This window comes from Stenella coeruleoalba (assembly GCF_951394435.1).
Source record: "Stenella coeruleoalba genome assembly, chromosome: 16".
Lineage (NCBI taxonomy): Eukaryota > Metazoa > Chordata > Mammalia > Artiodactyla > Delphinidae > Stenella > Stenella coeruleoalba.
The window spans coordinates 82,294,195-82,401,412 of record NC_137162.1 but is presented as its reverse complement, the minus strand read 5'-3'; the positions used below and the strand labels follow the sequence as shown (position 1 = coordinate 82,401,412).

At 53.0% G+C, this 107,218-nt stretch overlaps 1 protein-coding gene across 1 annotated transcript; it reads right to left on the bottom strand.

Moving 5' to 3' along the window:
* Positions 1-4,422: 4,422 nt before the first annotated feature.
* Positions 4,423-92,950, bottom strand: PGBD5 (piggyBac transposable element derived 5). Its single transcript, XM_079899215.1, has 7 exons — positions 92,240-92,950; positions 39,176-39,603; positions 33,644-33,778; positions 16,128-16,308; positions 12,482-12,679; positions 6,809-6,914; positions 4,423-5,524 (listed from the first exon to the last, which is right to left on the bottom strand). The coding sequence occupies exons 1-7, from the start codon at positions 92,562-92,564 to the stop codon at positions 5,329-5,331; spliced, it is 1,569 nt and encodes a 522-aa protein (XP_079755341.1). The 5' UTR covers positions 92,565-92,950; the 3' UTR covers positions 4,423-5,328.
* Positions 92,951-107,218: the final 14,268 nt, after the last annotated feature.

The following is a 107,218-nucleotide window of genomic DNA, read 5'->3' as shown; positions in this document are numbered from 1 at the left end:
GATGCAGTTTTTTCTTTTTAAACAGCTAAGTCTAGGGAAAGAGCTAATTAAAAAAGCTAAAAATCTCATTTGCCCAATTAATCATTTTTTCCACCACTTTTCTGCCTAAGCTGCGGCCCTTTCTTAGTGGAGGAAGGTGGGGAAAGAGGTGAGCGCACCACGCTTCCTGGGAGAAAACAGAACCAGGTACAAGTTGCTGGGGGAATGAAAGGAAGAAAAGGGTCATAACTGCATATGAGTACTGATGAGATGAGAAACTTTCTTCGTGCTTGGTGATGACCTCTTGAATAGCTAAGACCACTTTTTGCCTTGTTGCCCCACAGATGCCACGCTTTCCAAAGACACTTATGTATAAACCGGCAAGTCCTGGTCAGAGGCAGTCTCGTCCCAGCCTTCCGAGATGCTCAGATCCCATCTTTCCGGGTCTGTGTAAGCAGGTGTGTCTGGTGCCTGCGGACGTGAAACACCCCACATTTCGGAGGGGGCTGTGCTGGGCACCCAGCAGCAACGCCAACTGCCACCTCCACCACGCGGGGGGCTCGCCCCTCATGGAAACCTTTCTTCTGGGCAGATCTCAGCCTCCATTGAGCCCCGACGTACTTGCACCCCAACGCCCTCGAGGCAGAGACCGTGCAGTGTGGCTCTTGGTACCACGCCTGCCGGGAAAGCTGAGCCACCCGGGCGTTGGTGGGAGTGACTGAGGTCCACCCCGCGCCTCTGCCCCCTGGAGCCCTCACGGCTGTAAGGCATCACCTTCCCCCCCTCGAGAAATAAGGATACAGTAAGGGGAAGCTGGGATGAAATGAGAGAGTGGCATGGACTTATATACACTACCAAACGTAAAATAGATAGCTCGTGGGAAGCAGCCGCGTGGCACAGGGAGATCAGCTCGGTGCTTTGTGACCACCTGGAGGGGTGGGATAGGGAGGGTGGGAGGGAGGGAGACGCAAGAGGGAAGAGATATGGGAACATATGTATGTGTATAACTGATTCACTTTGTTATAAAGCAGAAACTAACACACCATTGTAAAGCAATTATACTCCAATAAAGATCTATCAAAAACAGACAGAAGGTGTTTGGGTGTGACAGTGAAGGCTACAGAAATGCAGGGGCTATTCGACATCGCTCTTTTCCAGAGGGGGCTGTGGCGTCCCTGGGGCAGGGCTGGGGTCACTTCCTGGGAACCGTGCTGTGATCTTTTCGGGGTTCCCTTTCCTCTGGTACCCTTGGCTTTCTATACCCAAGACTGTTGACGAGCCTTTACCCAACACGGGGACAGCACCAGACACATGCTGGCCAGTGGGCAGCACCTGAGGAGGAGGGACCGAGGCCATTCTGGAGACGCACCCCCTACCCCAGCCCACCACCCACCATGCACCTGGGCACCTGGGGAGAGGCTCCAGGCCGGCCCTCCCCTCGTGCTGCCTGGTGAGGAGAGGCCAGCTGCAGCCTAGGGCCCTTCTCTGGCCGAACGCCCCCCAGACCACAGCTCACCACCAGGTCAAGTTGGGCTGCATCAGGCCTTCAGCCAAAAAACACCCACCTGGTCCAGGGCAAGAAGGGAACACAAGTGAGTGAGAACGACGCAGGGAGGGTGTGCACCTTGACTGTCTGCAGTATTTGAGGTCAGAAGACAGGTTTGACCTCTCTTTTCTGTAAAGCCCCAGACAGGAGAGAACACCGTATAAAGGCGTTACGTGAATCAGGCCTAAAGCTGCCGCCCTCACGGTGGATCTGGGCAGCAGTGTGTGCAGTGGCGAGAACGTGGCCTCGGTGTCAGGTCCGCTGGCTCACCTGGGAAAGCTGTCCAACAACCCCCCCGCCCCTGCAAGCTGGGGATGGTGACGGGAGGAGGGAGCAGGGAGCCTGGAAGGAGAAGAGCTGGGGCACAGGGAGCTCTCTGTGCTGCACGGACGTGGCCCTGGCTGTCTGCCCGTGGCCGCCCGTGGTTGCCTCGTGGTGGACGGCACGCCCTTCCTCTCTCCCATCACCCCGTCGCTGAGTTGCTCTCCTGGATCTCCAGGACCTGCTGTGGTGGGGGGGATGCTTTTTCCCTTAACCGCAGGCGGGAGGGGCATCACTCACTGGTGATGGCGAGCCTGCCTCACACCCGCCTCGCTGCGGATGCCGGGGCGGGGTTCCGGAGGGTGACAGCGGTGCCCGGCCACACACTGTGACCCAGGACCTCCCCGCTCCGGCCGGGCTCTGCAACCTTCTCACGTTGGCCACAGCTGCAGAGTCAATTCGATTTTGGTGGCCAGGCCTTGTCTAATTTAGTCAATAAACTGGATACCTTTGCCCAGAATGATCCAGACACCAAGGTTTTCCTATGTCACTCACCTGAGTTTTGAAATACTCATGTAATGTTCCCGTGACCGAAGTAAGATACTGTTCAAATCTGAGACTTTTGGGGAAGCAGAGTGCGGGGGGAAAAGACGATGCGTCTGGAATATAGACCCGTAGAAAGAAAGCACCAAATACAACCAGAAATTCATCCAAGTCATATTCTCCTAAGAATCACCTTACCTACTTCCAGAGACGGCTGAGGTCACGTGACTACGTCACAAACTGTGGAACCAAACAGGTTAACCTGCATTCGGTCTAACAGCTGTTCTCCGGAGAAGCTTAGACGCTCCAGTGGTGCTTTGTTTTGAACCAGGTTGGGAGCGCATTGTCTGTCCTTCCTTCCTAGACCCCATAGCAAAGACCTCCCACCGGGACTGGTATGCCACAGTGGCAGGACCTGCGCGGACAGGGGTCCCTGCAGCCACGGGATGCAGGGAGGCCACCTGCCTCCCAGCCTCTGCCAGGCCTGTGCTGGCCGCCCCTCCCCTGCGAACCTCGCACTGGGCCCCTTCCTGGTCACCAGTAATGGCCAGCTTCTCAATGAGCCCGTCCAGTGGGGACCCGCCGGCCCTCAGACCCAGGGAGGTACGGTGCCTGGTGAGGTCAGTCCACATCCCATCCAAGGGTGAGGTCCGGGTCCCTGCAGGGTTTCCTAATCAGTGCTGCCTGTCCCTCTGTCCTCCTCCTGGAAAGGGAAGAGACGCTGCTCTCAACCTGAGAGCTGGTGCAGTCGCCGCAGCCTCCGCTAGAACCCAGCTGAACTGCTGTCCCCTCAGTCATTTCTCAGAAACCAGGTGGCCACCGTCTTGAGTTCAGAGCACTGAGATGGTGTAATTACTCTGTAATCACTTGGCGATGTGAAGTCACCTGCTACTGGTCACGGCAGCGCCTCTTGTGTTCAATCAGAATGACACACAGCCCGGGAGAGGGCGGAGCGCCAGGCTGGGGGACAGGCACGACGTGTCTGACGGCAGAGGCACTTGCAATACAACTAAACCCTCACGGGGGGGGACCAGGCCTCCGTCCACGTGTCTACCAGTCAACACTTTTAGCTGAATCCCTCTTCTAAACTGCTCACGGGCTCATGGTGCTAGACAGTCGAGATCGTGTACGTGGGATTATACGAGAAATCAAGACTCAAAAAAGGAGCCTGGATTTGTGTCCCTGACCTTTTCAACAAACTCACGTATTAACAAAGAGTCAACATCTAAATAGACTTTTATTTTTTCTCTTTTACTTATTTGGACAGAAAAGAAAATTCATCAGCTTTCATTAGAGTCTCCCTAAGCGTTGGAGACGCGTTAAACTCGGAAATAGTGGACCTTGTAGAAAAGCATCACAAATTAAAAATAGATTTCTCCACGTGGTAAAAGTGCTTCCAATCCAATTAAAGGACACGGCGAAGGTGTGTTGAGACGCGATTTAAAATTTGGCCTACGATCCGTGGCAGCGGATTAAAACCACAGGCGAGGTGACCGTCATGACCCCGGGGACAGAAATGTGAGTTGGGAGCATGCCGCCAGCAACACTTGTAATTAACTGAGTGACAAGGAAGAACGTCCCAAAGCCTGAGTAGAGTAGGTTTGCATCTGTAAAAATAAGGGGGCGACATAAACTGGGTCGAAGGGGGATCACGTAACTCTAGGAATGACTTGCTTCTTATCTGCGGGGACAGCCAGACCAGCCGACCACCCTGGCCGAGGTCTCCCAGGGAGACCTGTGGACCTCGGTTCAGAAAAGGCCCAAGTGTTCTGGGCAGTAAGCAAAGCCCTTGCTGCCAGCTGCTCGTCACGTAGGCCTTTCTGGCTGGCGGTGAGCAGGCCCCGGGCCCGCGGGAATCAGGCCCAGCCAGGCTGGTACAGGCGGGTTTGCCAATGCCCACCACAGCGCTCTGAGGGGTGCTGTGAGGCTGGCAGACGCCGCCCGGTGACCATGCGAGGGACAGAGTTAGCCAGTGGTCATCCGCAGAGACATTCTGGTGTCTCAGCCATGCTGTGTGTTTTCCAGAACAGGTAGTTCTGCTAATGGTGACAGAGCTCAAGGCCCGCAGGCCCCCGTGCTCTGATGGAGGCGAGATGGCCTCTCTGGCCCAGGTCTAGGCCTGTGATCATATGCGAGGAGCCACGACGGGGTGGGGTGAGAGGGGGAGGGCAGAAAAGAAGAGGGATATCTCCTTTTACAGAAGATTTGAAGCAACAGTAAGAAAATAACCTGAAGACATATTTAAAAACAAAAAGCAGCCTCACACTTCGCTGTCATCCTATCGCCGTTGTCCCTTTCTCCCTGTCCACCAGCCACGCAGGGATGGGCAGGAAGGCCGCGTGGACGTATCAGAGGGCCCCGCTCCCCACGCCGTCACTGCCTTTTAATGGCGCCGGGTTGTGTTTCTTCTTCTACGAGCCCCGTTCTAAGCTGCCTGCGCGGGGCAAACGCTGGAAAACCCTCCGGGCTCCCGCACACACCTGAGCGGTCCCAGCTGCGCAGAGCCCACCCGGCTCGCTTCCCGCCCCCTGCAGGCACGGCGAGACGCGGACCACGTCACGGATGTCTCTCCACCTTCACCGAGCAGAGCGCGCTCCGGCTCATCTCATCCCATCCCTGGCGCCCCTGGTGGCAGCAGCCCTCCCAGGTCCCCTGTGCTAAGTGGGCTCTCCCGCGGCCTCCGGGGGGTCGTGAGGGTGCCCTCCATGGCCCCCCGCTGGTGGCACGGAGGGTCTGGTTCAGGGCCACACCTGCCGGGTGCTCGCTGCGAGGCGGTGGCCGCTCTCCGGAGGGAGGCCGTGCTCTTCTTTGCGTGGAAAGCGGGATGACGCCATCCTCTGACCAGGTCCGTCCTGGTCCCTCCAGAGGCCCCGAGCACCCCTCCCGGGCCGCAGCCCCACGCAGGGCGTCTCTGGGTCTCTGGCCGGCGGGTCGGACGTCAGGCTCCCCCTCCCCTCCCTGGACCTGGTCCTTACCTAACCTGGGCCACGCCCCCGGCATCAGAGGCTCGGAGAAGTGTCCTCCAGGCCCAGCAGCTCTCGCACGAGTCTCTCCCCGAACTGGGCCCGGCTGTACCTCTTCACGTGGTAGGCCTCCGACATCTTGTACAGGATGTAGGCGTTATTGATGGCAATGCTTACGGCAAACCAGAACACCTGTTGCCAGGTCTTGTTTGGTTTATGAGAAATGAAATACCTACGAGGACAGAACGGCAAGAAAGACTGGCTCAGACGGTGCCCAGGGACCCGGTGCAGGAGAGACATCCCCAAAAGGCCTCATCGGGGTCAGCGAGATGCTGCAGGGGACGCGGCGTGGGAATCCGGCTGTGGGGAGCGGCAGCCTCGCTCTGAGGCTCGGTCACGTGAACCGTACTTGAATGTGCAAACAACCCCTATCAAAGATCAGGTGGGAGGAGGCGGGTCACCACAGGGGACACCGAGACCAGGAGCCGGGCCTCTGCGGTGCAGCCCGGAGCTCTGGCGGGAACCGGGCCTAGGGGCTCCCCTGCTCGCCGAGGGCCCTGCGCAACTGCGGCACAGCCCAAGCCATCTCGCGCCGCGTCCGCCCGCAGCTCTGTGCGTGTCTCTTCACCACGCCCGCCTGCCCTCAATGGAGGCCTCCTCTGCCCCGAGGCGGAGGACGGCGCTCCCCCCGGACCGCCAACTCAGAACCCATCCCTGCACTGCGCCCTCCGTCTGCACGTGTGTCTCTGCACCCCGGGGGCCAGGAGCCTCGGCACCACCAAGACGCCGAGCCAGGGCGGCCACGGATGTCCATTCGCTCAATCGTGCCGATTCCCCTGGAGCCACTGCGCAGGCCCGCGAGGTGCCAAGCACGCTGCAGGCTCCGCGGAGCCCGTCCAGTGACTCCGTGGGCAACGGGGCTCCCTCTTACACCCGGGCTTTCCCAGGGACCCAGGTCCACGTGCTGCCCTCCCCGCCCATAAGCAGCCCCGGGAGACGTCCGTGGCCCTCAAGGAGGGCTGAGAAAATGCCCACCACCTTTGGGGTTAGTGCAACCCTGTTTCAGGCTGTGAGGCTCAGGCCCAGTCATTTCATAGGCAGACCGAGGTTCAAGGGCAATCACTTTTTCCCTCCTGTTGTGGACACAGGAGCTCGCCCCGAGACAGCAGGGGGCCGTGTACATGCACACCGTGCGGGCGCTTGACGACGACCCCACACCTGAGACCGCGCCCGCACGCGAAAGAGCTCCGTAACCAGTGCCGGAAAACACGCGGCCCGGCCCGACGGCGCCCAGGGCCCAGAGGGTGTGGGGTGAAGGCCAGCGGCTGGGCCGGGGGGGAGGGGCAGAGAGGGCACTGGTGCAGGAGGTGGGGGGCTGGGCGGGCCAGGCCGCGGGCCCAGGATTTTCTCTCTCGGGCTCTCCCGTTGACAGCTCTGAACCTGGGGAGGCTGACCGCCCAGCAGCCGCTCTGCTCTCGGTGGCAAGGCCTCCCGTGCCGGGCGCCGGCTCACTTACTTGCTGTACTTGTCATCGTACTTGCAGATGTAGCTGAGGTGGGCGGCGAAGGCCTCAACGGCCAGGGGGCAGGGGATCTCCCCACTCCTCCTCTTGATGATCACTCCTGCGGGAAACAGACGGGACATCCCCTCTGAGCCGCCCCCCGCAGACCCCCGTGCAAAATGCGCCCCTCCCCCCTGCCTGCTCGTCAAATAGACGGCAGGGGACGAGATGGAGGAAAACCACCACCAACACCACCACTGCAGCTTCAGGGGAGTGCAGGACACCAGGCCACGACAGGGCCACGGCACGGGCCACAGCAGGGGAGGAGATGGAGGGGAACCACCACCAACACCGCCACCGCAGCTTCAGGGGAGTGCGGGACACCGGGCCACGGCAGGGCCACGGCACGGGGGCACGGCATGGGCCATGGCATGGGCCACAGCAGGGGAGGAGATGGAGGGGAACCACCACCAACACCACCACTGCAGCTTCAGGAGAGTGCAGGACACCAGGCCATGGCAGGGCCACGGCACGGGCCACAGCAGGGGAGGAGATGGAGGGGAACCACCACCAACACCGCCACCGCAGCTTCAGGGGAGTGCGGGACACCGGGCCACGGCACGGGCCACGGCAGGGCCCGCTGCACCCGATGGGGCCTTGAGAGCAGAAGGGGAGCTCAGGACCCACCTTCCCCCTCCCTCCCTCCCTCCCCCGGGCTTCAACCCCTCCCTCCAGGGTCTGAGCGGGGTGGGAGGAGGTGGCCACCAAGGTCAGGGAGCCGGGGGTCCCTTCCACCTGCCCCACCGCCCCCATCAAGGCAGAGGGTGGCACTAGAGGCTCAGGAGAGGCAGGAGCTGCCCCGACCCCAGGCTCTTCCACGCCTCGCGCCGCGCACAGAGTGCTTCACACCCAGCCGCCCCTGGCGCTCCCTCTCTCACACGCTTTCAAACGCCTCTTCCTCCCAAATACACGTGGAACCGCGTCCCAGGGCCACTCGCCAAGGTCACGGCAAGATTCAAACGGCCCACTGACCGGGCATGAGAAGCAAGAGGTCATCAGTCCTCTTCAGCCTGCTGCCCAACAACCTGTTTTCCAAGACCTGCCCCGCCCACCTGGGTGGACGTCCACTGCGCCCACGGAGGTGACGCGGGGGCGGGAAGGACGCTCCTGCGAGCGAGGTCGGGATTACAGAGCGCTTCCTCCGCGCAGCCCGCCCCCATCCCCGCTGCCCGCAGAACAGCGCCATTCAAAGGGCTGTGGGTTTTCAGCACCACTTAAGTAGGCGTAACTGAAGTAAAAATGGTCACACGGGTCCATGTGCTGAGGCTGAGCCCTGAGCCGGGATCTTTTTTGTCTCCCACCCCGCTCCCCCAGTACTGAATTTTTGCACTGAAGAAGCACCTGGACATCTTGTGAGAGACTGAGAAGCCAGGCCCCGCCCCTAGAGCTGTGGTCTGGGGACGCCCGGGGCAGGACCCGGGCAACACACTTCCTAAAACCTCCAAAGCTCAGAGGATCTCTGTGCCCAGCCAGAGGGTCCTGGGCCCTGGTTGCTTAGGGATCCTTTTCCCACTCAGAGAGACGTTCCATGGTCGGGTGATGCAGACGCACGTGCATCCTCCAAGGCTGGGCTCCTGCCTCCAAGGAGGGCTGTGTCTCTGCAGCACCCTTCCTGAGGGGACCTGTGCTGGTGTCTTTGCTCACCACCCCACCCGACCTCAAGTCCAAGTGGGCAAACACCCCAGTTTCACACCCCGGCCCAGGCACATGGCCTTGGGAGGTTTCCCACCTCCAGCTCCATTTTAATTTGCCCGACTTTCAACCACAGCCTCCTCTGGGACTAAGGAGGCGCCTGTAGGGCTCCCCAGAGTCCACATGTGTATGAGCAGATCAGACCATCCCATAAGGAAATAAAACCCCCTCCGTTCTTTTCCCAGAGGAAGAGGACAACTCACTCCGAGTCACCAGGGCTCCCAGCGGGTCAGGCCCACTGTCCGAGGGCCTCGGCCAGCACCGTGCCCCTGGGGCTCCCCGCCTGCAGCTCCGGCTGCCGCCTTCTGCACAGCCAGGGCCGCCGCTGTCCCAGCACACCCAGCCATGCCGGGCCTGCTTTCCTTCTCCGTTTCCCTCCCATCCCTTCGAATGTTTTAACTCAGCATGAGGATTGCAGCTGGAAATCTCAGGGGACTGGTTACAAAATCCAGGTGTGCGTCAGTCTCTGAGCATTTCCCCAAGTTCATAAACCAGTCCACGCTCCTCTCTGCTGACGTTTTGGATTTTAGATACTATTCGAGCTGGAAAGGGTAAGACTGCTGTCCTACAGTATCCTTTTCTGAGGACTGAAAAGCTTTAGACACTGGAAGTACTGACAAGAGGTGATGTGACATTTACTGTGTCCCCTGGCATCATAACCAGGAATGCCGTGCTCTCCTGGGTGCACCTGGACATTTCCAGCCGTGTGGGGGACCCTCTGCGCACAGCTTCATTCCACGTGTCTACCTCTGTGACACTGTAGGTCCACGTGGGCCTATGAGAGAACCACGTTGTCTTCATGTTCCAGTGAGTTCTGTCTTCTGCCTTCCCCAGGCTTTTTCTGGCTGGGCTGACCTTCTTTCCGTCCTTCTGTAAGTCTGAATGAATGAGTCAAGACCTGACTCACAGACCCATGCAGACATTCCACACTCACATTAGCCTCATGGAAACTGAACCCTAAGTGGGCAAAGACGGAGATGGCAACGAGACGGTAGACTCAACATGGATTCTAGAAGAAACGCAAAAGGATGTGGTTCTCAACGGGGATGTCCCTGGATGAATGAAAGCCTGCATGTGCTCACCATCTCTGAAAGAGGGCTCATTTCCCCTTAGAACCTGGAGTAAAGAATAATAAATCAATCCCTAAAATGTTCATAACTAGTTACATGTTTGCTAAAATTCGAAATTCTGCTCATGTTCTAGAAGAGCAAATACGGTCACGGTAGAAGACGGTATAAAGCTGAGATGCAGCCTTTAGAATACAGGAGACTTTGTCATCTGGGTGACGTGTAAAGTAAGTAGGGAATAAAAGAATTATCTGATAAATGGTGCAGGTACACAGGTGGGGCTGCTTGGTCAACCGACCTTTGCCACTTAACGAAAAAAAACATCGTAGCAGCCCGACTGGTGCCGTGACCAAAATAAATTCCAAGTGGATGGTTGCGAAGAGCGCAAAATCACCCTATGAAACAACCAGGTGAACTGCACTTGCCTGGCCTTGGGACACAGCCGGGGCTTTTAGGCATGAGAGCAAATAACATGATCAACAGCTGTGCCTATGCGGAAATGAAAAACGCTTTTGATGTTAAAATTACTGGCCATAAATAAAAGCAAAAGGAAAACAAACGAAGAAAAATGTCTGCTATAGGCATAAAATCTGCTTTCAATTTCGGAAGACACATACCTCCAATGAAAAATTGACAAGAACATGAAGCAAGCATTGAAAATTAGCTGAAAACACAGGAAAAGATGTTCAATCCCACCAACAGTCACCACAATTATATTTAAAATTCTGCAGCATTTTCAGCCATCATATTGACAAATTTAGAAAAGAAAAAAACTAGTGTTGATAAAGCAGGAGGAATAACCCACTGCAACGGCAGTAAGTACAGCCTTTTGGCAACACAGCATCGAGAGCCTTAAAAACGTTCAGACCCTTTGGCCCAGCCGTCCAACTTTTAGATTTACCTGGAGGAAGTGATCAAAGATGTACCTGAAGATTTACATGTGAAGATCTTCACTACATCATTCTTCATATTATGAAAAAATGATCATTCATAGGGGCCAAGATAAAGAAATTATGATACATCTAAGGATGGAATACGAGGTGCTTTTTATTATTATTATTTTTTGCAGGCCTCTCACCGTTGTGGCCTCTCCCGTTGCGGAGCACAGGCTCCGGACGCGCAGGCTCAGTGGCCATGGCTCACGGGTCCAGCCGCTCCATGGCATGTGGGATCTTCCTGGACCGGGGCACGAACCCGTGTCTCCTTCATCGGCAGGCGGATTCCCAACCACTGCGCCACCAGGGAAGCCCACGAGGTGCTTTTTAAAAATTATGCCTTTGAAGTACACAGAAAGGAATACTACCTCCTTCATTAAGAAACGAGGCCCTAGGATGTGGGCCAGGAGAAGGACTCCCGGTGGGGCGCGTGCCGGCCACATGGCCTCCGCTCTGAGCCCCCTGGGCCGCACCCAGGGTCTCCTCTCACCCGCCGGGCTCCCAGTGTCCACAGGCCCTGGGGGTGCCCAGGGGCCTGGTGGTGGGGGTCAGTCTGTGGCCAGGCTGTGGACACACTCCATGGAATTTTCAAGGGCGACTAGGATTGGGGACTGCATGATGTATAATAGAGTACGTACTTTAGAAAACTACCACGGAATTGAACACAAATACCAGTTGCGGCGTATTTAAAAATCCCCCCTCCCAATTTTCTCATCTAGCCTCAACAGCCTCCCGCCTCCTTCCCTTGGGGCCTGATTTAAGGGTTCTCAGGTGTGTCATCTTCAGTCCTAGTGCAGGCTTCTCCCTAACCTCCCCAGGTGCGGTCTTTTCTCTGCTACCTCATTTCACCCAGCTCAGACAGGTGCGAAGTCCTTGCTTCGGGACATCGTTTCAGAGACTATCATTTAACATAACTTGGTGGGAAGCAGCTCCCATGCCCTACACCCAAACCTGTTCCTAGAGACACTCTGGCCCCAAGGCCCGAACTGCAAGAGAGCCGAAGTCCAATTCAAACTGGCATTCAGCTGACAAGGTCAATTCCAAACCTCTCCTCTAAGTGCCCTTGACACAGCACTCGAGGGGGGGGGGGGCGCTTTCTCCACCCCCTACACGTAAGTAGGGTCACGACACCCACGTGCTTGAGTCCCTCGATTGCAATCCCCACTGAAAAGTAACAACTTAGGTGTGTGTGGGGGGTGAAGGATGGGAATAAATGAACAAGAGGCACGAAATACACACCCACATACCACATACACGCACACATACCACGCACACGCAGACACACACACACACATCGCACACCCCTGAGCTCCTTGGCAGTGTTCCTTCAATAGAGAAGAGGAAAGATGGCTTAATGTAAAGGAACACAAGGGACTTTTCAAATACACTACGCAACGATAAATATTTTTGTAAAGGGTCCCTTTGTCACTGCAATTTCCTTTTCTGTTGTTTAATCGTGTTTGAGCTGTAGGTTACCTTAAATATAGGCTCCTTGCTAAATGAATCCCCTTGTTAGCAATGGATTTTAAATCCCAAGGAAAATCAATGATACCAGCTGAACCCCCCAAAAACCCAACGCTAGCGATTAACTTCTAAGGAAGACATTTCAAAGATAAGAATGGTTGACTATTCCCCCGCCTCCCATCAGAACAGATTTTTCACAGAATCCTAGATGATGATCGTGTAAATACCGTTCAAACGGAGCCTATTAATCACACCGCGTACGACCTGGGGGACCTGCAAATGCCAGCCTCATGGCTTCTGTTGACGGCTGGCAAGTCCCAGGCAGCGGACAGCCTGAGGGCCCAGGAAGCGCTTGCCGTCCCGTGAAGGGCAGCAGCCGTCACCCTGCGGTCCAGAGCCGAAGAGGGGCAGGGGTCACCCGACGCCAGAGCTCACCCACACCCCTGCCCCAGCGCCCACCGCGTGCCCACCTTGCTGCACGGGCGAGTAGGCATTGGTCAGGAAGCGGAAGTGCCCCTTGTTGTACCAGCAGATCAGGGACATGCTCCCCTTCGTTCGGATGCTGTGCTGGCCCCGGGCGGGCGGCAAGGCCGGGCTGTTCAACATGGAGGGCGGCAGGCCGGTGCAGTCACTCTTCCTGGGGCTGAGCAGCCCGCAGCAGTAGATCCCTGCGGGGACACGGACCTCATGGCCTCAGGGCGGCTCCCCCCGACCCCCCGGGCTCGGCCCTCGGGGGCCCCCTAGAAGAGATGGTGAAGTCCGGGGGCTTTCATCCCAGATGTGCCACCGCCCCCAACTTCCGGACGTACTAAGATCGCAGGGAAGAGCTAACGCAAGCAGGGCGTCGGCAGTAACAACGGCAGCTCTCGCGGCCAGAGGGCTGGCTACCTGCCAGCACAGGGCTGAGCCCGAGGACCCAACCTCCCACCTGCTTCTAAAAACTTCTGAGCACATGCGATGCACCAGAACTGCAGGCTCCCGGCTGGGCGGGCAGAGACGGACATCATTAGCACAGATCTGTCTGCCATCTAAGCCTGACCCAGCTAATCACCCTGCCCCCTCACCAAGACTCGCTGGGCACCCGGGCAGCCCCGGTCCCGTGCAGCCAAGTGAAAGGCAGAGGAGGCAGGGAGTCCTCACAGGACACGCGCGCTACACGGGGTCCTGCCTGTGCTGTACACCAGGCCCCTGGGGGGCGGGGCTTCCCTGGGGCGGGGCTTCCTGGGGGCGGGGCTTCCTGGGGGGCCTCAACGCCCAGCACCTTCCACGGGTCAGGAGACCCTCCAGGCAGAGACCAGCAGGAACAAGGAGGCTTCTCTAAATTCCGCCGGGACTCAAGGTCTTTCCCAGCCCTCCCTGCTCGTGGTCTCCGGCTCTCCCTGAGCCCAGGAAGCCGTGGGAAAGCCCGCCCCTCCCCACACCCGCGGGGAGGGGGACGTGAAGGGGCACTTTGACTGAAGGCCCGCGAGCAGTCCGCCCCTCCGGGCTCACTGACACTATGGGCACATGTCCCAGGCCCATGCGCTCCTCTCCACTGCATCCCCCCCAATGCTGAAAGGACCGCTGATGACTTCCTGTCTTCCTTGCCGCCCCAGGAGCAGCAGTGGGTGAAGAATAACACCTGCGGGGGGGTGGGGGGGGCAGGCCCCGTCTTGCTGCCAGAAAAAAGAGGGCTCCCTGCAGCTCCCATCTCTACAGATCCAACTACCCAGACTCCGCTGGCCTTGAGATTTAAGAAGAACGTGTCTTCCAAACAGGGAAGAGGATTAGACGAATGGGGATAACGTTTTAAATCGCCCATCGGGCTCGGTGAACCCACCCACCCAAAGGGCAGCTGCATTCTCCTAACAGGGGAGGAAGAGAATCAGCAGCACACGAGTTTACTTATGAAAACAGCCGATCTTGCGCGAGTATCCCTCCTGGCTGTTGTTTACAGAGCCGTCTCCGTGCGCCCAGGAGGGACAGCCAGACTCTCAGCTGGGGCTCCTGTCTTCAACCCCGGCCGCCCTGCCCGTTAGACGCCCCTGGGGGCACCAGGCCAGACAAGGCAGTCAGAGTCCCTGCGGATGGGGGGCAGCCATCCGTGAGCAACGTGGAGACAACCTCCCCGTGTGTCAGTCATCACAGGGGAAGCCCAGGAGGTCGTGTGGGAGGGCTCACAGCCTCAGATGCGTCTAACAAACAGGCGAAGAAATCTCTGTCTGCTCTCGGAAAACTTCAAATTCCATGTCTAATTATTTTCTTCCCACTGGAAGATTCTCCTCCATCCTCCGCTAATTCCCCGTGTGGGGAGGGCCCAGGCCAGCGGCCCAGCTCTCAGGGAAGCCTCTGGCGTCCTCACTCAGCACCCCACCAGCCCACATGCTGCAAGCGGGTCCTGACTACGTCATGCGGCTCTTGGCCCAGGAGACAGGGACACCCATGGTGTGGGGCAGGGAGCGGGCCTGCAGGGCACACGGATGCTGTGGGGGGCAGTTCTGGGAACCCCGGCGGCCATGCACGTGACACTCACCCTGGGACCCGCACGAGCGGGCCAGCGGGTCACCCCACACTCTGACACGGGCACCCATTGTGCTGGGTTAAAGTGCGTCAGCGCCAGTTTTCTCCAACTTGACTCAACGGCCCCTCTTCACATAGTCTGACCTCTCCACACGGAATTCTCTCAACAATTAAGCCCTGAGCCCCGTTGGGACCAGCCTTACAGATGAGTAAGACGCAGCCCAGGCCGGCAAGAGCACAGGGTCCAGGCTGAGGCCGTAGGTCGGAAGCTGTGGGCTCCCCATTACTTAAGAGGGTTTTGCTTTTTTTCTTTTTTTTGGCTGCGTCAGGTCTTAGTTGTGGCACACAGGCTTCTCTCTAGTTGCAGCATGCAGGCTCTCTAGTTGAGGTATGTGGGCTCAGTAGCTGTGCATGGGTTTAGCTGCCCTGCAGCAGGTGGGATCTTAGTTCCCCGACCAGGGACTGAACCCACATCCCCTGCATTGGAAGGCGGATTCCTTACCACTGGACCAGCAGGGAAGTCCAGAGGAGGTTTGGTTTTAAGGGCAGACATCAGATCTGTTGCTAAGCAACAGGTCTGCAATTCCAGCGTCTGGAGTAGCTGAGTGGGGGCTTTCTGTGTTTCTCCCGAGTGGACTGGATATAAATCCCAGATGTAGGATGAAGCGAAGGCAGATACAACCTGCCATGGGGCTTCCTGACTCGGCCCAGGTCTGTCTCTATAGCCCCATTTCTGCCAGAGCCCTGGAAGGCTTGCCCAGTCTTTGCAACAAACGAACCGGGCATCTTAGCACTGAGGGGAACTAACACCTTTCTGAGGCCCGTTGTACTGCTGCCTGTATTAATGCACACAATTCCCTGCCCAGCTGGAAGGGGCCACGTTACAGACTGGGGTGGGGAGTTCAGACTTCCTAAGAGTCTTAGTAGGAGCTGTGCCTTGGTGCTGCGGATTTAACGTTTGTGTCCGCTGCACCCCAAATTCCTATGCCGAAAACCTAATGCCTGAAGTGATGGTATTTGGAGGTGGGTCTTTGGGAGGTGCTTAGGTCATGAGGGTGGAGCCCTCATGAATGGGATTAGTGCCCTCATAAAAGAGGCCCTACAGAGCTCCCTAGTCCCTTCCACCATGTGAAGACACAGGGAGAAGTCTGCAACCTGGAAGAGCGCCCTCACCCGACCACACTGGCACCCTGATCTTGGACATCCAGCCTCCAGAACTGTGAGCAGTGAATTCCTATTTATAGGAACTATAAAAAGGATTTATAGGGTGGTCTATAAACCACCCACTCTGTGGTACTTTGTTATAGCAGCCCGAATGGACTAAAACACTAGGAGGACTCCTTGGATGGCCTTACCACAAAGGACACAAAGAGATGTGCCCGGAAGACCTGAACTGACCTGTCCCCCAGACCACGAGTCTGGTCTCCCTCCAGACCTCCAGTGCCCAGCAGGGTGCAGGCAGCCGGCAGGTTGGCATGACCTGTCCCCCCAGGGGCGGGCCCCCCCGCCCAGCATCCTGTGCTCTGTGCTGCCCGCCACACGCCTGCGTCCCCAGCCTTGCCCACCACTTCTCGGGTGCGGGGGACTGCGCTCAGACTCGCTCCCCACTTGCCAAACCTTGCTTTTCAAACTCCTCAAACAGGGTCAGGCTGGTGATGCTGGGCCCCGTGAAGATGATGTAGTTCTTCCCGGCCGCGGTCCGGCACAGGCTCCTGGCCACCATGCTGTGCAGCTGTGGCTTGTTCTTCAGCGCGTCCAGCCCATCAGGGCCCCCGCCTTCCTTCAGGTGGACGTAAATCTGCATCAGAAACACAAAAGGGTCAGTGAGCTCACAGAAAGGTCGGGCAGGGGTCCAACCATTCTGGAAGCACAGGCTTCCGTCTCCAGGCCGGGTGTGTGGGAAAGCCACTCCTCCCCGGGCTTCCGGTTCCACAGTCCCCACTGATCCCAGCATCTCCGTGGCCCACAGAGGCCACCAGTCACTCCCAAGGCTGCCCATCAGCTGGTGCCTCAGCCCCAGACTCTGCAATTTAGAAATGTCAAGGTAAAGAAGGGAAAGGTCAAACTGTTACAAGTAATGAATCTGGCAGCTGGGATCAAAAGCAAACACATCCCCCCATTCGGAAGCACAGGAGTCAGTTCACAGTAAACAGAAGTAAAGGCTACTTCACCTGTAAGAGATAAACATATCCGTGCACATTCTGTTTGAATACAGCTTTTTAATTCACAGAGCACATCCACAATTACCCCCTTACTCTTTACAGTAATCACCGTGTGGGCAGAAGGGGTAATATTGACTTCGTACTGCAGAGGAGGGGACAGGATCAGGGATTTAAAACTCACCTGACGTCCCAGGACCAGCAAGGATATGCTGCAACTAGTACACAATAATTTTAAATTCTGTCCGCGAACATCCTCGAGGAACATCATCTAAGAGGTGGGTGCAGGAAGTGGGAACGGAGTCAAGAAGCGTGTGGTCCTCCCTACGGCTGACTGAGCCACGCAGAATTATCATATGGGTATTAACCACTGACCTCCTTCAGGGAGAACAGCTCTTCTCACGGAATGTTCTGGGTGCCTTTGCTGGCAGCGGTTCACAGGCAGTGTGCCCGTCACACTGATCAGGGACCCTGACTGTCCTCCGAGGCATAGAATTGCTGAGTGCAGGCCCGTCCGTGCAGACTGAGCACAGCCGAGGGCGGGCACAGGGAGGACCGGCAAGTCCACGGTACCGCCCTCGGGCAAACGACTGCGGACAATCATTCGCAAAATACAGTGTCTCGGGTTCCTGAGGCAGACGAACAGCAGGCGGTGTAGGTCCTTCTCTAAAAGCAGCTCATCCTCGAAGGCTAATTCTGTCCCGAATACTCATCTGAGACGTCCCCAGGGAGGACCGACTTGCCCGCAGCCCAGCAGGCAACAGCGGGATCACGCAGCAGGACCCCAGCACTTCATTTTGGGGTCTTTACGCCTTCACCACCTCATTCCCAGGAGGAACCTCTCTGATAGAGAGTAAAACACCGACACAGAGAAGCCAATCGTCTTGGCCACGTGTCACGTGAGGTTGCGACCGAGCAAGGACATTTCCTCAGAACCCGCCTGGTCTCCTTCAGCAAAGCCCAGTCCTGCGGCTCCCACCATGGGTTCTGCACCAAGGCCAGCTCCGACTCACGGCCCCTCCCAGGTATCCTGCCTGAACTGCTGGCACTGCCACGCTGGGCACTGTGTCCCCAAGCCTACCTGGGGACAGTTAGTTTTGTCCCGGGTGTCCCTCGAAAAGCAATCATCTGGCTACACACACCCAGGGTTCTCACCAGGGAACAGAAGGTGTGCTGCTGGAAACTCTCAGGCCAACCCTGATGACACCCCATGTGGCTTCCAAAGTCCCCTGAGAGACGGGCAGACCGTGGCATATCCAGCCCGTGGCAGGCAATATGTCGTAGGATGAAATGCAAAATCCTACAACCAAGTTCAAAAACTTAACTGCATCTAGTACAGGATGCAAGAAACGTGACTTAGCAAGAATATTTTTGGAAAACAAACACTAAACCCTTGGAGATGGCCAACTGCAGGCCTCAGATACCATGACTGGCCTAAGTGATCATGACCCACATTAAAAACCAGGGTGGTGAGCATCTCATCCTTCCCTGGTCAGGCGTAAAGAGAAGGGTGGTGGTCGGCATGTTAGTTTGCTAGGGCTGCCATGACAAAGAACCACAGAGGAGCACAGAGGACTCCAAGAACTGCTTTGGCTAGAGAGCTGTGTCATGGAATGATGAAGAGCTTTCTAAGGCAAAACCAAGATGAATGTATACAAACAGAAAACAGATCTGCAAGCATCAGAGCCCTTACTAACACCCAGAGCTGTCCAAACACTGAATGGGTGGCCTCAGAGAGGCTCCAGGACAAGCTGGTGGCCCCTCGGGAGGTCTGAGCTTCAAGTACAGGGGGTGTATGCCAGTGTCGGAGGACGGTTCAGAACCACACGGATGCCAAGTTCAGGTGCCCCAACAAAGCGGCACATAAGACCCTGGAGCCAGCAAGGCTAAACGTGGCCATCGCAGGGCGGGCGACACCTGAAGCGTAACCTTGCCCTGCGTCAGTCCTAACAGCAAAGGGTGTCGGAGTCTAAATTCAGAGAACACCGCTGCTCTCCCGGATCTAATAATACCCTGGAGAGCATCACGTCTTTCTCACCAACTGCCTTCCCAGCTGAGGCACTGCGTGAGCCAGGGCCTTATAAACTCATTTCCAGCAATAAAGCCAGTGTTTTGGAAGGTGGGTTATCCAGGCTCCCGGATATGAGATGCTTTCAAAACATCACCCCACCTGGATTTCCAGACCCGACTCAGCTGCACAGACTGGTGTCCTCCCCCGTCCCGCCCCCGCCCTCTTTGGAAGCGTGGATGTCCTCGGGGTCGGCCGGGTGGGGAAGGGGTGGCACGCAGGGGCGGTGAGGACCTGCCACAGTCCCTGTTGGGACAATGCTTGGAAGGGAACCGGGGCGCCCGGTCAGGGGACAGTGGATCCCTCACACGGCCCCGAGGGACTGGCCGCTTCTGCTCATCACAAGACATGCACCAGGGTATGTGAGCCAGGAACTGAAGGCAAGGGAGGACCGTCCCGTCTCAGACTCACCCATCAGGGCAGAAGAGGGCCGAGGCGCCAGCTCCCACTTAGCAGTGATGTGCAGCCCTCCCCAGGACCCAGAGCTGCGAGACATCCCCTGAGGTCGTGTCTCAAAGTACCTCCCCTACTTGCCAGGCCACGGGCAAGGTGACGCGTGCCCCCTTCAGGGCAAACGTCGTCACTCCGCAAAACAGTGTGGCGTCGGGACTGCGTTGTGACTTTCGTAGGCCCTTTTGCTTCCACGGGCCTCTTCCTCCATGAGAAAGTATTTGAAATTATATTTTACAAGTGCATTGGCATACAGAGAAGTATTACACGTCGAAGCACTTCCTGCAACTTACAAGTTCGTTATTTTGTCCCTTCTGATTTTAAGAGAAACAGAAACACCGTCGCAGGCCCCTGAAGTGCTGTGGGCCTCGGCACTGATCCCGTCGTGCTGTGGAGCCGTCGGCCCCGGGCGGGCGGGCGAGGGAGGAACACACGAAGGCCGTGAAGCGGTGGCCCGGGCGGCAGGTGGTGCGGGCAGGATGCGCAGGCCCCGGCGTGGTGGCGCTGAGGGCCGTCCGGGCAGCAGCCACGCACAGAGGAAGGTGGAGAGGAGACGGTCGGGCAGGCAGATACAGGGGAAGAGTCGGCGCCTGTGGGTGCCAGGGGCTGAGCCGGGCCCCTGGGCCGCCAGCATTGGGGGGCGGGCCGTGGAGGAGGGGCTCACAAGGAGGCGTCGCGGGGATGGGGGGAGGGCACCCGGAAGAGGAGGGAGGGCTCAGGAAGGCCCAACAGCCCGGCTGGAAAGCAGTGACCGGGGGGGACACCCGAGGACGCTGGTGACTCCTCCAAGGCCACGGGGCTCGACGCAGAACTGAAACAGAAATTCTGTTTCTAACTACACGTTATTTAAAATCCGGTCTAAAGGACGATTTCGACCTTCACACACACAACTGTCCTCTCCTCACGCAGCTTGTTCAGTATTTCTGGACAGATACCCACACTCAAATGTAGACACACTGTGCACTTGCCGCCTCTTTTCTGCTGGGTCACGAGCCACCACAAGCCAAGTGGCTTATACAGCACCCGCTGGCACTCCGGCTCTGCAGGGCACCGTCAAGGTTCTGCTCAGGGAACTGCGGGGCTGCAATCAATCAGCATCGCTGGCTGTGTGCGCCGTCCCCTGCCGTCCCCTGCTGGCCGAGCCGGGGGGGCTCTCAGCTCCTAGAGGCCCCTGCCCTCTCCCCCCAGGGGCCCCTCCATCCTCAGAGCCGGCAGTGGAGACTCTCCCTTGGGTTGAGTCCCTCCTGTGCTGCGTGTCCCTTCGCCAAGGAGAGCCCTGTTCCTTTTAAAGGCTCCCCTCGTTAGGTCAGGTCCACCTGGGATCATTTCCTTCTTAAAGTCAGCGGGTTTAGGACCATAATTATACCCGCAAAATCAAATTCCCTCCACAGCAACACCTAGATCAGCGTTTGAGTGAAGAGCTGGGGCCATTACACGGGGGCAGGAATCTGCGGGCGTCTTCGATTCCACCTGCCACCCACGGGGGCACAGCGTTTCAACAGCCGCGTGCCTATGCACCTGACGGACCCAAACACCACGGCTGATGAAGGCAACGCTCCCCCATCTCAGTAATAAACCCAGCAGGGTGCTGATGATGTCATAAAGTTGTTGATGTAAAAGTAAAGTGGATGATGTCAACTTTATTCCCTGAAAATAGACTGATTCCATGTACAACGTACGGAGACCAGCAGTGAGACCTCCCTACCCAAACACCCCACACGGGTGAGGGTTTGGGAGTGTTCATCACTGCTGGGAACGCTGCCTTGGTACAATCTTTGTGTGCGCGTGTGCGTGTGTGCGTGCGCGTGCGTGTGTGTGTGTGCGCGTGCGTGCGTGTGTGTGCATGTGTGCGCGTGCGCGTGCGCGCGTGTGCGTGTGTGCATGTAGATACGTTGACTATACCCTTAAATGGCTATTTTTATATGTTGCAAGTATAGATAATTTGAGATTTTTGTTTTGCATGCTAAACGCTCAAGCCAATTTAATAAAAAAAGACAAACTAAATATAATTATAGAAGAGCCCCCCCATCAGGGTTACCCGAGCATAGGCCCACGTGGAACTCGTATCTACTCCTGAGACAGCCCCACCTCAGTTAGCGCTTGTTGATATGCACTGCATTAAGCCCACACCTGGAGGTGATGACAGCCTCTTCGCTGGGATAACACATTTCTCCAAAAGCCATGACGTGTGGTGGTGTTACAGGACCATCTCAGATGACTTAGCTTCGTATGCCCACACAGGCAAGTCTGAACACTGGCGTTTCCCCAGATTCCAGCCAGTCCCTTCCCAAGGAGTAGACACTCAGCTGCTGCATCAGGAGAAGGGGAGAGGTATGGGGTCAGACGTCTCCCTGTTCCTATTAGGAAATCTGGAAGAAGCCTGAGGCCAAAAAGTGGCACCAATAGGAGTCCAAGGAGGGTCTTGAATTATGGCACTCGTGCTAGAAGGTAAGGTGAGTTTATGTTTAAAGTGAATATAGGGCTTCCCTGGTGGCGCAGTGGTTGAGGGTCCACCTGCTGATGCAGGGGACACAGGTTCGTGCTCCGGTCCGGGAAGATCCCACATGCCGCAGAGCGGCTGGGCCCGTGAGCCATGGCCGCTGAGCCTGCGCGTCCGGAGCCTGTGCTCCGCAACGGGAGAGGCCACAGCAGTGAGAGGCCTGCGTACCGCAAATAATAATAATAATAAAGTGAATATAAAATAGGATTTAAATAGGGACTTCCCTGGCGGTCCTGTGGTTAAGCCTTCGCCTTCCAATGCAGGGGGTGCGAGTTCGATCCCTGGTCGGGGAGCTAAGATCCCACATACCTCGGGGCCAAAAACACCAAAACATAAAACAGAAGCAGTATTGTAACAAATTCAATAAAGACTTTAAAAATGGTCCATGTCAAAAAGTCTTTAAAAATATATATATGTGATCTACAAAAATAGTAACCTCAAAAGTCCCAGCTGAGGGGCACGGTTTCCAATGAAGTGTTAAACTGGGCAGTCAAAAGGCTACACAAGGACTCAACCTGCCTGACCAGCGCCGCTGGGTCAGCCTGGTCCAGCTCCCACTGGTCTGGGTTTGCTTTGACTGAATAACTTTAGTTGGTCTAAGATGTGAACCTGTAACCCTGAGTTGGATGAATGAATCTATGACTCTATGAAAACAGTCATAAGCTCCCATGGAATCTTACCCCAACTACACGCCATTGCTCCAACTGCTGAAGACAGGCGGCCGATCGTGTGCAGATTTGAAAGCCCTCCTTAGACAATCCCATCACACCCCGACAGAGGCAGCCCCACTGAGCACCCCCACACACCCATACACCGCGCTGGCGGCCAAGGAAACGCCACACACCTAAATGTGTAATTGCTGCCTCGTTGGCTTTTCAAACGTTCTCTCTCTCCGTCCACGCATGCAGAGAGCACCGTCACTGTACAACAGCCCCTCCTCCAGCAGGGAGGGGCACGGGGGGACTCCCATCGCTGCGTAAAACGGAATGTGCGGTTGAGACCGTTCCCCTCTGAGCTACAAGCTCGTTTGACAAGTGTCGTTAGGGCAGAAAAATGCATCTTTCAGTTGCCAAGCTTTTCACTTTTCCTGCAAAAAAGTTCTTCTTCCTCCTAGGATTTATTAACTTTTTCATATAGATTTAGAAAGAGAAGGAAGAAAATTTATTGATATATGATGTCATACGGTATTACATTTTGCCCCAGGATGTTTTTACTAATGTGTATTTTTTATTGACATCGTAACAGAAAGAATCTTAGGAAACATGGAGTACAGTGGTAATGCCTTGGGAGATGCCTGCACCACGTGACTGTCTATCTTAGCCCTACTTCTGAAATGCCCCAAGACCTCGCGAGGTGGGACTTAGTTCATCACCGCCTCCCCCAAAAGAACACTGGTGACAGCTGCCGTCACGGATGGACTCAAGGGTCATGAAGATGCACCAGCTGACGCCTCCACTAAGCTGTCCCTGGGCTTTGCTGGTCTTGACCACTGGCCCTACTTCTCTCGCAGAACAGACGAGAATCGGGCTTTTCCATGGCTGGTGGAGGGCATACCTGGGGACGGGGAAGTCATTCGTCGGGGACTACGGTGCACAGAGCAGGTGTAGGCTGTAATCCCAGCAGTGGGGCAACAGCACAGGAGTGCAGGGGCCGCACTCATGGAAACCACGCGGAACAAGCACGTGGAGATGGGTGGGGCTGTCACCCATGCGGGGGGACGGCCACGCGTGAGAGCCATCAGGTTTAAAGGATGCTCACTCCTCTCGCGAGGAACGGAGTCTGCCACCAGGAGACGATGAGGGCAGAAGCCCTGGATTCGATGGGCAAAGCCTCTGCCATTTAGCGGCTTATGTGATTTGGGGCCAGTTACTTAATTGCTCTGAGCCTTGATTTCCTCATTTGTAAGGATAGTACTACTCTCTGTACCTCGCAAGGCCACTGTCTTTACGTGTGAGTCGTGTGCACGGAAGTGATTTTTTTTTTTTATGGCAAAGCTTCATATCTGTGCTGTAGTCTCTAGATACATGGGGCTGTTTTAATTTAAATTCGCTGAAATTAAGTACAATGAAAAACTCAGTTCCTCAGTCACACTGGTCAGGTACGCAGCAGGCACATGTGGCTAGTGGCTGCCGTGGTGGAGCCCACGGGTACAGGACGTTCCATCCTCACGGGAAGTGCCACTGGACGTGCTGCCTTACGCCATCCTTGGCTCACCAGACTGGTTTTCCAGCAAAGTCTCCACGCCATCACCTTGTGGATGGTTTTTACTACCAGTGTTTTCTCAGGTCACCTCTCGCCACGACCACGGCCAGGAAGGGCTTGTGCACTGAGACCGTTCTCTACCCCGTCTTCTCCAGCACCTTCAGTACTACAGGCCCTTACAAGAACCTTGCTTTGTTTTATCCCAAAGCTCAAATAATGAGTGAGTCCATCTTTCAAAATGACGGATTGCGGAGGAAACTCTAATTCGAAAACATACATGCACCCCAATGTTCAGAGCAGCTCTATTTACAACAGCCAAGACATGGAAGCAACCTAAATGTCCATCGACAGATGAATGGATAAAGAAGAGGTTGTACCTATATACAATGGAATACTACTCAGGGACTTCCCTGGTGGTGCAGTGGTTAAGAATCCGCCTGCCAATGAAGGGGACACGGGTTCGAGCCCTGGTCCGGGAAGATCCCACATGCCGCGCAACAACTAAGCCTGTGCACCACAACTACTGAGCCTGTGCTCTAGAGCCCACGAGCCACAACTACTGAGACCACGAGCCACAACTACTGAAGCCTGCACGCCTAGAGCCCACGCTCTGCAACAAGAGAAGCCACAGCAATGAGAAGCCCACGCACCGCAACAAAGAGCAGCCCCCGGTCGCCACAACTGGAGAAAGCCCGCACGCAGTAACGAACACCCAATGCAGCCAAAATAAATAAATAAATTTTTAAAAAAAGAATGCTTTCTTAAAAAAGAAAAAAAAGAAATACTACTCAGCCATAAAGAAGAATGAAATAATGCCATTTGCAGCAACATGGATGGACCTAGAGATTATCATACTAAGTGAAGTAAGTCAGACAGAGAAAGACAAATATCATATGATGTTGCTTATATATGGAATCTAAAAAAATGATACAAATGAACTTATTTACAAAATAGAAAGAGACTCACAGACATAGAAAACAAACTTATGGTTACCAAAGGGGAAAGAGGGGGAGGGATAAATTATACACACTACTATATATAAAATAGATAAACAACAGGGACCGACTGTGTAGCACAGGGAGCTACATTCAGTATATTGTAATAAACCATAACAGAAAAGAATATGAAAAAGAAGAGATATATAATGGAATCACTTTGCTGTGCTAACACAACATTGCAAATCAACCAACTACACTTCAATAAAAAACAACAACGGATTGGAGGAGAAGGTGGCTCTGCACCCCTCACGTGAGTGTAGCTCCTTGGGGAGAGGGCCAGGGTTTCATCTGATCCAGTTAGTGCCTGACGCACCTACACGGCACCTACATCCTTTACTGTCTCTCCTTCCCTATACGGTAAGAAGGGCTGGGCAAACTAAACCGTTCCACAGCATGAGGAAGGGATTAGCGCTCAGCCACTTGCTCAAGGACACTCAGGTCTGTGACAGATGTCCTGTGCCCCGGCCAGTTCCATCCTGGGACACAGCCACATTCAACCTGGACAGGATTGAAGCCAGCATCCCGGCCACTGCACAATTAAACAGATGGGTATATGCGCTGCCCAGGTTTTGATTCCACAAGCAAAATTCACTCTTGTTAATTAATTCCATTCTGAGCCTCATTTTTCAAGCTAATCCGGTTAGTTTTAGGTCAGGAGCAATTCACTAGTACACAAAAAAATTAAAAGTCAAATAAGAAAAAAAAAAACCTTCAGTGCAAAATCCTCAAGTTCTTTCAATATAAAAAGCATGTCTCAAATAAGGGAGACCAGTGACAATTTGAGGCTAGAACATCAATCACACAACAATCAAGTCAGGTAAGAAACAGAGACTTGGTTTTTGTCTAAAGGGAGAAAAGTTATCTCCCTGGGACAGACCATACCCTAGTGGTCCAGAGGGTGGGCTCCGGGGTGGGGAAGGCTGGGTTTAATCCCAGGTCTGTCCCTTTAGGCTGAGACTTCGGACGAGGTAGCGAGTCTCTCTGGGCTTTGGCTTCCTTACCGTGAAACAGAGGCAGGAGCACCCCTACCTCCCAAGACGGCTGTGAACAGAAAATGAGCACTGCACGTAGAGTGCTTAGTTGTGGAGCCTGGCCCGCGGCAAGCGCTCCACGGATGCAAACTGTCATTTTCTGAACTGCAGAAGCAGCTCATAATCTACTGATTAGACTGAAGGGAGGAAAAGGCTCCCAGAGCAGCTGGTCCAGCCACACCAAGTGTGCGGCCCCTCACAGATGCTCCCAGGGTCTCCTGGACACCGCCGGTGATGTGCACGGGGTCAGGCGGCAGGGTCCCCTGGCCTGGGGGCTCCATTTGGCTTCCGGCTTCTGAAGCCCAGTGTCTCTGGTGTAGGTGCACTAACTGAGCGGTAGGACCACGCTTGCCATTTAGAACGGCTCTGCCCCCGGCACCCAGCACTCAACCCTCTAGAGACTGTCCAGTTGTCCTCTGCAGGCAGAGCACCGGCCCCTAACTAAAGCTCCCGCACGGGCCTCCCAGGCCTCTGCTCTGCGCCCCACTCTGCCCGGTGCTCTCCCAGCCGCCACCTCCGGCTCGGGGACCCTGGGTCTCACACTGCAGAGGCAGGCAGCCTATTTCAACACATTCAAATGGGAGAATTCGGAGCTTTTGACCATACCAGCTTTTTTTTTTTCATTAGTAGACTCTTTTCTTTCTTCCCCAAAGAGTCTCAGGGCTGCTCTTAACCACCGTAGGTCAACACAGCATTAACTAAACTGTGCTCGTTTTCCCCACTTTATTCTCAATCTTTCTGACGTGGTAGAGACAGAACAGTCTCTACAGAGAGAGTTTCCTCCTGTGCCCATGGAAGGGTCACAGGCTTCCAAGGTGAGGGACCTCAGTGTCGCCGACTAAGAACCCACGGACGCCCGGTGACACGGCTTCCCCTGAAACTGGACATGCCCTCTTCTGTACAAACCCCTCCTTGCACCCCTCAGCTCACTGGGAGCCATGGACGAGGGCACAGGCGGGGACCTCAGCTCACAGGCGGCATGGGCCGGAGGACCTGCTGGGGTCGGGGCAGCTCTCGGCAGGCCTGTAACTCACCAAGAACATTCTCTCCAGTGTACCACATGCCTCTGATCTGGAAACGGCAGTGGTTTTGCAAAAAGAAGGCATCAGCCGCGGTCTCAGAGCACAGAGCTTTGTACCCGAGGAGCAAGCGCGTCTCGGGATGGTCAGAGCCTCACGTCACCAGTGATTCCCCCACCTGCTCGTTCCACTGCCGTCAAAACCTGGGGTCACAAAGCCTAAAGATCCTACAGGGGACCCGCGACAGGTACTCCAGGCCGTGGGCGCCTCCGTCAGCCTCGAGGATTCTCCACTGTGGACAGAAACGCCGCGGATCACCTGATTCTCCGGAAATGGACACTTCAAAGGTGAGTCACAGAAACACTCCGATGGGTGTCAAAGACGCCCGCCCGTGTTTGAAAGAAGATACTGCATGGGCACGCACTGGCCCCGAGCCGGGTCACCGGGTGTCTCCTCTCCCTCCCTGAAGGGGTCCTGGGAGCGGAGACCGCGGAGTAGGGGGCCGGCCAGCCCTGTGGCTCACATCCCTGCCTCCATCTATCATCGCCTGGAGATCTGGGGTAAATGACTCCATCTCTTCGGTTTTCCCAGGTGTAAAGTAAGGACAGCAAGACGCTTGTCAAGGTTGCGTCCTCTCAGTGGCCATGCTCAGGGCTGGCCTGTGGCGAGTGACACTGGCTCTCACCTGTCAACCTCAATCCCTGCCTGCACGGTCCACCTTCCCCTCTGGGGCACCCGGGAGCCTTTCTTAGCCCCACAGGCGCCGCCCTACAGCCTCACAACATTCCACACACCCCTCACACGCAGGTCACACTGTACTCAGGGATATTTTTTAACTTGCTTTTTTATTGAAGTGTAGTTGACTTACAGTGCTGTGTTCATTTCTGCTGTACAGCACAGCGACTCAGTTACACACATATAGACATTCTTGTTCCTATTCTTTTCCACGATGGTTTATCACAGGATACTGAATACGGTTCCCTGTGCTGTACAGTAGGACCCTGTTGTTTACCCATTCTATATGTAATAGTGTGTACCTGCTGACCCCAAACTCCTGATCCTTCCCTCTCCCACCCTCCCTCCCCCTTGGCAACCACAAGTCTGTTCCCCATGTCTGTGAGGCTGTTTCTGTTTCATAGATGACGTCAGTTGTGTCCCACTTTAGACTCCACATATAAGTGATATCATAGGGTATCTGTCTTTCTCGTCTGACTTACTTCACTTAGCATGATCATCTCTAGGCCCATCCCTGTTGCTGCAGCTGGCATTATTTCACTCTTTTTTATGGCTGAGTAGTATTCCATTGTATCTATTACTCATGAATATTTTTCATACTTCCATCTCTCCTATGAGGAAGGCCATTAGGGCTCCATTCACTTCTGGGTCTTCAGTGCTGAGCACAACGCTAATCCCATAAAGTGTGGTTGGAAAACAACCTGCACTTAGGTTTTCCTTTGTAGACGTCTTGTTTTCCCATCTATTTTGTAAACTCCTTGATTATAGGGATGTCTCTGACTTCAGAAGAAAAAAAAAAAAAGCTGGCAAGCCCCTTAGGCTCTAGAGAGGGAAGGCTGAAGAAGCCGTGGTCCCTGCCCTCTAGGAAGCCAGGGAGCCTCAGACACAAACAGGCTGTGTGAGTTAGGTGGTAGCGGAAATCCCTCTGCAGTGGAACCAACGGGATGGAGACAGAGATACAGAGAGAGGTCTATCCATCTATCCATCTAGCAAGAGATAGAGGTATTTATTTCAAGAAACTGATTGTGTGATTACGGAGGTTCGTTAAGTCCAAAATCTGCACGACAGCCTGGCAGGCTGGAGACCCAGGGCAGAGCTGCAGTTCGTATCCAAGGCCGTCTGCTGGCAGAACTGCCTCTCCTTTCAGTGAGGTCAGGCTTTTTCTACTTAGGCCTTCAACTGATTGGATGAGGCCCACCCACACGAGGGAGGGCACTCTGCTTTACTCAAAGTCCACTGATCTAAATGTTAACGTCACCTAAAAATACCTCCCCCGGGACATCCAGAATAGTATTCGACCAAATATCTGGGTGCTGTGGCCCAGCCAAATTGGCACGAAACTACCCATCACGCCCTCCGAGCCCTGCTAATGTCAGAGGGTAAAGCCAGAAAGGCCGGGTCAGAAAAGAGGTGAAGCAGAGAAGGCATTCACGGGCACCCTGCAACCGCCCCCTTCCCCTCCCCCCGGCACCAGAGCCACCTGACAACAGACTGCCCAAGAACACTACACGTGACTGCAAGCACCTCTCCTGCACGGAACGCAGACGGCCCGCGCTGGGACCAAAAGCCGAGCACATACCCTGTCCCGGCCACTCACCTGCCCGTAACTAGGAGTCCCAAAGGCACAGCAGGGAGAGCAGCCTGACCAGGGGGAGTGGGACCAGAGTTGAACATTCAACCAGACCAGGTGCCAGGTGACCCCGCCTCCGAGCTCCGGAAGCGTCTATAGTGTATCCGGAGGATGCCTTTGCTCGGGGGGAATTCACGCTTTCTGTGTGATCGTGTATCATCCCGCGGCTAAGAGAGATGCTCCCGGCTGTTGGGGTTGATGAAACAGTTCTGGAGACGGATCGTCATGACGGCTGCACAACACTGTGATGTATTTAATGCCACTTAAAGGTAAATTCCACGTTACGTACATTTCACCACAATAAAAAAAAAAAGATACGCTCCTTCAGGATAGGCCCGCAAGATACAATACAAATTTCATCCCTCAAAGTCCTCGAACGAGTTGCCAGATTACCTCAGACTCGTGGCCCCAGTCCTACAGGCAGCAGTCTCCTCCCCAGGGCAGTGTGGCTGGCCTCATTTGATTGTTCCTCGGCCCTGAGCACTGCAGGCTGCCATCGTCACATGCTGATTCGGTATTCAGCGTTCGGTGCAGGGGGAGACCCCAAGGTAGACACCTTGGACCCGAGGGCTCTTGTGGTGAGTAGGCCTGCAGGGAAGCTCTACAAGCGCCAAGTGGGGGACCGGCCCCACCGCGACCAAGGCCTCTCATACAAGATTCTGGAAGGAGGGCTGGAGGAGAGCGCTGAGGACAGACGAGGCAGCGCCACCTCATCACGCGGGACAGCGTCTCCACATGGGTGTGAGTCTGCAGTGACTGCACCTCCTCTGATGGCTTCTTCCTCCTGGAAGAACTCCCTCCCTCCCTCTTGCACCCCCAGAAGTGAAACACATTAACTCCTTCATTTTCAGGGCGACACAGTTCACCTCTTCTCCCACACACCTCCCTACCGTCTCCTCACGGGTTAGATCACCCAGGACTCTTAACCACTTTCATCTGATTCTGAGATTCCCCTTCAGATGAATTCAAGAATAGTGAACCTATAAAAGTACTGAAAATACCGGGGTTCCTCTGGACACCCTGCCCGTTAGCAGCAGTGTCTGTCAAACTGTGGGTTTTCCCTCCTCGCTCGGGTGCCCTTAGAGCACTCACCGCTTCTGAGGTTGGAGCTCCTGCTCAGCTCTCACAATGACCTTTACTGGGACCACTTGAGAAACCACGACCCAATCTGGAATGTTTTTTTCCTCACTTAAACCTTGATCTAGAATCTTCCAAGCGGAGCTAATCCCCAATGCGGCCCTACCTCAGAAGCATGCAGTCCAGTCAGCAAACCTTACAGTCTTGGCCGAATGACACTATAAAGCCAAAGCCAGGCCTTGGGTCTCCTGGAATCCACTGTCCCTTCCAGGTATCAGCTGTGTCCATGACAGGGTAACAGGAGGAAAGTTATCTGGTCAGCTTTGCAGACCCTAACTGGCAGGCCCGGGACAATTCTGTTACTGTGTCACACACAACAGCAAAGCCTCAGTGGCCCGCGATCACTTTTATGAGTTCATGGTTTCAGGACTCAGCGATCCAGCCGGGACATCTGCCCATGGTCAGGGCGGAGAGGCCAGAGGAGAACCATGCACACGCCCTTTCCAACCCCTTCATGCGCCACGTCTGCCGGCCTCCCATCGGCCAGCCTCAGACCTGCTACCGGCGGGAGGGCAGCAGGGGGCGAAGGGCCACTTGGGCAGCAGCATGGCCACAGCCTCTTTAGGCTCAGCAACCGGGATCCTCCAGTGGAAAGTTATTTAGAAGAAGAATTTATTTGACAAACTTAAATGAAGAAAATGGGCTCGTGTACACCATTCCCACAGGTGATGTTAAAAAAGAGAAGAATCACAGACCCTTGCAGTAGAAGGGGCCTCACCGATTAAGGCCCCCCATCCTTTCACTCTACAGCTAAGGACACTAAGATCCAGGACAATTTGGGAGCCGGCTTAGTTCACACAGGAAGTAGCAGAGCTGGGCTTGTAGCTGGCCCCCAGGACTGAGGAGGGGGTCCCTAAACATCAGCAGTGCTGAGCCAACTCATCTGGGAAACGGGTGTGCACACCACTGCCCCCTGTACCTCACGGCTGGTGTGAGAACAGAGGAGATGCAGGTGTGAAAGCTCGGGGGTGGGAGGCTCCCCCTGCCCCTCGCCCCATGGCTGGATCTGCCTGGGCCACTGCCTAACCAGGATTAGGGTCTGGGGGACCAAGACAAGGGCCAGGATGCTAAAAGGACAACCGTCCTCAGGCCGCGTGGGTCCTTCTCAGACAGAGGTGTCCCTCCCTGCTTTGCTGCCACCACAAACACCTTCATCTCGACCAACGAACCGGGGAGGCCACGGAAGTCCTCGCTCCACCTGCCACGGGACAGCCTGCAGTCAAGGGTAGGTACCCCTTCAGCACCTGCGTGCATGGGGCTTCCAGTCACCCCGGCCTCGGCGGAGCCCAGACTGCTTGGGACCGGGAGCTGCCAGCTTCCATCCTGACTTCTAAATTCAAACCCTCAAGCTGCACAAAGCTTCCTAGGATCAGAGTTTTAGAAATAAAAGGATATTTCAAGGCACCATCGAACCTTTTATCTGACAGATGGGGATGTTATAGGTTTCACAGAAACTAGGAGGAACCTGCACAGAGAGGAAGAGAGAGAGAGAGAGAGAGGAAGAGAGAGAGAGAGAGAGAGAGAGAGAGAGAGAGAGAGAGAGAGGGAGGGAGAGAGAGAGAGAGGGAGAGAGAGGGAGAGAGAGAGGGAGAGAGAGAGAGAGGGAGAGAGAGAGGGAGAGAGAGAGAGAGGGAGAGAGAGAGAGAGAGAGAGAGGGAGAGAGAGAGAGAGAGAGAGAGAGAGAGAGAGAGGGAGAGAGAGAGAGAGAGGGAGAGAGAGAGAGAGAGAGAGGAAGAGAGAGAGAGAGAGAGAGAGAGAGAGAGAGAGAGAGAGAGAGAGGGAGGGGCCTTGCAGGTAATGGTCGTGACTCCTCGCTACTCGTCAAGTTTACAGTAAAAAGGAAGTGGTGGGCTTCCCTGGTGGCGCAGTGGTTGAGAGTCCGCCTGCCGATGCAGGGGACACGGGTTCGTGCCCTGGTCCAGGGAGATCCCACGTGCCGCGGAGCGGCTGGGCCCGTGAGCCACGGCCGCTGAGCCCGCGTGTCCGGAGCCTGTGCTCCGCAACGGGAGAGGCCACAACAGTGAGAGGCCCGCGTACCGCAAAAAAAAAAAAAAAAGGCAGTGGTGCCAGACGCGCACATTCCTTCAGAGCCCGCACAGGCAGAGCCCTGGGGAGGCAGAGCCATGGCTTTGTACCCCGGTGCCTGGCACGACGCTGCAGGCCACAGCGCTCAGCAGTACGTATTTATTCAAAGGATGACTGAATGTCATATATATGCAGGGAAACGGCTCCCCTGTCCCCAGGGCAGCGTCACTGCACAAGATACTATAGCGATGGCAGGGGTTGTGTGGGGAGGGAGGGCCCAGGCTGTACGTCCAGAGTGTTTCCCGCTCTGGGGTGGGTCTGTCTAGCAACAGCCTGAAGCCTGTGCGTGAGCCCAGCTGGAGAGCCTGGGCCCAGCCCGGCCTGAAGCCCCCCGGCCTGCGGGGCAGGGCGGGCTGTTGCTTGGGGCACATGCACCTTCCTTGCCACGGCTCGAGCACATGCGGCACGGAGATGCTCAGCTGAACCTCCCTACGAATCCTTCCCTGGCTCGGGGGAGCGGGGAGGAGGTGTGCAAAGCCCCTGCGCCTTGGGCCTGGGGCTGCAGCCGGGCAGGGCAGTGAGGGCCGCCGAGTGGCCTGAGCGGCAGGGCGGGAGGAACCAGCCCAGCCGGGGTCCGCTTCGCCAGCCCCATCTCTTCCTTCCGTGCGCCCCGCACCCTGCCGCTCCGGCAGCTCGGCGGCGTCTGACACTGTTCCCGCAGCAGAGCTCGGCCACCTCTGCAGGGCAGAGCCAGGGAGCAGGCAGCCAGGCAGGCTCAGAGGGCCGGGCTCCTGACGCCGTTGCAGGCCTCTGAAGAAGGTGTCCTTAGGACAGAGCCCCGGCGGGGTCTGGGGGGTGTTTCTGGGGCGTCACACGGCGCGCTCTCGAGAGCCATGGCAGCGACCTCTGTGCCCAGCGTTCTGGTGAAGCCTCTGGCTGACACTGTAAGGGCCTGAGCCCTGATCGGTGTTTACGGCTGTTGTTTAACCCCAGGGGCCAGAGTGGGCAGGAAGAACGTGCAGCGGACAGCGCCAGCTAGCCCCGTGCCCCAGCAAGGAAGAGAGCAGCGCAGCCCAGCCTAAGCTGCAGCATCCAGTGAGGCGCAGTGAAAAGGGTAAGTGGGCAAGTTCACCGGTTACCAAATCCTCCCTCGGCCTCCAGGGCCGGCCCAGGGCTCACCTGGATGATGAAGCCAGTGGAAGAGCACTGCCGGACCCAGAGGCTGAATTTCCGCTTTTTCCTCTTCCGCAGCTCCCGCTCTGTGCACGTGGCAATGAACACAGGGTCCTCATCAATCAGGGGTTCGTGTAGCACCTGCCGGGAAAGAAAAAGCAGAGATTCTCATGGAAGGCAGCGTGAGCGCAGGGTGGGTCTTCAGGTCTGGGCTCAAATCTAGTCTCTGCCTTTGACCAGCTGTGTGACCTTGGCTAAGTTACTTTACCTCTCTGATCCTGAGTCCCCTTGAGTCTCCTCGAGTCTCCTCATTTGTCTATACCAGTGTTTGGGGGAGGATTAAATGAGAAACTGGCACTTAGCAGGTATTTAGTAAATGGAAATCATCATGACAGTTATTATTATTGGCCTAAGGTCCTCAGTCCAAACTCTCACTTGGGAGAGGGACCTCCAGCAGGGGTCCTGACTTCCAGCTGGACATGCCTGGTGGGGACACCCACTTCCTTTCAAGGAAGACCTTTCCACTGATGGACGCTCCAACCGTTCACTGACGCAAAGGTGACCTACATCTAACCTAAACCTACCGACCCAACTTCACACGATTCCTTAGGTTCTTTAGGTTTTCCGGACAGCTCTCATGCTGGCCCATGACCTTCTTTTTCCCAGGCTAAACATTCTCTTTTTAAAAACTCTTCCTGAAATGACCCAGTTCCCTCATTGCCACAACCGAGCCTCTGGCTCTCCTCTGGGTCATCACGTCCTTTCTGACGTGGGACTCCCCAGGCAATTTTTAAACTTACTTCACCTATTTCCACTTCTACATGGCACGGTGACAGGACTTTTTCAATGACAAGACAATAAAGTAAAAAGAAATGGCATAAAAACAGGTTCCAGGGGTTCCCCAAGTTTTGTTTCTTCAAGCTAAAGCTTTTGGGGGGACTTCTGGGTAAATTTTAGGAAGCTGCTACACTTCCCTTCCAATCCAGTTTCAAGCTTCCTTACAGATTGGTACGTACATGTGTGATTCACTGAAATGAAGAATGCTGGAAGTACTATGATTCCAAGAACTCTTCACAAAACTCCAGATCGGGGCTGGCCCACTGCCCGCTGTGAATGAAGTTTTCCCAGAACCCGCCGTGCCCTTCACTGACGTGCTGTCAGTGGCTGCTTTTGGGCTACAAGGTCCCGACACAGACCACACGGCCCCCAAAGTCTAATACCTGGCCACTGACAGAAAAAGCGTGCCCATGCCCGCTCTCCGTCAGGGCCTTTCAACTTGAATGAACAAACTAGTCACCTGGGAATCTTACAAAATGTGGGTTCTGTTTCGGAAAGCTTGGGGCAGGGCCTGAGTTTCTGCATTCCCAGCGAGCTCCCAGGTGATGTCAGAAAGTGGCCTGACGAGGGCAGAACAGGGGATAACACTGACCGAGTGTGAGATGGACAGTGGCCTTCCACTCTCCCATCAATGTTACCTCGAATTCCACTTAATAAATAATGGCCCTGCAGTGTTGGGTCTTAGGTGTTCATACCAGCCCCTCCAGTGCTCTGTTGCTGGAAGCGGGGGGCCTTAAGCCCGGCCTCCCCTGCCTTGAGCTCACGAAGGGGAGGCTGGAGAGGCTGACCTCGCACCCGGTTCCGTGCGGCTCCCCAGACCTTCAAAGCCCATGTGGAACCACTGCAGCAGGATGGCCACGTCCCACGCACGGAGGGGCGGGCGGGTGGAGTGGGGAGTGAGGAAGATGCGGCCCTCTCTCTGCTCTCCAGAAAGCCAACGTCCTCTACTCCACCTGCACTTACCACAGAATCCCGTTCAAGTTTCTATTTAATCACATGCTTCACCGAAGCAAAAGAGCCAGCAGGAACGCCTGGCCTTCCATGGCTTCTCCTCTTTTCTACCCTCATTACAGGCATGTGGAACGGGTCACAGCTGAGCGCAGCACGGGGTAGGGCGCTCTCCAGAGCTCCGAAAACTGCCCCCTCCTCTGCCAGGCTGTCGTCGGCCAGCACTGCTGTCACCCAGCTGTGTGTTCTGAGTCCCTCCCGGGTATGACGAGCTCAGGCTGGGGGGGGCAGTGGTTATGCAGGGGAGACACGGCAGCCATGTATTGACTTCCGCAATCCCTCCCCCAACCCTCCTTTAACTAATCTGCCCCCCGGGCTTGAGGAGACGCAGCAGCTCCCCATTTGGTAGCTGTGTATAAACACTCGTGCCTGGGCGCACCCCACTGCTGGGGTTACTGATGGAGTCTGGGGACTCTGTAAGCTCATCCCAAAGGGTCCCATTTGCTGGAATAAAAAGGCTCCAGAGACTGCAGGGCAGAGGGTGCCGTGTGCCGTGTGCCCAGGTGCGGTGTGTGCGTGGCGGCGATGCAGAGCTGTTCCCCGGAGCCTGGAGCGGAGTCTGCTGGGGGATGGGACGGGGACTGTTCCCACTGGTCTCAACAGGCAGAGTGAAGACCGGTCAATGGAGCCCTGAGGCCTCGGGGTGGAGGACTGCCACTTGAAAACACACCTTCTCCTCGGATGGAATGTTCCAGAGCCAACAGGGATTTCAGAAAAGGAGAAGCTGGAAAGCCAGGAAACCTTGAGGGTTTCCTTTATTTTACTTAACGAAGACATATATGACCCTGATGTTTCTATGTGTAAGAACGAGGCAGCCTCTGCAGCAGCGAGGCAGAGAGGCTAAGGGCGTGCGCGTGTGGGCCCAGAGCCGCCGCTCGACGGCCCGTGTTGGCGGGACCGCCAGCCCACAGGATGGCCTGAGCATGCTCCAGTCCACGCTGCACCTTCTGGTCTCACGTGCTTTGGCTGGCCCTCCTCACGCAGAGCTGGCTCAATGGGGCCCAGAGTCGGGAGGAAGAGGAAATTCCAGGTGATGACCAGCGCACTGGAAAGCCAATCCCAGGGACTCGGACTTCCCCTCTGCCTCGTGTTCCTGTCTGGTGGGTGGACTCTACCGGGTACTGTTTGCCCCCCAGACCCCCTTTCCATCTTCCTACCCTGCAATGTGTCCTGGTGGCCAACCTCTTATAAACCGCACACCCCAGGGCCCTGCCCCCAGCACCTGGCTTGTGTGGCCACGAGGGAGGGATGAACAAGAGATGCGAGCCCTGCCTGCCTGCCCACGCCGTCGCCACAGGCTCATGGAGGCTTCCCGCTGCTGCCAGCCCAGGTGTTCGCCGCCCTGGTGATGCCCCTAAACCCTGACTGTCCACAGTCCCTGCTTCCAATTCTCTGCAACTGCCCTTCTGGAACATAGCATTTGTTTCCTGCTGGGATCCTGACCGACATTTAGAGCACGGGATGGAAAATGGTAGCAACAAGAGCACATAAGTTTGCAAATACAAAGGTGAAAATAAAAATTAAATACAAAGTAAAATTTTAAAAAGAAAAAGCGAAGTGGGGGGAACAAAAAAACCCAACGTGAGCAGAGAGCCGCGAGCCCTTCCCCAGACTAAATCTCACGTCAGCCCCTCTTTTCTTGTCTCAACAACTGGACGCAAAGAAAAGACGTGGGCGGCAAGAATAAAGTGACCGTCTCTCGAGGGTCTCCCCTCGCACCCATCTGAGCCGTACGACGCAGGAGGGCAGAGCTGCCGCCCCAGACGCCTGCCCCCCTCACGGCACCCATGCCTGGGGTTGGGAAGGGGTGAGCCCACACAGCTCAGAATTCGCTAGTGGGTGCTGCAGTGTGCCCACCGGCTAAACGGACCCTGGGGACACACACAGAGGCATGGCGATCGCCCGGGACGCAGGTCTCAGGTGTCTGATGCTGCAGTTCCAGAGGGATCAGACCGCCCGGGGCCGGCACACGGCAGGCACACACAGACATGGGTGTAATCACGGGTACAGCTCGTCTAGGGGCTGGAAGGACCCTGGGCAGCCTTATCTTTAGGCTGTTGAATATCAATCATCCAGGGAGTTGCTTGCTTGACTCTGGGAAGATGCTTAGTCTTAGTGAGCTCACAGCCCTGTCCAGCAGCTCTTCAAATGTTTGATGCCAAGGATGGCCAGAATATTGATTTTTCCCCTTGCATCCCAGCTGGTCTGGCTCATTTTCAACCAAGCAAATATTCAGTGACACACACAAAAAAGCCACGCCCAGCCCTGAACTTGGTCCTGCAGGGCCTGTTATAAGGCAGGGCGTGTGTCCCCAAAGACCCCACCTCCTGGTAAGAAGGAAGGTGAGTGACAAGACAAAACGGCATTCGTTGCCCTATAAGTAGTTGGGGGATTCGGGAAGCCTGGAGTCACACGGGGTCCTGGAGATGGGAAACCTGCAAAGCCAGAGAGGAGGGAACACCTCCCAGGAGTCAGAAGGCGCGTCACAGACACCTGGAGACCCTCATGAGCCGGCACATTCACAGGACAGCAGAGCAGAGGCAGGAGGACCGTGCAGGGACCGCGGACCTGACACAGGACATTATCTTCCCCACAGAAACCCTGTGCTTTCCAGCTGTGCGGAGAAGGTGAGGCAGGGAATTAGGAGAGGATCTCAAAGAGAACAGCAGAAAGAACCTGGGGCTCGTGACGAAGGCCTTTAAGGAAAAGCACAAGGAAAAGTAGTTGGGTGGATGGGTCTTTAAATGTACAGATAAAAGAGAAGTAAGATTCTGTCTCCGTATGGAACAGGTCAAAAGGAACTGGGCTCACGTGGGCCAAGAACCTCCTGATGTTGTCCTTAGAGAAATTTCTAGAAAGAGCCACCTCCTCAGTTTCCCGACCCGCAGAGCAACTTTGAGGACGATTCTGAGACTGTCTCACCACAGCCAAGTGCGATTGCCTCAGCCAACCAGAAGGCCTGGGCTCGGGAGCTGGGACACACACAGCCTCCATTTAGGAAGCGAGGAAGGTGAGGGGCCGTAACAGTCAGGGCTGGGGCTCTGTCACCTCCCGTCCAAAGGTGCCCCGCGCCAGGGGACCTCAGCACCTGAGCCACTCCGACGGCCTGAGGACAGCTGCAACCCCAGGTTCGTTCCCTTCACCCCCTAGAAGGCCTCTCGCCTCCTTTCACCACCAGCAGATGAGCACGTACTCGGAGGATACAAGAAAATTAACATTACCCTGAGCAAACTATCATTTACAAAGAAAGTGTAATTAAAGGAGACGGAGGGGCTTCCCTGGTGGCGCAGTGGTTGAGAGTCCGCCTGCCAGTGCAGGGGACGCAGGTTCGCCGGGAAGATCCCACATGCCGCGGAGCGGCTGGGCCCGTGAGCCATGGCCGCTGAGCCTGCGCGTCCGGAGCCTGTGCTCCGCAACGGGAGAGGCCACAGCAGTGAGAGGTCCGTGTACCACAAAAAAAAAAAAAAAGAGAAGGGAAACTGCATCTCGGAGCAAAACGCCGAATGTGCGTTGGAACTGTTCCTCCTTCAGCTCCCTCTGATTGGATGGGGATGGATGGGCTGGGGGACGAGCAGGGATACCCCGGAGGTGACCTCGGGGTCAAGGCAGGATGGGAGGGTGCCAAGGGCACCACCCACCGTTTCCCCAAACCACTGCCACCCCTGAAGGCCCGGCCCTGGCTGGCGGCCTCACCTGGGTTTGGGAAGGCCTGAAGGCGGCGTCGAAGCCATTCTGCAGGGAGTCCAGGAAGGGCTGGACCTTGTAGAGGCCGTGTGTGGTCTGGCTGGAGCGGAAGGCCACGACGTGGAAGTACTTGAGGATCTTCTCGAAGCGGGCCTGGCTCATGACCAAGGCAAGGCTGCGGTTGCTGTAGAAGCCGCCGCTCCAGATGCTGAGGACGGACTCGCAGTGGGAGGTGCTGGTGGAGATCACGTAGCCCAGGAACGCCTTCATCTCCGGCAGCGTCACGTCCACCCAGGCCCCGTCGCTCCCGAACCGCTCCTGGAACTTCTTGGCGTACAGGTTGGTCTGCACCACCATGTTCTTGAGGACGTTGTCAGGGACGAAAAGCTGGAAGAAGTCCACGGCACTGGCGCTGGGCGGCATCTTCCGGATGGGACCTGGACAGGCAGGCCAAGCGCCACTGCTACAGCCACTGGGTCCCCTCGAGGCCTCCGCCCGAGCGCCACCTTCCCTCCCGACTCCCTCCAGGGAGGAGCCCGAACACGCGCCCCGAAGCGTCCTGCTCTCCACCCCTCCCCCGACAGGACACGCCGCCCCGCTTCCCCACTGCGCCCTGCCCTCGGCCCCGCCTCACAGCCCTGGCAGACCAGAAACACCATCGGAGAGAAAGGCCCGCGGGGTAGGAGGGTGGAGGGCCCCCACCAGCGACACAGCGAATTCGGAACAGAGGAGCTCGGCGTGGTGCTCTGGCTCTCGTCTCCTTGTAAGTTAAGGTGACTTTGGAAATAATCCTTTCACCACTCGGGGCCCGAAAGATTCCGTTCAAGCGAGACGGCAACCTATTAGGTACTGTCTGGGTGGTGACTCTTAATTTATTAGTAAATAAATCCGAAGGGTCTTGTTTAGATAATTTCACCAATGCAATGAAAACCTCACAGTTTTTTACAAATGCAAGGACAGCCTTTTGAAACACACACACACACACACACACACATACACACACACATCCTTAAAGAGACATGGCTTTCAACTCCATGTAAGCCAGGCTAACAGCACGTAGAGACTTGAAGGGGACAAGCTTTGCTTCTACTGCATCCTCATAGTGACTTCTAATAAAAGCTGTGCACGTGCTTTGGAAGCTTAAACTCACCCCCAGCCCACCCCCAACTTTCCTCTACGACTGAATTAGGCAGTCTCTGAAAAACAACTTTTCTACAGCAAAATTAACACTGACAGTGTACATGAGGCATCCCAGGTCTTAAACGCAGATGGACAGATCTGGGACGTGCAACCCTAAATTTACTGCTCGCTAACTGCCCGGCCTTGGATAGATTTCTTCATCCCTCCCGTTCATAAAGTGGGCACAGTAATAGCTGCTTTGCCAGGCTGTCGTGTGGGGCAGGCTGAACGGGGGACGCAGGGGATGTCCCGCGCACAGTGCCTGGCCCTACGGAGGTACCTACAACTGGGTAACCTTTACTGAGACGTTATCTACAGAAATCCATTGACGGCGGGCTGAGGGCTTTAGAATGCTCTAACTGCCCTCATTTTACAGAAGAAGAAACCAAGGCCCAGAGAGCAAAGCGGCCACCATATTCTTGCTCACCAGTCGTTTCTTGGAAGGGCTCCAGGCGGTCCTGGTGCCACGGGCACCGCCCTGGCTGACCTGACAATGAGGCCGGGAAGGCGACTCCACGGCCGCCCTGACTGAAATCATTTTATTTCCGCGAACCTTGCAGTAGGTGAGGCCATAAATTATTCAGGGGTAGCTTTCAAAAAGGAGGCAAACCAGCATTTTAATGGCTACATCATGCTGAGTAAGCAGAATGAAATGTTCTCTTCCAAAAGTTATGTTTAAAGTCATTTTGCCTCTCAGACCATTTCAAAATGAATTCACACAGGGGCCTGGCCGACCGCTTAATGAAGAAACCGGGAAGTAGCTGATACCCTCTTATAAACTCACACAGCCGTCTCCCTCCCCTCCCTCCTCACGGCCACCCACCCCATCGTGTCACCACACCGCTCCTTCAAGGCCCCATCGCCACCACCCACCTGGTTCCCTCGGCCTCCAGGGGATCAAACCCAGGATGTGGCAGCAGGCCTGCAGACCGGGGGGCCCCGACAGTCGCTCAGAGACTCCCCAGCCCACCGCATGCGAGGAAACCCTAACCCCCCTTCTCAGCAGCGGCTACAAAAGCAGATGTGCTGTTTGGAAAGGGGACGGTCACTCGAGGGTGGCAGGGAACCACCATTCAGTGAAAAACGTCGTGGTGACCCTAGGAACAGAAAGGAGTGCAAGCGGTATTCCCTCCCCAGACGTTCTCGATGGGGTGAGGGGAGCAGGCCACGGAGAGTGACCCGGTGACGTCAGGCTGGGGAAGGCTGTGCCCAAGAGGGGACCCTGAGTCCAGGGCCTGGGGACAGGGTCCGGGAGGCTCCCTGAAGGGGCCACGCGAGCTGGGCTTCATGGGTGGAAAGTCATCAGCCCGTGGGGCGGGGCTGCAGACGTTGCAGAGTATTTCGGGCAGAGAGAACATCTCGTGCAAAGGCCCCGGGAGGAGGGTAAGCGGCTCGAGGCGTCGAGGGGCATGGGACCTGGGCTGGCACCGGGGCCGGGCCAGTGAAGCACCGTGAGCACGACGGACCACACCTCAGGGGGTCCTCGCTGTCGCAGAGTGGGGGAGGTCTGGGCAGCTCCTGAAGTCACTGAGACCCGGCGGGGACCCAACGGAGCGGGAAGGGTGGCCACGGCCCATCCCTGTGCTTCTCGGGCTCCTCCCCTGGTCCCCCTGCAGGTGTGCTGGGCACGGGCACAGACTACAGGTGAGGGGGCAGTGGGGACGGCCTGAGCCCGGGAGCCTCCATGCAGAAGCGGCCACATCCACTGATCACTTCTGCTGGCACCAGGACTGGCACGCAGGCTGATACCGTAAGCTAACGGTGTCTGGACCGAAACCCCAGGCCCCCACTGCGCCCCCCACCCTCCGCTCCTCCCCACCGGCCCCCCGGTTACCTGGGCCAGACACCTGGACCACCGTGGGTCCTGCGCCTCCTGCAGCCCACGCCCACCCCTGCGGCACGTCCTGCCACCCTCACCGCCACACCGTGCCACCAACCAGCGCATGCAGCCCGCCCTCCCACGCGGCCGCCACCTCTGGCCCGGACGATTAAAGCAGCCTCCCGCACGGGCATCCCCCCTCCCCAAATAACTGACAGCAACAGGGAAATTATTTTAAAGACACAAACCGGAGCACAGTACCCCTGCGTAAGGAAAACGCCCCCACGAGCGCCCACTGCACTTCAAGCAGAGCCACATTCCTCCCCAAGCGCTCAGGGTTCAGGGCCCTGCATGCCCCACCCCCAGGCTCGCCTGGGCCGCGCTGCATGCCGGGCAGGTGGAGCTGGTGTCAGGCCTGGGCCCCGGCATCTCTCCCCACCACAGGCCCTGCGTCCACGCAGGCCCGTCTGCGGGGACGAAGCCCTCCTGGCCTCTGGATTCAATGAGCATCCCCGGTAGGCTTTCCTGCCCACCCAACTGCAAGCTGACCAGCGCCGGGCTTCTCAGTCTCGGCCCCCACTTGGTCTCCCCGCTTATGTTCATCAGCCTACGGTGGTTTTCTTAGGGACTGACACTTGCTGTGGCCTGCCTCTGCTGCCCCACCCTCAGAGGTCGAGGCGTCGTATCACCCTGCCGCCTCGGAGCCCAGTACACGGTATGTTCATCACATTCCCGCTGATGGTGGATGGAACGTGAGTGGCAGGGAGGAAGGAGCCACGCCCGCCAATGAGATGCCCCTAGGCAGGGCCTGGTGTCTGGACAGCAGCCCCCGTGCTAATGCCTGGTGGAGAGGCCAGGCCAGCCAGCAGCTTCTGTGTGTAACAGGAGGCCTGAGGGGGCGGGCAGGGTGGGGCAGAGCTGGCGCGCCCCTGGCTGCACCTCCCTGAGGACACCAAGCTGGGGTGGCCAGGGGAGCCCTGGGTGGGAAACACTTGGTCACGGACAGCATGTGGGAAGGGGCACGTCACAGACACCTACCAGGTGCCCAGCTTCGGTGAGCTGGCTTGGGATCTTGCTGGGTTTAATTTCCTCCCTCCCTCCCTTCCTGGATTGAGGGAAACCACTGCAGAACTCCCCCCGGCCCTTCTGTGTCTTCTGATGCCTTTTCCCCCTTCCCTGTCCACAGCTGCTGGCTGTGTGACCTTAGGCAGGCCACATAGCCTCTCTGTGCCTCAGTTTCCTTACCAATCCGATTGGAGTAATAACCACCCTAGAGTGAGTGGAAGTCAGACAATGGCCGGTCCCGGCCAGTCCTCCCTGAGGCCCGCTGGGTCGTGGGTCCCAGTCCCCAAGGAGCTTCTCCAGCTGCTCCCTTCCCTCCACGCACTGCACCATCCAGACCCGAGGCAGCGGGCACCCCACGTGTGGCACTGACCCCCACCTCTGCCCTGTCTGGAAGAAAAGGCTGGCTTTGTGTGCTTTCGAAAGCGTAAGCTTTTAGAGACTGAAGCTTTCATTTTGAGATGAGACTGGCATTTTGCATACACTGGCACTTTGGGGTACAGTCAGTCAGCAGTTTTGCGACATATACGAGGAACACAGTATTTTGAATTAACGGTTTAAAAATAAAAAAAAAAAACTTATCTCCAGGCCAAATCAAACGGTATAAAAATATAACGGGAGGACTTCCCTGGTGGCGCAGGGGTTAAGAATCTGCCTGCCAATGCAGGGGACACGGGTTTGAGCCCTGGTCCGGGAAGATGCCACATGCCGCAGAGCAACTAAGCCCACGTGCCACAACTACTGAAGCCCACGCCTAGAGCCTGTGCTCTGCAACAAGAGAAGCCACCGCAATGAGAAGCCCACGCACCGCAACGAAGAGTAGCCCCCGTTGCCGCAACTGGAGAAAGCCTGCATGCAGCAACAAAGACCCAATGCGGCCAAAAAAAAATTAATAAATTAATAAAAAAAAATATAACGGGAACATCCTGCATCATTACAAAAATATTCCTCTCACTGGAGACACTGAAAAACCTTAAGGCAACAGTCCATAAATGGGTAACGCAGAAGACAGGCGGACCCGTTGTTCTCATTGCCAGCTGCAGCTGGTCTTCATCTTCGGTGGACGTAATCGTCCTGTCTCTCGCATCCTGCTCTCCTTCCCCCAGTGGCTGATAGGCAGGACAAGCCAGCTGTCTGACAAACACTTGAGGTCTAAGTCTCCACTGCAGGACGCAGCCAGGCGGCCACGGGAGAGCTCTAAAGTCTCTTCCCTTGCGTAACTTTTGCTCACAGCTAAGTGACAGTAACGAATGCAATTCACAGCCGGATCAAGGGGTCTCCAGGCAGGGGTAGGAGTCCCGGCTGTGTTCCCGACATCCCTGGATGTGTGGCAGGGGGAAGGGGGATACCTAGCCCTATGTCACCGGGCGGCTGTAGGCAGCACCAAGGCTCCCCTTCTGCTTAGGCCTGATCTGCAACGCTTACCAACATACGGAAATGAGCTCAGATCAGTGCTACAGTCCCCTAAATGGTGTCTTCCAACAGAGGAACATCTAAGGCCGTTAGAAAACCTGCAGAAACCTGGCCGGAAAACCCCAAGAACCGCATCAGTCACGTAACGTATCAGCTGTGGGGCTTCCTCGTTAGGGACGCGGAACAGTAGACTGTGCACGTGTGTGCGTGTGCGTGCGTGTGGTCTTCCTCGAGCTGACGCAGCACAGTGGCTGGCAAAGCAGTTGACCACACAAAGAAAACAGTTTTGGCGCCGGGCACCTGAGTTGATGCCGTTCACAGCGAACAGACCATAGAATAGCAGTGTGGAGTCCCTACAGAAAGAGGCTAGTGGACTAATGGAGACACTAAATCCAGAACCTTGACTAGACGTCATGTGGCAAAGCGCAGGTACACAGAGAAGGGGTGACATGCACCCGAGTCCGACGTGTCACCTTCAGAAACACTCACTGTAGGAGGCCCATACACACACGTAAGAAAGCCCTATTTCACACGAAACGTTCAGATTTCTGTGTGACAGCCAACTCGAGTTCCTCCACCTGAAGTCAACCTGCTCCGAGGGGTCTCCTGGGAGCGCTCTGCTGGGCAGAGGTGGCCGTGCCCATCTCCACGTGCACTGAGCTAAGACAGCCTGGAGAGAAAGGACGGCAGTGCCTGCTCCCCTGGGCCCGGGGAACCCCCCAGCCCGACCGTGTCCTCTCTGTCTGGAGCAGCGGTGTCTCTACAGTCGAGCTCACGTGCACAAACTATTCTTTGGACTCCGTTCGTGAAGAGAGATCAGATCAGACATGTTTGTACAGACAGAACAGGAATTCCTCCCCCTCCGACCAGATCTGGTTCTCAGCGTGAGTAGCGAGGTGATGACGCCGCAGAGCAGACGCAGAGGTCACACGAACGACACATGTCACTGTAACTGACTGCTTTACTGGCAGTAGCCCGAAGGCCAGGAGGCAACAAGGCTATTCTGCGACAATTTGTGAGTCTGTGAGTCCTGCCATGCCCAGTGTGCTGTGGCCTTCAACAGTCCACGCTACTGAGAAAGCCTGGCCCAGGCTCCCCCTGCACCCACCCTCCCCCCAGGCTCATTCCCGACCCACCGCCCGCCCTGGACCAGGCTCATCCCACTAAGATACTTGGGCACCAACACACAGCTTCCCCTCTCCCTTAGCGCTGGGGGGTGGGGTGGTGGTAAGGGTGGAGGAAGAGCTGCGCACAGCTGGGGCTGGGTCTGGGGCTGGGTCTCTGGGTCTGGGTCTGGGTCTCTGGGGCTGGGGCTGGGGCTGGGTCTCTGGGTCTGGGTCTGGGGCTGGGTCTCTGGGGTTTGTGCTGGGGCTGGGTCTCTGGGTCTGGGTCTGGGTCTCTGGGGCTGGGTCTAGGGCTGGGTCTGGGACTGGGGCTGGGTCTGGCTCTGGGTCTGGGTCTGGCTCTGGGTCTGAGGCTGCCTCTCGGTCTGGGGCTGGGTCTCTGGGTCTGGGTCTGGGTCTCTGGGGCTGGGTCTCTGGGGTTGGTGCTGGGGCTGGGTCTCTGGGTCTAGGGCTGGGGCTGGGGCTGGGGCTGGGTCTGGGTCTCTGGGGCTGGGTCTGGGTCTCTGGGGCTGGGTTTGGGTCTCTGGGGCTGGGTCTAGGGCTGGGGCTGGGGCTGGGGCTGGGGCTGGGTCTCTGGGGCTGGGTCTGGGTCTCTGGGGTTGGTGCTGGGGCTGGGTCTCTGGGTCTGGATCTGGGTCTCTGGGTCTGGGTCTGGGTCTCTGGGGCTGGGTCTGGGTCTGGGTCTGGGTCTCTGGGGCTGGGTCTCTGGGGCTGGGGCTGGGTCGGGAGCTGCCCTGCTCCAGGCTCTCGTCTACCTGAACCTCCGGGAAGCTGCTGTTTCTCTGGGTCTCAGCTTCTTATTGGTAACTTGCATCATCTCCCTTCCAAGACTAACAAAACAACAAGACAATGATGTAAGTTATCTTGAGGAATGTCAATAATCGCATAAAAGTCTCATATCATCATTCTGAAATAGCTGCTGTCCAGACACGCTGAGGACAGCCCGTACTGGGCCCAGGTCCCCATGACTTGCCAGGTGTGGGACCTTGGGCACATTGCTTAACCTCTCTGTCTTGGTCTGTTTGGGCTGCTACAACAGAATACCACAGGCAGGGGCTCAAACAATAGAAATGTACTTGTCACAGTTCCAGAGGCCAAAAGTGCAGGGTCAGATCGAGTGCAGGCAGATTCGATGTCCATTGAGGTGACGGCCGCCTTCTGGTTCATAGGGGGCTGTTTCCTCGCTGTGTTCCCATATGGGGAGGGGACCAGGGAGCTCTCTGGGTCTCTTTTATAAGGCACACATCCCATCACGAGGGCTCCACCCTCATGACCTGAGCATCTCCCAACACCATCACACTGGGCGTTAGGTTTCAGCATATGAATCTGGGGGGCACAAACGCTCAGTCTACAGCACTGTGATCTGCAGTCTCCAAGTCGGTAAAGGGAAGATAACAGTATGAAATTCAGGGTTTGGGTGAGGATGAAGTGGGGCGACGTAGGTCAGGAGCCTAAGGTGCGTCGCACACGCCCGACGCCCAGTAACAGCGCCTCACCACCTGCGGACGGCATCCGTGAACCCCGCATCCCCGGCCCCTGTCCCTCTTCCAGGAGCTCGCGTACCAGATGGCTGTGACAGAACAGCAGGCTTGGCGACCACACTTTGTGTTTCATTTAGACACCGTGTCTATTTTTCACACGAGGCTGTATTTTGAAAGCTCTGCTTGGGTACAGAAAGGACAGAAGGACACTTTCCCACTTGGGGAGCACCTGATGGGGGAGGGACGTGGTGGCGATGAGCAGTCCAAGGCTTGCCCGCCTCCAGCCCCAGTTCGTGCAGAGTGGCCAGGGAGGATGGGCCACCCGGATGCCGAGTTAACGTCCCCCATCACTTCCCAGATCTTCCCTGATGCCAACACACCCACTGCAGCTCTTCAGCCCCAATCGCATCGGGTCCGTGCCCGACTTCCATCCACCTGGGACACTGTTTATGCCTCAGGCTCCTTCCCCAGACCTACCTCCTCCCGTTCATGAGGGCTCAGCTGAGGCCACTGAGGTCCCCAACTTGCTGCCAGCCCTGGCCAGTTCCAGGTAGCATGGCAACCTCACCCGCACCCCCCAGACCACCTGGACCACCCTAGTCCCTCCTCCACGAGAGGTGACAGAAGCGGACCACGCCGTCAGGCGCCGGGGCAGAAGCAGTGAAAAGGATGTCACCACCCTAGGCTTCTAGAAGGGTGCCCTTGACAGGACAGAAGACCCTGAGGCGCTGGTGGAAGGTCTTCTTGGCATCGAGCACCACGGCAGGCGTGTAACTGGCAGTATTTTCCTCTTGCAACGGTCAACCAAGGAGGCCCTGGGATGCCCACCTCGCAGCTGTGGAGGCTCAGGCTCACGGGAACAACTCGTGTGAGGTCACCTGACCTGGGGAAAGACGCGCCGGAGAGCCTCGCCCCGATGCCCCTGCGCACGGGGGCACAGACGCCCCACACGGTGGGTCCCTCTGGCTTTGTGGTTGCTTGCGACCCTCCACGTACGTGATGAAGCTCTGACCGTGAGGATGGCTGTGAGGCAGCGGCTGACCAGGAGAAAGGAGGGAAAGCTGGAAGCCGACCACCGGCGCGCACGTGGGCTTGGGAGGTCTCCTCGTGGCTGAAGGAGATCCGCAGAAAGAACTGTGCGCTGCTGACGTGAAACGGCCCCTCCCTGAACGCCGGCGGGGATGCACCAACAGGAAGTCGTGGATACTGTTAGGATCCTGTGGGGGAAGTCAGGGTGATTCTATCACTTACGGTGACTCCCGGGAGAGAGGGTAACAGAAGGGGTGCGTGCAGGGTCCACGGGCGGGGGTCTGTCTCTTCTGTTCCCTGTTGCATCTTCACCGCCCAGAACACCGTCTGGCCCACGGGGGGCGCTCAGCAGATACCTTGTCGGGTGAGTGATGAATGAATGAGGGAGCGAGGGAGTGAAAGGGAAACGGCTCTTTAGGATTTGAGGGCAGTAAACAGAGGAGGTCAAAAGCATCGAGGGTTGGGGTTATGGAACCCGATGAAGGAGGGAGAAGACAAGGGAGCAGGTCCTGGAGCCGGGGACCCTTACCAGGCCCCTGTGTGTGCGTGCATGCAGTGTGTGTATGTAGCCAAAGAGGTGAGGGGCCCGGGCCTCACATTCCTCAGGACCCTAGACGTGGCCCTTTGTGCTTACCTACACGAGATTAAATACGTGGCTACGGAGACACACACGCTGGGCCGCGCACAGAAAATGCGCCGTTTTGGGAACCCTGTCTCGGCACTGAAAAAACGCCGGGAGCCTGAAGAAGCAGACAAGCCAGAAGCAAGTGGCACAGGCTGGTCCCGAGCCCTGCACATCTCAGCCACAGGCCAGAGAGGACGAGTCTGGAGAAGCCAGAGGCCCTGCGAGGCCCCCAGGGAAACGGTGCGGCCCTTGCCAAGCCAAATGAGAAAGTAACGGTCACGCGGCAGCCTGCCCCCAGACAGCGGGCCTCGGAAGGTCAAACCTGGACCTCCTCTCCGGGGCCCAGCCCAGCCTGAGCAGCAGTTGGTCAAGGATGTATGTGGACATGACGGCCGTTAGATCACTGATGGGCGGGGGTGGGTGGGGACAGCTGGTCCGTGCTCTGCTGGCCCCTACAATCCAGGCACTGCTGGCTCCCAGGCTCCCCTCCCCAGAGGGCAGCGGGCTCCGTCTGGTCCGTGCACGCAGTGATGGGGAGGTGGGTGGCACTGGACTCCCTCTGCAGGCGGACCTGCAGGACATGGGTGATAGCCCCCCACCCTGGTTCTCTTGGGCAATGCCCCGACACACACACACACACACACACTCTCTCTCTCTGTCTGTCTCTCTCTCTCTCTCTCTCTCTCTCTCTCTGTCTCTCTCTCTCTCTCTCTCCTGGCTTAGAATCACTGGTGCGATCCATTACCTCCTCTTACAGACTCGTCAGTCACTTGAGGCCACACAGCCCGGGTCTGCAGACCCGCACACCGTCCTCCTCCTCTTCCACCGTCAGCCCCTCTGGATTTACTCCGAGCGTCTGTGTGTGCTGGGGACAAGGGGGTGCTGCAGAGTAGCTGGGGTTAGGAGGAAGCCGCAACAGCACAGGGCCGTAGCTTCTACTACCCCAGGGCCCCGCGGCGCCCCACAGACGGACAGCCAGCCGGTGCCGGCCCTGTCTCAGCGCAAATGAAGGCACAGGAGCCGCTTGGTCCCCGGATGCTGAGGCGATCCCTCTAATTCCCTGCACACCCGCCGACACCCTGGCGGGAGAGAGAACGCAGGACGAGAGATGGAGGAGATAAGGAAAGGGGTGCTGGGATGGAGAACCAGGCCCTGAGGCGGGGGGAGGGAGAAAAAGCCTGGGCAAGTGAGGGACAAGCAGCACGGGCCCGGGATCCCCACTCTCGGCGTGGAGGCCGGGCGGGGACGGGCAGGACGCTGCAGGTGCAGACACGGAGGGCGACCCCGGAGACGCTGTGGGCAGAGGCTGACCCCGTCCTGTTGGTCACCCCGTGGCCTCCAAGACAGATGGCACGTCCGCCTCACTTTCCCACCAGGAAACAAGGACCAGAGACGGTCACGGTCACAGTGAGTGAGCTGGGGTGACTCCGGCCTCTGGCGTGCTGGTAGCCTTTCCCCTTTCCGGCCACACTCCAGAGCCCAACTCCACAAACGCTGCCCAGGGAGATATTTATGTATTTATCAGTAAGTAGAAATAAATCACGTTTATTTTACTTAACAAAGACCTACATGACCCTGATGTTTCTACGTGTACACGAGGCCGCCTCTGCAGCAGTGAGGCAGAGAGGCTAAAGGCTCGCCTGTGTTTGCCCAGAGCTGCCCCTCGACGGCCCATGTCGGCGGGACCGCCAGCTTCGGCCCAGGGGGCGGCCCTTGGCGAAGGCTGTGTCACCAGGACCTCCTTTCCCCTTCTGGGTCTGGGTGGGGCTGGGCGCCCGCAGACCCCGACCTGGGCCCGGGCCCTCTCCCTTCACCGGGAGCTCCACCATCACCTGACCAAACCCACGTCCGGGCACCAGTGCCCGGCTGTCCACGGCAGCACGAGCTCGGACAAGTGTCCGCCGTTTTAAACTGCAGTTTGTTTTCCAACACAAATGCTATTCTTGTCACCCATCTCGTGGCAATGTTATTTTTTCCTCAGCTTTAAATCATGCAGTTTCAGGATGAAGTTTGTACGAAAATTATCGGTAGGACAAATTACCCGGATGAGACCTGCTCTAGAAACACGATCACCTGTGCATCGTGGGCCACTCTGCCTGGAAGGCCCACCTGCTGCCGTGGGCTCAGCCCCTGGCCACTGGAAAGACAACCAGCTGACGCCTGAATTCTAAAGGATTCAGGGACGTTTAAGAAATACTTAGTCGTGCTCACTTCGGCAGCACATATACTAAAAAACTGGAACGATACAGAGAAGATTAGCATGGCCCCTGCTCGAAGATGACACGCAAATTCGTGAAGCGTTCCATGTTTTTAGAAACCAACACATCATCGTAAAGCAATTATACTCTAATAAAGAAGTAAAAAAAAAAAAGATACAAGGAAATAAAAATTACTCAAAACCATCCCCCCCAAAAAAAATAGAACTCAGGCCTACCGGACCTACTGCATCACAATCTGCACTTCTACAATCTCCCCAGTGTACTGTGTACCCATGAATAGTTGAAAGGTACATTTCTACCTCGACATGTCTTTTCTGTCTGAGAAATACACACATTTTATCCAATTTGATATAAATAAAACACTCAAAAATGCAAAAAAAAAAAAAAAAAGACTTAGTCTTTGAGGAACAGAAGGCGCAAAGGTGACCGCCACTGAGGCCCGGCTTCAGAGAACTTGAGAACAGAAACCCAGAGCCAGTTGTCTCGTGCCCAACAGGTCTGTTCAAGCTGGACAGTAGTCAGATTATTCCTTCAGGAGGGGAGCCTCTGAGGTACATCCTTTAATTCCACAACGTACCTAAGTTTGAGGTGTCCGGTATGGGGAGGGGACCTTCATTTAGGGCTGGTGATGTGCCCAGAGCTGCACTGGAGACTCATGTATGTTAGCACCACATTTCTAAGGAAGTTTTACGGATGAGGAAGAAGAGACACAGACCTCGGGCCAACTGTTGAAGGTCAGAGCCCGAGCGTGAGCCCTAGTTGCCTCCTGACTCCATGCCGCTGCCCCGTCACGGAAGCACGCCTCCCACCACAGTGCCCCAAGTGCCATCCAGCCTTGCACCAGCTCCCTGGGCACCGAGCACGAGGACGCGGGCTGGGGGGACGGAAGGCAGTAACAGGTCCCATTGTGGAGCAGCCCTCCCCAGCCAAGGTGAGTGAGCTCTATCACCTAAGCGTCTCATAACAGAGGAGCGGGTCTTCCAGGCAGGCGAAGGCCCACGGCGCACAGGCAGCTGCACTTGTAACGCTGTGAGCCCAGGAAGAGCAGGGTGCTCTCAGCTCAGCGCGCCCTCCGACACGTCACACCACCCAGACCACGGAGACCCAGCACTTTTGGAGCTACTGCGTTGTTTAGATTTCCTTCCTGTTAAGGGTGACTCCACACCAGAAAGGCCAATTGCAAAGCACATACACAACGATTCCTCATTTTCATGCATAAAGATAAAAAACTAGAGTGAATAATCAACAGTGAAAGCAGTTAGGAGACCCAGAACACTATAAACCACACCTAGCAAATGCCCTACGTGTCTCCCCACCACCGTCCCCCTGTTGTCCTCTCATTTGGTAAGGAGCTCGCCCCACATACGTGCTAAGAGCACAGAATGCACCTTTCCAATGGGAGCCCTTCCAATTGGAGCAGATGCAGAAAGGCTGTCCTCCTCCTACAGAAATTCGGATTACGTCATATCTTCCTTAGCGAGATGCTCTCTGCAACAGACTCCGCTGGCTAAATGTCGACGGGGATGAAGTTAGTACTCCACTCACCCCTGTTCATAACCAGAAGCCAATCAGCATACACGATGCACAGGTCCCTTCCAGAGAGCCTCACTGTGGTCAGCCGGGTGAGGATGACCTGCAGCAGGTGGCCTGGGGCCTCCCGGCGCCTCCTGCCGGCCCGGCCTTTCTCCATGGTGCGTCTCCCACCCCCGTCTGTCCCTCACGACTCCAGCTCTGCAGCTCTGCCAGGATCTTATTAGAGAACTGAAGTTCCAGCGGAGAACACCTTCAGGCATGACCCTTCCCACGGGGGTTTTCATTTTAATAAAGGCTTTAGTGACTATCAAAGGCTTCAACTTCCTAAATCACTCCAGTGGCAGAGTGGCTAGTAGGTATGGAGAATGACACAAAATGGGGCTAAGATTTGTAGCCTTTGTATCGCCCAGGGTGTGTCCAAAACCCATCTGTGCAGGTGCCACCCGACACCCAGTGCATACACAGGCGCTCACCTCCCCAGGAGTGAACAGAAGAGGACCTCACCCTCCACTTCAGCATAGGTGTCAATCCCTGTCCAGAGCTCGTGTCAATTCCAGTAGTTAGCAGCTGCCTGTACACATGTTAAGGAGGATTCTGAAGCCCTGTCTGGGGCTGGGGGAAGGTGGTGCTGACTCACAAGCAATGCTTGCTGTGGGGGCAGGTGGCCAGGGGCAGGGCCGCCATTATAAGCGATTTCCATTTTTCATACTTTTCTGAATGTGATTTCTGGGACTAATGGATATAATTAAATATATGGCCTTTAAACTTAGAAAAAGAACAGCAAATGACATTTTAAAGACTGGGCACTTGAGGTCCTGGTGTCCTTCTACCCGTCCTTTCAAGGCAAAGGGTTGGTTTCACTTGTAAAGCTAGAGTGGGATGAGGGGGTTTCTAGAATCCTTTCTACAGTGATATTCTGTGCATCACGGCCTATCTGCCTCGAGCACCAACTTCTACTCCTTAGACAGGAGGCCACATGAGCAGGAGAGAAGTCGAGCCCCAGGCCCCCCTTCTAGAGCCCGCGGCCCCCAGGCTCCAGCTCACTGCCTACAGCACTCCCACTGGGCGGCGAGGGGCAGAGGGCCCTGGGGCGAGAGCTCTCCAGAGGCTTCCAGAGACTTCCAGCCCCTCTTTCCTCTTTGGGATTCCACCTCCCCGACCTAAGTTTCTAAGAAGGAATAAGTGAGCGGACAAGCCAAAACACCCAACTTAGGGAGACTGAATGCAGTCCAGACCTCAGGGGGTAAATTTTTTATGGAAAAATGTAAGAATCCCTCAAAAGTTAACATGGTAGTCAAACACCTGCTTGTGCTTGCCACTGGTTACAGATACTCCTCTTTGTAACCAAGGTGTTGTTTGTCAAGACTTGGGGAAGAAAAGGCAGCCTGAGCAGATGTTGGCAAAATGCTAACGCAAGAGCCCCAGCAGGAGCGGGTGTAGCAATGAGGGGAGAGGCGGGGAAGCTCCGCACCCCAGACTCTTGTCTTCCAAGCAGCTGTGCGCTGCTCCCCAAATCAGTAAGCAGGTTTCCGGGTTGACATTTCCACGCTGGACGCCGGAGATGCACTAAGGAGAAAAACTCTCCATCCTCACAACCCCTTACATGTGAGAGAGATGGCCGGTCGGGCTGGGCTTTGATTTTCATCTGAGCTTTCCCTTCCTGTTTGTGTTTTTTAAATATAGACAAGGGCTTCCCTGGTGGCGCAGTGGTTGAGAGTCCGCCTGCCGGTGCAGGGGACGCAGGTTTGTGCCCCAGTCCGGGAGGATCCCATATGCCGCGGAGCGGCTGGGCCCGTGAGCCATGGCCGCTGAGCCTGCGTGTCCGGAGCCTGTGCTCCACAACGGGAGAGGCCACAACAGTGAGAGGCCCGCGTACCGCAAAAAATAAAAAAATTTAAAAAAAAATAATTATATATATATATATATATATATATATATATATATATATATGTACACACAAAGAACCTCACAATGAAATAGCAAAACATCCAGGAGGATGTGAGCAGACCTAAGCAAGAGAGGGCGTCTCTCTTCCCTTTTCCAAACAGGCACCAGTGTCAGAAGCCGTCGTGGGCGCTTCTACATGAGACTTCTTTTTCATCCTCCCACGACCATGGGGGGTTGAGAGTGAAGCCTCCGGCACCAGCAGCGCAGGGGTGAATCTGCCACTTGTTAGCTGTGTGACCTTGAATGCGATGCCTCCTCCGTGGGCCTCAGGCCACCTACCTCACTGAGCTGTTGTGAGGATTAAATGAGTTAGCACTTATCAGGAGGCACTCAGGAACCATGGGTCACTCCTACTCTTGCTGTTGTTATTATTTTCATGGTCGAGCCACAGTCTCTTGATGTGACATGGAATCAATGGAGAGCAGAGCGTGGGCAGAGGGCCGTGGGATGGCCAAGCTGTACAGACTCCTTCCCTTCTAAGGAGGCATCGTTCCAAAGGAACACTTTACAGAGGAGAAGCTTTGTGTAGTTTTATTATTCTTGTTTTAAAAAAAAAATTACTTATTTTTATTTATTTATTTTTGGCTGCGTTGGGTCTTCCTTGCTGCACGCGGGCTTTCTCTAGTTGCGGCAAGCAGGGGTTACTCTCACTGCGGTGGCTTCTCTTGTTGTGGAGCATGGGCTCTAGGTACGTGGGCTTCAGTAGTTATGGCATGTGGGCTCAGTAGCTGTGGCTCGCGGGCTCTAGAGCACAGGATCAGTAGTTGTGGCACACGGGCTTAATTGCTCCGCGGCATGTGGGATCTTCCCGGACCGGGGCTCGAACCCGTGTCCCCTGCATTGGCAGGGGGATTCTCAACCACTGCGCCACCAGGGAAACCCTATTATTCTTTTATTATTTATTCTTCGCTAAGGTGAGAATCCCAAGCCACCCAGGAGGCAGGCAGCTCCCACCAAACCTGGAGCTGGCCTGAGTGTCTACGAGAGGCCTTACCTTCCTGGACTCAGCCCGCCCGACCTGCTCCATCCACTGGCCAGGGTTCTTACACTTTGAGGTCCTGGGTGACTACAGAAAATATAACGATCATCCAAACCAGCAGTTCTATTTACAAGTGGGCAAACTGAGGGCCCGGGCCCTGGTTTCCCCTCTGGTGGCCCCTGCGCTCTGCAGAGCGGCCCCAGGGCCGTCACTGTCATCGTTCAACGGTCTGTTCACGTCACCGTTACTGAGCATTCTTATTCTAACCCCAAGGACTACTTTTGGCACACACTGCAGGGCCGGGGCCTGCTGCCTGCTGGCTGGGGCGGGCATCACGGGAGAGCTCCGACACTAGGGGGCAGAGCAGGGGCGGGGCAGCACGGGGAGACGGATGGGCCCGCGGCCAGCTGCACCGCCCACGAGCAGCCTGATGCCAGGCAAATATTCGTCTGCAGAATAAAAGGGTTGGACTGAGACCACCTAAGGTTCTTTCCAGCTCTTTCAAAAACATAATTGCTGTCCACAGCCAAGAAGCAGGCCCTACGAAATCTCCAGAGACAGAACGTTGATTATTGCCTCCTTGGAAAGTGGAGGCAAGGAGTATGCAGGGGTAGCGGAGCGACAGCTGACAGATAAGGCGTTTCTCCTTGAGATGATGATGTTCTGAAGCTGTGACGATGGCTGCGCGTATTTGCGGCCGTCCTAAAAACCACTGAATTGTCTACTGGAAATGGGTGAACTGTATGGTACGTAAAATATATCTCAAAAAAGCTGTTATCCCCCAGAAAAAAAAGAAGCCGGCTCTGACTTCATTGCTACTGCTCCTGCTGGAAGAAGGGGACATCCCCTCTCCCTCACAGGGCCATCAAGACGGTATCCGAACAGTTCTGAGCGCAGTGCCTGGTGCAGCCCACGTGCTCCGTGCACAGCAGCCAGTGGGGAAGGGCCTGCTCCTACAGGGAGGGCCCTTCTCCCAGGGAAATCTTAGCAGGGAGGTGAGGAGCTGCCCTGCCTTTGGCATGAGGTCAGTCCTCCCGGGCCAGACCAGCCCCTTCCTAATCGCAGGTGCACACAGCCCCCTGCCGCGGGAGGAGAGCCTAAGCGCGCAGGGGCACACAGCCCCCTGCCGCGGGAGGAGAGCCTAAGCGCGCAGGGGCACACAGCCCCCTGCCGCGGGAGGAGAGCCTCAGCGCGCACACAGCCCCCCGCCGTGGGAGGAGAGCCTAAGCGCGCAGGTGCAAGGTGCTGAGCGTGGATCCCTGTGAAGCAAGTTCCTTGAGATAAAGGGGGTGAAGCTCATCTCCCACAGCAGAGAGGGACCAAAGTCCTGCAGACAACTCAGTCTGGAAGCTAAAGCTGTGTGCCGCTGGGGCTTGTGGAATCGGAGAGGCGAATGGCGGCTGCAGAAGTGGAGAAGCAATGGCAATCGGTGTGAAATGCTGCCGCCGACGGTGCCAGGCATGTGAGGAGAAGCAGCTGTGGTGCTGATGATGCCAGCAACGCAAGGAGGATGACCCGGTTCCCAGAGATGGAAGGGTCCCGCCAGGGCAGCTCTGCCCGGGAGTGGATCTCTCGACCGCAGACCCTGGCCGAGCACCGAGCTGACCAACTGCTGCTCCTGGCCCTGCAAAGTCTCCGAGGATGCTCTGCACAAATAGAGCACGGGGGCTGCAGTGAGGCAGAGCTGACCATCCAACAGAGCCCTGGGCAGGGCACATAACCCAACAGAGCCTCGGTTTCCCCGTCTGTAAAATGGGGATGATTGGAGTCTCTGCCCCCAAGAGTAACCACGAGGATAAAATTAAACACTGCGCAGAAAGCACAGCGCAGCAGCTGGTACACACTAAAACTGGAAACAGCACCAGCTACTGCTGTTGATGCTGCCTGCCAAGCGCTGACACGGGGCATGTGCCTCTCGACACTGACATGATGATGAGACTCAAGCCTCTTCCCTAAAGACCAGTGAGGCCGAATGAGGACGCACCCCCGGCTTGATCGGAGTGTGAGGAGGAGGGATGCTACAGCCAGAGACTGAAGATAAATAATGCAGATTCCTCATCAAGGTCCCATTGTGGGTGTCCATCCCAAGTCTAAGGCCAGGAACTCGTCAGGAGAGCACATCACCGGGTAACGAGAGCACTTTCGCTTTTGGGGATCAAGGGCAACGGAAGTTATTTTGGGGACACCTTGTTTTGGCACGCGGGTTTCCGACTATGATTTTAAGCCACCACACGCGAAGCGATATTCCTACCTTCCACTGCCTCTCGGTAGGGCCAGGATCTAATACAGCACTAAGGAATCACATCATCTCCTGTGCAGGGATTATTAAAAAAAGGGTCCTCTGGTGGTCCTTTCACTCATGAGACATGCTGTCAAGTTGATGCTGTCTGCAATGGGGGCAAAACAGGGTCCCCCACCCCATGGCCATACCTGCCATTCCCTCTCTCTCGACATTGAAAACCCTCCCAGTCACCTGGAGTCGTGCGGCTCGTTCAGATCTGCTCCCCTACGTCCCCAAAGCATGCTTCAGAGTCGGGGAAGAAACGGCACGGGGGGCCCGCGGGGAGCCAGGGTATCTCCCGAGGCTGTGCCGTTCTCCGCAGGAAGATGCTGCTTCTCTCTTAACCTCCCTTGGAACACTGCCCTGGTCCTCGCCTGCTCTACAAACCCCGGGGGGCAAACGTCCCCATCAAGCTCCGCCCTGAGCACGAGGCTTCCCCGCAGCCGCCGGATCTCGGCGCGGCCACCGCCCCCAAGATCACGATGCCCGTGCGGAACGAGGCCCGCAGGCGGCCCATCTCCTCCGTCATCCCCGAGACGGGGGCCGATTTTATCCTCCTTTGTGGATGAAGACAAGAGAGACAACCCAAGGAGACAGCCGTCGCCCGAGGGCCTGCTGTGATATCCACACGAGACAGTAAGGCCGCCCGAGGACCAGTGGGCGCGCGTCCACAGACCGCAGCCCACGCCCCACGGCCTCCCGCGCTCACCCCGGCGGCTACGCTCCAAGCTGGCAGCTCCACGTGCGCCCGCGACCCAACCTGCCCGACCCCGGCTCCTCCCCTCCCCGCCCCCTACCTGCCCCGGGACGGTCGTTCGGGCCACCGGAGCCCTCTGTCCACCCCAGCCCTCCGTCCACCCCCTGCCTCTCCCAAGGCAGGCCGTGCAGCTACACACCCTGAACGACGTCTCCCCCAGGCCCCTGCGCAGCCCCTCAGGCCACGGCTGCCCAGCCTTCTCGCAGCTCCTCCCCCAGCCTGCCATCGCCTCTGCTGGCGTGACCCCCCCCCCCCTCACAGCTCTACGTGAAATGCCGCGGGCCGCACTGCCTGCAGAGGACAGGTCACCGACCCTCCGAGAAACGTTTCTTATTGTTTTCAAATTAAAAAAAAAAAACAAAACAACAACCACTTCTTCCTCTGGATTCTCAGCCCTGCCCAGTGCGTCCTGTGAGCCCGGAGCCTGTCACGGGGAAGCTCCTCAGCCCTGTAGGTTTCGATGCGGGGTCACCTCTGATTGTTCAAGAAGCCCCCATTCACAGCCCCCGTGTGTCCCCTGCACAGGCAGAAATGCAGCACAGGGCGCCTTCCTGACCTCAGATACAGCCTGGGCCGCCCTGTGCGCACAGCCCCGCAGGCATCCCCAGGCTGGGGGGAGCGGATCTCCCCAGGTCCACAGGCCATCCTGGGCCAGCCTGTATTCTGCCTATTCTGTCCTTCATTCTAATTCTGAATCTAAACCATACCAGCTCCTTACTAAGCAACTGAATCGGGGTCAGGAGAGACAGGTACTCTCGGTAAAGGTGACTTTATTATTGGCTCAGAAATAATGAATCCTGGAAATGAGGTTCCAAGTAAGGTCATTTCAAAATATGAACGTCTTGTCTTTTTTGTCCATGCCTCTACTCCTTCTCATTTAGAAATTTAAAAATTTTATACGAAGGACACTCTACGTACATGCACACATATATATATACTACCTGTCTGCTAAACTACAAATTTTACTTAAAAATTAAAAGTTCTTCCAGCTCCATGTTCTAAAAAAAAAATCCAGCATCAAAAAATAGAAGAAAATGGTAAATGCATGTTTCCAAAGTTTGGTGAGGTTCTTCAGAGCCCCTAAGCTAGCAGGGACAGATGACGTTGGCTTAGAGTTAGTTGTTCAGTCGTAACCTCAAACGCACTTCTTCTAAGGCCATGATTTTTAGGTGGGTTTAAGGAGGAAAGTCTCTATAGTGATGCTGAACATTCTCCCAACTCAGGCTTCCTCTCCGAAAATCCCCTCCTGCATTTGGAACATAATCCAATAAGAGGACAAAACACCGTGTTGGAAATTGGAACTACATTTGTAACATATTTCACAGAGATAATATCTAAATATATAAAGAGTTCTTACCAAATCAAGAACAAAACTGATAACCACCTCAAAGGAACACCCACAAAGGACTGAACAGTAGGCATAAAACAAAAGGCCAATAAGTAAATGAATTCATGTTTAACAACACAAGTAAGCAGATGAATTAACCACTGGTGATGAGGCACCATTTATTTTTATCAAGCTATCAAAGATTTTTTTTAAAAAGGATAATGGCCAGAATCAGCATGGGAAAACGGGCACTCACGCTTCCGATGGGAGTGAAATTTGGCATCTGTCATCAAAGACCTTCTGTTCCACTGATGTATCCCAGGTAGGTGATCAGACAGGGAGATGAAGACATTCGGTATAAGGATGCTCACCACAGCACTGATTATAAAAGTGAAAATCTGTACAAACCCTATACGTTCAGATAAGCTCATCTTTAAATTAAACATAGACACACACACACATCCCGGTATGTGGAAAGATATTTACCAAAATGTGGGAATGTTGGGTATTTTTCTTTTTGCTTATTCGTATTCTCTAACTTTCCCTATAATAACCCAGCCCTCCTTGTGCACTCGGAAAGGGGTGGGCGCAGAAATCGACTCTGACTCGGCACACGGTGCCCATTGGAGACGGCCTGGACCATACCATCTCCCGCCTTGCTCATCCTGCCATCACTTCAATGGAAGTCAAGCTTTCTTTTCCAAAATCCCTTTTGCATCAGGAAGGGGGGTACAAGTTATTTTAAAGATTTGTTTCATTTTTTTCTGCCATGTAAAAGCTGTGGGTCTGGCCCTTTAAAATACTGCTTAAAATTCTCGCTTAAAAAACAAGGCGGTTACTTGCCAAGCCCCTGCTGCAGGAAGGAAACCTTGTAACTACCCAGCATCTGTCTCTCAATTCAAAGTCAAGGCTCCACAGCCAGGAGACACTGTGATTCAGAGAACAAGAGGACCGCGTGAGCTATGGGGGAATCTACACCCGAATCCTGAAATACCATGTGCGGGAGACTAAAACTTCAAACCTAAGGCTGGGTGTGAGTACATCACATGAGCAAAAAAGAAAGAAAAGCAGGCCTCTTTCATTGGGTACATTACGCTGCTGGGCAAAATAAAAGGCAGCAGTTGTAACTGCCACCTTTGCAAAGAGCAAAGTTGAGCTCAGTGACTAAAAACGTGTTTACTCAACAATAGTCCTTTAACTAGAGTAAGGAAGAGTAAGCCACGATGCCTAGAAAGTCAGCAGGCTCTGGACCAGCAGTGCTATTTTTGGAAACACCTCTTTAGAGCAATGTTCAGCACTAAAAGGGGGAAGGAAGATGGGGAAGCACCTCTGGGTACAGAGACTTGTGTTAAGGACATGAAACACTATTTCCTATAATCACAAGAATGCCCATTTTACAGATGAGGAAACTGAGGTAAAGTGGCACCATGGCGTAATGGGAGAGTCCAGCGGACCTGAGATCCTGCCCCAAGGTCCTGTGTAGGCTTGCACGAATCACTTCTAGCCTCTCACTTTCCATTTCTTTATTTGTAAACTGTGGATAATAAGACTACCTGCCATATTTGTGAAGCTGGACTGAGAGCACATATGGCAACTTTCTGGCAGAGTGCCCAGCACACGGCGGGTGCTCAGCAGATGGAAAACACTAGGAGGAGGGTTTATACTTGGCCCAAGGACCCCAGGCCTACATGCCAGAGGGCGGATCTGAACTTGGGTCCTTCTCTCCCCAGAGTCCCTGCACACAATCTCTCTGCACTGTTTCCCTCAGAACCCCTCTCCCTCCCCGTCTCCCACTTGTGAAACCTACGTCTCACCAAACTCTCCGGTCAAAACATCACAAGTACTAACACACGTTCCCTCTTTTGACTACTTTAGTTTCTTGTTTTTATTAACATGATAATTCAATAATAATCTCAAACTGAATCTTAATGGTTGCATGATCCAATGTTCCTCCAACTGTCATCTGCATGTCCCAGATCCTCTTTCCAAAAAGTATTCCCCCCGAAAAAATCAGGAATCTTCCTATCCACACAGCAAACCAGTTTCTTTGAAAGTCAAGAAGCTTTTTCAACAGCTTGACTGGACACGAAGGTGTTTTCGCCTGGAACCGACGAGGATGCCGCCGGTCCCCCAGGTTCCAACACCATTGTTGCTTGGTCCAGAGCCTCACCTGCCATCGGCACCTTGCTTCCTCACACCTGGGTTTCCGCTCCCGTCACTGCTCACTCTGGCAGCCCATGTGGCCTTTTGTCCCCAAGGCACAAGCACGCACGGTGCCTCCGATAGGAAGGTGCTTTCGTCAGGGAAGCCAGGAATGGAGGCAAAAGCCAGGTACAGCCAGCTGATGGCTGCCAGGCTCTGAGCAGTGAGCTCTCAAACACCCACAGAGCTCGGTCCCTTCAAAGGCCCACCAGTCCCAGATGCTGGCTCTCTGCTGCCCCCAAACTCACGCATGTGGGTCTCTCAAGAGACAGCGAGATGGTACAGGACCACCGGCCAGAGAGCTCCCCACCAAACGCCAACGGGAGAAAGTTTAAATGGAGGCCAGCATCCTTGCAGTGAAGTGACCACAGCATCTGGCATTTAAAGAGCCCTTAACACCTCACACGTGCTTTCATAACAGACTCATCTCCTCGGGTGGCCAACCGCCCAGTTTGCCCAGGACTGTCCTAGTTTTAGCGCTGAAAGTCCTGGGTCCCAGGAAACCCCTCAGTCTCACGCAAACCTGGACGGCTGGTCACCCTGTGACCCTTATGGCAGCAAATGAATCAAGCAACTCCGTGAGGTCCGGGATGCCCAGATCCCAACAGCCGGAGCTCCACCTGGCCATCACCAGCTCCACCTGTTCAGTCCAGAACAAGTGCTCACAGACGGTCAACTATGGGCCTGGCACTCACGGCTCTTCTCTTTACGTTATTGCTTTGAAAAACCTCCCACTTGTGGAAAACCTTGGAATTCCATCACTAGGACTTCACTGCTTTGGGTCAAGACCCTTGTGTCTTGATAAAAATTAAAATACTTCAAAATGCTCAGGAAGAGAAACAAATCATTAGCGTTAACACCTAGACAGAAAGATTCTTTCTTAAATGTCTTTTAACAGGGAGAAAGGAGGAAGGGGAAGAAGCGTTTCTAAGAGGCTGAGATCGTGTGGGACCTGGGCCCCCAACATGAATTCCAGCCATCTCGCCACATTGCAGGTTCGCGCACCACCAGCCTTAAGTGGAACAGCCTAGAGACATTCTCCATTTAGCTTATATCTGCTCTCTCCTTTTTTTTTTTTTTTTTTTTTGCGGTACGCGGGCCTCTCACTGTTGTGGCCCCTCCCGTTGCGGAGCACAGGCTCCGGACACGCAGGCTCAGCGGCCATGGCTCACGGGCGCAGCCGCTCCGTGGCATGTGGGATCCTCCCGGACCGGGGCACGAACCCGTGTCCCCTGCATCAGCAGGCGGACTCTCAACCACTGCGCCACCAGGAAAGCCCTATATCTGCTCTCTTATCTCAGAGCGGCACTAAGAGAGATTTAGGACCCACAGGCCTATTTCTCCAAATTCCTTCTGCTTCTCAGATACATTCGCTTCACTGAATACTGAAATGTGTGAAGAGCAGCCATCAAACCTGAATGTGCTGGAAACCTCGGGGACCTGCCGCGCTGCCGGGTCGGGGGTCTGGGCGTTGGACCTGGATTTCAAGCAGCTCCCGGGTGATGCCCGGCCTGGGAGGCGCCAGGCCGTGGATCAGGGAGCAGGCAGGAAGCAGAGTTCTGCCCCTTGAATCACGGCCAATGACCAAATACTTCCCCAATTCTATTCAAAAGAGGAGTGACTCAGGTAGGAGTTTAGGTGACTGAGTTGCAGTTACCAAGTTCAGGGAACACAGTTTGCAGTGTGTCCTCTGGGGGTGGCAGATGTTCCCCAGGGAATCTGTGAGATGGGAGAAGACGGGCCACAGGCAGAAATGAAAAGACAGACAAGCATGTCCCCACGTCACCAGGCCCCTCAGCACGTGCCTCAGGAGTCAGACACACAGTCGAGAACAGGTCCTCAGAAACAGAGAAGGTCAAAGTCATTTACAACACCCAGACCCGCTGACTTCTCTTTAAACACAGTCCTAGGGCTGCCTACGTGCCCGGTGGCAGCCCTCCCAACCCGGGGAATGGCCGGGAGGAGCTGTGGCCACCCTGGGCTCTGGTGAGTCAGGTCCCCAAGTGGGAAAGGAGGGGCCTGGTTGGAGAGAGGAACAGACGGAGTTGGGGGGACCTCAGGCCAGGGTTCCTGTTCTGGCCCCTCCAGCCAGGGAGACCGGGAAGACACCGGCCTGGGGCGTGGGCCCAGCTGCAGGGAGCGCGGCCGAGTGGGCCTGGCCCTCCAGCCACGCATCCTCCCCGCACAGGTCGGTACCGAAAGCACCACGTTTCCAGGGCTTCCGGCGAGCTTTCTGCTGCAGTGCAAATCCCTTGGAGATTCTGCGAGAGCGATGACATTTCTCCGTATAAACATACACATGCACGCTCACATGTAAAACTTTCCATGAAATATGAAGGGGTCCAAGGACTTCCCAAACCCCATCTGTGGACCTGCGAGCTCAGGTGTCCAGCATCTCTGCAGGCAGGCAGGCGGGGCCTTGTCCTTCCTTGGGCACTGCAGACACAGCACCTTCAGAAGGGCTGTGGAAATGCTCAAGCCCTGAAAAAGGTTTTACTGACTCCACAAAACAGAAAGAGGACTGAAAAATCCAGTCAGTAAACGTTTCGTTAAAACATGTAAAGTGTGGCCTTGTGTCAATTGGTCAACAGCAACCTGACTCCTGTTACTTAGAATTCCCAGGTGACTCAATGTGGAGAGCGGGACCTGTCTGCCATCATTTGGGATGGGACCTGAGAACACTACCCTGTCCCAAAGTGAGCCTGCCTAGGGCAGGAGGGCATCACCCATCCCTTTTATAAAGACGGACACTGGGGTCCAGGGGAGGGGGGAAGGGCAGAAAATAAAGCACAGCTTTGGAGTTCGCAGTGACTGCCAGGTTGGGATGCTCCCAACTGACCATAAACAAGGCTCCGGAACAGACAAGGTGGGACATGCACAGGCGGCGTCCACACCATAAAATAACCGAACGTCCCAGGCTCCATCTGCCACGGCGGCCACTGTTGCTTTATGCTGCAAACCCGGCCCACGATCACCCCCCACCTTCTACATAAAGGTGACCGAGATGCTCTGTCACTGATGAGTCTGGACATCTCCCGGTCGAGAACTGGCCGTGGCTTGGTGTCCTCAACCTGCCTTAGAATCACCCAGCAGAAGCCCAGACCCCGTGCAGAGCCCTCCTGATGCCTCTGACCTCTCACCTGAGGCCCTGGGGTGCTCCCCTCCCATCCCAGCCCCGCCCCGCCAAAGCAAACTACACCGATCCAGGTTTATTAGCCAGTGGTATTCCTGGCTGTCTCTGCCGGTGACCTCCGACAAGGAGAGGGCAAACCTAGTCTAAGGCTGGGCGTCCCAGCCTTGCCATTGGCTGCTGGCGCGCTCCCACGCCGCCCAGCCTCTCCGCGCTCAGAGTCACCCAGGGGCTTAGCAGGGCCCAGTGGCCGTTTCTCCACCCCCATTTCATACTGACGGGTCGGGTACTGGGCTCAGTCCTTCAGGAGAGCACAGGGCACGTGGCCGAGGATGGAGTTTGCCTGGGCATTTGTGTGACTGGGGGCGGGGGCTGCTGATGGAAGGCATCTGGAACGAAGCAGAAGGGGGTTCGTGACCGCAGCTCAAAAGTGAGGGTCCGAGACAGGGTCCTGACTCACTCTCGTATTTAGTCATCAGAACATTTAGGAAGGATTCAGAAACCGCATATGGTACCACTGTTTAGCAGTTTTCCAATTTTGCCCCCCTCATCTTTTTCCCCAGCAAAAAATACGTTTGCTCTCTCCTTGCCCACAGGGATGTAACAGAGGTCTTACAGACGGACTGCGTCTCAGACAGCAACATTATAAAATGGTACATACTGTGGGGTAACCCACCTATGACGCTGGTATCAGTGAAAAGTGTAACACGCTTCGCAATGCCACACCGACTATTGCCCGTCAACACACCTGACGGGCTAAGTCCTAACATGCTTTTCTCCTTGTACCAGAACAGTGTCCAAGACCAAACTGTGTGATGCTGAGAGGACAAAGAACTGTATTTTGGTCATCCATAAAATACGGCTCCGACAGTGTTTTTGGTGCAGTTAAGAGAATGCGCTATTTCCAAGAGAAACCAACCTCATCCTCACCATCTCTAACAGCCAATAAACAGCTTTACAATTATGGAGCGCCCCCAAATGCCTGGCGCCAATCCTCGTTACAGCATTAGACAAAAATGAAGCCACGAACGGCAGGCCTTTCTTCCAGGCTACGCGGCAGCCCAAGCCTGCCCCAGGGAAGGGGCCGCAGGGAGCCAGACACAGGTGTCCTGCTGGGCATTCGCTCATTTAATGATGTGGTTAAGCAGAAGATGAAAGGAGCGGATGATGAAATGGACTTTTTACTGGAAAAGGCAGGACTGACGCTTCCCAGGACCATGAAGCTTCATTCCCAGATCTCAAGCCCAAATGAAAATCTGACCTGCTTTGAATCTTTTCTTTAAGTGCCTGGGTGAGCTCCCCTGGTGCTGAGTCCAGAGGAACAGCTGGCCCTCCTCAGGCCTCAGGGCGGAACAAGGGCCAGGAGGCAGGTGCTGGCCGGCGGGAGCAGGTGAGGGATTTGGTCCCGATTCTGGGACAGGTGAGGACCCTTCTGATCGTGGGCAGGAAGGGGGCTGCTAAGGTGTCCCTGCCCACAGGCTTCTCAATTTCACACACATCAGTAACAATCTGAAAAACAGAAGAGTACTCATAGGGTCCCAGGGTTTATTTTGCCATAAACTCCCTCCCCCTCAAAAACAAACAAAAAGCAAACAAAAAAACCCTCAACCATTTTAACATTAAAAAAAAAAAAGGGAGAAAGGACGAACTCTCAATCAAGGACACATTATGAGACCATGACCCCAGGGTCCTGACTCATTTTCTTTTCACTGTGGACCAACAGGAACTTCCCTGTTGACCAGCAGTGGTCTGCAGGCTGGTACTCGGGAGTCCTCGGTGTAAGCAACAGATCCTGCTTCCTACCACCTTGAATGGCCTTTGGGATGGTTTGGGCGCACCCACACCCTGCCCTGCAGGGAGCCGTGCAGCCAGACCCAGCTCTGCGCCCAAAGCCGAACCTCCCTGAGCCTCTGCGCTCGTATCTGTGAAATGAGGGATTCCCACTTATCTCTAATACAACGCATGCTGAACACCCGACTCCGCGCCCAGCACACAAGCAACAGCTCCTCTCCCCTTGGTTGTACCCAAGCCGGGTGCATTTCACACTTGCTCCACAGCCGGGAATGTTGGTGGGGCCCCAGCTGGGGTCAAGCAACAGATGACTACATCTACCGGGCAAAGAGGATCCGTATCTGCACCGGCATCAAAGCCGGGTCCGCACCAGCATCCTCCCTCTCTTCACATGCCCTGCATCCTGAAAGATCGAGCAGAGAGAAGGCAACGGCCACTTAACAGCCACCAGGGTCTCCCATCAAAGGGCTCGAGGCATCATTGAAAAACTCTGCTCTTGTGGTGTCTGCGGACTGCAGCAAGGCGTAAAGAGGAAAGGACTCAGAAACGAGAGAAGATGAGCCTTGGACTTGGTCTTGGGCACCTGCTCCAGGTGGCCTCAGCACCTCCTGACCCCTATTCCACAGGCGTGGCACTGAGAGGTGTGGGGGAGCCAGGTGTCACCGGGGATCGGCCCTGTAGAGGAAGCCCTGCGGCCACCGGGATGCCCATGGCCGCCTCTGCCCACACCCTAGGGACCTAGGGCTGGGATTACCCCCCAGTCTGTCCCACTAGGTGGGAGCAGCCCAGCCGATGAGGCGGAGGGCTCTGATGGCTGCCGTCTGAGCCTGTTTCAACCTAAAGCGTCAAGTGTTGTTTAATTCCAGGCAGCTCTTTCCCCCTCCAAAGTCAGTTAAAAAGCACCCAGAGCTCTGTCACTTTCACTCAAGGAGCCCTGGAGGGCAACGTGGCGGAGGAGGAAAAGGCGGCTCTCGGGGCTCTCAGGGGACACGGGAGGGTCTGGTCCTGGGGCACAGACTGGCTGCTTCCAGCGTCCGCCACCAGCTGGGGACAGAGCTCAGCAGAGAGGCTACCCATTAGGGTCCCACACCGCCCGCTCAGCTTAGAAACCCAGGTGGCTTTTAAAGGCTTTGCTGCCCCTGGCCGTGGGGTCCTGCCCTGGCACCCAGCACCCAGGGCCCCGAGCTCCTAGCCCTCCTTTCTCTCTCATCCCCAGCTGGGCTGTGGACCCTCCATAATCCCCTTCTCCTATTCCAACCCTACCTATGACTCCCCAAAGGACCAGCCCACATCCTTTACTCAGGTTTTCAGCGAAACATGCTATTATCTTTCTATCTCCCTGGAGACTACCCAGCCCTTGGTCAGGATTATTCCCAAAGCACCAAGGTAAGGTGCCCCTCCCACCCGTGAACCGGGCAAGCACGCTTGGTGACCCTGCCCATCGCCCTCACCAGCCCTGGTGTGGTTTCCCTTACAGCTTCCACAGGGCCCAGGCCTGAGCCAGCCCTGCCGCTGCATTCGGGGCAGTGTTTCTGAGCGCCGGCAGGGGAAGATGCTCCCTTCGTCTGTTCCCGCCCCCCTCCTCTTCTGCCCCCTTGCCCCCCCCATGCCCTCCCCTACCACTCACCCCCTCCCCTCCCTAAGCACCTCTGCCTGAACTCCTCATTCCCCCCCTCCTCTCTCCTCACTTCTCCCCCCTCCCTGATCTGCCACCCCTGTGGGGCTCTCCATCCTAGGGACCTGCAGACCTGTCTCTGCATGGAGTACTGCTGTGCCTTTGCAGCAGGGGCAGGTTCGGGACACCCCCAGGAGCACACGCTCCCGAGGTCCTCTGGGACTGGTAAGCTCCACAGGTACTCCAGGAAGCCCCATGGATGCTGAGGTCAGCATACCTGAGGGGCATCACAGGAAGCCCCTGGGTGCACCTGGCCCACCCATGGACCACTGAGAGCCTCCATCCTTTAAACCAGGACAGAGCCACCCGTGGGCCGTGTGAGGATGAGAGGATTAGTGTAACCACTAATGAGGTACTTAAGTAAACCATCACTCGAGTTTTAAACTCAGAAGGGTGCCTTGAAACTTCACGCACCTGGGGGCCACAGGGGTTTGGAGTCACACCTCGGGGTCCTTCCTAAGATGACAGCTGAGAGGCACACTGGTGCCACAAAGAGGGAGTTCCATTTTGTTCAGGCTGAATCGTCAGCTCTCTATGGCCCAATTCCGGGTGCTGGGAATAGACACGCTAATGAGATCTACAGCTACCCGGCCACCCACACCGGTACGCTCACATGAAAGCTTCAACCTGGCCCCTGCGGTTGAAATCCCCCGGCCACCATCCCAGCTCAGGAAGCTGTAAGGAGAGAGAGGATGCCCAGCTGTCAAGCTGTGATGGTTTGCCAAGTGCTCTGCTACCCTCACGGGCTAACTTGTCCAATTTAAGTTTAGGACACTGTTCCCCTAACTGTGGAATCTAAAGCAAAAACTCACCAATCGCACTTACATAGAAAACATTAAAAATTTTACAACGTGAAGTTCTACAGCATAACAAAAGCAGTAATCTAGAATCGAGTGCTGCTTTGACACCTCCCAATTAATCCAGGCTTCAAATTCTTAGTTTTTGACCTTGGAGGTGACATTTTTACGAAAGAAGATGAATCTTTAAATGGCAAACTCGCCTAGGCAACAGAGGGTATTAAGGAATATTTACCAAATTCATTCCTAAGAACAACGATATAAAAATAATTTTAATTACCCAGAGATGTCGCTGACATAAAAATAGCTCCAGGATAACATTCTTAGGAAGCCTCCCCCAGAACACATGGGCACACGCACATGCAAAACTCGGCTGAGCTGGGACTCCTCCGTTACATGTTACCGGCCAAGTGACAACTAAGACACGTAAAGAAGGTCAGGGTCCTCAAGGAAGAGCGACAGCCCCGTAGCTTCAGAGCTGGATGGTATTTTCCCTGCGAGACCTGCCTCCTGCAGAGCTGAGATGTCTCATCTCAGCCCTGGGAGGCCAGCCTCCCTGCCTTGCTTTCTCATCTGCCTTTTGCATCTCCTTGCTGATGGTCTAGTCATCGGCTGGACTTAATAAAACAAAGTACCACAGCCTGGGAGCCTTAGGCCACAGGAATTTATTGTCTCTCAGTTCTGGAAGCTAGGAGTCCAAGGTCAAGGTGTCTGCAGGGGTGGTTTCTCCTGAGGCCTCTCTCCTTGGCTTGTGGCGGCCGTCTTTCCCCTGTGTCCCCAAGGGGCCTCCCTCTGTGCGTGTCTGTGTCCTGATCTCTTCCTATAAGCACCAGTGACATTGGATGAGGGCCCAGCCTAATGACCTCACTTCAATGAAATCACCTTTAAAGGCCCTATCTCTGAACACAGCCACATTCTGCGGTCCTAGGACTTCAACATACAAATTTAGGGAGGGGACATAATCAGCCCATAACAGAGGGAGGGGCTACCTAGCAGAGTAGGTGCTCAGGACAGGGCTGGAAGCAGAGGTCTCCCCAGCAGAGCAGACCATAAGCTCTCAGAGGGCAGAGCCAGCCCAAGGCCTCTACGCCGCTGGCACCCGACTCCACTCCCACGGTTCCTAGTCCTGGGTTTTCCGGGGCTGAAGACCTTGAGCCTCGGTCCTCAGCACTGCCTCATCTAGGAGGACTTAAAACCCAGCAGTGGGCCAGCAGGGAGTCCCCCGGCAAAACTCACGTGGGAGAAATAGGAGAGGAAGGGCAGGCTGCACAGGGCTCTGATGAGACCTCAGGATGAGACCTGATTCTCTGCTCAGACGACGGGGAAGGACAGACCCAAGAACACACAGAATCTTCTCCCCACACAATGAAGCGTCTCTTCCAAAGTCAAGTCGGTTACTCGGCAAGCCTGACAGGTTACGAAGGTGCACCTCGCCCATTAGCAAGGACACACCAACAGAGGCTAGGCAGGTTTAGCAAATTTAAATACAGGACGCCTACTTCACTTTGAATTTCAGATAAACAACAGCAATGTTTTCATACAAGTATGCCCCATGCCGTATTTGGGGCAAACTTACACTCAAAAAAATGATTCACTGTTTATTTGAAATTCAAGTTGACCTGGCATCCTGTGTTCTATCTGGCAGCCCTCCTGCAAAAGAATAGCCCTCCCAGCTTTGCCGACGGCCACTTGGCATCTTCTCAGGAGCCAACTACTCAGAGAGCTGGAGGTCCTGCCCCGGGACGCCCAGGGGAGCAGGTCTTCTCAGGAGGGCTCCACAGCAGGGATAACCTTGGCCCCTCTTCCAGAGCCCCTTCCACTGGCCCGGTGATGCCGGAACATGCTCACCTCACAGGGGAAAGTGGTTAAGCCCACCTCCTCCATACCTGGGAACTCAGCCATAACGACCAACGCACACCAGGCCTTGCGGTCTGGTTCTCAGACAGCTGTTACCAACACCACTACCACCATCACCAGTGACAACGATATTAACAAGGACACGGGGGAGGCCGAGGGTGACTCAACTGCAGCATGTCAGGAGACCCTGCTGACGTCAGCTCCACCCGGCGTCAAGCCAAGCTTTTGGGAAAATGATGCATCTTTCTTCCGTCAACACTGCCGACGGTTCCTCTAAAGCTCAGTCCCTAAGGTCGGATCATTCGATCCATCAGGGCACGTGGTTGATTCTAGTTTCAAGACACATCCATCGCGGCCTGCACTCCTCCAGCCCCGCTCTTCAGGTTACTGCGTGGCCAGATCCTACACCTGCCCCAGAGCATCTCTTTAAAAGTTGTGTTGGGCCAGGCTACTCTTTGCTGAAAACACCCCAAAGGTTCCCCATCTCACTCCAGTTAAAGCCATGCCCCTACGACGGCCAGCAAGACCCTCCGTGATCCGCCTCCAGCCCGTCCCTCTGGGACTGCCTGTCCTCCGCACCGTCACCCACTCTCAGCAACTCGGCCTTCCTCCCCTCCAGGCACACCTCCACCTGGGGCCTTACACTGGCCGCTCCCCTGCCTGCCCGGGAAGGATATCCACCTCCCTCACCTTTGCTCCAATCTCACCTTCTCCACGGGGCCTAATCCCGTCCGCCCTACTGAACCGTGCAGTGGACTGCTGTCTCCTGCTCCAGCACCCCCGAGCCCCCTAATCCTGTCCACTGCTTCTTTCCTAATGTTTCCATTCTAACACACCATCTGTTCGCCCTGGTTATCGCTAACTGTCTGTCTCCCCCTCAAGAACGTATACCTCACGCAGGCAGGAATCCGTCTTGTTCGCTGACGAATTCCAAGAGCCTAGAACGGTGACTGAAACACAGATGTGCTCAATAAACACATGTCTACTTCACCGTCCACCGCATGGACACGGGAGACCAGGAACAGGAAAAGGGCCAACACTTCCTGGGCGCCTTGTCACATGCAGGCACCATGGAAGGGGCTTTACAAACGCTGGACAGGTCAGGCGGGGTGAGGGGCCTCCAGTTCCCACATGAGAAACCTGCCTCCGAGGGGGTCACTTGGCTACCAAGGCACACGGTTGGGAATTCGGACGAGACGCGAAAGCCCAGGCGATTCCATCATCCCAAGAGGCGTGTGCTGTCTGCCGTCACCGGGGAAGCACCGCTGTCCCTGCAGCACTCACGCTGTCCCTCCCGCCTCGTGCCTGACATCTATCAGCAGGGGCAGCCCCGTGCAGACTGTCGGGCAGGGACTGCCACGTCCCCCTTTCGGGAGGCTGTGGGATGTGAGGAAAGGATGCTGGCTTTGGCCCCCGGGTCACAGGCCACCCGCGGCCGTGGGGTGCACACAACGCCCACGAGACGCGGCCCGCGCCCAGCCCGTGGGGCACGTGAACGTCCATGTCCTCGGCATCCGGGAGAATCTCAGTGACTGCCTGCTGGCACTGAGGTAGCTCTTCTCACAGGGAACTCCTGACCTGGCACGGGGAGGACCTCAGTGCCTGCGGCCTGGGGACAGAAGGGCGAGCAGCAGACCCTTCACAGGCCAAGTTCAAGGGCAGAGAGGGGCCGTGGTGCTGGGAGGGGCTTGTCGGAGCTGAGGGCCTGCCACGGTCAGGCCGGGGAGCTGCCCAGGGTGCCGGGATCCAGCGCGAGGTATCTTCTTTCTGAACATGGGGATGGCAGCCAGAGCAGGGAGGAAAAGAAGTGTATAGAGTTTCCGCTCTCCCCTGACTTCCGGAGGGTCAAAGAAACACGGAAAACACGTCGGCATCAGTAAGTAACCAGGTTTCACACGCTTCCTCATCTTCTGATCAGGATTTCTGCTGCCCGGGCATCTCCCAAACTAGAGGCCTTGGGCATCTGCACGGCCGGCAGTGCCCAGGCAGCAAACACCTGCCGACCCCAGACGAGGCGGGAGAGGCACCTGGACGGAAGTGTGATGCGGAGGGGCCTGGGGAAGGGGGACCAAGGGCCGGAACTGCCTTACAGTGTAAGAGAGCAGGACCCCAGCCACAGAGCCCCTGCCAGGAGTGATGGCTGATCGAAGCAGGGGCGTCTGCCAAACAGGGCATCCAGCCTAAACCTGTGAATTCTCAGACTTGCCCGGTCTTCCCTGAAAAAAGAAATGCTTGTGCCAAACATCACTCAACATATTCTACGTCCACACTTCTCACAAGCAACGCTGTCCAGACGAATGGATTCTAAAGGAAACCGACACCCACGCGCACACCTGACTGGTCCCCCGAAGGGAGTGAGCCTGGGAGGCCCGTAGAAGCTGCCCGCGTGGCCCAGAGTGTCTCCTCTTCATCCTCAAGAAAGGCCTGGGAAGGGTTCAGGGGACAGACAAACCCTGTCGGAGGACTGGCTAAGGGTCAGACACAGACACTTCACAAACATGTTATGCCTTCCGACGAGGCTGTGAGGACCCACTATGTCCCCATTCTACAGATTAGAAGACTGAGGCTCAGGTTAAATTACTTCGCCAAGTGAATTACCAGAGGCTGGGAAGTCTGAGAACTCAAAAATTTGGCTGGACTCACAGCAGACTTGGGAATTTTGACTCAAAAAGTTCTTTACACTCTCAAGCTTCACCCAGTATGAAGCCAGAAGCTGCCCAGGCGTCTGATAAGCTACGGCCGATGCTGACACACGGGCTGGCTGAAGGTCACGGAACCCGGCCGGGACAAGACCAGAAAACGGGCCACCTTCTCTTGGCTCTGAGGAACTAGTCTTTTAATCTCCACGTAGAAAGCGTGGAAAATAGGTCAAAATAATTTTAAGCGAGGCTAAAAGTCCAAAACTAAAAGTCTTTTATGGCAGCAAGAACAACGTTTAATAGGCCTCAATTATGTAACATTTGGCCCAGCTGAACACCCGTCCCTCCGGCCAAAGGCCACTTCAAGCCACTGCTCACATGGTCATGACTTTGGTGTTCCAGAATGAGGGTCTTCAGGGAGACTCCTGCCCTTAATGGCTTCTTGTCTTCATCCCAGCAACTACCAGACCAAGTCCTTGTTAGAAAGTTAAGGAATGAGAGATCAGGATTGACATACATACACCACCATGTGTAGAATAGATGGCTAGTGGGAAGCTGCTGTACAGCACAGGGAGCTCAGCTCGGTGCTCTGTGATGACCTAGATGGGTGGGATGGGGGGTGGGAGGGAGGGAGGTCCAAGAGGGAGGGGCTATATGTATACATACAGCTGATTCACTTCACTGTACAGCAGAAACTAACACAGCGTTGTAAAGCAATTATATACTCCCCCCACCAATAAAAGAGAAAGAAATCCCCCCCCCAAAAAAGAAAGAAAGTTTGAGGAATGGAAGCCCTGAACATGAATCTCGTTGGAAAGCCACCCACCTCTCCGCCGTTTCCTCCAAAGCACCCACGTTTGTAGCCGTGGGGATGGCAGAGCAGTACAGGACAGTACGAGCCAACACTCAAGGGCATGCTCGCTGCGTGCCAGGCCTCTTCTCGCGGAAAGACCAAGCAGCCGAGTTAGACCCCTGCTTCCAGCACTACTGCTTACGGTATACATCCCTTAACCTCGCAAAGCCTGTTTCATTTGTATAGTGGGGATAACAATACTTAACCAAGTGTGCAATAAAATATTTTAAATGCTACCCGATAAACCTTTATTCTTTTCCTTCAGATAGTCTTTGACGTTTCTCTTTGAAAGAACACGGTGACTCCGACATGGCCCTTACCCGTCCCCACCAGGCCCCTCCGGTGCGGAGACCCGCAGGCTCCGGGGGGAGGGGAGCCTGCCCCCTCCTTTTCCTGCCTCACGCTGGAGGGACCGCCCCGGAGCCCCAGTTGCAGGAGGCCTGAGGACACCTGTGGACCTGGGAGGACGGTCAGCCTCACCTGTATGCTCACCTAGATTCCCAGGCTCCACAGGTAGAGAAGCAGCTGGAGAACAGGCGAGGCTTCCTGTCCCTGAGCCTGAGAGAACAAGCAGGAGGTCCTGCAGGTGTCAGCCGTGGACGTGTCAGCTGCCTTCTCTCTACCACCCAGGCCCACAAGCCCACAAAGAAAGACAGTCGCCCTTCCAAGGGTCTCACAGCACAGGGAGTATGGTGACCCAGAAGAAAGAGAACACTCACTCAGGGAGAGAGAGCTGCTGGCAGATACAGATGCCAACTTGAATTTTAATTAAAATAGTCATAATAGCACTCAAAGAGATGCAACGGCAACACACACGGGGGAAAAAAGATTTCCTGTAACTATAAAACACGATTTCCCCACTAAACAACCCTTCAGGCAAAGAGAACGAGAAGGTGGTCGCAGATGATCCCTTGAATCACTGACTCAGAAGATTGAGTCCAAGAAATAAAGCAGAAAAGCCCACGTATGAAGAAATGAAAAGCATAAGGGACAGGCTATGAGACTTTCAAGCTACATCCTGAGACAGAGAGAGAGAAAAGGACAGATGAAGGACAGGCAGTACAGGGCACCCAGCTCTGGACATAAGGGATAAGACAAGGGCCATATGCCAGTTAAGTTTCTAAATCTAAGGATAAAGAAAAAAAAAAGACTGTTCTTCAGGCAGAACGAACTCGTACCTAAAAAGGAAACAGAACATGGAGATGGACACGAACTGGCTGTGGACGATGTCAGAGCAGCCCGGATGGTGAGAGAACGTCTGGGAACCACGGGACTTGAAAATGGCTCCCCAGGCATCAAAATAAAGGCTCCTCAGCTATCACGATAAAAGGAAAGGTCTTTGAAGACAAGAATTCAGAGTATATACCACTAGGCACCAGGCACCACAGCAGAGGAAAATCAAGGAAGGAAAAGCTCTAACAACAAATGGAACAGAACAAGACTCCGTGGAGCAAAGAGGAGAGAAAACTGATGACTAATGAGCTGAACGGTCTTGGCCTTGGCGAGGCTGAAGGCCGATGCCTGCGTCAGTGTCATTTCTGACACCCCTGAAGTAATGGGTGATTGACACCATTTAGTCAGGTAGGTTCTCATCACGCCTAAGCAGTACAGCCATCTCAGGCACAAGGCACAGGACATGCCATTCAGACTGGTTATTAATATCTGAGTATTCACTTTCACTACAATTAAGCATTCTAGATATAACTCAGGCTGAAAATATAAACTTACAAGCTTTCTATGGTGGAATTCTATAAGTTAAAGTACAAATGTATATTTACTGGTATGAGTAAAATGTTGCAGTAATTAAAGACTGGAATAGCTGACCATTTTATTAAAAAAAAGTAGTAAGATTAAGATACACTGCTTTCAAATACTTAAATCAAGAAACAGAATGACAGTTAATACAAACATTACACGTACATAGCCCAGATAACTTTAGAAAAAATATCTGTCCTTCAGAACTGAGTCATAAAATTTAAGTAATGACAGAAGGCAGAAAAATAGATTATATCAAAATTATAATCTGTGTAGAATTATTTCATGCACTAGCTTTCGTAAGACTAAAGCAAACAGCCCTTGAGAACTTAATGTAATTTTATAATCATTCAATTTCATTCAGGCTATGAGTATTTCAAGAAAAAGTCCTATTTGTGAATTCTTCACCTAGTGAAGATGAATTAAAATCAGAAAGTCAACTCTGCCAGCTTAAAAATTCAGGAACAGAAAAAAATTCCACAATCATTTATGACAACATCCACAATAAATCACTTTCAATCTATGAAAAACAATAGAGTATGAAGAAAAGAAAGTGTTACAGAATAATTTTGTTTCCATTAGTCGCGTTTTAAAATAACCTTACAAGAGTGCCCTTTAAGAAGACAACGTCTTGTAGTTTTAAGCCTATGGAAACTAATGCTACACTCAGAGTGTCTGTTGAAATGATTACCATGTGGGTAATAACTACCATCTTCAGTAGTTAGAAGATGAAGAACTGTTGAATCACCCGAACTATGAATCCTAGTTACGAAGTTCCTCCTGGAAAATGTGATTCTGAAGATCTGTTCCCCTGAATGAACGTGCTCCTTCTGCATCTTGCACAGCACGCGTGTGAAGGCTGCAGACACATCCAGAGGCCTCTGAACGCCGAAAGCCTACAGTGGTGAGGGAGTTACCCCCGGTCCTGCCTTTCTGGCTGGCCCGCAGAATCCTGGGTCACCAGGCTGACGTGTCACAAGAGCGTAAGTGTTCTTTACGTGATACGAATCGTCTCCTCGGGAAGATGCCACAATCCATGCACACATCCATGCTCGTATACCAAAATTCGAGGTGCAGACAGAAATTCAGAAATGATTTTGTTATCGTGGAAGAAAAACACACTGTTCCACTGCCACGTTCCCAGTTTTCCCTCAAGGGGCTGCAGGAGGTAGCAATTGCAGTCGGAAATATTAGAAGTAAAAATTACAAGTGAGGCAACATCTGAAGTTTACTCCCAAAAAATACTCAAAGAATACCTGTAAGCAGTCAACCAAGGTTTAGTTCGTGGGATTTTGCCAATGACATTGCATCACCCCACAGACTGACCAAGTCCTCAAGTCTAGGAGATGAAAAGAAGGTAAGTCTCTACCTTCAAGAGCTACTGTGAGGGAGGAAGGTGCATTGTCACTGGCACAAGTCCCTGTGCTGCAGACACGACCACCTTGCCCCTTCTCTAGCCCAACAGGAAGTGAACACAAGTGTGCGCAGTGGTGCGACTACAGGTACAGGAAAGCCACCGACAGCATGAGAAATGGCTATTCCTGTACTATACTGTCAACCTCTTGAATTTTGACACCTAAAATGTTTAATAAAATATAAATGCTTTTTTAAAAGAACAAAACTTCAGACTGTGTCTTTATCCTAGAAGGTCATTCTACAGTTGGCTTCAGTCCTGCCTTAGGCAAATGTTTAGCCATTTGGACAAAATGGGCAAAAACCGTGAACAAACATTTCTACAATATACAAATATATGAACGGCCAACAAGCACATGAAAAGATGCTCCACATCACTAATCATTAAGGAAATGCAAATCAAAACCACAACGAGATACCACCTCCCACTCATTAGCATGGCTACTACCAAAAAAACAAAACACAGGACTTCCCTGGCGGTCCTGGTGGTGGAGACTTCGCCTTCCAATGCAGGGTGTGTGGGTCTGATCCCTGGTCGGGGAGCTAAGATCCCACATGCCTCATGGCCAAAAAACCAAAATATACAACAGAAGCAATACTGTAACAAATTCAATAAAGACTTCAATAATGGTCCACATTAAAAAAAAAATCTGAAAAAAAAAGTGGTACACTGCTGGCGGCCACCCACTTTGTAAAACATTTTGTCAGTTCCTCAGAAAGTTAAACAGAGAGTTACCATACAACCCAGCAATTCCATTCCTAGCTACATACTCAAGAAAAATGAAAACTATGCCCACACTAAAACTTGTACATGAAGGTTTTGGCTTTATTCATAGTAACAAAAAAGTGAAAACAGTCCAAATGTTCATCACCTGATAAGTAAACAAAATGTGGTATATACATCAGTTCAATGGAATATTATTCAGCCTTTAAAACGAATGAAATTTTGACACATGCAGCAACATGGATGAACCTCGGAAACATCATGCTAATGGTAAGAAACCAGTCACAAATCACCACATACTGTATGATTTCATTTATATGAAATTTCCAGAACAGGCACATCTATAGAGACAGAAAGTAAATTAGCTGTTGCCTAAGGCTCGGGGTGATGGCTAAAGGTTTCTTTTGGGGATGATGAAAATGTTCTAAAACTGACTGTTCACACAATTGGGAATACATTAAGAGCCACTAAATTGTACACATAAAATGGGTAAATTGTATGGCATGTGAATTATATCTCAGTAAAGCTCTTATCCCCAAAATGGAAAGAACTTCCATATTTATTGCATAAAAAAAGAATAAACAACTTGATCAAAACACCAAAAACAGGGAAAAGAGTAAGAAAAAAAGTGAATTAAATAATATGGAAGGAATAAAATCATGCTTGTTTGTCATCATTTTAAGTGTGTACAGGGACTTCCCTGGTGGTCCAGTGGTTAAGACTTTGCCTTCCAATGCAGGGGGTGCAAGTTTGATCCCTGGTCAGGGAGCTAAGATCCAACATGTCTTGTGGCCAAAAAACCAAAACATAAAGAACAGAAGCAATATTGTAAGAAATTCAATAAAGACTTTAAAAATGGTCCGCCTAAAAAAAATCTTTAAAAAAATTTTTTAAAAAACTAAATAAAATGGAAAAAAACAGTGTACAGACTGATTTCTCCAACTAAAGAGTCTATCACGTTGTGTCAAAAATATATATCCATCTACATGCTGTCTGTGAAACACAAATAGGGGCAATAAGGGGTTGGAAACAATGCACCAGGCAAGGAGATACCTGGCAAATGCAAGGGAGGAGAAAGCAAGAAAGGCAAATTAACAGCCAACAAGCTGGATTTAAAGTTAAAGGTACTAAGCAAGATGAAGAGGGACATTACTACAGGCACACTTAGGTGGGAAGATATAAAAGGTATAAGTACTCGTGCACCAAACAACACGGCAGCTAAAGACTCCTAAATATGCAAGCATATGGTAAAAACTCAGCTCTTCAAATGGGAATATCTACTAGACAGAAAAAAGAAAAACAGAGAGGATAGAGAAACAGACAGACACCCTTACTTCCCTCAAATAAAAAATATATTTTTTCTTACCTATGTATGCCATGTTTGTAAAGATTAACTAGATATCTGGCAACAAAGAAAACATTTACAAACCTTTCAAATTAAAGGTTTAAAGGACAGCCCTTTGATCACAATCCATTAAAATCAGAATTAAATAATCAGGTAACAAAAACTCTTAACTACTTAGAAATTAAGAAATATACTCTTAGGTCAAAGAAGAAATCAAAAGGAGGATTGGAAAAAATTTGAAAGCAATGGAAAGGATACCAAAACTTACAGAATACACCAGAAGTTATACTCTAAGGATATTTTCCTGTCAAATGCCTTCAATACTAAAGAGTTTTTAAAATGAAAAACCATGCACTCATCTAAACTAATTAGAAAAGGACAGCTCAATAAATCAAAAGAAAGAAGTTATAACAAAGATAAATTTTTAAATTAAAGAAAACGTAACAGGGACAAATAAACTCAAAGCTAATTTTTGGTTTTTTTGGGGGGGAGGGCCGCACCACACAGCTGGCAGGATCTTGGTTCCCCGACCAGGGCTCGAACCTGGGCCCCTGGCAGTGGAAGCTTGGAGTGCTAACCACTGGACCGCGAGGAAGTCCCTCAAAGCTGATTCTTTGAAAAGACCAATAATACAGAAAAACCTCACATGCCCAATTAAGGGTAAGAGAGAGAAGGTGGGGGATAGGGGGAGAGGAAAAGTGGAGAAAGTGAAGGAAGGAGGGGAAGGAGAGGAGGGGATAGGGGAGAGAGAGGATGTACAAACACAGAAGACCAGGGCTGAGAACAGACACATAAAAGCAAGTGCAGATTACGAAAGCAAATCCGAAAGAACCATTTTGCAAAACTGCATGGAATTTTACATTAACAAATTTGAAAACCTAGAATAGATGATTTCCTAGGAAAACATAAATCATCAAAATGATTCAAGACGTGGAAAATTCAGAAGTACTGGGACCAGACAGGTTCACAGCTGAGCTGTACCTAACGCATAATTCCACCGCTGAATGGCAACAGGCAATTAGACAATAATAAGCCAATTCATTTTGTGAAGCTGAGCATTATTTTAATACTCAGACCTGAGAGAGATGCGGGGGGGGGAACAATGAACAAATCTGGCTTAGGATGGATTAGCTACAGAAACACTAAACTAATACCAGCAAACAACGGAATTCAGCCATCTATCAAAGAGACCGACTTGGATACATTCCAGGAAAGTAAGGGAATCTCAATACCAGGAAATCAGTGAAATCTACTTCGTCCATAAATTAAATGTGAATAAAAAATAGGACCACAGCGATAAATGCATTTTGATAAAAATAAAGGCATTTGCTAAAAGTTTGGCAGTCATTCCTTATAAAAATAAACTAAGCTAGGAATAGAAGGAAGTTACTGATGAAGTATTACTGAATGAGAAGAGCATAATACAAAGTATACAAAGTGAGTCTGTATTTGTCAAACAGTGACCCCAAAACTCCTACACATGATGTATATGCACAAATGTGTTTGCGAATGAGCAACAAGTGGTCAACACAGACTACACAGAGGCAGGCAGTGAGGAGAATTCTAACAAGAAAGGGGGAAACAGGACTGCAGTTAAACCCCATGTATGATATTAATGCATGTAAATAAAATTAGACACTTCAGGTGTATAATTTTTAAAAGACTGCACAGTATGAAAACTACCAAGAAAAGAAGTTTTCCTTTTCTTTTTAACTCCACAACCATCACTGACTTTTTTTTTTATTCCCAGTAACAAGTTTAGGGTAAGATGATCTGTTGTCAGTATCGCCTTTAGCTGGACTCCTTAACGGAAACGGGAATCGGCTGCAGGTCAGAACGTAGGCACAGCTGTGATCCTTCTATGCCGAGCGATCCCGCGTGCCCAGCTCCTGATATCCCATCCCGGGGGAGCCACTCTGGAGCCGGTGAGAAGCAGGTATCTGAGCAAACCATCCTTGGCTTCCCTTGGTGCCGTGTGCCGGTCACATTTACAGATCTACAGAAGTGCTGGTCCTGGCAGCTCCCACAGCACCAGGATGCCCTTGTGCTTACGACAGCACCCACCATACGGGTCACAAGTCTTGGAGCACTTCCTGTCTTCAGGGCTGGGCACCATGCTTTCCTTATCCACTTCTCAAGCCCCAGCTGCTGACACAGTGCCTGGCCCATCACAGGCCACATGAATGAAGTGTATTCAAAAGAAGAGATGACGTCTGAACTCAAGAGCTTTTCTTTTGGGGGCCGTTTAACTTTAGCTTTCCAGGCAGCTGTACTTAAACGTTTTCCAGCCCTGCTGCCAATGACCTACTGGGGTGAAAGAATGTTGGCACACCCCAGGGGGCACATGGCTTTGGCTGGTCCTTTGGCAGCAGGGACACTGGGAATTGCTCTTAGGAGCCCAGCAAGACAGTGGGGAGGGTACTTCACCGAGCGCCTCCTCTGTCAGACCACATAGGATCTCATTGGGTGCCTGGAGCTGCCCTGCAGGAGGCGGCGCTTTGGATGCTGAGCTGGGACAGGTCCCCCTCCCTCCCAACACAGCATCTCACGTGGAGTCTGGGCTGTACCCTGGCAGCCGGCCACTCCAACTTCCCTGATGGAATCTGCCCTCTCCCTGAACTTACCATCATCTTTTCAAAATCTTTCTATTTCTTCTCTGCCAAACTTCTTGAAGACAATGAGTCTATAAACGTGTGATACACACTGTGAATTTACACTTGCTGATTTTTACCTAAAATTCACCTCTTCCAATCTTAAACGCCTTCTCACTGGAGTTATCGCCAATTTCCAATTATGTAATTTTCTAGATTCCACTGGAATTCTGAATGCATGTCCCCTCAGGTGAAATACCTGTGGTCCAGTTTCTCAGCTAGCCAAGGAAGCCTGACTGGGAATTTTGCTGAAATACAATAGTGCTAAGAGCAAACCAAAGGGAACATTTTTATGTACCTCAAACGCTGGGGCCCAAGGAAAGCAAGCATCATTACAGGCAGATGAGGAAGAAGGGGTAGATTTTTTCAAATGTGAGTTCTAAAGTGAAGGTCTACTCACTCATGGAACCTTGGCGTCTTTACTCAGCACACCCCACTGACACAGCGGGGGTCCCAGGGAAGCTTCTTGAAGATACTACTGATTCTCCACTTCCCCAAATGTAGAAGGAGCTCACGTAAGCAAGCCCTTCATTAACCACTCTCTAAATGATTCCACTTGTTTCTATTTTTTTCTTCCCAGAAAATTATCCTTTATCCCAATCCCTTATATTCTCTTTGTAACTCTGTCTTCCAAACTTGAGAAAACAGGTCTCCTCCCTCTCTGGTTCTTCTAAAGTAATTACATTTTTAATCACCTTTGCCACAGAAGCTTTTTGGTGGCTCTGAGACAACAATACTGCATTCACCTACTGGTTTCCTCTCCACCATGGGAAAGAGGATGGGGCCCAGCAGAGCCGAGGACACTAACTGCTTCTCGCCGATGTCTATCATCGGCCCGTGGAGTCTCTCTCCCCATCCAGCCTGGGTTCCACCAGATGAAGGCCCTCGACAGATGGGAGAGGGATCCTGAAACACCTCACAGGGTGCCACGCGACCGAGGGCTGCCAGAGAGGGTGGGGAGGCCAGCTGGGTGGGTTCCGGGGCCTCTCCCTCCGGCTTCCAAGAGAGCCTCCTGGTTTTGTCCTGAGGTTTCTGGTTGCTAAAAAGTTTTGAAAACCTTCTAAGTAGCACAATATCCATCCATTTTGGCCACATAGGAAAAAAGTAGTTGAAAGGAATGAGAATCAGCTACCTGGAACGAAGCACCAGCTCTGTGCTTTCCCGCATGTCTTTACTGATTCTCGGTGCGGAGCTCCACTGGGTCCCCTGCCCGAGACTGCAGGGCGAGCACGCAGCAGAGCCCAGGCCCTTTACCCTGGGCATGCTCGCTCCCACCAGAAACCGACCCCCAAGCCCCTTCCAAACCCTCTACCACTTCAAAACATCAACGTGCGATGAATAACTGCGTCTAGAATACTCCATGCACGTTGCTTACCTGCGTCATCTCACCTGTTCCAAAGTTACAATGGGAACTTCACGGAGAGAATGCAAATAATTCATTCTTTTTCTCTAGGCTTTTTTTCCCACAGTCTCCCCTCGTGAATCCTGCATAGATGATCAGCGAGAGCCCTGCTGGTCTGAATGCGCTTCCCCCACCCGTCTCTGTTCTTCAACATCTGCGCAAATAGGACTCTGCTGGCTCCTGTAAAACCCGCCCTCCACCGCATGCCCCTGCCAGGAGGGAAGCTCATTTCTTCATAAATTTAGTCCATGACAGATATGACTGATCCACAGGTGGCTGTGCTCCAAATGCTGATTCAGACACACACAAGGTCCTCTCATCTGCTGGCCCCAGCATCTCTGACGTGTGGCCCAGAGGAGCCTTCCTCCTGGTCAGGCCCGAGCATGGGGTCCACACTTTGCCTCATCTTCCATTGCCTAGAACCCAGGCATCGGCCCTTCTCGCTGCACGGGGTGGGGTGGGGGGGCGTTGGAAAATTAAGTGCAGCCAAAGCCTGGGATGAGAGTCAATGGGTGAGACAGATTTGCAGAATGACAATGGTCTTCAACTCAGAGCCCCCTGCAAGGGACTTATTTTTAATTAGTTGATCTGACCAGCATATACCATGGTTCACATTCATGCTTAAGTATGATGCTTACTTGTACCCTAATCAAAGGGACCAGTCCATACTATGTCACTTAACCTCTCTGTGACTCAGTTTCCTCATGTTGAAAATAGGAAAAATAGGGCTTCCCTGGTGGCGCAGTGGTTGAGAGTCCGCCTGCCGATGCAGGGGACACGGGTTCGTGCCCCGGTCTGCGAGGATCCCACATGCCACGGAGCGGCTGGTCCCGTAAGCCATGGCCGCTAAGCCTGCGCGTCCGGAGGCTGTGCTCCGCAACGGGAGAGACCACAACAGTGAGAGGCCCTCGTACCGCAAAAAAAATTAAAATAAAAAAATAAATAAAGGAAAAATAATAGTCCTGACCTCACAGGGTTGTTATGAGGATTACATAGGTTAGAAAGTGCTATCAGGACGCTATCTTGCACACAGTAAGTGATACACAGGCGTTTGTTAAACAATTAAGCTGTACAAGGAGCTGGTTCCCTGCAAATTCCTAACACAGTCCTGTCTTGGAGGTCTCCAGCTACTACAAAGTGGGCAGGTTGTAGAAGCCCAGGGCTGGAGTGTTCCCCAGAGGCCAACGAGTTCAGTCTTCCATCCAGGACGGAAATCCCTGTTAAACACATCCTAGACTTGCTTCAGTGCCTTCCTGGGAAGGAACTCATTCCCCATCCACGCTTCCACAATTTAGATGTTAAAAACGCACAGGTCCTTGTAAACATTTATTCACCGACACCAATTCCCACCCCCATTTAAAAAATCTACTTCCGCATCCATCTAGTCTTTTGTTCATTCATTCATCCAACAGAACTTGAGGAATTACCATGTTCTAACCGTGACCAAGACATCCAAGGTCTCAGCCCTGGGAAAGAGTTAGCTTATATGGGTGCTAAAAGGGACCAGAGGGAAGACAGTGACTTTAGGTTCTTGGAGGCAGTGACATTTGAACCAAGACCACCAATGACCAACAAGCAAGGGCTGCTATTCGAGTATTGGGAAGAACATTCCAGGTGAAGGTCTGGCAGGCACAAAGGCTCTGAGATGGACAGGTCACGTGGCGAGAGAGTGCTGTAGGACAGGTACCCAAAGGAACGTGGGACAGGAAGGCTAGCAGGCCCTGCGAAGGACTTGGGAATTCCCTTTGGCTTGAAGTTGAAGCCACTGAAAGGTTTTAAGCAGAGAAGTGAGTGGATGAGCTCCGGTTTGTAAAGATCACTCTTCTTCCATAGCCAGTGGGAAGAGAGATAGAAGCAGGGGGCAGGGCATCAACAAAACTGGAATCTGGGAATCCCAGCAGATGAAGGCTCCAATGCCTTGACCAAGGAGTGATGTTGCCTTGGTTAAAGTTGGAAGCAATGGCAAGGATATAAGAAGAGAAAGAATTTGTGGTTCTAATTGTTTTAATAAACTGATTTATTAAATACACACCTAATATTTAGTATGCATTTAATAAATCAAAAAAAGTATGGCCAGACAGTCATACTTCTGTAGTAATTCTTCCTGGAATTCACAAGCAAGGGGAAGAAAGTTCTTTATACCATGTGCCAATCCAGGCAGAGCGGCCCTTTACGTTACAGGATATTTTAGGTATCCTATTGTTCTTGTAGCATGACATTCTCCCCCTCACCCTACGTTAATATTGATACTATACATCCTTTGGCCATAAAGGCTTTACCACACTGACTCTGGCTGTCATTCATATCCCCTCTTCCTTCCTTAAAGAAAAACCCCCAGTGCCTCTCCATGGATTCCACCCTCTCTAAGCACTTATTTCTCGCCAAACCTGCCAAATTCCCCTCACTGGGGGATCCAGCATTTGCTGGGTAAATCCGTACCCATGCCTGGACTTCAACTTCAGATTCCAGCTACAGTTTTCTTGCAATGGTAACAATGACAAACATCAAATTTCAAGCCATTTTCACTAAGGCCTCAAGTAAAGATGCTCAGCTCAAGGGAGAGTGGGGCTGCCCGTAGGCAAAGATGGCAGAGCTTCTTTCCACCTTCCGCCCCAGCCTTTGCCTAAGTTGCTCCCTTGTTTGAGATGCCTTTTTCCTTCCTTTTCACCTGATTCATTTTTATTCCTCAAGATGCAGCTTCGGGGCCACCTCTACCAGAGGATTAGGTGCCACCCAGCTGGATCAGGTGAGGTACCTCTGGAATCCCGGCTAAATGCAGGTTTACTTTGATCACAGACTCTTACCTCTTTTTCTTCGCTTTGTCTCTCCTACTGGACCCCAGGAGACATGCCTTACTTACCCCAGCAGGGTTCAACATGCTTGCTGAACGAATACATGGCGCACCTCACACACCACTGGCGCATGTATAAACGGAAAACCATTTGGTAGTATCTACTGCAGGCAGTGGTTCTCCGCTGCAGATGACTTTGCTCCCCAAGGGATACTTGGTAGTGCCCGGAGAGAAGCTTGTTTGTCACGACTGGAGGAAGGCATGCTGTTGGCTTTCAGCGGGCAGAGGCCAGGAGGGCTGCTGAGTATCCTGCAACGCACAGGACAGCCTCTGCGACAAAGGATCCCCCCGGCCCATGGTGTCTACGGCGCCAAGGCTGAAACGACACACCTGTTCTAGGACCCAGAGATCCTACTCCTAGGTATATACGCCCCAGGGAAATTATGTATATGTCTATCAAAAACATGCTCAAGAATATTGGTAGCTTTATTCATAAAAGCCTGAAAACAGTCCAAAAGTCCACTGATAGGATAATAGATAACAAACTGTAGTATTTATACAATGGAATGCTACAAGGCGAAATAAAAAAGACTGTAAAAATAAGACTTGGATATGGGCTTCTCTGGTGGCGCAGTGGTTGAGAGTCCGTCTGCCGATGCAGGGGACACGGGTTCGTGCCCCGGTCCGGGAAGATCCCACATGCCGCGGAGCGGCTGGGCCCGTGAGCCATGGCCGCTGAGCCTGCGCGTCCAGAGCCTGTGCTCCGCAACGGGAGAGGAACCTAAGATCTATGAAGGGTACAGTCAATGAGTTAACTGTGATTATCTCTGAGTAACGGGAGATTATGGGATTTTTTAAAATTTTACCGTTTTTCTTCTTGGTTTTTTTCCTAAAATGAACATATATTACTTGTTAATAAGAAAAAAATATACTCACAGCTCTTAAAAATAAAGGTGAGTGTTACACTGTAAAACTGAGTACTAGACCACACTAAACTCCCAGGGTGCTGGTGTATTCAAAGCCCTGCTCCCCGCAGAGGAGCTCTGACCTCCCATTACCATGGCTCAGGGGAGCAGGGATTAAATCAGAAGCTAGATGAAATCCTAGGTCTTCTGTTTCAGTCCGGGACTGCGGGGCTGAAATCCCACTGAAATACACAAATCCACACCTGCATTAAGCCTCACAGGACTATATATGTTTCCAGAAAAGGGAACGGCAAATCCACGTATAAACGTGAAAACCAATATAAATATTTTTGACTGGAAAGAATTCTAGGTGAAAAACAAACACACAAACAAAAAAAACCCGACCCACTACCTTTCCTGGATTATCAAGTCTGAGCAGTTAGACGGTGGTGATCACTTAACCAAGGTAATCTCGTTACCCCCAGACTCTGGCAGAAAAGCCCCATCTGTCTTTCTCTGTGAAGTGGAGAAGAGAACTCCCACACAGAGTACCTGTGCCGATTCAGTGCGATAATGCATGAAAAAGCAAGTTACAGATGCAAACTGTAGGTTATTATACTCCTCATGAGCTCAAGTTTCCCCACCACAGGAGAAGACTCCTAGGAAGAGAGCAAAACACCTCTCCCAGGAAGCTCCCTTCTCGGAAAGCTGCCTGGCCGCGCATGCGCTTGAGTATTAGGTAGCACTGCATGCGATTAATCTCATAGCTCACCACGATCTGAGCTCCCCCTGGAGCCACAGAGCTAAAGGTGGGAGCAGCTGCTTACCTGACACCAGAGGGGCCCAGGATCTTAGCTGACAAATCCCACTACGGTAGAAGGTCTCAGTTTAATTCTGGTTTTAAGAGAAAGGTGCTTCTCTTCTTCCTTGTTAGTCAAAAAGACTCTAAACCAAATAAACCAACAACAAACTCTAAAGATAAAACATTTCACAGTGTTAATTATCAATGCCATACGTCCCCCCCCATCTTCTCAAGGTCACACCTCCCCACTGCATGATGACAGAGGGTGGCTGACATGGGCCATGGGAAGACAACTCCTGTGAAGTCCACGCTCTCATGCAAAGAGTAAATAGCTCAGATCCCAGCCTCCCACGACAAAGGACCCACAAAGCCAAACAGAAGAAACCCCCGAGCATCTGTCAATCTGCCTGTTCCTTTGCCTCCTCAGAAAGAACGAATCACAAGACTGCTCAGAAAGGGCAGGAGCTCCCAAAGCAGCTGAATTTCATGCTGTTTCCAAAGAGTGCGCTTGCATGGTTATTTGCACGGTGGGCAGACGAGGCTGACAGCTTGAGGGGGCTATTTTAGGGGGATACCCTGCGAGTCTGGTTAGAAGACAGTCCTGGGCCCTGAGCTCCCAGCAACCACTTTCTGCCTCCAGGCAGACCCCTCCACCCACCAGGGGTTAAAATGACCCACACAGGGTCTCTGTACTTAAACCATCCCAAGAGGACCCAGCGGGAGGAGAGAGAAGGGAAGGGGGTGTGAGAGAGAGGACCTCCCCACCCATAAGTGCACTTCTGGAGAGCCTCCCTAAGTGCACTTAGGGAGCTAAATACACTGAAAAAAACAAAACGAAGAGGCTGAGAAGACAACCTTAACCACAGAAATGCTTCCTCCTCCCTCCCCTCCTCCGGGGCATCCAATGTCTCCCTACTGTGTACTCTCCCTCCCACGCCGGGCCAAAAGCAGCTCTGAATGCAGATCAAAGGCGGCTCTGAAGGCAGATCAAAGGCACAGTGGTGCCCAGCGTCTCTCTCCTACACAGGGACTCTCTGAAAAGGGTTCCAGGTCATCAAGAGGGCTCGCAGACAGCGGTCATAACCTCTTTCTGATAGAAGAAACCAGGCTCAGCACAAGCGATAACGCATTTTCACTTAAGACAGTCACATGCATACACGCCTATTTCCATACAGACGCCTACGTGGTTTTTCACAGCAGGAGGCAGGCAGGAAGCCTGTTCCATGAGTCTAGAATCCTTTGCTTTCCTCATCTGATTCTAGCAGCAACAGCAATTTCCATTAGGGGTTTTCTTTGATGAGGGCTGATTACAGGTCAAAATGCCACCCTCTGGCTTGGTCTCCTTCCCACCGTACCAGCCCAGTGAGATCCATCAACAAACTGGGAAACAAAGATGGAGGGAGGTGCAGGCTGCGTTCCTTAAAAGTGGGGAGCACACTCTGGCTGGAGCGTCTGAGCTACTGGACTTGGTAAACTTTGCAGGCTGACCCTTCTTTGCTCAGGGCATCCAGGATGCAGCTCTCATGCCTCTTAACACACCTCTCTCTCCACACCGGTAAGGCACAAGGATTTTCTCTCACCAGCAGCGTATTTCTGCACCTATTTTCAGCCCCCGTAAACCCTATTCCATTGTTTCAGGGGACCTGAATTCTTACTTAATAAACCATCAATGTCATCCCTCCACCGCTACCCCAAATTCCCTCAGGGAGAAGGCGCTGCAAGGAAGAAGAAAGTTCTTAACTAGGGCTGTGCTCCTACACAAAATAGGAAAGCAAAAATAGGTATAAATATACCATCAAATAACCACTAAGGTCTTTGCTTATAGTGCTTGACTGCGATTCTCAGGTCCAGGTGTGAACTCAGTGGACGTGTGAAGGAAGCAGAACTTGAACCTAACGCCAACTGACACACGATGCTGCTCTTCCTGACCGTTTGTGCTGCAGTGGCTAAACTGCTCTGCTGCAGAACTTCTCCCATTTATAGGTTACTAAGAAACATAATATTGCTTTAAAATTTCAGTGTGTTCAGCCTCCTCAAACCAGCATACTCATGAATCTTATTCATAACCAGGCTGAACCCAACACAATTTCCCTGTTTTCTCCTGAGACAGTGGAAACGCCGCATCCTCCCAAGCAGACACACATCACAAGTGTTCCAAGATCAAAAACTGGATCACAGACACTCACTGCATAAAGCCTGCCAAACCAGGGCTCTGGGTAGGTACAAATTCTTAAGAGCCGATATGAAAAACAGCTGTCTGGGGCTGGAAGACTTTATGACCTTTTGGAAAATATGGGGGGGGGGGTGGTGAAAGGATTTATACAGAGTGATGTGACTGAAAACTCCCACACTCTTAATCAAAGCCCAAATAAGAACCTGCTTTTAAATGTACCCACCTCCAACACTGCACAGCTAACCTGGACTCTGGAGGCCCAGCTGTAGCTTAGCATATCCACACTGCAGCCTGACTGCTGGAGGCTTGCAGACCACTCCTTGCTGAGAGTCCAGCCAGTCCTGGCAGCAGGCTGCAGCCTGATGTCCTGATCCGAGTCCAGCCACCAGCCAGGGGTCCCTTGGTCCTGTCCTCCTATGGGCTGTGTTCCCGACCAGTCAAACAATAATCGGGGAGAGCCTCGGGGAGAGCCATGGGGAGAGCCACAGGGTAAGCCGCAGCTCACCCAGCATCATGCCCACTGCGGCCACTCCCTGGTCGTCAGCATCACCGGCTGCTTGCCATTCCACCCATGAAAACATTGTGCAGAAACCAGGGGCTGCCACGGAAGGCGGCGCAGAGCAAGGAACAAAAGCATCAGAGGACAAGTGCAAATGGCTGGCCTCCAGCTCCGGGAGAGAGCAGAGGCTACCGAGCTTCCGCGGGGCAAGTGGAGGTATTTTAAAACCACCTCCCAAGAAAGGAGGCAGCAAAGAGGACCTCAAGCAGCCAGAGCTGCCAGCCCTTCTCCAGGTATCAGGGGCTGGTCTATGACCGTAACAGTAAGCAGGACACACGTGAAAGTGCCTTCCGGTGCAAAAGCATACGCCTTGATGCTGCCCAACTGGTCCTTTCACTCTTCCCTGTTTTTCGCAAGAGATTCTCAACGGCACGGACACGGAAAGTTTCTCAGATTAACTGCAGAAAACTAAAGCCCAGTGAAGACGCCATGGGTGGCCTCTCAGCCCTCCCAGGGCCTCGCTCCAACCGCTACCTGCCCCACCCCTGGCGCCCGGGTAAGGCTTGCTCTGGGGCCAGCAACGCAAAATGACTCCCCCGCCCTAAGACACGCCAGGTTTTCAGGATCCCCTCAACTAGGAGAACCTAACTCTGACCCACCCCCCAGGGGCGAGTGGCTTCTGGTGCGGGACGCGGGGACACTCCCAGCACGTGAGGGTACACTCCCCCGTGCTGCCGCGGCCTCGCCTCATCCTGTCCACCCACGAGGAACTCGGCGGAGCCCCGGCACGCTGCCGCAGCCTCGTGTGTTTCCTGAAACGCACAGCTGCCACCCGCAAGCCGACCCGTGGAGCGTCGGGAATTCTCGCGCCCCCGCCCCCGGGCCGCGCCTTACCGCCGGTGCCCTCGAAGCGCGGGGCCGGGCGGTCCCGCAGCGTGGCGCTCCAGCCCGCGCCAGCCTCGTCTTCCTCCGACTCCTGCGCGGCGACGGCGGGGGCGCCGGGGCCCCGCGCGGGGCCGGGGCGCTCGGCTTCGTCGTCCGAGGATCCGGCCGAGGAGGAGCGCGAGGCGGCCGACGTGCTGTAGAAGGGGTTCCCGCTGCTGTCCGGGCCCGACTCGCCGAACACGTCGTCCGAGATGTGCAGGCTCTCGTAGCGCGCGCGGGCCGCCTCGAGCAGCGCCGGCGCCCTCCTCCGCGCGCCCCCGCCGCCCTCGGCCATGGCCCCGGCCGCCGCCCGCGCGCCGGCCCCCCACAGCGCCTCCCAGCCGCACGCGCCGGGCCCCGGGCCCGCGCCGCGGCCCGCCGTCCCCCACCAGCGCAGCCCGCAGCACAGCGCCCGCCGCCCCGCGCCCGGCCGGCCCGCCGTCTTGGCCGCCTCGGGCCCAGCGCCCGGGGAAGCGCCTCGGAGCTCGGGCGCCGCGGGCTGCGGGCCGCGGCGGGAAGCAGGGGTTGCGGCCCGGACCAGGCGCCGCCGCTCCCGTCGCCGCTGCGTCTCCTCTGCGCCCGCCGCTTCGCCGCGCACCCTACCCGCAGCGGCTACCCGCGCTCCCCGGCCAACCTTCCCGGGCGCGAGCCGCCAGAGGCGGGCCCCGCCTCCTCGCGCCTCCAGCCTGCCGGCCAATGGGGAGCCAGACCCGGGCCGGGCGAGAGGGACTGGGCGGGCTCTGCGCCGGGAACGCCCCCCGCCCGCCCCACCGGGGCGGGGCGAGACGAGCGGGCGAGGCGAGGGGCTGGGGAGGCGGGCAGGGGGCGGGCAGGGGGCGGGCGGCGGCTCCGGCCAGTCCCCTCGCATGTCGGGACGCGCCGCCCGGGACGGCCACCGCAGGCCCTTCGCTGCCCCTGGGGGAAAAGGGAGGAACCAAGTGGGTCTCCCTGAGGAGGACGCAGTGTGGTCTTCCGCCGCCCGAGCCCGCTGAGGGTGCGCGGACCCTCCGCGCTCACGTTCCCTTCCGCAGTAGGCGCCCTACACCGGGCGCCGGGGAGCTGTCCGCCCCGGTGGTTCTGAATCAGGCGCTGCGGAAACGGTCCAGGTAGGCGGAGGGTCACAATTCCCCGGCTGCTTCTGCGCTGCTGCTGCCCGTGGGTCACGGCGGGCTGCGCCGCTTGCTCCTATAAATACAAGGGCTGTCCGGCTTCCGGGAACCTTGCTGCGATTAGGAGCCGGCCTCGCCGGTCCATTTCTGGGGTCAGTCTCCCTTCGTACCCCTGTAATTTGAGGGTGGCGGCATCGGCAGTTAGGTAGTCATTCGTCATCGTCTTTGACGTTTGACATCTTTTAAATTCAACATATTCACTACCACCAAAATATTGATTACTCTAACACCGCTATTTCAGTATCTCCTTCCCTCAGACATTTGACACACTCGTCTGTTAAAATATAGCACAATCACCCGGGCTTCAGGGCTCTGATAAATAGAACAGAGAGGTTCCAACTGCCCCTCTTCCATGGACAGGAGTGTGTGGCGGTCATCCTGTTGATGGTGGTACATAGGATCCGTCTGTCTTGTCTTCTTGCGCCCCCTCTCCCTCCCACAAATACTGCAATAAGTCACACTGATGTTAATTGGGTCATAAAGTCACTATCACTCTGAAATAAAATAAATCCACAGCAATGTGAGGGCTTACAAATCCTACCGGGTATTAGCTAAATAATTACACAAAATGGAAAAGCATGTTGCTATTTCTAAGCAGGCATAAAGGATAAAGATGTGGGGACCATTCTGCCATCAACTGAGGTCAGTTCTGTCAGGCAGGTAATTTCTGTTCCTGACCTCTCTTCCCAGCCCCCATGTTTCCTCCTCCCAAACCAGAGCCACTGTACAGGCAGAACTTCATGAAAATCACCGAAAGACAACATATAAGAAGGAAGGGATTCACATAACATGGCTTGCTTTATGGATTGACTGACAAATGAGAAGTGTTTGCAAAGCATTTCAACTCCCTTGGAAGAATTATGCCACAGAAAAGAACTGATTTCCAACATATCTATATACTGTGCCAACCAGCCAAAGAGTTTGAAGAGGGTATGTACAGGTCCTCAGGCTTACCACGAAGGGTCATGTGAAGCATAGACCGCAGATGCAAGGAGTAAAATAAGACTCCATACCTCGAGTACAAATCCTGCAATTAGAAATTGTGTGAGACTCCTGTGAGATTTCATGTTATCTATTAAAAATAATTGAATAGGATCCAGAGGGGTGGATTCTATGGGAAAGAATTCCTCCTTCTCTTCTTCAGGCAGCCAATGAAAGAGTCAGCAGCTCAGGCAAGTGTGTGTTTTTAAAACAATGGATTGCTTTGCTACCGCTAGGCAGCACAGAACAGAGCAGTGAGAGTCACATGGATGGACACAGCCTTCCACTGTCCTTAATTTGCATTTGTATGGTACTAATCCCAAGGAAATGCCGGGCCTTTGTGCATTCCTGACCTCAAAGTGCTTGTAGCTCACACAGCATGTAACAGTGGGAAGAGGATTATTTGGTCACAAAAGACCAAATTTCCAAATCAAATTGTTACCCCAAAGCTTGTCAAATAAAAATTAGATGACTAGTCCTGTTTAGAATCAATGTTTAGCATGTTACTTTGTTTAACCCAGTAAAGTAAAAACCTAGAAAAGTAAAAATATTCCAACCTTTAAAGACAGTGGCTGCTTCTCATTGTGGAGGGAAGAGAGGAAAGGAAGAAAACAATTGGAAAACAAAAGGCAAAAGAACTTTCCCATCTGCCTGGCAACTTCCTACTTGAAGCTACCATGATGATTCTACATCATTAACTTTTATAAGTAACATATTTGTGAGGATAATTACAGAACCAATGTGACACTAAGATCTTTTAATTTTGAGTCATTTGAAAACATCTTCCAAATAATATAACGTTGTAATATAATTAAGTAATTGTAGGTTAATATTGAGCTTTTGGTTTATAGTCTTCTCAAAGAGCTCCAGGTAGCAAAAGCAGTTCATTTGTGTAGGAGATTCCTTAGGTTTTGTTAAACCAGGGGTTCGTACTTTTATGCACCTGGGGCCAGTAGCCGTATTTCATTGAGTCTAGGCCTCCTTTCATGGTATAGTACACTTTTGTGGTATGTATCACCACGAAAGAAAAAATGCTACCATTTAAACTATGATACAGTGTTTTCTTTTCCCTAATAATTTAAATTTAAACATATCAAAAACACCTCTTTGATAATTATTTATAGTATCAAATCTAAATACAGATACAGATTTTTATCATGTAGCACTCTAATGAGCACATAAAAATACGTTAAAATAATTGGTTAGCATTTTCCTAAAACTTCATCTCACTAGTCTTATTTACTTTCTCACTGAGAGTTTTCAATGCCCAGGTTTTCCCCACGGGTATGTTCCTCTGAGCCACCCAGAGCCTCTGTCACACCACACTTCTTATAGAAGTGCCTTGAGGTCATCCAAGTTGCTGCCCTCTGTTCTGCATGGCTTAATGCTGGTATTTGTTTGTTTGTCTTATCCAAGGTTTTCATACAATAACCAGCTTTATTTTCCTTCTTTAATTGGTCATCAAAAGGTCCTCAGCCTAAAGTACCGAGGGGAAGAGACAGCCAGGCATGCCCTGGAATCGTAACCTTGCTGACACAGGCTCAGGCTACGTAGGAATTCCCACTTGCCCACCACCAACTACAAGACGATTCCTGATGTTTGAGATGTGAAATGTGAGAGAGAGAGAGAGAGAAAAAAGTGGGTATCTTAGAATGATAAAATATGGTGTATATTTCTTCCTGTCGGTACTTTTACAATTTTTATTTTGCAAATGGCCAAGCTGCTGCAGGGAATGGAAACGCACCAGAGACTGGCCTGGCCAGCCCCACACTTCACAGGCCAAGTCAGCCTTGGGCAGTCTGTGTGTTGCTGGGTCACCGTGGGCAGGGAAGGCAGAGATAGAGTCGGGGCAGCTGCTGCCTCTCCCCACATTGCGTTCATCACCCAAAAGGAGGGGGCTGGAGCTGAAAAGGAGCTCCTGGAACCGACAGGAAGGAAGAGACACAGCTGCTGAACCATGGCCAGTATGTGGGGGGCAGGAGGTTGAAGGCCAGTGTACGTGGCAAGATGTGACTTTTGGGGTCATATCTGACATAGGGACCTAAGGATTAACCTTGCTCAAAATGATTTTATATGAAGAATTTATCTAGGAGTCAACCCAAAGAGGCAGAGAAAGAATGATACAGGGTAACACGATAGGAAACTATGGGGAAAAAATCCCTTTCTGGGATTGAGATGCCCTGACATTTCCATTGCTTGCTTGCTTGATTGACTGATTGATTCATTCATTCACTAATTCATCAAAAATGTACTGAGTACCTACTATGGACCAAGCCCTCTTCTAAGCACTGAGAATAAATCAGAAAAAAAAAATCTGTTTTTATAGCACTTACATTCAAGTAGAGGGGGAGAAGAGAAACAAATAAACAAATAAATATGTAATACATCAGTTGTTGATAAGGGGTAAAAAGTAGAGGGACAGAGATCATGGTGATTGTGGTGGTGGTGATAATGGTGTGTGTGTGTGTGTGTGTGTGTGTGTGTGGTGGCAGACGTTGCTCTGGTAGAAGACACTGGGGCATATCCTTGAGACAGCAAGTCCAGTGCATTCAGGAAAAGGACACAAGTGCGAAGTCCCCGAGGTGGGCGCACACTAGCTGTACTCAGTGAGCACTAAGGAGGCTGGTGCTGCTGAGGCAGAGAGCGCCGAGGGAAGTGTAGGAGAGGAAACTGCAGAGGAAGTTGGCTGTTAAATCTTGTAAGACTGGATTTTGAGTGAAATGGGGAGCCACTGGCGAGCTGAAAGCAGAGAAGTAACAAGATCTGACTCGTATTTTAAATGGATCGCTCTAGCTGCTGAGTGGAAGATAAACAGGAACAGAGCAAAGATGGAATCCGGAAGACCAGTTAGGATACCACTGCAATAGTCCAAGACGTATAAAAAGGGTGTTATGGAACAGAGTGGTAGTGATGGAGGTGATGAGAACTGCTCAGACTGAGAATATATTTTGGAGGTAGAACCCACAGCTTTTACGGAAGAGTTAAAAGCGGACAGTGAAAGAGATGAGTTGAGAATGATTCCATAGTTTTTTACTTGAGCTACTGCAAGAGCAGCAGGATTGCAGGGAAAGAATAAGAACCTGGTTTTGAACGCGTCGGATTTAACACATCTAAGTGGATCTGGAAAGCAGGCAGTTGAAGAGAGGAACCTGGAATTCAAGGCTCCGGCCTGGACTGGAGCTAGAAATGTGGGCGTCATCAGTAGGTCGGTGGTAGATAGTGGACAAGACCACCCAAGGATTAGGAAGTCTGAGGGGCACACTCATATGTATTGATTTATTTAAGCTTTGCATTTTTTGTATTTTATTTTTTTAATTAATTTTTATTGGGGGATAGTTGCTTTACAATGTTGTGTTAGTTTCTACTGCACAGCAAAATGAATCAGACATACACATACATTTATCCCCTCCCTTTTGGACTTCCTTCCCATTCAGGTCGCCACAGAGCACTGAATAGAGTTTCCTGTGCTATACAATAGGTTCTCATTAGTTCTCTATTTTATACATAGTATCAATAGTGTATATGTGTCAATCCCAGTCTCCCACACACTCATATTTAGACATGAGGGAAATGAGAAGAAACCACCAAAGGAGACTGAGAATTCAGAAACCTGAGACAAAGCAAAGTTTTAGAGGCTAAGCGTGTATTCTGAGGAAAGTGTAACTGTCAAATGCTGCTGAGAGATCTAGTAGGATGAGGGCTGAGAATTAATCACTGGGTTTGACAACGAGGGGATGAAACTGTGATTGGAGCGGATTTCAGAAAATGAGAGAAGAAATTTGGGTATTGAGTAAAGACAAAGTTTGAGGAATTTTGCTGCAAAGAGAGGAGAGAAAAGGGAGGTGGCAAAGGTGGGTTTGGGAGTGGAGAAGAGATTTCTTAAAATCAAGAGAAGTTTGAACAGTTGTGGACATGATTCAGTAGAAAGGATACAAGAGAGATGCTGGAGAGAGAGGGAGCAGTGACTAAACGAAGCCCTTGGTTGCTCGAATGGTGATGGGCTGGAATGCAGAAGCAGAGGGGTTGGTCTTCTCTCAGAAGGGAGTGAAGGCCCCGTGCAGGTAGATTTGGTGAGAGTCTGTGGGTGTTTTTTCCTTACTGATTGGATTTTCTCAGTGCAGTCATCAGAAGAGTGATCAGCTATGTCTGAGGAAGGGGTTGGTCCTCAATCTTGGCTGTACACAAGAGTCACCTGGAGAATTTTAAAAGCACGTTCATAGGGCTTCCCTGGTGGTGCAGTGGTTGAGAGTACGCCTGCCGATGCAGGGGACAGGGGTTCGTGCCCCAGTCCGGGAAGATCCCACATGCCGCGGAGCGGCTGGGCCCGTGAGCCATGGCCGCTGAGCCTGCGCGTCCGGAGCCTGTGCTCCGCAACGGGAGAGGCCACAGCGGTGAGAGGCCCGAGTACCGCAAAAAAAAAAAAAAAAAAAGCACATTCATAGCAAGGCCCCCTGTTCTATCTACACAATTAAATCAGATTTTCTGGAGTTGGGGCCTGGGCACTGGTGCTTTTTACAGGCTTCCAGGTGATTCAAAGGTGTGGCCAGAGTTGAGCATCCCACGGTTGGGGGTTTGAGGAAAGAAGGTGTGAAATAGTTCTCTAGGGGCGCAGGGACTCAGTCGACTAGAGATATACAGTTGGATTTGTGGTCGAGAATTTACTGTGAAACCTGCCAGCATGGTTGTATTTTTCTCCAACTACGTTCAGCTGCCAGGAAGAGACACGGGGTTGACAGACTGCTGGGTTTTACCCAGGTGGGATTTTGCCAGGTGTGTGTGATGGAGGGTGACAGCACAAGAGAGTGATTTTAATGACAGACCTGGAATCTGTCAAGTGAGAATTTGGGGGAAGATTAAGGGACATTAAAAAGGAGTTGGGTAAATGGCTTTTTAATCACAGGAATTTTTTTCTCTTCTGAGTGGTTTAGATCATTAATATTTCCACAAAATAATTTAAGGCAGCTAGACCCCTGCAAAGCATCACAAACAACTCTGATCAGTGTTTCCACCTACCTTTTATTCCCAGGGTTTGAAATAAATTTTTTTCCACAAGTGAACATATGAGACATTTAGAGAAAAGAAAAATAAAATACAAATTGGGAGTTAGCTTTTCACATTCTTAGAAAATGGTATAGTTATGGAGTCAGGGCTGAGTCCAAAGCCCTTCCCACAATTTTCTACTTTTGTCTGGTTCCTTTCCCTTCTCCTCTGGAGACATTTTTCCGTTTTTTAGCACACCCACCCCCCACCACCAACAACAACTTGTTCTCCGACCAAAGAAAGAGATCTGATATGAACACCATCCCTAAAACTCATTTGCTTTTAAAGGAGAAACTGCAGTGAGAGGTTAGTGTTTAACACAAGATAGTGAAGCACTTAGTAGTAGAAACTCAGATATGCTAAGAAACAGGGAGAGATGCTCCCTGGAAGAGAGGGGACCTTCTCCACGTTCCTAAATTCACAAACCTATAGCGGATGCCGACACAACTCAAAAGTGTAAACTGGCGTTGCAGGGTCAGGTGCTGTCTGGATTACTGAACTGATATGTCGTTGTAAACTCAATGTTAAAGCACCTCTGTCCCTCAGGCTTCTTACACTGAGAGGGACCAGAGGATGACTCTTACGAGGGTGTCTGTGAAAGTCCAAGCGCCTACAAAAGTACGTAGCGGATCTGAACCATCACCTAAGTAGGATGTAAGCTGCGTTCTAATCGCAGGAGGCAGAGAAGAAACACTCATGTCAGGGCTTCCATCGAATTTACTGCAACCTCCCATCGCTTCTCTATCTTCATCTGCAGTAATCTTTTGTAAGCATTCATGTCGGGATTAATAATGCCCTTGGTCACAATAAGCAACTCAATTATCAGAAAAACTTTAACGTTTCTTCTAATTGCTAAAGCAGAAGAGCTAACAGAATTTAGACGATTTTCAACAAGGTTTAAACAAAAAGGATTTTCCACTTCGTTCTAATTAGGTCAACACAGATATCACTTTCCCATAACATCCGAAGCAGTTGATATTTTTCCGAGATACCTTTTGGCTCTTTTAGAAAGATAAAAACAGAGGTCCATAAAAATGATAATCAACTGTCATGTATGCCTTCTGAATGCCAGGAAATGTGCTGAGTGGTTTACCTGGAGTATCTAATTTAATCCTCAGGACAGACCCTGTGAGGTCAGTATTCTCATTACTCTCATTTTTTGTTAACAAAATAATGGTTAACCCTTTAATTATTACACTTATATGTACAATTCCAGTTTATGAGCGCAAAATAAGTCATTCTTTAGACGTTCAGCTATATTTAAAGTAGCACATTTTATAACTTTTGCAGCACTTAAAAATGCAAAGAACATCCTAAAATGACAATAAGCTTCCATTAATATTTACATAAAAACGAGAACATAAATTATTGGCAGAGTTGCGAGAAACAGATGTGCTCTTGCAATCTGACTCAGATTTTTAGGAGAGCGGTAAGACACAGAGCAATAGAAAATGAGGTGTATCAACTGTTCCCGTTCTTCAACCAGGTCACCTGACTTTGGAGCAAGTGGCTCAAAGAATCGACTCAGAAGAAAGAAAAAGGAATCTACATCGAGAGGTTCATAGTGCATTATTCATAACGGTCGCACGCTGGAAACACCCAACGCCGTTCAATAAAGACGATAGACCAGGAGACTTCCCTAGTGGTCCAGTGATTAAGACTCCGCACTCCCACTGCAGGGGGCACGTCCCACGTGCCTTTGGTGCAGCCAAAAAAGACAAAGAAAAACAAAAAAAGACAATAGACCAGACTCTAGTGTTAATACCGAGAAGTGCATGTATGTGATGGGTTTCACATACTGATTGTAAATGTGAACTCGGTACATCAAAAAGGAAAAAGAAAATCAAGTAGCATGTTGGTTCTCTTTTCCTTACAAAATATCAGCATAGAGAGTGTTTCTTTGAGTCACCAACAAAATGACTTTTGTTGTATCAGAAAAGACATATTGAATACATGCAATGGACTATTATTCAACCATAAAAAGAGGGAAACCTTGCCATTTTCAACAACATGGATGGATCCCGAAGGCACCATGCGAACTGAAATAAGTCAGACAAATACCCCGTGATCTCACTTATATGTGGCATCCTAAAAACCGCCACCACCAACAACAGAAAAACAACAAAAAAAACCCCAAACAGCAACAACTGAATTCACAGACACAGAGAACAAAGGCAGGGGGGTGGCGGTGGATGAAACAGGTGAAGGAGGAAGGTGGTCAAAAGGTACAAACGTCCAGTTATAAAATAAATAAGTTCTGGGGATGTGATGTGCAGCCTGGTGACCATAATTAATAACACTATATTGTATATTTGAAAGTTGCCAAGAGGGTAGATCTTAAAATTTCTTGTGAAAATATTGTAACTATGGATGACAAAACTGATGCTTAGAGAGGTGATTTTCCACGGCCATACAAGTAATCTATGAGGGAGCCAGAATTAGAACTCAGACCGTCCAATTCCAGCCTGAATTCTGTTTGACTGTAACCTGCTCCAACCCCACTTCCGTCTGGGGACAAGCTGCAGTATCTGAACCACAGTGGCCGTGCATGAGGGGTGACTGCTGGCTTTGATTATTTATATGCAGGGTGGAAGGGCTGCCTCGTATGTTCTGCTCCTTCCTCTGCCCAGGAAAGTATCCATCCTTCAAACCATCAGTATTAATTGTTGTTCAGAGATGAATTACGCTTCAGGGGTCACACACAGTGTACTATGTCGTCCATATTTCTTTCAGAAAACCTAAATAGCATTCGCTTGGCGACAAGGAGGAATGACGAGGGGCGCGGGGCAGGGGAGGATGTTCAGAAGGGCTCCCGGAGGTATTTCTGGACCAGTAACGATCACTAGCCCTTATGTTACTCTTGGCATCATTTTGCTGATGCTTGAAATATATCAGTTTGCCCTAAGATCACGTGGCCCCTCATAATAATCAAAAGCTGCTAGGGTGGGTCAACGTGTTACCCCATATGCTGTGATTCTGCAGTTTGAATGTATTTCTTGGGCCCTTTCCTGAACATGCTGTTTTAAGGGGAACAGTGACAGGTGGGCAGACATGTGACAAGTGACATTATCAGGTGGGAGGGCACCTAGGACACTGACGGGAAGGAGAAGCCCGTGCTCCCTGCTGACCTGAGCATTTCCCAGGAATGCCCGCACCCTCTGCAGCTGAGACCTCTGCTCTCAGGCTCCTGCCCAGCCAGGGCCAACAGGGCTCTTGCTAAGGGCCCTTTGTTTGACCCAAGAAGAAACACCAATCAAGACTTCTCCTCCCTTCATCTTCTGGCTTTGTCTCCCTGGCCAGAGACTTGGCCGAAGCACCCATTTGGGCTTCTAGGCTGAGGCAAGAGGCCACATACGGAGCGAATAACGTTAGGCAAGTGTTGAACTGCACCGACCCTTGATTGTAACACCTGAAAGGTGGGGAATGTGTGAGGACTAATTAAGACAATGCTGAATTGTTATCATGGAATTGAGGAAAAGCTCTTGAATGCAGTGCATTCCATCTTACCCAAATAGGGGGCAAATCATATTGAATTTTATATATGTAGATATAGAAATGTGTACATATGTAAATTAACACAGAAACACATTTAATATGTGTATTTATATTTAGCTTGAGCTGCAGCACTACCCTCCTGAGCAATGGAGGAAGGGCAGGTTTTTGCGGTGATTCACCAAATGGTCCGACCCAACAGAAAGGCCAGCCTTGCACCACGTTATAGGGGAAAGCCTGGGGATTGGGAGGGGACCGAAAATACTGAGCAAAGAGAGTCAATTAGTCTTGAAAAAACACCAACTCACCATAGCAGTAAAGCATTGGACATATTTCTTTAGTTTCAACTCCAGTGTCCAAAGCCTGAAGGTCCTTGGGGAAGGGCAATGGAGGGAGAGGCAGGGTGGACTTCACGGTGGGCAACGCTTGGAGTTGCACAGGGCCCCGCCTCCAAAAGGCCCGGCTCCCAGAACCCCCCACCCCCAGAAGGGCCCACCTCCAAAAGGCTCCACTCCCAGAAGGGCCCGCCCCCAGATAGGCCCCACCCTCGGAAGGACACCCCGCTAGATTTAATGCTCTGCTGTCCCTTGAAGTTCTTAGTAATTTTATTTTATATTATTTTATTTATTTATTTATTATTTTTTGTGTGTGGTACGAGGGCCTCTCACTGCTGTGGCCTCTCCCGTTGTGGAGCATAGGCTCCAGACGCACAGGCTCAGCGACCATGGCTCACAGGCCCAGCCGCTCCGCGGCATGTGGGATCTTTCCAGACCGGGGCATGAACCCGCGTCCCCTGCATTGGCAGGCAGACTCTCAAACTGCACCACCAGGGAAGCCCAGTAATTTTATTTTTGAACTTGTGTTTTGTGAATGAAGTGGATGGGACAACGGAGCACGTACGTGAGCAGAGGAGACGGCCCATGTGCATGTCCATGGTTTCTTACCTTCTCATTAGCATAGAGCGGTCGCCCTGCCTGTGAGCACAGCCTTGAAGTGGACATGCTATGCTCATTGACGCTCAAAGTGAGTACAAGGTAAGCACTCACGTCGATGACCACCCACCCTTTCCCTGCAAACCACAGCTTGCTTTAAACACAGAGAGAAGGCAATGGCCTTTTGCGAACAACCAAGCACCTGCCTTACTCACGTTATTTCTCTGTTAACCGACCACTAAAGCTGAAAATAGTGACATAGAAGGAAAGGGACAGAAAAGCAGCCTCCTGTTTCTGAACTGTTCAGCTGTTCCTTATTCAACAGTACGATGATGGGTAGGAGGGTTGGTAACAGATGTGTGTGTCAAGTGGAATGAGCTAGGCTTGTGCAGGATTTCCACTGTTCTGGTGAGAACAAGATACTTGTGCACCTACCAGCTGTGAAATAGGAACTGAGTCCCCATACAAATTATTTACAACTGGCATTGTCCAATATAAAGATGAATGGTAAAATTCGTGTGAATAATTAAATTATTCACTTATATCGGCATTAAATAGCAAATATAAACTACCATCCACAACAAGGAGAGACCAGGGAGGACAGGAGCCTTCTGTTTTACTACCTTTAACAATGCTTTGTTCAAGCATTTGAGCAAAGACTCCAACATGTTCATGTTGCACTGGGCCTGCAAATTATGTAGCGAGCCCTGGGAACACCTGTGCGGTGTCTGGAAGGCCCAGTGGGGTAAATGTCATGAACCTCCTGCCCTGACACAGTAGCATAACACAAGCTCCCCCAAACTGAAGCAAAACTTTAGGGTAGGGCTTCCCTGGTGGTGCAGTGGTTGAGAGTCCGCCTGCCGATGCGTGGGACACGGGTTCGTGCCCAGGTCTGGGAGGATCCCACGTGCCGCGGAGCGGCTGAGCCCGTGGGCCATGGCCGCTGAGCCTGCGCGTCCAGAGCCTGTGCTCCGCAACGGGAGAGGCCACAGCAGTGAGAGGCCCACGTACCGCAAAAAACAAACAAAAAAAAAAACTTTAGGGTAAAAAGGGGGGCTCCTCAAATTGAAAGAGACGATTTCTGAAACACAGCTGTATTCATTTGCTCTGGCTGCCATAACAAAGTACCACAGACTGGATGGCTTAGACATTTACTTTCTCACAACTCTGGAGGCTGGAAGTCCAAGATCAAGGTGTCAGCAGGATTGATTTCTTCTGAGGCACTCTCCTCCACTGGTCCATGGCCATCCTCTCCCTGTGTCATCAAATGGCTGTCCTTTGGACTGTATCGTCTGTGTCCAAATCTCCTTATCGTATTGGATCAGGGCCCACACTAATGACTCCACTTTACATTAGTCACCTCTTTAAAGGCCCTCTCTCCAACTACCGTCACATTTTGAGTTCCTGGGGGTTAAGGCTTCAACATATGAAGTTGGGGGAACACAACTGAGCCCATGACAACCGGCAAACCTGGATTCAATAAAGAACTTTACACATTTAAAAAGAAGTAAAATCGTATTTTTTGTGCCCCTTAGTTGATAGACTGAGATGTATTTGCAGCCTTGCAGTGAAACATTCTTTGGAATGAACAATAGAGCTTCCATGTAGTTCCACACATCTGCAGTCCAAACAGACCCCGAGGCTTCCTAATTTGGGGTTTGGCCACTCTCTGTTCAGTGGCAACAGAGACTTGGGGCTTTTCTTTTGTTCTGGCAGAAAATCAGCAGGAAGAGGAATTAAGCACTTAGACATCTCGGTGGTGTCTGCTTTTCATCATTCTCTATTCAGCCATCGGAACCTAATTAAGCTCTTGGCGTCACAGAGGAGGGATGATGTTAGTCATATGTCATTGGCCACAATGCGCCTTTTTAAAATTGTTGTTACTATTTGTGTTATTTTTAGGAATAAGAGACAAGCTTTATCTTAGCTCAGGTTGCTATAACAAAAATTACTGTAGATTGAGTAAGTTAAACAACAGACATCTATTTCTCACAATTCTGAGGCTGGGAAGTCCAAGATCAAGGTACCAGCCAATTTCATGTCTGTCTGAGGGCCCGCTTCCTGGTTCATAGTACCCATCGTCTCACTATACCCTCACGTGGTGGAAGGGGGTGACGGATCTCTCTGGGGTCTCTTTTATGAAGGCACTAATCCTTTTCAGGCTGGCCCCACCCTCGTGGTACAAGCACCTCAAAAGGCCCCACCTCCCAACACCATCACCTTGGGCATTAGGTTTCAACATAGGAATTCTGGCGGGGACACAAGCATTCAATCTATAGCAGGATTCATTGAGCATCTTCTATGTCTAAGGCACTAGTAATTGACAAAATTAACCATTCCCCCACAGCCTTTGAAGAGAGAGCCATTCTCCACTTTGTCTTCCTTGAGAGCTTTTTTCCAGGGGGAATCCTGAAAAATTCAAAAAGGATTCAGAAGAAAACCACTGACAGCTGGCTGAATCATTCTTCCTAGTAGAGCAGAATTTATCCTAAAACAGGTTCATCTTGGATATCCAGGCAAAGAGACTTTGCTTTAAAGTCATCTCAAATTATGTTTTGTTATTATGAATACTAATAACTGTAATAGCAATACGACGCACCAGGTACTGCTGTGCACCTGAGCTACTCTCTCAGCGTCCTCACCATAGCCCGCTGACAGTGACGCTGTTCTCATCTCCAGATTAAGGATGAGTACTAAGTCCTGGCAGAAGTCCCACGACTCTCCCCAAGTCACGTCACTACGAAGGAGACGACTGGCTCTGCACCCACTTTGATTCCAGAGCCTGTGTTGGCACACATGGGCCACACTAGCTGTTCAGGCCGTGAGGCTGCTGATAGGGGCAGAGGGGAGACAGCAAACTCCTGGGGCCACCCTTTTCCCCACACCCTGGCCGTGACTGTCTGAGTTGGGGGTGAGGTCTGGATGCAGAAAGGGGTGTATTTCAGGGAGCAGATGTGGTGGCAAAGGGGCTCACAGAATGGACACAGGGAACCAGGACTGGGGGAAAACGTCTATAGACTGGGTCTATAGAGCAGAGGTTTCCAAACGTTCGTGACTGCGCGCCTTTCGTTCTCAAAAAAAGATTTTTTTTTTTGAGAACATACCAGCAATGTAAGCATATTTATTTATGGATGCATACTTATTCACAAGTTATAAACTTATACGGCTGCACTAAATTACTATGTGCATTATAAATGGTATACAAAAGATAAACGCTTAAAAGGATGACATGGAAAATTAAATACAAATAAAACTTCTAATATTTTCTTCCTGCTCCATACCAGACTATCTTTCAAACCTCACTTGGGAGAACACTTTTCAAAAGAGAGGTAGGG

What these genes read in the sequence shown, in the direction of transcription:
- PGBD5 (XM_079899215.1), bottom strand. Translation starts at nt 92,564, where the DNA reads ATGGCCGAGGGCGGCGGGGGCGCGCGGAGGAGGGCGCCGGCGCTGCTC. An exon ending in CCACTGGCTTCATCATCCAG is followed by an intron (nt 16,309 to 33,643) that starts GTGAGCCCTGGG and finishes TTTCTGATGCAG; the next exon opens with ATTTACGTCCACCTGAAGGA. An exon ending in CTACTCGCCCGTGCAGCAAG is followed by an intron (nt 6,915 to 12,481) that starts GTGGGCACGCGG and finishes TGTTTCCCGCAG; the next exon opens with GAGTGATCATCAAGAGGAGG.